General features: G+C 39.0%; 14 protein-coding genes and 1 long non-coding RNA gene across 21 annotated transcripts; 7 read left to right on the plus strand and 8 right to left on the minus strand.

The window, feature by feature from the left end:
• Window positions 1-6,315: 6,315 nt before the first annotated feature.
• On the plus strand, window positions 6,316-8,117 carry tspan10 (tetraspanin 10). Of its 2 annotated transcripts, none has more exons than XM_023957525.1 (3): window positions 6,316-7,042; window positions 7,114-7,700; window positions 7,797-8,117. In XM_023957525.1, exons 1-3 carry the CDS (start codon window positions 6,959-6,961, stop codon window positions 8,089-8,091), a joined length of 966 nt encoding a protein of 321 aa, XP_023813293.1. In that variant the 5' UTR covers window positions 6,316-6,958; the 3' UTR covers window positions 8,092-8,117. The 2 variants fall into 2 exon arrangements, with proteins under 2 accessions (XP_023813293.1, XP_023813292.1); XM_023957524.1 differs by having other exon boundaries at window positions 6,334-7,042; window positions 7,774-8,117.
• Window positions 8,118-8,692: 575 nt separating this feature from the next.
• On the minus strand, window positions 8,693-10,553 carry LOC101168622 (retinal rod rhodopsin-sensitive cGMP 3',5'-cyclic phosphodiesterase subunit gamma-like). 3 transcript variants are annotated; one of them, XM_020705281.2, is made up of 4 exons: window positions 10,235-10,553; window positions 9,125-9,284; window positions 8,968-9,008; window positions 8,693-8,876 (listed from the first exon to the last, which is right to left on the minus strand). In XM_020705281.2, exons 2-4 carry the CDS (start codon window positions 9,277-9,279, stop codon window positions 8,800-8,802), a joined length of 273 nt encoding a protein of 90 aa, XP_020560940.1. In that variant the 5' UTR covers window positions 9,280-9,284; window positions 10,235-10,553; the 3' UTR covers window positions 8,693-8,799. The 3 variants fall into 3 exon arrangements, with proteins under 3 accessions (XP_020560940.1, XP_004071449.1, XP_020560941.1); XM_004071401.4 differs by having other exon boundaries at window positions 9,125-9,292; window positions 10,235-10,529; XM_020705282.2 differs by lacking the exon at window positions 10,235-10,553 and adding an exon at window positions 10,164-10,220.
• A 1,042-nt stretch (window positions 10,554-11,595) lies between these two features.
• On the plus strand, window positions 11,596-14,449 carry ccdc137 (coiled-coil domain containing 137). Its single transcript, XM_004071402.4, has 6 exons — window positions 11,596-11,768; window positions 11,941-12,086; window positions 12,553-12,778; window positions 13,263-13,345; window positions 13,522-13,601; window positions 13,682-14,449. Exons 1-6 carry the CDS (start codon window positions 11,698-11,700, stop codon window positions 13,871-13,873), a joined length of 798 nt encoding a protein of 265 aa, XP_004071450.1. The 5' UTR covers window positions 11,596-11,697; the 3' UTR covers window positions 13,874-14,449.
• A 901-nt stretch (window positions 14,450-15,350) lies between these two features.
• Window positions 15,351-18,309, minus strand: LOC101170345 (G-protein coupled receptor family C group 5 member C). Of its 3 annotated transcripts, XM_004071643.4 has the most exons (5): window positions 18,204-18,309; window positions 18,037-18,108; window positions 16,146-17,153; window positions 15,898-16,001; window positions 15,351-15,813 (listed from the first exon to the last, which is right to left on the minus strand). In XM_004071643.4, the coding sequence occupies exons 3-5, from the start codon at window positions 17,122-17,124 to the stop codon at window positions 15,700-15,702; spliced, it is 1,197 nt and encodes a 398-aa protein (XP_004071691.1). In that variant the 5' UTR covers window positions 17,125-17,153; window positions 18,037-18,108; window positions 18,204-18,309; the 3' UTR covers window positions 15,351-15,699. The 3 variants fall into 3 exon arrangements, with proteins under 3 accessions (XP_004071691.1, XP_011476441.1, XP_011476442.1); XM_011478139.2 differs by lacking the exons at window positions 18,037-18,108; window positions 18,204-18,309 and adding an exon at window positions 17,683-18,025; XM_011478140.3 differs by lacking the exons at window positions 18,037-18,108; window positions 18,204-18,309 and adding an exon at window positions 17,296-17,551.
• Window positions 18,310-20,334: 2,025 nt separating this feature from the next.
• On the plus strand, window positions 20,335-24,192 carry LOC101170589 (BTB/POZ domain-containing protein 17). Its single transcript, XM_004071644.4, has 3 exons — window positions 20,335-20,686; window positions 21,842-22,124; window positions 22,376-24,192. Exons 1-3 carry the CDS (start codon window positions 20,593-20,595, stop codon window positions 23,448-23,450), a joined length of 1,452 nt encoding a protein of 483 aa, XP_004071692.1. The 5' UTR covers window positions 20,335-20,592; the 3' UTR covers window positions 23,451-24,192.
• A 355-nt stretch (window positions 24,193-24,547) lies between these two features.
• On the plus strand, window positions 24,548-37,313 carry LOC101170843 (dual specificity mitogen-activated protein kinase kinase 6). The gene is made up of 12 exons (XM_023957526.1): window positions 24,548-24,882; window positions 30,930-30,999; window positions 31,950-31,998; window positions 32,081-32,194; window positions 32,312-32,431; window positions 32,516-32,632; window positions 33,010-33,061; window positions 33,150-33,277; window positions 33,518-33,595; window positions 35,108-35,247; window positions 35,446-35,491; window positions 35,562-37,313. The coding sequence occupies exons 1-12, from the start codon at window positions 24,864-24,866 to the stop codon at window positions 35,637-35,639; spliced, it is 1,011 nt and encodes a 336-aa protein (XP_023813294.1). The 5' UTR covers window positions 24,548-24,863; the 3' UTR covers window positions 35,640-37,313.
• A 15,823-nt stretch (window positions 37,314-53,136) lies between these two features.
• On the minus strand, window positions 53,137-58,132 carry LOC101171082 (inward rectifier potassium channel 2). Its single transcript, XM_004071646.4, has 2 exons — window positions 57,965-58,132; window positions 53,137-56,416 (listed from the first exon to the last, which is right to left on the minus strand). The coding sequence occupies exon 2, from the start codon at window positions 56,172-56,174 to the stop codon at window positions 54,858-54,860; it is 1,317 nt and encodes a 438-aa protein (XP_004071694.1). The 5' UTR covers window positions 56,175-56,416; window positions 57,965-58,132; the 3' UTR covers window positions 53,137-54,857.
• Window positions 58,133-58,242: 110 nt separating this feature from the next.
• On the minus strand, window positions 58,243-62,804 carry LOC101171333 (inward rectifier potassium channel 16). Its single transcript, XM_004071647.4, has 2 exons — window positions 62,595-62,804; window positions 58,243-60,246 (listed from the first exon to the last, which is right to left on the minus strand). The coding sequence occupies exon 2, from the start codon at window positions 60,218-60,220 to the stop codon at window positions 59,087-59,089; it is 1,134 nt and encodes a 377-aa protein (XP_004071695.1). The 5' UTR covers window positions 60,221-60,246; window positions 62,595-62,804; the 3' UTR covers window positions 58,243-59,086.
• A 5,164-nt stretch (window positions 62,805-67,968) lies between these two features.
• LOC101171581 lies at window positions 67,969-69,755 on the plus strand. The gene is made up of 2 exons (XR_002873604.1): window positions 67,969-68,409; window positions 68,492-69,755. It is a non-coding gene; the product is annotated as an uncharacterized LOC101171581 (long non-coding RNA).
• A 730-nt stretch (window positions 69,756-70,485) lies between these two features.
• Window positions 70,486-73,014, minus strand: LOC101169291 (Golgi apparatus membrane protein TVP23 homolog B). The gene is made up of 7 exons (XM_004071403.4): window positions 72,921-73,014; window positions 72,674-72,741; window positions 72,446-72,590; window positions 71,828-71,917; window positions 71,302-71,427; window positions 71,073-71,201; window positions 70,486-70,995 (listed from the first exon to the last, which is right to left on the minus strand). The coding sequence occupies exons 1-7, from the start codon at window positions 72,930-72,932 to the stop codon at window positions 70,969-70,971; spliced, it is 597 nt and encodes a 198-aa protein (XP_004071451.1). The 5' UTR covers window positions 72,933-73,014; the 3' UTR covers window positions 70,486-70,968.
• Window positions 73,015-73,554: 540 nt separating this feature from the next.
• otop2 (otopetrin 2) lies at window positions 73,555-77,140 on the minus strand. The gene is made up of 6 exons (XM_023957527.1): window positions 75,962-77,140; window positions 75,738-75,874; window positions 75,560-75,618; window positions 75,104-75,246; window positions 74,095-75,020; window positions 73,555-74,012 (listed from the first exon to the last, which is right to left on the minus strand). The coding sequence occupies exons 1-6, from the start codon at window positions 76,386-76,388 to the stop codon at window positions 73,842-73,844; spliced, it is 1,863 nt and encodes a 620-aa protein (XP_023813295.1). The 5' UTR covers window positions 76,389-77,140; the 3' UTR covers window positions 73,555-73,841.
• A 1,327-nt stretch (window positions 77,141-78,467) lies between these two features.
• Window positions 78,468-84,982, plus strand: LOC101169538 (Usher syndrome type-1G protein homolog). 2 transcript variants are annotated; one of them, XM_011478142.3, is made up of 4 exons: window positions 78,469-78,871; window positions 81,088-81,541; window positions 81,670-82,466; window positions 83,746-84,982. In XM_011478142.3, exons 1-4 carry the CDS (start codon window positions 78,708-78,710, stop codon window positions 83,747-83,749), a joined length of 1,419 nt encoding a protein of 472 aa, XP_011476444.1. In that variant the 5' UTR covers window positions 78,469-78,707; the 3' UTR covers window positions 83,750-84,982. The 2 variants fall into 2 exon arrangements, with proteins under 2 accessions (XP_004071452.1, XP_011476444.1); XM_004071404.4 differs by lacking the exon at window positions 83,746-84,982 and having other exon boundaries at window positions 78,468-78,871; window positions 81,670-83,026.
• Window positions 84,983-90,350: 5,368 nt separating this feature from the next.
• amn (amnion associated transmembrane protein) lies at window positions 90,351-91,975 on the minus strand. Its single transcript, XM_004071650.3, has one exon. The coding sequence runs from the start codon at window positions 91,912-91,914 to the stop codon at window positions 90,493-90,495; it is 1,422 nt and encodes a 473-aa protein (XP_004071698.1). The 5' UTR covers window positions 91,915-91,975; the 3' UTR covers window positions 90,351-90,492.
• A 3,625-nt stretch (window positions 91,976-95,600) lies between these two features.
• LOC101169784 (protein HID1) lies at window positions 95,601-104,318 on the minus strand. Its single transcript, XM_011478144.3, has 19 exons — window positions 104,155-104,318; window positions 103,488-103,637; window positions 102,220-102,390; window positions 101,257-101,373; window positions 100,134-100,240; window positions 99,903-100,019; window positions 99,354-99,561; window positions 99,228-99,284; window positions 98,995-99,135; window positions 98,819-98,909; window positions 98,576-98,727; window positions 98,412-98,490; window positions 98,149-98,313; window positions 97,852-98,079; window positions 96,895-97,046; window positions 96,734-96,820; window positions 96,570-96,661; window positions 96,315-96,473; window positions 95,601-96,234 (listed from the first exon to the last, which is right to left on the minus strand). Exons 1-19 carry the CDS (start codon window positions 104,218-104,220, stop codon window positions 96,171-96,173), a joined length of 2,403 nt encoding a protein of 800 aa, XP_011476446.1. The 5' UTR covers window positions 104,221-104,318; the 3' UTR covers window positions 95,601-96,170.
• Window positions 104,319-104,981: 663 nt separating this feature from the next.
• On the plus strand, window positions 104,982-109,798 carry fam104b (family with sequence similarity 104 member B). The gene is made up of 3 exons (XM_004071406.4): window positions 104,982-105,544; window positions 106,453-106,570; window positions 107,338-109,798. Exons 1-3 carry the CDS (start codon window positions 105,528-105,530, stop codon window positions 107,551-107,553), a joined length of 351 nt encoding a protein of 116 aa, XP_004071454.1. The 5' UTR covers window positions 104,982-105,527; the 3' UTR covers window positions 107,554-109,798.
• Window positions 109,799-128,007: the final 18,209 nt, after the last annotated feature.

The raw sequence follows: 128,007 nt of genomic DNA on the forward strand, positions 1-128,007 counted from the left end.
GACAGATTTAAGATTTTAGAATTTAGAGAATGAGAAGCGGAAGTACTGGAGTACAAATATTGATTTTTCAGCACCAAAGTTGATCAAAAGAAGAAGGTTTTTTTTATCTGAATCGCCAAAATATTCGTATTCAGGTAGGACTGCAGACTTTACTCTTGCAGTGTTTGCTCTTTTGTGTCTCAATCATTGTGAACAATGTCATCACAACAACTAAAAAGAGCCAATCTTTTGTTTACCTTTAATTAATCAAATATGTCTTTAAAATATTTTTTTCTTTACACCTTTTCTGCATTAAAACATTTAATTTTTTACCCTTTTCTTCAGGAATTTCATTTTTTTCTCAGCAGTTTTATTTTTTATGTTTGGTGTGTCCAAAAATTTGGACACACCTTTTCATTTGAATGAGAGGCTGACCTTCTCATTCAAATGAATGGGAAGGTGTGTCCAAACCTTTGGTCTGTACTGTACTTATAAAGGAAAGACAGGAGGGGAATTGTTTTCTTTTTTTTTTTACTCTTTGATCATCATCATCATTAAACTAAAACAAAGAAAATCTTTAGGAATGTAAATTTTCAACTCTATTATTTGCAGAGGATCACGTAGTTTTTTCTGCAAAAAAAAAAGGAAAACATATATTGAAAATTGAAATACACAGATTATGGTATATAATTTAAGTGCACCAACATCCCAGTGTTGTACAGTTCTTGTTACCTCACAAGTCAAATTTGAGATAAATATTTTTCATGCTGTGACTCTTTATGCAGGAATTCCTCCATTTCAGGCTATTTAAGAAAAATTATTTGTACTGAATAAGATGATAATAAAAAACATTTATTTATGAAATATGTCATGACACTTTGATATCAACTTCATCTTAGGCTGAAAAAAATGACGTTTTTGCAGCTTATTTCCTTTCAAACACATCAACTTTCACATTATTTTCACATTTTACATTTTTTTATTACCGATTTTTTTCTTTTTCTTTTTAAATGTTCACTTTTTTATATTGTGGGTAATGCTGCCGTCTGGTGAAAGCAAAAAAAGTCAAAAAGAACAAAGCTTTGCTATCTTTTTTGCATCATGTATGTTAAGAGAGAAAAATATCAAATAATTGTCATCTTCTGAAAATATAATTTTATGACAGCTTGTTTAATACATGCACAAAGTGAATGACCAACAGGTCTAGGGTTTCGGTATCCCCTTCCTCTTGGCCCGTGCCAGGACTGGCTGCTAGCTGATCCTCCTGTTTGGACTCTTTAGGGGAGGTCTCACTGGAGGCCTCTGACCGAAGCTGTGAGGAATCCTCTGAGGTTGAACTGGAGTGGTGAGTCTTCCTTCTTTAAAATCGTCCACAAAAGCCTCCACCTTGTCAAACTTGGTGGTGAGCCTCCCCAGTTCATCTTTCAGAGAGTTAAACTGCCGGTAGAGGTCCCCCAGAGCGTCTGACAGAGGCTGGATCCTGGACGCCAGCAGAAACATGTGGAAAAGTGGAACTGAGTGAAGGATTTCAGTTTAAGGATAAATATTCAAGGAGCTTTGTGCTGTGTTCCCAAAACGACAGGAAGGAAGAAACATTGGAAAACATGAAGGTTGCGACACACTTAATCCAATTCTGAACACCAAAAGAAGCAGGTTTTTATGTTTATTATTGTCAAAATCTTAATTTGTTTATAAAATTTTGTATTTTCAGATAAAGACTTATCCTACAGTACTGATCCACAAAAAAGTTAACTAACTTTCAGTATTGCGAGCAGAAAAACAAAGTTTTGGACAGAGCAAGGGGCTGAAACGGTTCTCATTTTCCGTTGGCTTAGTCTGAACAGTGAGCTCATTTGCAAAACAAAAGAATTTTACATAATACTGGATTTCATAAGGGCTCAGAAATAGATTCACTGACATCACTGATTACTGGTTTTCTTGCAAGTTTATTCCTCCACCTAAAATCCCTGCTGAATACAGTCCACCCAGAAGCCAGCGTGACTCACCTGGTATACTCAGGTAGAACGGAGGCGTGGTCATTGATCAGCATATCTTTCACCTGAGTTAGGATGGCAAATTTCCAGTTATCCAGAACCTGAGTCAGGTTGGAGCAACTTTTACCGCTGGCGGGCTCTGCTGGGCACAGTAACAGCAGAATTGAGCGTACCAAAATGTGTTTTTTTTATTTATGTTTGACTGCAAATGCATCATTCCAGACCTTTTGGACCCCAGGGGGATGTTTCAAGTTTCCATTTCTGAGTTCCACAGACTGAGATCATGCAGAGAAGCGCCAGAAGCTCCATCATTTTCATTTTCTAATGTACAAACACAACAAAAAAAGCAACATACAAAGTATTTCTGAAGAAAAAACAAAGATAAATGAAATAAAAAGGAAAAATAAAAATAGCTAACTGCTTGTTTTAGCTGTTAGAAAATCATTAAATCAATATTTTTCATCAAAATTTGTCAGGCTTACAAAATGTTGTGCCCAAAATATGCATATTTCATGTGTTCTAAGTTACATTTTTCTCATTGTAGCTACATCTTAAGACATCTTAACCTGAAAAATCTTTAGATTTTACCTTTGGGCTGCAGCAATGGACCTCCTTCTGGTCGTTTCTCCAGAACGTACAGTGCAATCCTTCAAAAGTGACACAATGAGAAATCGTGGAAGGGGCAGCACCCTTATATCTACAAGAGCCATTCCCCCACCTGCTTCCATTCACGTCAGTGATGCAGGGCGTTGACACAGTCTGACATTTTGTGCATGCTTTAGCGTTAGAATGCACATAACTAAACGAAAAAAAAGCTTCTATCAAGTTTTAGCGGCTGTGCTTCACACCTCATGTGTCTGCTGCAGAGATCAGTGTTCCCAAAGCTCACACTCTTTCTCATCCATGTGGGTTTTAAGTCTGGGCCACCAGGGCTCCAATTCAAAGGAGGTGTTTGATACAGTGGCGTGGATCCAGAATAGCATTCTTACTGCTTACTGTAATACAATCTGCAAAACATCTGGGCTTTGCAGATGCACCAGTCTCTCTGGCTCTTGTGAATAATCCATATGAGAGAAGCATACTGGAAGACACTAAAAGAGGCAAATTGGAAAGTAATGGGCACCTACAAGTACTGTTACCTTTTAGTAAACAAAGCAATCTGAAATTGTATTTATCTCTTCATCAGCCAATAAAGCGGAAAATGTACCACCCCTGGGAGATTCCCTCTCCAAATCCAACTCCAGTTCTAATTCAAACAAGCTGCCTGTAATTTATTCCATTCCGTTCACAATCCTCAGAAATGCATATATTTTAGCAGTGAGGATATTATTTTAGCATTGGTGAAAGCTGAAGAAACTCTGTGTGTGTTCCCCTTACCAAGACAGATTTCCTTTACTGAGTAATTCTGAAACATATGAATGAAGAAGCAGGAAAATTTGTATCGCAATCTTTCATTTGCAGACAAAAAATTCGATTTTCTACCGTCGCTGACATGAAATGCTAGAAAATGAAATCTATCTTTTTCATTTCATCCGACACTGTGCAGCTATCTGCTGATCCAAGCAGACAGCTGAGGGGATTTATTGACTAAAGGTAAAACAATCTCCAGATTAAAAAAGACCAACTGGGCAGCACTTTCTACCATCTGCACCACACGTTGTTGCAAAAAAAATAGTGCTAACCAAGATACCTGTCTGTTTGTTAATGCTCACAATTCATTTTTAAGCATGCAACATGTGGGTTTAAAGTTTGATCCCAGGCGTGAAGCGATTTATTGAACCATTTCTGTGATCGGATTCCCCAGGAGAAAAGAAAATATTAGCGTCTTCGTTGACCCTGAATTGAAAAGCCAGAACATCTGGATGTCAACTCTTGGATTTCATTAGGTGTGATCTCTACCAGGAAGTGCTTCCTTTTCTGTGTGACTAATCTGTTAAAGAATATATGGTGAATTGGGGAGGGGGGGTCAGATATTATGGCGGGGGGGGGTTGTAGTGCGTAGGGTTTTAGGGGGGTGGCTGTGGCTGTGGGTGCGTGGCGATCCCTGGGTTGCTAGGGTCGCGTGCCTGGGCTGGCTTGCGGGGACGGGGCGCCGGTCGGGTGGTGGCCGTCTCATGGGTTCCGGGGGCCCTGGCTTCGTCCCTGGCCTTTGTCTCGGTGTCCGGCGCCCGGTGGCCCCCATGGCTGCCGCCTGGTACGGCTAAGCGCTCCTGTCTTGTGGCCTAGGGGCCGGACACTGGGTTCGCTTGTGCCTCTGGGCATTGGGGGGGCCCCTGTAGGGGGGCCCTCTCTGTGCCTGGCTGGTGGGGTGGGCGGTCCCCTCCTCCTGGGTAGGATCTGGCTCCCTTTATGAACACACGGTTCACGTCGGCAGCATGCATGTATCTCCACCCCCACGTGCACGTGCACACTGCCACACTGCTCCCTGTCTGCTTCATCCCTCCTCCTTACCTACAGTGTATTGATGGACAGTTTTTTTTTCCGCTCATCTTAGTGTCAGATTTTCACCTTTGATGTAACATTCGTCTTTCCAGCAGATCTGGTATAATTGTTACAGCTTAAATTAATAACTTAGTCAAATCAGTGCTTGTATCCCCCACCTTTTCACCTTTCTTCCTTTTACTCTCTTCCACCCTCCCCTCACATTCTTCCCCTCTCCCTCCCCACACACACTAAATGTAACAGATAAATAAAAAATAATACGACAAAAAGGGGTTTATACAAATCTACACTCTAGTTTCTTGAAGCTATATAACCTCTTTTTGTGATAGTAAAACCTGTCCAACACAAAAAGCCTTCAGCTCTAATCTGTTTGCTCAGCTGTTGGACAGAACAAGTTAAAAAAAAAAAAAAAAAAAAAAAAAAAGAATATATGGTGAAAAAAAGAAGAAAAAAAATCTGCTCTGAATTTTAGATTTCAATCACTCGTTGCTTACATTTTCAACGGTTTGTGCAGCCAAAACAACAAAAAAGAGTTTTTACTCCAAAGGAATGCTTTTTAAACCCTGTCCACCCAGAAGATTTATTAAACAGGATTTGCCCAACATCCAACTCTGTCAACAGGGAATTGCAGGAAGTCTTCTGTAATCTTAAAAAAATAATAATTTGTTTTTTCATTTTGTTTTCCAATACTTTAACAACAACAAGATTGAATCTCCTCTTTCATCTTTGATTCATTTTATTTGTAACTGTCTGTTACTGTTTTATTCTGTGATTAATTATTTAGAGTAAGAAAGACATATTGACTTTTTCATCCTCTCCAGATTTATGCTGCAACATTCTGAGAGCCTTGTCTTTCCCAAACATCCAGAACAGCCTGTTGAAATACTTTATGATGTGAAAACAATTCCAAACAAATGTATGGGGGACAGTGGCATGCACATCTATCGCTCTCAGAACTGTTTCCAGCTCCCTGAAGCTCAGTCCAGATGGAGCAGAGGAAAGAATGACTGCAGTGGGCATGGAGAGAGTGAGACACGCAGGCCTCTCTGTCTTTATAGGAGCTCTGCTTTCCCACATCCCATTTGTTACTGACTCCCAGTAGCACATAACTTTGTGGTGACTTTATCACTAAAATAAAACTGGAATATATCAGGACACACATAAAGTTCTCAAGTTACAAAGTTTATTTACTACCATAAAACTTTAACTTAAAATAATGTGTATGACAGGGTAAATACTTTTGGTTATTTTGAACATAAATGATTAACCAGAGGTATTTGGGAATATACCACCTCCTTTCAGGACATCCATATTTGAGATCAAGCCTAACAAAACTTTGTAATACACAAGGCTAATAAAATGTATTTAGTTAGTATCAATTATTTAAATAATTCTTTAAGGCGCACACTCTCATTTAAGCACGAATTCAAATGATTTTCAAAACATAAGTTCAGAGAATTTTGTAAAACATCAGTGGATTTTCAATTATTTTTATACAAAACAGAAGTAAACTATCTGTTTGGTTAACTGAGATTTTTATTTCCATTTTTTTTCCTTTGCAGGACGTTTTATTTCATTCTCATAAATTTTGATTTGAGTGTTAAGGATCATCGCGACTCTTTACTGACCTCCAGTGACCATAAAATGACAAAAACAGCAGTACATGTAACAAAAAAAAATACTAAAATAAAGCACCCCAAAATATGGTTTAGCCAACCGAAGCAGCAGAATTCATAATATTGAATTACATATATAGCAATGAACTCAAAACCTGGATGCTTCACTTCAGTTATTGTGTTTGTGAAAGCAATTTGATCGTCAATAAATTATTTTTCTTTCTCTTTTTTTAACCTATTTTAATATGTGTCACTGTTTAATTTTTGTGTGTGTGTGTTAGCTGTATAAGTGAATAACATGGCACACAATACTACTTTTTATCTGTTGCTAACATGTAGGCTACAGGAACTCACAACAATACTGACTGTTTTGCTATTTTATTTTCAATAAAACTACATAGTCGTGGTACTTTAGTGGTTACATGTAACTTAAAATGTAAACATGATGGGTTTTTAACAGGGTCTGCCGATCGACCTTTGGACTGCAAACAGGAAGACAAAGTTGGGTACAAACAGACTATCCTTTTTTCTTCTTTAGTATTTTTTTATGGCACAAAAACACCTGAACGCTGGAGCTCAAGAAAAGACAGATTTCTTCATGATCAGTATTTGTTTCTTTTTATTTTGCTTTTATGAGTTGAAGGGTTGTAGTCTCTTTGCTGCTCCTCCCTTTTCCCCCAAAAGTCCAATTTTATGTGAGAAAACACATCTAGAGTCTCTTGCTGAGCCTGTGATGACCGTTTAATCCCCCTGTGACTCTCACATGATGAAGAAATCTCAGGCCTCACAGTACTCGGTGCAAAACAAAGCATGGTTATTCTACACTTGCCTGACTTGCAGCAGATTGTTCTCTCATGTTTAACATCAGTTCTTGTCCTCCAGAACAGCTAAAAGCACCAAGAGTTTCAGCTCCTGCTAGTTTACAAGATGAGGCGTTATTTTTGGTCCAAAGGTTTTCCTTGGTTCAGAAGAGACCCGTCGAAGAATGAGTTTAGTCCACTCCTACCAAAGGTAAGCAGTTTCTTTAAAAATGTGTTCAACTTAGGGTAGCTTTGCTTTAAAAGGAATATATTTGTGTTCAGTCAGGAGCTGCAGGAGGAGACGATAAGGAGGTTGACCTTGAAACTGGAACGCATCAAACTGAGACCAATAATGGACAGGACCTCAAGAGCCCCACATGGATCCAAACCCACTACAGTTATTCTTGGATGGATTATTTCCTTAAGTACTTTCTCTTCCTCTGCAACCTGGCGTTTACCGTTTTTGGCTTAATGGTTCTTGGTTTGGGAATGTGGGGCCTCATCAGCAAAGAATCGTTTGCTCAGGAAAGGATTGGCAGCATCGGCACCGACCCGATGCTGGTGCTTGTGAGCTTGGGCTTTCTGCTTGCTGTGCTCTGCCTGACAGGGTGCGTAGGCGCCATCCGAGAGAACTCCTGCTTACTGAGGCTCTTTTCAGGCATCTTGTTGATCCTCATCACAGTTCAGGTGTTGATCGCCATCATGGCCTACAGTATGCAAGATCAGATTGAAGTCTACATGAGGTCCGGCATGTTAGCTGCTATGGCAGGGTATCAAGATGATCTGGATCTGAGGTTCATCACAGATGAGATTCAAACAAACCTGCAGTGCTGTGGGGCCGATACCTACCGTGACTGGGAGACCAACATGTGAGTGACTCTCCACTGTCATCTTAATAAACAGGAGAGTCCTGAATCACTCAAGATATATATTTTTTCTCAGATATTACAACTGCTCATCTCCAGGAGTTCTGGCGTGTGGCGTCCCTGCAACCTGCTGCGTGGACCCGCTGGACAACGGCACCGTGTGGAACTCCCAGTGTGGGCTTGGAGCCCAGCGGTTAGACGAGTTCACCGCTCAGAGCACAATTTTTCTGGGAGGCTGCATCGGGGGGATCTCCCGCTGGATCGAGCTGAACCAGGGCCTGGTTGGAGCTGTTGCAGTTGTGGTGCTGGGGGTCCAGATTCTGGCCGTGTTTATTACCACACGACTGCTGGAAAGCATCAACTGGCACAAAATGCACGCATGACGTGGATGTGAAATTAAAAGAGGGTTGGTTGCTTTACTGTTTGTACTTTTGGCTCTCAGTTCTGGAATTATCTCACTTTGAGGCCCTTCAGTTTAACCCTGGAGAACCCACAGGTTTCAATTAAATTATTTTTTTTTATATATGTATTATTATTTTCCTTTTTTTGCTGTTGTTAATTGCTGCTAGCCAAAATTTAAAAAATAAATAAAAGGTCTAATTAACTATGAAAGCCCAGAAATAAATTGTTCCTGGGTTCTCCAGGGTTAAGCAAACTGAAGTGAACAATTCTCCCCCAAAAGAACAGGAGATATACGGGAAAGTGAAATAATATTAATATTAATTCCTATAAGGCTTTTTCAAGTCTTCATTTGGGTTCTAAACATCAATTGGAGACAAAAAAGTTTATAAAAGTGGTTTATAAAGAATGAAACAAAAATAATAGCTTGAAATTCCTTTAAAAAGTTTTATTCTGGCATTGACTACATATAAAAACACAGCGCTGACAGTTGTGCAGAATCTCCTGCAGGCCAGCTAACAGGCTTGAAGACCAAGCTCCCACTTGGTCTCAGGCAAAGATACACGTGCAGCGTCAGTGTTGTTGGGCATGAAAATGGCATCTTGACACTCTTATGAAAACAGAATAAACTGTAGAAAACAATTTATCTAATCCCACCAATTCCCTTTGTACATACAAAAAAACAGTTTCACAGGGATTACTATCATATGATGCCGTACTGAGCTAGTTCGTGCAGCTCTAGATGGCTGTATGCCTCCCATGGACAGATCACAGTAATATCTGAAAAAGAAAAAACACACAGAAGTTGTTATGAAAACTGAAACAAATGCATGTTTTACAGATTTTAGAGATTTTTTTGGACCATGCTCACCTGTGCCGAGTCCTTCCATTCCTGGGATCTCTTCTCCAAAACTGTTGAAGAAGAAAAAATGACAAGCTTCAATGAGTGAAAAGTGTGGTTTGATCACTCCTGCTTAAGACGTGGGACTCCTCCCTGGTTCTAGTGAAGTGTCTCAGGTGAAGCTTACCCGATGACCCCCCTCTTTGGAGGCTTGCTCTTAAACGTCCGGGTGTTCCTCTGCTTGAATTTGGGAGGGCCCTTGTGAGGAGACCCAGGACCGGTGGCTCTGAGTGGAGCTTTGCTGCCACTTTTTGCTTCAGGTTTGGCCACTTCCAGATTCATTTTGTCTGTTGGTCTGAAAAGTTTGTGGAAAATAACAGATCATGTTACATATCTGTATATTATATTCTTTTAAAACTGTAATCGTTCCAAGCAAGAGTTTGTCAAAATCCATGTCAATTTTGGATAGCTGCAATTTAAAGTTACTATTACAATGACCCAATGACTCCAAGAAGGCACTGCAATAATGCTATAAATGTATCTTTATTCTCAGTCACGTTGCTGATCAACACTCCAGTCAGTCTAATCTCAAAACATTCTAATAATAAGATCGATTTAAGCCCATGCTGAATTATAAATCTAACTTTGATCAGAGTCAATCAAGACTTACATTTGTTATAAGTTCAAGAAAACTCAAACAAAATGATCAGATTTGAATGAACAGTTCAAGAATAATGAACATGTGTGTTGCATGAGCTCTTTAAATAATACATGAGTTAATTCCATGTTATTTACTTGCAATGTAAGAGCACTATTGTCACTCACATATACTTTCCCACAAACTCATCTCGGCAAACATTTTTGGCCAAGATGGGTTGAACATTTTTGAAACCTCATTATTATAAGAAAAAAATAATCCTGTGAGCATCATAAAAGCAAAAAAAAAAACTTTTTGGGGGGGAATGTTTAATGCTGTTAAAAAATAATTGTTGAAAACATTTTAAAGTTTATTCTAAATCTTTTACAATCTATTTTTTTCTTGTTAACCTCAAAAGCAATTTTAGGGAAACAAGTCAATTGGTGGAAGAAAAAAACTAGGTGCGTTTCATTACCATGAAGTTATAACAATAATTATATGTTAAAATCATACAAGTAAACATCTAAATATTTAAAAACACTCATTTAAAAAATTCATATTTGTTGTAATGTTTTTATAGGAAATATACCTTTTAAGACTGATGTCCAAAAAGAACAGAAGCAAACTCTCAACAAAGGAAATCCTCTTGTTAGAACTTACCTATGGAGCTTTGTATATTCCCTTTTGTACTCCAGAGATCTCGAGTGATATCAAGTAATTACTTATGGAGTCCAGTGAAGCGTATTTATACGATGTAGACTGAGAAGATTATGACTCAACAACGCTATAATCTGCTGTCACCAATAGCAGAAACACGTCATTACCTGTTCAAGAACAGGACATGGAAGTGGCTGATATGGATCTGAAGTGACAGCAGCCCTGTCTCGAGCAGAACACATGACAGCAAAAATATATACTTTTTATAGAGCAATTACATTTTTGAAGGTAAGAGGTCAATTAGATTCATGTCATCAATTTTATGATTTCTTTTCTACTAAAACACAGCGAGGTTGTCCGTATATCATGCAATACTCAGGCATAAAACGTGAATGTGATCTGCAGGCATTCTCCTTTGGTCAGCAGTCTCTCGGCTTGAGTTGGTTTATATCTTATAATCCATTCCATCCTCTCTCACATTCACGTTTACACACACTTGGTCCATTCATGTGACTGCCACCTTTAGCAACTCATTTTAGTCTCTGCTGTGCTGTTCATACACATGCAGAACTCTTTGACACATCTGTATGAAGTTATATTTTTGCAAAACTCTTTTTCCAATTGGTCAGTTTGTCATAAAACAAATTCAATGAACTAAGGAGGATTCCTCAATGATTTTTTTTTTTTAATCTTTAATCACGGAGGTTCAGACATCTCTAAAAATAAAGACTAAGTCTTGTGATTAAACGTCTAATTTTTCTGATTAAAAAAGTATTAATTCATTAATAACACTCTGTTCCACTAGTAAATTTTAGTGAACTGCAATAATGTCAAATAATTAAAAAATATTTCAATATAAATATCAATATTGCAATATTGTTGAAATATGTTTTTAAAATAAGCACAATTTCCTTTTAGGGCGTCTTATTGGGGTTATTTTTTTTCTCCTTAAATTTATACCTTCACATGTATACGTATGCAATAATAAAGAAACGTGTATTAAGAGAAATAAAAATGTGCACACAGTCTGCCAACATGAAAAGCACTGGGATCGCCACTGATTTGCTGTCGCCCTCTAGCGCTAGGAGGTGAGCTCAGCATTGTTTTCCTTTTTGCCCAATCAAGACGTCCATGTCAGCAGAGCTCGTTTGTGTTCAGAAGTGCCACTTCGAGACCAATTTATTAAAACAAATAAATAATAAGAATGATTCTTCCAAGTGTTTATGAAGTCAGTTAGTATTACATAAATTCAAATAGTATTTATTTAATGCACAAGTTTCCCCCAATGGACATGTGAAGAAAAAGAAAGCAAGATTTTTTTCCACGATTCAGATAAAGATACAGAGTGAGATGTCCGTTTACGTCTTCGTAGCTTTTAGTTGACGTCTGTAGTTTCTATGCCACAAGCTGACCCACGTGTGGTGTGGTTGTGTTTTTTTTAAGGAATGCGTTAATGTAAAGCTGTTATGGGTAAAAGTAAAAATAATAAAATTCAGATGTCGAAGGAACAAGGGGAGAAAGGAAGAAAATCTGCCAGGTAACGTCAAGACTCAAATGAAGAACCAAATTAGCTAGCTAAACTAGCTAGCAGCGTCGTGTTGTGTTAGCACTGGAGTAAACTGAAAACAGTTTTTTCTTCTTAAGATTAACGACTTAAAATGGATATTTAACTTTTTGACTTTTCTTCCCCCTGTACTGTAATGTCACAGCAAAACGAAACTTAAAAGAGATGATAAGATAAAGAAACCCGGAGAAGAGGATCATCTGAAACACATTCCCTTCAGGCTTCGGGAGATAATGAAGAGCAAAGAGAGAATGAAAGCTGGAAGTCGGACGTCTAAAAAAATAAAAAAGGGTCAGTAAAGACTTGTGTTATTTGGCACAATGTATTTTTCTCGCCGTCAAAATAAGATGTTGTTGTATGACGGAGAATCGGGGCCATCATTAAAGGGACAAATAATAAATAAACAAATATGAATGCCTATTTTTGTTTAAGTAATTATTGCACAGTTTCTTAAAATCCAAATAAACTTCATTTCACTTTTCAAATATCACAGTGTTCATCTGCTATATATTTCACTGGAATTGATGATCCAAACAACCAATGATTTATGAAGAAAAATCTGGAGAATTATCAAGGGTGCCCAAGCTGTATTAACGATTTTAGTCTAATAATATTGATTTTTTTTCTAAAAATTGAACGACTTTATGTTCGTAAAATGTTGAACTTGTCTTTTTCTTCATAATTTTAGGACTTTTTCTATGGTGGCCCTGATAATCCATTGTAGTATTCTGCTATTTTGATGTTGCTGTTTCCATAGCAACTGCCTCCAACAGTGAGCCGAAGAAATTCCAGGATGGAGATATACCCGTCCCGCATTTCAAGAGAAGAAAACGAGAAAGTGTGAAGGCGTATCTTGGGCGCATGGAGAACGAGACCAAACACGTTCTGTTCCTCACCAATAACCAGGTGGACAGAAGACCTGAGCTGGACATCGACCAGCAAGAGAAGCCAGCAGACAAGGGCAAGTCTGACAAAAAGAAGGAGTGAGTATGCATAGACATATTACGGAAAAAGTAACCTTTATTACCTTACTCTGTCATGGGGTCAGAGGTGTTTACTATTGTTATGAGCTCTTTACACTTAAAAAAAGAAGAACTCGATATGAGTCGATTTATTGCAGGAGATTCCAAATGCACATGTACAATCATCTCACTCAAGGTGATGCAATGTTAAGACATAAATAAATCTAACTGATATTTCTTTTCATAATTTGAATGCTACTTAAATATACTCAGTGTCAAATAAGTGTGGCAGCATCCAGATGTGTTCAAAATGTGTGTTTAGCATCAAGTTCTGTTTTCACATTTTTAAGATTTGTGTTTCTATACAATTTAGGGCAAGCTGTTAACAGAGAATAAATGTTCTTACTGTAGGTGTTATTTAAAAAATAAAACATATACATTGTATTTTATGTAGCATCTTGAAAGCTGATGAATTTTACCTGTTTTCTGTTTTTGCTGTCGTCAGGTATGCTAGAATGAGACGCAACAAACTGCAGCAAAAAAAGTTTGAAAAACTAGAAAGCAAAGTGGAAAAAGAAATGTTTGTAGGTAAGGAGTGCATGCTTATTTTTATTTTTTTTACTTTTTCTTGTTTGGAACTGAAGGTAGGATGTGTTTGTTATACTTAAGGATAAACTAGTCATTGATGTAGATTGTTCAATTATTTATATAATGAACTTCAATCTATGTTTGGCTCTACCAGCTGATGTTTTGCTGTTTTGCAGAAAATGTTCCTTTTGGTGAAGTTGCAGTAGCCCCTCCGATGCTAAACATCAAACCCAGGAAAGCTCAGAACAAGTCTCAGGTAACCCTCTTTAACACAGCAATCCTTGTGTCTGACTCGAAAAAGTTGGTTAAAACTTTTTTTTCTTTTTCATTTGAAAGGCACCAAAGGAGCTGCTTCTCAACTCTTTGCTTGGCCACACAGTCGCCTCCACAGCAAAGCCCTCGATGGCGAGACAGAGACTCATGGAGGAGGAGAGGCTGCGAGCGGTGGAGGCCTACCGGCAGCTGAAGAAGCAGAAACAGCAGCAGCTGGAGGCCAGAGCTGGCAGTGCGGGAAAGCTGGTGTCATGATCTGTCGTGTCACGTCAGAAGGACATCTGTTTGCTCCTCTGGAATCAGGATCCGTTACTGCAACAGGCAGATGTGCAGAAACCCGGCTCCCCAGCAAGCGGATTTGAGGAGCCGGTATGTCGACTGCAGGAGTTCCATGAAGCAATCCAAATATTTAAATTTAGGATTGACAATGGATTGATTCCAGATTGATCTGAGTTTAAATTAGACTAAAGTCTCGACTGGAAAACAGCCATGCTGACCTTCAGAAACACCTTGGCCTTTTCAAGGTTTACTCTAAAGCCATCATTTGCATTTATAGCAGATTCATATTTGCATGTTTCTCCCAACATATTGGCATTTCCCTTGACGAAATACATTTACCGCTCATTTAAATTGATGAATGAATGGTCACTAGATACCCGCCCTATGCTTTTTCCATGAAACAAGAAAATAATTCAAATAAATAATTTTGTTTGTAAACTTTTTGCTCTTTTTTTTTTCCACATAAAAATGTGCTGTTAGGTTACGAGTTATTCTGGATTATGTCAAATCTTTTTGGCAGTTTGGTTCACTGGATTAAATCTTTAAATGTTGTCCCTAAAGATAATTTATTTGTGAAACATTTCTCATTTAAGGCTTAATTTCAATTCTTGACTTTAAGAATTTTTTAGGAAACCAACTTGATTTCCAATAATCCATGAAACTTTGTGAACAAGTTTATTTCATTTTAACAGTGTGCTCAGACTTTGTTTCCTGAGAAGTTAAGTCTCAAATTAATCACTTTAGCCCTTCAGAAGAGCCTTGCTGAGCTATTTATATTTTTAATCCATTTCATTGCCGTCAAAGGCTCTTTGTTTTAGCAGGAACCGGGTAGAAAACGCGTTTTTGTTTTTTGACTTCTATTCAACTCATTCAGAATGTTAGCCAGAGTATTTTTGAGGATTTTTGGCAGCAAACTACAATATTTATTACTAGGTGGCATTGAACAACATTATGCTTTTCTCTTAATGAGTTTCGATAACAGTAAGGCCGTTGTCACGGCGATAAGGAAACACGCATACAGCTTTCTGTAACTGTCTACTTGAGGTTATTGCTCTCCCGCCTCGTCTGGGATTATAAAATATCCTTGTTTAATAGGTTTGTAGGAGCCAACAGTAAACCACCTATAGGTACAAAGCAGCTACAGCTCCTTCAAAAGCTATTGATGTCCACACACTGACCCCCTTCAGTGATGCCCCTTTCAACTCTGCTACAATGGACAATTTGTTTTCCTATTAAAACAATCACAGAGGAAATAATCCGTCATTTACATAGCATAGCATGCTAAATGATAAGCCTAAATGAGGCTAACCAAGGAAACATGTAAATTCCTTTTCTTCCTCTTTCGGTGACACACCTCAGCCGCTTCGTGACTTGCTGATTTGTTCTTTTGACAAAGCTGTTACCCAGGATTTACTTTTTTTATATGTGATAAAAAATGACAAGATTGCAGATGTACAACATGAAAAGATCCAGCCATGCTTTCTTTTATTACGTCTGCTTTACACAGAAAACGCACAGTCTCAACACTCAGCTTGTAATTTGAGGTTCTAGCAGATGAAAAATAAAAATTACTATAAAGGCAACCATTGCTGTAGCTATTTTTTTGTATTGATCTTCAGTGTTTGGATTTTTGATTGAACTTCAAGATGAATAGAAAGACTAGATGCCACAAAGAGCTGAACTGTTTGAATTGAAACTAAGTTTAATGCATATTAAGGGCACTCTGATGCATATCTATGATGAAAATGATTACAGTAGCTTCAAAAATCACAGACATGCAAAATAAATTGGAGTTTGCTAATCTACGACCATTCTTGAGATGCTAAAGATTCAACAGATCGGGACAGAGAGCTTCTCCCACTTCCTGGGTTTAAAGGTGGGGCTGTGGCGCGGGGGATCCTGGCACCTTGGTCCATCTGTTAAAAAAGACGCAGAGAAGTGATCGCCGCAGATGGAGAAAAGAGATTTTGCGCCATGCTAGAGGCATCATACATACTCACCTCTTTGAGATGTTTGGCAATTAAGGCTATTTCTGTGGGCTGGTACACACTGCTCTGTCGCTGACCGTTATAGACTGCATATGGAGACACCGGCGTTGTAGGTTCTGGAAAACCAAAGATAAGAGGAAGTGATTGAATAGGAAATAACATTTTAACGGTTTTCTTTTAGCTACTATGATTTGAATTATGCTTTAAATATTTCCAAGTTGTGTTTAAAAAAAAACCTGTGATGTAAATGCCTGCTTTACCTATAGCAGCCTCATCCATAGAGAACGCCTTATTCTCCACATAAACATTTTGCTGAGTTGGCTCTGGCTCTTTCAGGTCGGGGCCATACACCAGAGTCCGTGCAGGATAGACATGCTCCCCATCGAGGGGCTGCTCCTGCTCCGAGTCCTCTTGTGTCAGTAAACAAATCTCCGGAATTGCATAGAAACCCAGGAATACCCAAGCGTTTGACACCACAGCTATTCCTAAGGTGGGATCATCCCAGCTGGCGTGTCCAGCCGCTCCATTTCCGTAGGTGTACATCACAATCCAAGTTACCCAGATAGCACTGGTGAAGAACCCCGTGACAAGGATAAAGGCGCCGTCCCTCCTCCACTGCTTGTGCTTATGTTTCAGCGAGGGCAAAGCGATCAGAACAACAGCCAAGAGAAGCAACATGACATAAATAAGAGCCATTACAAAGTCCTGGTTAGCAATGATACAGGGGTGGTGTAGGGCAATAGGATCTGAGAGTGGATTCCTGACTTCAGTGATGATGAGCCATTCAGTATTGATGATAACCTCCACTAGCCAGAGAGCCAGAGCTCCAAGCCACAAGGTCCAACTCCTGGGTCCACTGCCTCTCCTCTCCAGCAGCACAAGCCACAACCCATGCATCACCAGACAGGACAAGCAGCCTGAAAACAGCACTCCGAACAGGAACCTCCGCGCGACACAGCTTGTAGAGTACCGGTCCACGATGAAGGCAAAAGTGAGTCCAAACAGTCCCAGGGTAAAGACTAGAATACTGGCCTGCAGAGCCACCATACCTTTTCTTTTCTTGTCTGTCACAAAAGGTAAGGAGGCCAAGACAATCACAAAGAGCATAAAGGAAGTCACCATGCCTGCAGCCGCACAGGCCTCCAGCACAATACCCCACACTGCTGTCAGGTCGCACAGCTGGTAAAAGATGGCGCTGATGCTGGGGTCGCATCCTCTCGGAACACCCGTAGGGTTCATGGCCTTGCCGCTGGTTCTGGTCGTAAAAGCTGTAACACAAATTTCCTGTCACTTCAAAATGTTTGTTTCAGTTCCATGCAAATTTTGTTAATTAGACTTTCAAATACACATTTCTGATTTTTGCATGAATCTCAAAAAGCAAAATAAAGCATCTGTTCATCCATTCATCACCTCCACCCATTTCATCCATACTGGGGTTACGGGAATTGCTGCTGCCTATCCCAACTATTACAAGGTGAAGGTGGGGCAACCCTTGACAGATCACTGGCTTATGGAGGGGCCCGGACAAAATTATGTTTTTCCTCTTTTAAAATTTGAAAAAGACAAACTGTAAATTAATCATGCGATTTACTTATGCAATTTAAACAAAGACATTTGCGACTATAGGCTGCACTAAATTGCAACGTTTGGACAAACTGACATGGACGAACAAGAGGCCTGTAAGGGGATTAATTAATTAAAATAATCTTTCAAAATAAAAGCAGAGACATGTCAAGAACCAAACAGCTTTTTAGAGTTAAAAAAGAACCAAAATTAGGGTTAAACCTTTAAGCTTACCAGAGAGCAGCTGTTGCTTTTTTTTTCTCCTTAACTCCGGTGTTTTCAAACTAGTAAAGATAACTTTCCTCTCGCAAAATGATAGTGAAAGTTTTTTTTTCCTTTTAACAAAAACACCAAAGGAAGTCTTTGTCATTAATTAAGGGTCTTCAAGTTAGCCTGTACCAATCCGTGCTAATCCATCCATATTTGAAAAGAACTCAGGACTGCGCGATGCGCCTTCCTCCGTGGACTTTTCACAGTCCGGGTATTTTGCTCAGCTTTGGTGTTTGCAGCTTTGCATATTCACGAGATTAGGGACAGACCTGCGTGTTTGTTTGAGGCAGCTTACACTCAAACAATGGCTCCACTCACCTCTTCTGAAGTCAGGGTTTGTTTTTTTAGTAGATGCTTGCAGCCTGCAGTGCCTGCGTGTTTGGGCTGTGACTTTTGAATAAATGCAAACACAGCCATAATTAATAATGTTATAATTAGGAAACTCCCTTTCCCCATTAGTTTTAAATGTCGTTTCTCAATTTTACCTCTTCGTTTCGTACATTTGAGTAAAAGGGGAAATACTCGTCACTAATACATTTTTAATGAATAGTTTTATTTTCTATGCATTACAATCTCTAGTTTTTATTTGATTTGATGTTTTTTCAACAAAAGCAAAACTAGTGGAAACGATTCATGAAGGCTGTTAGAGCAGTGCCCCCTAGGGGAAACGATCAGAATTGCATGTGATTTATCTTTTTTTTTTTTTTCCTGCGACTGTTAAAACCAGCTTGCACGACAATGTGAAATGATGTTTTTCCTTTTTTTATGGCAATTAATATCTGCAGGGAAAAGATAATCAGACTTTATTTGATCAAAACTCAGCCTTTTCTAATTAAAGTTTTTAAATTATATGCTCAAATTTGTTTTATAAACTTGAAAAGCCTATATAGAGAAAATGCTTTGATCAATTTTAAATCATTTTGATGTGATAAAATAGATTAATGCTATCTCACTTTTGCCAAATAAATGACACAAAGAGGTGGGGACTCATAGTAATTCACAGTCAGTCAAAGTGCTAAGTAAAAGGCTTTTTTTTCTTTTTTTTGCAGGGTTGGTCAATGGGTGCATTCCCTCGGGGTTCAGGGCAGGACTGAATTCTTCCTCTGCTAGAGCTGCAGCTCTGGCATTCAGCCTGTACTTAACTTGTTGTTTATACTGTGTGATGGGGGCCCCCTGTGACGAATCGATATCTCGATGGATCTCGTCCTGAGGGATGCTCTCAAAAATCACGCAACTTGTCAATCAGTTCCTTTGTGGCCCTTAACACTCAAAATTGGAATTTAAGTTAAAACAGAACACAAAGTGACCTTAATGGAGGACACGTCCTGTTCCGATTCCTAAAGAGGCCTTTGGGTGAGCCTCCATTTTTGCATCTCCATAGAGTGCTATTTATAAACATCTGCATCCATGGTCTGAAAGCAGAATACTTTTCCATATAGGCTACTTGTCTGTGTTGTCTAGTCCAGCCTGCTGAAGCTGGATTCATTAGGGCACTTCAGCAGCACTCTCTCCTTTGAGAACATGTCAGGTTATTCATAGCAGTGGCTTAGGTTTGGGACTTGGAGGACAATTTTTTCTGCATTTTTACTGCAGCCCAGCACGCCTCAGGGCCTCACAACAACCCAAATCTATCTAAAATGATCACCTGTTATAAATATATTCATCATAGAGCATGGAATTTCTATTTTTCTAGAAGAAATTTGATCTTTTAAAAAACGTTTCCTTATTAAAAATCAAAATTCTTACTGACTGACGGTATTAGTTTATAAATACTCTCATATAACTCTTTTTGTCCATGTGAGTACAACCTATTATGCATTTAAGTTGATTCACCAAAGTAGAAATCTGTTGTAGCCCAGTTATTGCATGGTGCTTTAGGATATTTGCTTCTCGTGCAATGTTAAGTTATAGAGCTCACTTTTAGCCATCATGGAGTTTTATTGATTATCATAGCTTGGAGGGTAGTGTGTTCCCTATAAGCAGTGGACCGTTAACTCTGTATCCCGTAATTTGGATTACAGTCATTAATTCAGTCCCTGCAAACTCTGAAAGGTTTGTGAGGTAAAAAGGTAACACTAAAAATAGATTTATGTTTCCACTAAGATGCACCACAGGATGTCTCATGAACACTTGCTTTTTATATGGATGTTCAAATAAAAACAAAGGCATTTTAGTGTCAGTCCATTAAATTTTGATTGGCAAAAAAGTTTGGCTGTCTGAAGTTGTTTCAAATTGATGATCTTAGCTAGCACCAATGAAATTATCTTCACATTAGTGGGATTAACATGCCATCTGAGGAAAAATTGCACCCATCTAAAAGACTGCCCTGTAAAAGGTTTATAAGATTTGATTGACTGGAGTTAGTCACACATATTAGAACCCCAATTACATTTGGCAGAAAGTCTCAATGGCAACAGTTGCAATTAGCTCTCTAATTATGGCACTGATTGTATTTAACGTATGAATCATGCGCTCCTCAGCTCAGAGATCTGCTGCATTCTGACTGCTGTACAAATGTGGCAAACTGTGCTGTTATTGATTCCTAAAAGCAAGCAAACCCCTACAGACATTTAAACAAAAAAAAAAATCCCCCCAAAAAACATTAAGCTGAGTCTTTGGCTGGCCTGGTGCCACTGATCAATGCCATGTAACATCTGAAAAAAGAGAAATTTAAAATCAAAGCCGTCGCTATGGCAACGCCCCTGCCACGTTCCACCAATCAATGGAGTCCGTGGGGTTGTGAGATGCGCCAGGGAAAGGCCAGCGTCCTACATAAAGAGTCCAGGACAGGGAAGCTTGCAGCACACAGGGCAGCACACCTTTCTGCAACCAGAGAAGTGTGACAGAAGCCACAGGACAAAAAAAAAGGAAGACATGGTACATTCATGCGGACAGGAGATTCCTGCCTGGGTCTATGTGGGCAGCCTACTCTTCTTCATCTCCTTAAACTCTTTTACAGTCAGCGGAGGTAAGACATTGGTTGTTGAAATTTTTGTTGAAGATTTAATTAGTTTCAATATCCTGCACTGTACGAGAAGCTGCATTACTCTATTTTAGTCCAGCTTCCCCCATACTGTAAGTGGGCAGCAAGCTACGCGTGAGTGTGTGTGCTTTGCTTCAGGGCAAAAAATGATTAGTTAGTTGGTTATTCAATGCATTTTTTCTTTACGCAAAATCCACACTAAATAAGTCCTGGAAAAATCTTTTATAATATTATATTTTTCTAAGTAATCAGACTGACTGGGACAGTTTCATTCAATGCTAGTAATTTGAGAATGCGCATATTGTCTGTTGTGTGAGTAAAGGAAGCAACAAAATGTTCTTTATTGTTTGTGGAAAAATTAAGTTGTAAATTGAAAAAGATAAATTAAACAAGCGTCCAAAATTACCATACAAAAAAAACAAAAAACTTTTTTTTAATAATACGTTTATTATTGTTTCCTATCAGGCACATTGTGTTAGAAACATTTTGAAGTACACCCCGCTGTACTCCACTATGCACAAATAGTTTAGGTTGCTAGCCAGCTAATTGGGGAGAGATTACTTTGAAGTGGGGGCACTAGATTGTGGTGAAGAAATGACAACTGTGAGATGTCCCAGGGAGACAAGTGTGCTTCCCCCTGTGTCTCATTAAACCCCAACAGGAGGCCAACAAGCCTGCTGCTGGCTGTGGCAGAGCAGAATAGAAACAGCAATTTTTCATGCTGAGTCTTTCGTGTTGGGTCCTTCAGTATGTTGCTGCTTGCGCTCAAGAGACCGCACTTTAAGGCAGCCTTCTGCAGTGGGACTGCAAACTTAGGAATCTTCTTTGTGCATCTGGAATGTGAGGTTCCTGAGTCAGCCACCTGGCTCCTGTCTTTCACTAGTTTCCTCTAATTGAAAGCAGAAAGGAAAAGTGATTTTTGCAAGTTTCTCCTAAGTTGCAGTTTCATCAGTTGTGCTTTGACTGATCTTGAGTTACTTTGTGCTAGACATCATTTTAGATAAACAGATAATGCAGGCAGATTGTGCCCTAACATTTGTGACAGATAATTGAAATTAAATGAGTGCTATTTCAAATCAATTAGCTTTTGTGCAAACGTAAAGGCGTCCTCTGTGTTTTTCTCCCCCTTGTTTTTTGAAGCACCTTTGAAGCAGGAGCTTCTTGACAATGGAGCCACAGTGCTGAATCACTCCATGAGCCTTGTGCATCGGATGGAGACACTACTGGCCATGGGGAACGGGAGTGACGTCACTCTGCGGGTGCAGACCATTGACACAGATGAGGTGAAGGTGATCCAAGCCCACAGTTTGGTCCTGACACTGCAGAGTGATGTGTTTGAGGAGCTGCTGGTCAATCGCAACAACAGCGCTGTGATTTTGACAGAGACCGCCCTCTGCGCAGCTGTTTTTGACAAGTTTATCAGGTGACTAAGCACTTTATTGACTAAATAATGCAGAACTGGTTGCAGATATATGAATGTTTTTCATTCTTTTCACATTTGGACATTTGGATTGTTCCACCTTTAAGTATTCTAAAACTAGACTCACTGTTTTAGCTTCAGTTAACATAAAAGTGTGGGCTTTTTGAGTGACTCATGTGGGCTACTTTTGCAATATTTTTGTATAGCTAGGCTCAGAGAAATAATGTTTGTTTTAAAAATACTTTCTTTTGCAGGTATCTGTACTGCGGTGACATTTCCGTACGGCTAGATCAAGCTATATTCCTGCACACGCTGGCCACCAAATATCACGTGTGGGGCTTACAGCAAGGTCTGACCCACTACATGACTCAACATCTTTCCAGTGATTCGCCAACAGGTCACGTGGTTAGTTGGTATAACTATGCACTAAAAATTGGGGACACGACCCTACGGGACAGCTGTCTCCTATACTTGTCCTGGAACCTGTCTTCTGTGCTGCAGAGCAAAGAATGGGGCTCCATTAGTGAAGACCTGCTCTTGTCCTTGCTGCAACGCTCTGACCTTATTCTGCAAAGTGAACTGGAGCTCTTTGAGGCTCTGGAGGTTTGGGTCAATCTGAACCAACCTGTCAGTGCAACAGTGGAAACTGCCCTAAGGGCTGTTCGTTATGGCATGATCCCCCCTTATCATCTTTTTCGCCTCCAGAAGCAGTCCCTCCTTCTGATAAAGTATTACGAGTCCATCCGTGATCTCCTATATCTAGCTTTCCAATTTCACTCGGCTTCGCCAATTCAACTGGCAAAGTACTTTGATGTCAACTGCAGTATTTTCACCCCCCGCAACTACCTGTCATCCTCCTGGGGTTCTCCATGGGTCATCAACAGTCCTACTCGTGACGATCGCAGCTTTAGCTTTCAGACACAGCTTGGGCCAAGTGGCCACGATTCTAGTAAGAGAGTGACATGGAATGCTCTTTTCTCTCCTCGATGGCTGCCACTCAGCGCCAGATCGTCATATTCCGAACTTGGTGCCATGCAGCCCACCCGCACAGAGGCAGGCCATCCTCGCATCATTGTAACTCCGGCCACCTCCAGCCCAGACTTTGCTGGTGTCAGCTTCCAGAAAACCGTCATTGTTATGGCAAAGCAGCAAGGAAAAGTGGTGGTCCGCCACGTCTACAACTTCCACCAAAGTACAGAGGAGGCTGGGGATTTTTTGATGGATGCAGATTTGCAGCGCCGTTCATCAGACTATCTAATTGACAGTTCTCTTTATCTGCACATTGTGATCAAACCTCTCTACCATACACTGCTTGTTGCTAGGAAGTAAAACCACAAATTCCCAGGAACCTCACTATCCCTCTACCACCCACACAATCACATGCACATGTTCCAAAGTACACTCATATCACAGCAGATGTGTGTCTTTCATATCTGTGTTATTGTAATGATTTGGTGCATTTTATTGTCTTCCAGCTGTTCAGATTGGGCAAGTTTAGAAAGAAAATCAAGTATTTTAAACTGTACAACCCATATTTATAATAATTGCATTCTTTGGATCTTAATTTTTAATGTGAGAAAAATCATCATTGTACTGTATTTCTTAATGTATCTCAAAATGTGGTTGCATATTTTCCTTAAATTTATTATTCAAAGCAATGTTCATTTTTCACCCAGTTACACATGGTTCTATAGAGGCTTTTTTCCCAAGATAAACTACAATTACTTTTACTTATATAGATTTTTATCATTTATGTGCTCTAATGGAATATTGTATACAGTTTGAAACTCATAAAATAAAAATGGAAAAAAAGAACCCCATTATCACTTAATTTACAGGCGAACTGTCTTGTCAGGCTATGGAAAAAAGCTGTATATTATTTATATTATTTTTACCTTTGCTTCCTTTGCACCCTCTGTGCCCCCCCCCCCCCCAAAAAAAAAGAAAAGAAAATGTATTTATTTATTTTCCCAGGAGCTCTGTATTGTACTTAGCTAGAATTCTATGACTTCTAAAAATCCATGTCATTGTAATAAATTTAAAAAAAATAATAATAAAGGAGAAAATAAAGGTCAAGAATTACTGGTTTGCAAGAAGTGATATTTTTTTAACAAAAAAAAACATTCTGTTGCCACTAGCCATTGCTCGCTATTGACTAAGGGTTAAATAAATTTGAATTTTTCTTTTTTTTGTTAGTTAAAAAAAGTATTTCTAGAATTATCCATATTGTGACTTGCAAAAATTCTACAACTTCAAGAAATCTATTTTATGGTAACACATTTAGAAATAATAAAGAAGAAAATAAAGAGCAAGAATTAATGAGAAACAAAAAAAACAGAAATTCCACGTCTCTTTAGTCAAAGTCAAATACTCCAGTTGACTACACGTCCCATCACACTTAGCTTGAAACCGGAAATACGTCACTTCGTCGTTGAAACCTTCAGCTGTCAGACTTTGGCCACCCCGGTGCAGGTTGCGTTAGCAAACTCTCGCGTACTGTTGAGATTTATAAAAAGTTGTGCATCCATCTGCTTATCGTCATTTTATCGCGGAAACTTTTCGTTTCCGCATCAAGCTTGCAGGAGCTCTAACCGCCTCATTTTAACTGCCGCTGGATGTGCAGCGATCCTGAGCGGGTGTAAGGGTAAATCTAAGGGAGGGAGGGAGTAGGGAAGAAGAAGGAGGAAAAAAAAAAGCCAAGTCTTTTGTACTTCCCTTCCCCCCCATCAAAGCAAAGGGGAAATGTCTCTCTCCAAAGGAGGTAAGACTTATTTTCCCACCCTTTTTACTCCTGCACCTTTTACAAAAGTAACTAAACTACCGAGGTGATATGAGCGCGGAAGTAGTTCAGCTAACTTTGTGTAAAAAACATAACCTTGTCAGGTGGGAACCTGCCTGTATGAGAAGAGGAAAACGAAGCTACATGCATGTCTGTCCCACTTCCCAAAGTCTGTAAACTTAAATATTTATATAGAACGCATCATCAAAAGTACTGCCTTATATTTACTGAACTTAGCAGTAGCGAACCATCGCACTCATTTATTTCAGTTCTCGTGTGGCTAGCTTACCTCATTTTCACGTCAGCAAGAATAGCCTGACGAGCTGTTGTTAACTAATGTTCCGCTAATGGAAGTCCGTAAACCGAGTTAAATTTATTTCATTTGAGTCCAAAACCTTCGGGGCCACAGGTGTTTTTACTTTACAATGTGTTAGCTTCACCCAAACCTAAATACTGTCAGTGTGTTCTAGATGCTTTTGTTTCCAAAAGCGTCACAAGAAGAGCACGATAATGACGTCAATTTACATTTTGAGTTAGCCGCGTGCGCTGTTACACAATCATACTAGCGTTACCATGGTCTGAGTGCACGCTACTTAGCCGCGAGCCGCTCAGGCAATCAGAGCCTTTGGCCTACATGACATGTTTTGACTTGCAGCACCTACGCCGAATATGCAATTTCCCTATTGTTGACAGTTCATTTGTTGCAACGCAACCAAGCAGGTACCCGCGCTCCTCCAGAGCCTCTGTCTCTATGATCCACTTTCAGAGATTCTGCCGAACAGCACAGATAAAAGTGGTGTGGAAGTTTATCCGTGCATGACTCATCGTTCTCTGGATGGATCTTTTCTAGTAAGGGCTGGTGCTTCCTGATGATGACTCGCCAAGCAGCTAAATGGTCCTTGATCCCATGCACAATCCAGAAATTCTTGTTCACATTACTTAGTTTTTCTGGACTACTAGGTATTTTCCACTGAGAGATTTTTTTTTTCCTCTTTCAAATTTTTCATGACATGACATTGAAGCCACTCCTGCCCGTCTGCCTTCCTGTTTCCTTTTATTGCTCTGATCTCTTGAAGATTTTTATTTTCCCTGCTGCTGCTGCTGCCTGGATGAACTTTGACTGCAGTTGTGGCTGATGTCATGGAACTATTGCGTCCTGTAGGCTCAGTTTGAGGATCTTGCAGGAGAAGGCTGCCGTCGTCAGGCTGGCCCTGACTATCCTGAACAGTGACAGCAATTGGACCAAATATAGTGACAACATATTTCCCAAGGGTCCTAACAGTTCAAGCGGATATTTCCAATCTGACTGGTTGTGTTATTTCCCAGCCCACGATCACTGTAACAAGGGTTTCTTGCATGCAGCTTTCCATAAACCAAGACAGTTACCTGAGAAGAGACAGTATTTTCCGACTATTATTACTCCACATTATTCAAAAAGAAACTCCACTCTTAGTGAAACTGCATAGAAACTGCTTTTTTTGTGTGTTTTTGCACCTGCATGACATAATTGTTGGAGTCGATCAGCAGAGCATTATCTCTAACAGCTTAAAATAGCTTTGACAAGCAGGTTGTTTGACTGCAGCTCCACCATGTTTGCATGTAAAACCCTCTTTTCTCGTGTGACCAAACGCCTGAATTCTTCGTCAGGTGATACAAATTCTTTAAGCGCTCTTGGTTTACCTCATGCACAGGAAATGCTAAGTCTATTTTTGACTCGGCATGTGTGGGTAAATCGCATTCAATCTCACCCTGCAGCATGAAACAAGCTCACTGTCTGGACTCTTATTTTAGGCTTGCAGCACACAGCGGACGTGTCTCTGTCACTGATGGATGCAATATCTGAAATCTTTGACCACGTTTACTTCCCTTTCCAGCTGAAATCGATGAACAGTGGTTTGCCCACGTCTTCCTCCTTCACTAGAGTACTTGCCTGACCAACTTAAGTGACTCATGCTGTGTCACTGTAAGAATGATTGTAAAATCACAATATTTACCTCCGTTTTGCAAACAGTCATTTCAGTGCTGGGATTTTTCTTGCCTTCTTCTTGTTGCTCTCAAACATATTTATTCAGCAACGTCCTACATGGTTCTTCATAAACGATGAAGCCCTGCAGAAGCACATACAGCACATTTCTGGTGAAGTGCTCTGTTTTTCCGCTTGGCCTTCCAGCAAGAACAAACATGCAAAAGCACCAGTGTCAAGGAAAGGATGAGCTTTTTTTTTTTTTTTTTTGCTTTTGCTTTTTTGGAGTTCCTGCTCAAAGGCGCTGCGGCGTTATCAGGCAGACAGGCCCTCATAGCAGCTTCTGGGAAATCCCGGAGTCTGTTGGTAAACAGTGTTTAGAAAAAGGGCTGATGTCAATGATTTAGCACAGAAAAGGCCACAAAATATTACAAACAAGATTAAAACAAAGCCTGCTTTAAAAAAGGTCAAAAACCTTCATCACTTCTAATGTCATCATGCCAAAGGTAATGAGTCATTTAGTCCACCTTTTTTATTTTATTTTTCGGTTTAGACACACTTTATCTGTACCTGGGTAACAGATCTACTTTGTGTCAGCCAAAAACCATCTATTGACAGTTTATCCTCTTTCACTCATGCCCTTCCTGCCATAATGCCTCAGAAGCCCCAGTAGTTCAGACCTGGCCAGTCCTGAGCGGGTGAAAACTGTCAGGTGACTCACTAAAAGGTGGATTCCAACATGCTGGTGATGCGTCAGTGTAGGATGGCATGGAGCTGGTGGCTGAATGCATAAGCTGCCCACGTTGTTTCAGCATTTTCCCTGTTTTTTTTAAGCGTCTTGTCTCTCTCTCATAAAGCCATGAGTAAAAACAATATATAGGTAAACAATAGAATTTGTAATGAGAGTTACATGTTCTGACGCACACTGATGCTGCATTTAAGTATGTTTATTTAAAAAAAATGCTGCACTCATTCATGACATATTTAGGTGTGTCCGACAGTCAGTCATGGAAAAATAAGTTATGTCTTTTTCATATTTTCTGAAAAATCTAAATGAAGTGAAATTGTTTTCAAAATTCACAAATATGTAGAATTCAGTATCTTGACACTAAGTTTGTCAATGATTTTTGAATTTTAAATGACTTATTTTAAAAAATGTCAAAACTAGTTTGCAACTGTCGGGTAAAGCAGATTCAACTATATATTTTAAAACTATTTCTATCTCTGTTTTTTACGGAGCCCGTGTCCTGACATGAATAAGATAAAAAATAACTTGTTCCCACAAATTAATATGTTGTTCCCACAAATTAAAATCTCGTTCCCACGCAATAATTAATTTGTGCGAATGAAATAATTATTCATGTCATAAGTCATTCATAAACACGGATATGCTCTCCGTCCTGCCGCAAAAGCCGCTTCTCTGTGACCCAGATTTGTTCAAGAAAGGGAAAATAAAAACAAGAATGATCAATTTATTATTGTCTCAATGAAAATACGAAAAATATCATAAAATTTAGGATGCTAAAGCTTGCTGCTTCGCCATACCGCAGCGATTCTCCGGACATAGCTCCTAGCTCTGCCACAGAACTCTTTTGCTTGTCACGCCGGCATTCGGGCAGCTGGCTGGCCGTCTACCGGCCACCCAGCTGCGGTATGGCATATTGTAGTTTAGGGATGAATAGGAATAATAATATTCAGGACTTGTCTTTTATTAACACATCTTTAGCAGTCACTTAACATCTGAAGGCTAGCAGGTTACATGCTACGTAGGCTATAATTTGTCCTGTTGTATTTGAATGCTTCACAGTTACAGGGTCACGGTGATTGGTCGAGATGCATTATGGGATATGTGTGATGCATGATGGGTTGTGTAGCATGTAGCCTTTGGATGTTAAGCGACTGCTAACGAGAATGTTAATAAAAGACAAGTCCTGAATATTATTATTCCTATTCGACCCTTAACTACAATGTCCGCTGGCTGGCTGTCTCGTAGCAGCACAAAGCTCAAGCGAACTATGTCCGGACAGGGGTTGACATAGCCCAGAAATTTGCACTGGCCCACAGGGCCAGTAGTTTTTGAAAGTTACTGGCCCGACACCGCGCACAGCGAGACCCGCCGCTCCGCAAGTGCTTGCAACTTTAGGGGGGTCCGGGGGCATGCCCCCCCGGAAAATTTTAATATGGTGCAATTTGGTGCATTCTGGTGACATCTAACACTAATTTATACACTTTTCAATGACTGAAAATAGAGCATATCAAACTTAAATCTGCTCTAGTCTGTTTCAGATGTTTTGAAGAGAGCGCTGCAGTGTAGTAGGAAACACTAGTTAAGAAGTTTTCATGCTGCTTCTAATCACTGCTATTTCACATTTGTTCCTAATCAATAGTTAAGAAGTTTTATTGACTTTTTTGCCCTGACTGCCTTAAGGTTCTGCTTTTTGTTACTTTTGCAAAGTTACATTTACTTTTTAGTTACTTTAGTTACCTAATTAAATTAAATAATTGAAAAATTAAATACAATTAAATTACTGAGATCATTCAGCTAACTAGAAATACTTACTGCTTACAGTGTTGTAAAGAAAAACAAAATTAAGTAGTTTGACCTTATACTCCATTTGAGTCTGAGATTCAGGTATTTTGAGTTGCCTTTGATTCTTTGACATTCAGCTTAAAGCTTAGTGCATACAGTTTCATCTTCAATGCCTTCATTAAATATCTTGCTGTCCATAGCACTAATTCCACCCGTCACTCCATCTAACATATTCCTATCTATTCCTGCCACGTCTTCCACATCTCTGACATGCTTCAGTCTCTCTTCAGTGACGGTGTTGGATTTATGATCATCGCGGTGAAAAACCACCAGGGCGTGCGCTGATGTGTGTGTCAGTTTAAATATATCTGCCTTAAATGTAATAATGACCCACTGGCTTGTTCCTTCGTTGTTGCTGTTTAACATTGTTTAGTATTGAATTGTTACATTCAATAAAGTTTGAAAAAAAAAATTGAGTGAGCGCGTGCCGCGTGGTGCTCGGCAGTGACAGCCGCGCGCGCAGGCGGGAGAGGAGGAGAAGAGTGATAAAAGGTTTCCCATAGAAACCCTTGAAGTCTGAACACAGGACTAGCAGAAAAAGTGAATTATAAAGACGAGGTAAATCTACACGTTTTCGCAAAATATACTTTATTGTAAAAGGTGAAAAATGTATTAATTGTTAGATATTTTAGTGGCCCGAGCGGACAAGTAAAAAATAAAGTCTTGTGGTCCGTACTGCTCGAAAAACAGGACCGGGCCAGCGGACAAATGGCTATGTCGAGCCCTGCCGGAGAATCGTTGCGGTATGGGGAAGCAGCAAGCTTGGACATCCTAAATATTATATTTTTCTTATTGTCATCGAGACAATAATAAATCGATCATTCTTGTTTTTATTTTTCCCCTCCTGAATGAATGTCCTCAGTGTCTTCCATGCAATGTAATGAGACACAGACAGAAATGTGAAGGTATCTGCTCTAAATCCAAGTATCGCTGACATCCGTGTTTATGAATGACTAATCACGTGAATAATTATTCCGTTCGCGCAAATTAATTATTTCGAGGGAACAAAATATTATTTTGTGGGAACGAAATATTATTTTTGGAGAACACGATATTGATTTGTGAGAACAAGATATTAATTTGTGGGAACGAGATCTTTTTTATTTTATCCATGTCAGGACACGGGCTCAGTAGTTTTTAGCCAAAATCAAAAAACACTGTTTTTAAAAAAAACAACCTTTTTTGCAACGCAGCAGAAGTTCATTTGAAATTTGCCTCTGAGTTGTGGGCGGGTCTGCTGACGCAAAAGTAACCCTCCATTGTTATTCCATCTTTCATTTGTTTACGCTTTCTCCCGCTAGCTTACAGCTCCTCACAACCCCAAGCTAACATTAGCAGTGCAACAGAAACCGCGAGCAATAATGGAGCTTTACAGTTTAAAAACCTCTTAAAATTTGAGTCACAAATAAAACTTTATTGGTGGTTTTACATTTGTTAATTGAATTGAATTTTATCTGGACTTTTTTGTCTCTTAAGGCAGGAAAAAGGTGCCTGGGCCGAAGCTGCCCAAAGAAGTTTTCATGTCTCCTCAACCAACAGCTGCAGCGTGAGTCTTCCTTTAGTTATTCCCTTGAATTCATCAAGACTGGTTATAAAATGATTAAAATCTGGATATTATTGTTTTTCTGTTTTATTAAACTCTTATATCTTTGCTAAAAAGCAGAATATGTGGCAGCACTTTAAAGAAACATGTTTTATATTCTGTTTCATTAGATGTACTTTGTGGTGTTTTTTTTTAAGGGGTTTGTTGCACATTTTCACCAAAGGCAAGTAACAAATAAAAAAAAATGCAGGGAAATCAGAGCTAAAGTTCTGCTCTGCATCTAAAACAAAAATTATCCATACAGTAAACATTTTTTTATCTAGATATCAAGGTAACATTATTTAGTTGCCACTTTTAGCTGAAGTAACTTGCTAAACATTTGCTTTTTCAAGCTAAAATGGTTATGGATGTACTAAATTAGCCATAAAGGACGGGAATTGAACCATCATCTACCCTCTGGGCTGCAGCTATATCATGAAATTATTAATGGTCATTTTTGAAAACCTGATCATGGGGACAGCTGTAGTGCTCAATCTGCTCTGTGGGATGATTGTGGGAGGTGGTGGTGTCATCATCCCCTCCACTTTTAGAAGGGATGTGCCCTTGAGTAAGTCAAGAGTCAACAGGAAGCTGAGCTAGAAAGAGGAAGGAAAATAGAGATGTAAAAAGTAAATATTCATGGGATGACAGTGGAGCAAAATGAAGAGGTTGGTTGGAAGGAGAACCTGAAAAGATCTGCCGCCATCTTGCTTGTTATCCTGCTGGCCCTGCCCTACTTGCCGCTGCTGGTTGGTTACCCTGGATCAGGTGTGTTCAGTCAGTGCAATCCTGGAATCACCTGATCCAGCTAATCAGCTGCAAGTAGGACAGAGGTGGCTGGAAAAATGAGCAGTGTGGGCAGATCATGAGATCTTTTCTTTTTTTCCCTCTATCTAAATGTTGTGTACCTGCAGGCCCCCTCGAGACCTCGATTCAAAGGCTTGTGTCACAATCGGCGATCAGGTAAATTTCCATGTCTCTGACGCTTGTTCTGTTTTCTGTTGAGCTGGAAGTGTCCATCATTGCTACTTCTGCTTTTGTGCAGAACTTTGTGGTGAAGGCGGATGACTTGGAGCAGATTGAAGAGCTGGGGAGAGGAGCATACGGAGTTGTGGACAAGATGAAACACGTACCCACCAACGTTATCATGGCCGTCAAGGTCAATTTACAACGTTGTTGCTACCAACTCTCTATTTCTCCCCCTTTCGGCCACAGATCTGTCCAGTTTGAAGCGTTTCGATCAAGCGATGAATGACAGTGATGTTTATGTGTTTAGAGGATTCGTGCCACCGTGAATACTTTGGAGCAGAAGAGGCTGCTCATGGACCTGGACATTTCCATGAGGACGGTGGACTGCCACTACACTGTGACCTTTTATGGCGCCCTATTTAGAGAGGCATGGCCACTTTATATACTCAGGATGTCATTGCAGCTATGGTTCCCCCCCGCCCCATATTTTTAAATGTGTCTGTTTTTTTAGGGTGATGTCTGGATCTGTATGGAGCTGATGGACACCTCCTTGGATAAATTTTATAAGAATGTTATTGAAAAAGGCAAAACCATTCCTGAGGACATCTTGGGCAAGATTGCAGTAGCAGTACGTCCTGCCTTTTTTTTTTTTTTTTGCTTTTCTGTTATTGTGGTGTGTAATTATTCACTGGTAAATACTACTTTATACCACCATGGTGACAAAGCAAGGCAGCTGAACTTGTGGGAAGTGGCTGTCAGATAGCCAGACACTGTGATTGTTAAATTGCTGCTTGTGTGAAGGATCAGAGGAGAAATCTTGCATCCCACACATGTTTGCTTTGTGCAACCAAAAAAATGTGTGCACTAGAATTTGAGGGGATTCGGCTCAGCTGATGAATACAAAGTTCTATTTATGTTGCGCCAAACTGAATACAAACTGTTACAGAGGCTACTCTACTTCCAGATTTGAAACATTTCCTCTTCTTCCTTCTTTGTTTTGTACAGATTGTTAAAGCATTGGAGCATCTGCACAGAAACCTGTCGGTGATACATCGAGGTATTCTGAAGATCAGTCAGGCAAATGCAGTGTGCAACATTTTGTTGCTGTATTGTTCTTCTCAATTCTTCCCCTCTTTCTCCTCCAGATGTGAAGCCTTCCAATGTTCTAATCAATACTCTGGGCCAAGTGAAAATGTGCGACTTTGGCATCAGCGGCCACTTGGTGGACTCTGTGGCCAAAACCATGGATGCTGGCTGCAAGCCTTACATGGCGGTGAGTGGAGACTTGGTGGCCTTGAACTACCCATAGGCGTTGTGTGCCAGCACCACTGATGAACTATTGATCTGCTGGAAACGTGCAAAACGAAATTAAATTTATGTTGGCGGGAAAACAAATACTTTAGCAGACAAATCCAAAGGACTTTTATTTATTTAGTTGTTGCTTCAAATTGTTTTTCTCACTTAAAAAACAAAATATCTAATTTTCTTTTTGAAAAAAAAAATGTCTTTCCAGCCTGAACGGATCAACCCGGATCTTAACCAGAAAGGCTACAGTGTCAAGTCAGACATTTGGAGTCTGGGCATCACTATGGTGAGTTTAAAAAAACAAAAAACGTACAAAATGATTTTCTTACAAAATAAGTTTTTTATTTCGACTTTAAATTTTCATTTAAATTCTGTAAAAAATAATAGTACATATGAATATTACAATTTTTGACTTTTGAAAAAAGGCTAAAGATTGACTGTTAGCAACACGCGGGAGATTTCAAAGTAATGAACATGTTTTAAAAGGTTGTAGCAGAAATACAAACTTAAACTAATCCTTTAACATTTTTTGAAGGTTGCAGAAAATATTCTGAAAAATCAAACAAACTCTGAAGTAACCCAAATAAACACAAACTCTGAAGTTTGTGTTTTTTTTTTGCTGTCTATAATTTTGAAAGTCATATCTATTTTTGGACAATATGCCATATTAAGCAAAACCTAACAGTCAGATAGGTGTAATTTTGAGTTGAAGGAACAGTACTCATCACTCCACCAGACTACATGACTACAATACCCATAATGCTCCAACATCACGGTGTGGCTTTGTAGTTTACCGAAGTCAAACATTTTGACAGGTCTTTGAGCGACATGTACTCCAAAAATCCATTTGAGGTCAGTGGAGAGAATTCATACGTAAGGCGCAGTGGATTTTAAGGCGGAATGTCTATTATTGAACAACAATTGAGGATTTTAAGTGCGTCATATGACCCAAATATACGGGAAGGGTCACCTAATTTTTCTGAATTTCTGACTGAGATGCACCAACGATAACGATAGAAATCTCACTAACTACCACTACGTTTGCTGCTTTGAGATGATCCTACGTGGTAAAGGGTGTCTTTTATTTTGAAAAGAAATCATGTGAACCTTTTGTTCACAAACATGTTTTAAGAATGTTTTATGTTTTGTTTATACAAAAAAAGCAATAGTTTATTAATATGTATCATAAATGTTGAAGGTTGTAGAGCCCTCCTGTAGATCATTTGACCCCATTTGTTTTCATAAAAGCTCATGAGTAATATTTATCAATCTGACATTTCGATTTTTTTATTTAAAATCTCACTTAAAAAGATGAACATTTGAACTCTGACAGTCATGTTATGAATATTCTGAGATTATATGAAGTCCTACAAGCCCCTGACTAATGCTGAGTCATGATGACCATCCGCAGTTTTCCTGGCTGCGGCCCATGAATGCCGGTTAGTTAATAAAAATATCTAACCCAGCCTGCAGATGGAATTCTGTTTTTTCCTCCTTTTTTTTCTTTTTTTTTTTGGTTCTTCACTTGTTTCACAAAAGCTGACTTTGATATTCGCTATGAAACCCAAATTAATTCAGTTTTAAACTTTGATATGAAGCTAATTTATTTTCTGTTATAGAATATTTTTGCAAGAAAGCATCTATTTTTGAGAAAAGGAATAACATTTTTTTTGTATATTTAAAACATTAAAACACAGTTGATAACATTTTTTTTAATCTCACCAGATAACCAACATTTTTATTCCCACTGTACACATGGAGTGTTTTTCTATTATCAATCTTTCTTCCTGTTTTGTAGATCGAGCTGGCCATTTTAAAATTCCCCTATGACTCATGGGGCACCCCGTTCCAGCAGCTCAAGCAGGTGGTGGATGAGCCATCTCCCCAGCTGCCTGCAGACCGCTTCTCTCCAGAGTTTGTAGACTTTATCTCACAGTGGTGAGTCGCAGTCCTTTCATCCTTACTCATCATTTGAGGCTTGCGTTTCATGTCGCTTAAGTCCACTGGGGGGCAGCATTTGTTTCTTCAAAGAGGTGGTCGAACTGTGGCTCATTTGTTTCATCAATGTCTTGTGGTTTTTAGCTTATAAAGATATGGATTTTGTTATGACTTACTATATATATATTAATTTTACAGTTTAAGAAAGGCGCCAAGGGAAAGGCCAGCTTACACAGAGTTGATGGTGAGTTCTTTGAAATGTTGTGATGTATTTTCTGAAGAGGCCTGAACTGATCCCTCTTCTCCTCCCTCAGAATCATTCATTTTTCACCCTTCATGACTCCAAAGAGACAGATGTGGCCAGTTTCGTCAAGGTCATCCTGGATGCCTGATGGGCTCCCTCCAGGCTCCACCTTACGCTAGTGTGGGCGGGACCATTTAGCACACGAACCAATGGCCCTGCTTCTTTGTTTTTGTTTTTTTAAACTCACTGGAATGACAGACTTTTACGGCAGGGGGAGGACACAAAGACTGCCAGCAGTATCTGGAGTGGGAGAGCGTTGCAAACAAACTGATACGATGGAGATTTCTGTCACTCCTCTAGGCTCTCTGTGCAAACAGGTGTAACCCTCCCCCCGCCCCCATACGTCGAACATTTTTACTTTTGACTTCGACCCCTTCATGCGTCTTTTGAAGGTGGACAGAGCCAACAGCCATTTGTTTGCAGCGTAAAATGTTTGCATACTTTTGAGTTTTACCTTCCGACACAAACCATACATTTTGTGTACTGAAAGCTATATATGCCAATCTGTTTTTCCTCATTACTCAAAGGTTTGATACTGTATTTTGTCAAGTGTGAATTTTACCAAACTGTGGCCTTGTTGGAGCGCCCCAGATGGGATGGGTCAGAGCCTTGGGGGCTGCCTTTGAAGGGATCGGAAACAAACACGTTAGAAATGTCAAAGGTCACTTTCTGGGCAGCGTGCCGGTGGCAAGGCGGGAATGCAAAGCCTGCTATAACATCAGCAAGCCGAGGCATTGACGTCGCATCGACTTATTTTGTATTCTTCTTTCATCAGCGCGAGCTCCAGTGTTGTGATTGGAACTACCTGGAAGTATTCAGGGGTTGCCCAGTCAAGCTTTCAGCTTTATCTGTTCCTATGTGCCATTTATTTTGCAAATGTAAACATTAATTGATGCATTAATTGTTTATTTTGTTCTCTTTTGGGCTTATCCTGTTTTTTTTTTGAGTACAGAAGAATTTAAACTCTTCAATCTTTACCCCAATGCCTCAGTTCTGGTGTCGGTGTAACCTTTTTTTTTTTTTTAACGAGGCACTTCTTTGTGTGTTTGTTCCTGCGTTTCTCATGGCTTACAAAGACAACATGTTAGGGAAATAATTTATGAGTTAAAGATGTAAATATTGTCTTTTTATGGAAAATGGCACTGTCCCAGATGATCTGAATGGTTGGTGTTAGTTTTTAAGATCGTGTGACTTGCAGGCATTCACCTGCACCTGTTTCGGATCGATGTGCTGTCAGGCTCCACCTCTCAGGTTTCCAGTAGTTTGCGGAGGCGGCCCAGTTCCTTGTTTATCGCCCCCCCACCACCGCAGGTTGTGCACACCTCCAGCACTGGACCAAGATCCTCATTTTAGCCCGTGCAGGGCAACAGTTCTCTGTTTGGTCAGACCGTACTATGCAGAAATACCCAACATGGACACGGCAAAAGCCCTCGGCTGTTGTGCTTGGAGACTAAGGATAAAGATGGCACCGGTGGGTCCTCGGGTTCCCACTGGTTTTCTCAGCATTTTCAGTGAGTCGGGAGTATTTATGATTGTGAATAATAAGGGAAACTTAGTGCCACCACAAGGAAGCTGCTGTTATTTCTTCTTCTTTCTGTTGGCCATCTTTTGATGTAAATGTGTTTGAAACACCAATAAGAATGGAACACTTGCTCTACCTCTTCATCCTTCACTCTGTGCACCACCTCCTCACTGGGTGGAACTGACAAACTTGAACTACATAAAAGACAAAAAATAAAAGCTTTATTCAGTATATTTAAAATGTGTCTATTATAGACTTCATGTTGGGGGATTATGGAGTTTAACGTTTATTAGAAAAATCCATAGCTGGTTTCTTTCTGGCCATACTTTTTTTCCTTTTTTTTTTTTATCTGTAGCACTGGAATTTAGAGGAGATATTGAATCAGACTGGTCCAGATGCCATCCCAGCACAGGTTCCAGCTCTGTGTCTCGAACTGGTTGCCAAGGGTTTGTTTTCCATCCTCTTAAAAGTGATACTGTAAAGAAGGTGCAATGTAATGAAAGTCTGATTGATGTGAAGACGGGAAACTGGACACCACTCCACATACATGTGCTTTTCCGCTGTAACTGAAAGCCTCGAAGTGCCTTTTTAGACCTGACCTTTTGCAGCCCATCAAGTTGCAAGACACTACAGTTTGTTGAATTTTATTTGTGGGCTATGACGAGAATTTTCTTTTAACATTTCTTTGAATTTTTATTATTTTTTTTGTCAAGATTTAAAGCCAAATTTTAAATACTCCAGAAACTTATACTTTATTTTGTTAGCCTGAAAATTTACAATAGTATATTATTCTTGAATGTATAAAAATCAGCTGACTAAAAGATATGTAAAAATGCGCGTTTGTCCTAATTTAAAAAAAAATATGATTGTATATGTGCAAGCTTGACACGACATTTGAAAGTGACTATATTTTTTCACGTCAAATTAGATTTTTCCAATTTCTTAATACAAACCCATCAAAAAAGATGTATAATTCCTGCTCAGATAAGAGTTTTCTTAGCTTATATAATGTCTTAATTATATGTTCTATCAGTTAAAAGCTGGCACTCTAAACAAGTGAAACTCTTTTTTTCTTTTAAATACACACTCCAATTTTTTTTTAAAGCACTCCTAGTTTTAATTATGATTTAATTATGAATTATGCCACTTTTAGCCAAAACAAAATGTGGTTTTCTCTGACATAGTTTCTGCAGAGCGGCAGTAGTTCATAAGAAATTTGCCTCTTGCCCCTTCCCCTCTTCGTACTTGAGAGCTCTCTGCTTACGTGTTCTCCCGCTAGCTTACAGCCCTGATCAGCCCCAAACTAACATTAGCGGTGCAACCAAAATAATGAGCAACAGTGCAGCTATTAAGACAGTCTTGAGCCAGATTCCAGCTCAGATGACAAAAATGAAAACATTAACACATCTAGTTGCCTATAAGTGGATGCATGAGAACGGAGCGAAGCAGGAAGCTTGTGGGTCGCAAAAGCTTCTTTGCTACATCACAAATATGCTCATTTTTAAATAACATTTTTTCATCTCCTCCTGGTTCACAATAATTTAAATGAAGAAATACTCAGAAAAGCTACTTTGAGCTTGTTTTTGTTAATGTGTCATCCATCCATCATCAGAAAAATGTGTTCAAAACATCCAAAACACAATTTTCATCAGTGTGGGTCATTAAGAGATAATAAAGTGTGTGGAATCAATTTTGTTTGAATTGATCTGCAATAAATAAAATTAATGTGCAGCATATTTATTCCATGTCATTTGAAAACACGTCAAATGATGATAGAATTCAAGATTTTTATACGATTAGAACTGAATACAAATCTTTTAACAAACCAAACTACGAATGAAATGAAGATCTTGGACTTAAACAGACTTCAGTTTTGCACCTGCAACCTCACTGACGCAGCATGTTGGAGGAGATGTGGAAAAGCACGTTTTCCCCAGTGGTGCACTTAACACGTCGTCCTCTCTTGGGTTTCACATCCCGCACTGCTTGAGCTGTTCTCACCCATCCCTGTGCTGTTTTAAGAACTCATTGAGGTCAATGGCTGTTCGTCTAGAGATGCTCACAATCTGCCTGGACTCTGATCATTTGATGCTCATGGCTATTATTGCAGTTTCTTCCTGTAAACAGCTTATGCAAGAACACACACACACACCCAAAAAATAGGTAAGAATGGCGGAGGGCTGCAGAGAAAAAAAGGGTCTCACTCTGGTGGAATCATTCTGGTTTTGTCTGTGAATGTTGACATGAAAAGTTAACAAAAACCCACTTTGAGCACCCTGCCCTGCCGCTCCTGGGTGTCTGTTAGTCAAAAGAGCAATGAGAGCATGCCAGAATGAGAAAACTGAATGGCAGGAGACTCTGCTACACCAAAGGGCTTTTTTTTCTTGGAAGTAAGGCCTTTGATTGGCGTTGGCTTATATAATGCTTTAAAAGAGCGCCATGTGAAGGGTGAGTCAGCATACAGATGTGCTGCTGTACCAGCTGAGTGTTCCCTGTGATGCTTTATTGAGTCACATTTGTTCAACAGCCATAAGTGGGCATTTTTAGATATGACCTATTTTTGTGATTACAAACAAAAATTTCCACCTCTGATTATGATTTGAGTTTTTTTTTAATAGTTACACCGACGTATTTTCAACACACTCATTCAATAAATCTATAAAATAAATAGATAAATGGCACCACATTTTCTAAAAATCGAATCGAAATAGATCCATCCTTTTTTGTTTGTTTGAGTCCCCTTTTTTGTCTTTCATTTCAAGTTTAAATGATGCATTTATAGCAAGCAGAGAATTAGACAATCTGTTTTTGTAATGCTAGGTTCAATCCTCAACCTAATATTAATTATAAACCAACACTTGTAACTCATTTTTTGTGTGTGTGAGAGTTGCAAAATCCACAAAACATGGAATATTCTGTTGTTTTCTATTACTTTTCATTTAAAAGTACTTGCAAGCGTCAATATTTTAGAATTGATTTGTTTTTTTTTACAATATTTTCTTGCTCTTCTACTAGATCTCTCTGCTTTCTTATATAAAAACAAAGTTTGTTTTTCATCCTAGAACCAAAAGTTTATAGAATTTGAGTTATGGGCCAATTCAGGCCACCATCCGCCCGTCTAAATGCATATGAGCCCGTCTGCGTTCTCCTTTGAGGAAGTATGTGCATTTCTGGCCCCTCAGGTGGTGGACGTGAAAGTGGGAGAGGACATTGTTCAGTGCTGCCTTTCACATACATGACACGGGGCCCGCCTGTGGTGGAAAGTTATAAAGAGCTCATTATTCTGAGAAGGGAGTAGAAGAAGTTTTATGGATAAAATATGTCTTTGCTCTGGGCTGACACAACGCACTGTTATGCAACACTCTGTACATGGAGAGTCGGCTGGTGACCAAACGTCTCAGGAACGGTGTTTGCAGGTTGACTGTCTTGATGTCTCCTGTTTGAGTTTCATGATCAAGAAAGAAACAGATTTAGTAAAAAAAAAACAGTTAAAAAGCGATTAACAAGCAATGATTCAGTGTTTTAGTCAAACTCAAAGAAAGTTCGGTACAATTCCAGTGAAAACCCTCCCAATGTACATCTGTTAGAATAAACTCAAGATGTGAGGCAGTTTTAAGAGCTGGGAAATTACATCATTATACACCTAGTCAGAATTCACAAAGATGGAATAAAATGCTAATATGAAGACATTTTTTAAATATATTTTTATCACTGGACTCATTTAAAGGAATGTAACTGATAAAAAAAGAAACTAAATGTTGTAGCAACAATGTGAAATGTAGGTCAAAGCTAAAATTTGTTACATATATACAAGTGGTGCGGTCACCACAGCTGATTTGCCTACTCGATTACCTGGTTTCCATGTAATGAGCATGTCTGAAACACGTTTTCTTTTCTTTTCTTTTTTTTTTTACCTTATATAATGCGTGATGTAAAGCCTCAGGGAGTCCTTCTCTGTAGAGAATTCAAAGGTTTGGGTGACAAAGCCATTTGTGAATATGTCTCTTACAAGAAAGGAAACGGCCAAAAAAGGACCACAACATCAGACTTACATAATTACTTTTTTGAAAAAAAGAAGAAAAAAAAAACTATTGAAACAGAAGCAGAAAAAAACATTCATTTCTGACTTTAACTTTAGAGGTATCCATTTACTTTTAATATTGCACCTTTATTTCAAGCAAAACGATTACAGAAAGGCAAAATAAAGAGAAAAAGAGGTGATGTTGATAGATTTTTTAAAGTTGGAGAAATTTTTGCATAAAATTAAAATCAACTCAAATGACACACACTTTTGCTAGATGCACAGAAACAACTCCTTTTGTGCGCCTTGTTCCTTTTGTCTTATTTTGAAGGTGACACATTGTTATTTGCTAGTGGAGTCTGGATAAAGTAGTGTTCAAATGAAACCCCAGGAAGGTATCCATTACAAATTGCACGTCAAATCAAAGCCAATAAAGAGATTGGTGAGCTTCCGTGCAGGCTGGAAAAGAACCTTCCCAACCTGCAGATTTTTGTTCAGGATCTGTAAAACACCATATAAGGATCCTCAAGGGGAAAAGCTAGCTGAAAATACGACTTTTACCTGTTCCAGAAAGTGTTGAAATGCTCAGCTACCAAAAGCTAGGAAATAGATTTCACCGATGTTGCTGAGATTCTGGGGTTTTGGTGGGTTATGCTTTTAATCATATTCCTTTTTTTTATACCCCAAATCCAGTCAGGACCATTAATATTTGGACAGAGGCACATTCTTTCTAATTTTATTTTTCTGTACATTACCACAGTGAACTATATATAAAACAACTCAGATGCCATTGAAGTGCAGACTTTCAGCTTTTATTCCATGGGTTGAACAAAAACATTGCATAAAAATATGAAAAACTAAAGCATTTTTTAAACACAATCCCTTCATTTCATGGACTCTGAAGTAATTGGACAATTGACTTCCATGCTATTGCATGGGCAGGTGTGGGCAATTCCCTTGTTATGTCATTATGAGTGAAGCAGATAACAGGCCTGGAGTTCATTTGAGGACTCGTGCTTGCATTTTGAAGACTTTGCTGTGACCAGTCAACATGTGGTCAAAGGAGCTCTCCATGCAGGTGAAAGTAGCCATCATTAAGATGAGAAAACAGCAAAAACCATGTGAAAAATTGCTACAGTATTAGGAGTGGCAAAATCAACAGTGTGGTACATCCTGAGAGAAAGAAAGCACTGGTGAACTCAGAAACGCAAAAAGACCTGGACGGAAGACAAAAGTGGTGGATGATCGCAGAATCATTTCCATGGTGAAGAGGAACCCGTTCACAACAGCCAACCAAGTGAACAACACTCTCCAGGAGGTTGTCAATATCCAAGTCTACCATAAAAAGAAGACTGCATGAAAGTATATACAGATGGTACACTGCAAGATGCAATCCACTCATAAGCCACAAGAATAGCAAGGCTAGATTGGACTTTGCTAAAAAACATCTAAAAAGCCAGCACAGTTCTGGAAAAACATTCTTTGGACAGATGAAACAAAATTCAACCTCTACTCGAATGATGGCAAGCGAAAAGTATGGAGAAGACGTGGAGAAACTCATGATCCAAAGCACACTACATCATCAGTAAAACACTGTGGAGGCAGTGTGATGGCCTGGGCATGCATGGCTGCTAGTGGCACTGGGACACTAGTGTTTATTGATGACGTGACACAGGACAGAAGCAGCCCAATGAATTCTGAGGTGTTCAGAGACATACTGTCTGCGCTGATCCAGGTGAATGCAGCCAAACTGATTGGGCGGTGTTTCATAATACAGATGGACAACGACCCAAAACATACAGCCAAAGCAACTCAGGAGTTTATGAAAGCAAAGAAGTGGAATATTCTTGAATGGCATAATCAGTCACCTGATCTTAACCCAATTGAGCATGCATTTCACTTGTTGAAGACTAAACTTCAGACAGAAAGGCCCACAAACAAACAGCAACTGAAATCCGCTGCGGTAAAGGCCTGGCAGAGCATTCAGAAGGAGAAAACCCAGCATCTGGTGATGTCCATGAGTTCAAGACTTCAGGCTGTCATTGACAACAAAGAGTTTTCAACCAAATAATAGTACTGACCATTTTGTTTTCAGTTATTACATTTGTCCATTTACTTACGAGCCCATGACATGAAGGGATTGTGTTTAAAAAAAATGTTCTAGTTTTTCACATTTTTATACAATATTCAAGCCATGGAATAAAAGCTGAAAGTCTGCACTTCAATGGCATCTGAGTTGTTTTATTCAAAATCCACTGTGGTAATGTACAGAAACTAAATTAGAAAAAATGTGTCTCTGTCCAAATATTTATGGTCCTGACTGTATATGATAATTCCTGAGATCTTTATTTTTATTTAGTTTTTTCAATTGACCTCAATGTAGGTGTTGTGGTTGCTGCAACACTCAGAGTAAAAACAAGAAAAATGCAATAAAGCCAACAAATCAATCTGACCTCACTCGAAGGTTTGGAAAAAGTTTTCTTTTTATTAAGAGAACATTCCAATTTTTCTATTACCGCCACAGATGTAGTTGACAACTGCAACATTTTTAATATTAAATGTATCCTGAGGTCTTTTTCTGCTTGGAAGGACCAGGGGGAGACACGACACATAATAAAAGGGTCAAATTTGAATCATATTCAAGGTCATTTTGTCCCACAAACATTTGGCTGTCATTAAACTTACTACTATGAAGGATTGAACTGCCAATCAAACAAGTAGGACGTGTGTTGTTTACTGCATGATTCAAATCATTTGGACTATTTTAAAACCTGGGACAGCCCAAGAAGGTGAAAGTTAATATCCTCACATTCACAATCAGACATGGGAGCTGCTTTAGTGTCAACAAGTAGAACAGCTGCAGTGACATGAGCCACACCAAGGCCGACCTCTGGCCATTCACATTTCTCCCGATGCCGTTAGTTTGAGCTAAATATCGCACGCCAAATATCACAACCAGGCCCTCAGAGCAGGACTTGGCTTTCGCTTCTGACCTCTCATTTCCCGTTTGCCTGATTACATAAATGTGTTTCCATGTTTCAATTGATGACCTCCATCATGCCAAGCAGCTATTGATCCAACAAATGTGATGCAGGCCGCTGGGAGGCTGCTCACACACCCCTGAACTGCTCAAACTGCTGGAATATTCTCCAGCAACACGGATGCATGAATGTTTTTAGGCTTGGAGCCAATCCAAGAATGTTTTGACGAATGAACCACTAACGGCAGGACATGCCAGTTAAGTTGACAGACGGTTCCTTGTTTACCAGAGGTTTCTTCATTTTGTTTTTGTTATTGTTGTCTTCTGAAAAGTCCCAATTCAGTTAAAGCTTTCTCATGTGGATGCAGTTGAGGTTTAGCATTTGAGGCGTAGCAATACCTGAACAACAAAGACTAAAATGTATTTATTACAAATGTATTTATGAATGCTGAAATAAAACTGCATTTTTACATTTACGTCACCAACAGAAAATGGCTCACTTATGGCTCCAACAATATGAAATCAGTTCAGTTGCCTTTTTGTTTTTGCAATATGGACGTCTCCATGATGGAGCTAGACGACGTCAATTAGCAGCGATTAGTCTGAATTGGTCTGAGTCATTATTTATATGGCTACCACTTCCCGCCAATCAGGAGTGAGCTTACCACTTGAACCCCTACCACTTGAAAGTGGGCTTGGGAGAATCTGTCAATCAAATTTTGGATGTGGGTGCCAGCAAGCCCCACATATTTTTATTGAAGCATCTGGTTGGTCAGTTTATAACTTAAATAACTTGCACTAAAAAAAAAATGAACCAAGAACATGAAAAAAACAGGTAGCAGCGCAAGAATGGTTCTTCAAACAAATAGAATGACTGAGTAGTAGCTTTTCATTTCCCAACATAAGTCTATGGGATTTTGGCTTTTTGAAACTAGAAGGTACTTCCTGTTTAAAATACGAAGGGGGAAGAGTCACTCAGTCCAGATCTCACATAGATTCAATGTCCATATCTAGACTGACCAGGAGACACAGGTGATCCCATGGCCCAGCCTGTAGATTCTAGAATGTAGCATGAAACTGGTAATAAATGGTGTCTACCCTAACAGCTCACAAATGTGTTCTGGTGTCAGCTTGGTTTTTTCAGACAGGATTGGATCTAGTTCCTGTTTAGTCCTCATCATTTGTGTAGTTTCCATGGTGAGAATGCAGTTGAAAGGAAACCAAACTGTGTCATCTGCCAGTATGTGTTGCTCTTTACTGATAAAACTCTGGGTGTTGTGAATGTGCTGCACTGTTTCCTACCAACAACAAAAAAAAAAGGATGTTACAAAGTGTTTGGCCACATTGTATGTGTCTGACTTTCTGCTGCTCAAAATGAGTCTCAGGGGTGTGTCCTTCCCTGTGTATTTTTATGAGTCCATATCCACATGGGATTGCATCTCCTGGATGCAAGTTGAAATAGACCATAAATCAAAATCCCATACTTGTTTTCCTTGTTGCCACCATGTGATGTTTCTTATGTTAGGATGCAAAGCAGGCATCAGAGGCGTGCAGTAAAAGAGCTTTGTCATCTCAGCCCAGGGTGTTTTCCTTAAAGAGAAGCCCAGCTGGCCCAGTGGAAACATGCACGTCCCTTGTGAGGGTAGGTGCAGAGAGATGCTGCTCATCAGGGGGGGCCTCGTTGCATCTGTTAATGTGAAGCACTCATGATGAGAGAAGTGCATTGCCCAGACATCTCTTTATATTTAAAGCAGTCCACATCCTTTGAAAATAATGAGGCCAAGTGTAATCCAGAGCATCATGATCATGATGACGTGCTCCTCTGAGGACTTTGTCCTTATGCCTCGGTTACAGGAGCTTTGAGCTACTGTAGAAAGGTCCTGCTGTCAGGTCATGCTAGGATGAAATGAAATGTAATGGGGGAATCACAAGTTTTAAAAGTAGGAAAAATCACAGAAAATATATGCAGTCATTTGATTCTCTTGCTGGAGCAAAGCCACCCTGCATTTCCTGCTCCATAAAGGCCTGTTCTTTCACATGACATGCATACATTCTTTTTCCTACTTAAATTAGCGATGGAAAGCAATCATCCCTTGAATGGGATCATGCATTGTGTCTGAAATAGGCCTGGCATTGCAGCTGACTTTTGTCCAGATTATTTCTAAGTCTGCCAATCTTTAAATGACACAAATAATCCGGGTTTCCGGGAAAAAAGGACGATGTGTCTCCTTTTTAAAGTAATCTCTCAAGCTGGCGAAACAGTGCAATGCTGCTCCACAGCATGACCAGAACATTTTATTTTAGCCATTTTTTTATATATATTTTTTCTATTCATTTGTTTACAACAGGAAGATCGTGCTACTCAAACGTGTTGCAGCTGACAAGAAAAGTTAAGAGATCGCAGAACAACACTAATTACCTGAGCCCTCAGGTGTAACAGTGAACCTCTGTTTAGCATAAGGATGTCCTTAAGTGGTGTGATGCTCCTCTCTCCTGTTACCTGTTGACACAGAACACCTGCCCTATTTTCAATGCCCCACTAGAGCAGAGATGGCTTTTGTTACACTTTCAGGATGCCACATTGAGTGCACAAAGGTTTCAATTTTTCACGTTGTTGTATTTAAGAGGAATCAAAAGCTTTGACAACAAGAAATCTATGAGCTGGAAAATGTCTCATCACCTCTACCCCAGCCATGTAATTTGCTCTTCAGAAGTAACGTTCTCCCTGACGAAGCTTGTGTCTTATTGGGTTTTCTTATGGCAGACTTGGTTAAACCTATCATAAACCACCTCTGTAATCTCAGGACGGGCAGAACTAGAGAGAAAATTGTGTTGTGACGTAAGGACTAATCTTCTTGTCGGGTGAAATTGTGTCTAGAGGAGAATAAAGAAATCTTTGTTATTTACACAAGTCAGAGGCTGTTTGCTCATTAGCAGCTAAAAGTTTTTATTTCTAAATTTAACATTAAAATCACCCATGATGACATCATCTTCCAGAGTTTGAGCTTTTCCAAAAAAAAAAAAAAAAAGGTGTGACCTCCCCAAATTTTGGGTTTCAAGTTGAGCCCGTGAAAAACTCTGGAATCTACACCCGGATGGCGGTAAAGGCCCCCTCCACCCCAGTGGATATTGACTCCCGAGGTCTGAAGATAAGGAGATAATCTCACCTGGAAAAGAAAGAAGATGATATCGACCATCTGCTTCGTCTAGAGAGGATTTGATTGGCTCACAGCAGCAGAGCGGAGCCATGGGGATGATTAGGCCTTCCCGGTGTCCCATTCCACGGGGTGCCAGGCTCAATGTCACCACTGATTGGATCCTGTAATCTTGTTCTGCGTGAATTAAATCCAAAGTGAGGAGGAGGAGGAGGAGGAGGAGGAGGAGGAGTAGGATTGCGTTCAGTTTGCCTCGTGCCCCGTTTCTCTGCACTCATGCAAGGAATTTTTTTTTTTCAAGATCTGAGTCAGCAAAAGGTCGTCATTTTTTTGGTCATCTCCATTCAAGTGAGTTGATTAATTCAACCTTTTCAGTGTGCAGTAACATTAATCACAGGAAGGATTGTAATATATATATATACAATTCTTTCTATTATGAGCACACAGTGTATGTTTAGATGAAAATCAGCCAGTAACAATATGCAGTTAAAGAATTTAACTGATTCAAGTGGTTCTTGAGTGCTAAATATTAGCATTCATTTTCAAACAAATCAAATTTTTCTCAGAAAAATTTAGCAGGCTTACCCTAAACCCCAGTTATTATTTTTCCTTGCAACACGATAGCCTAATAGATATATTATTTGAGGGATCCTTGGATGGTGTTGACTGATAATGTCAGAAAAATAAAACTATAGGTCGTCACTTGGCACCCAACTAGAAAGAGACAAGCGCTTTATTGCGTGCAGAGAGAAATTCCTTTGGAGGTAAACTGAATATGCTGTGGCTAACAGGAAAAAGCTTGCTGCTGATGATAATATGACTTCATCTGTTGCTTTTATAATAATATAGTAATATTTCTCTGACACTGACAGCCTTAAAAACCCTCTCCAATGAAAATTGTGTTTTAAATATGTTCTTATGGCGTAAATGAAGAAAATGAATCTTAAAATTGACAGTGACGTAAAATCTACTACGGCAAGCCACACGCTCCCTTCTCCACTCCATTCTGATGCATTTACTTGTAGACAAATAGTTTCATGTACGTCTTTGTTTTCCTCGTCCGAGCTGGCATCTGGCTCAAAACTGTAAGGCTGGGTAGCTCCAAAATTGCTCACATTTTTTAAAGCAGTTGTAATGTTAGGTTAGGGGTGTGAGGAGAGACCATGTCAACAGATGGATATCGGGAAGTAGGGGTAGGCTTACTCTACACCCACAACTCAGAGGCAAATTTTTTTTAAACGCTCTGCAGAAACCATGTCCTAGAAAACGATACAGGTTTTTTGATTTGGGCTAAAAATGGCATAATCATATATAAAAGTCTACTGGGAACGCTTTTAAAACAGATCAAAACATTATTAGAGTAGAACTTTAAAAAAGCTAAGTAATATCTGGCCTTGCTGCAGAAATTCAGTTGAAACCTTTCGGGGCCAGACAATGTTCAGAGGCATCCACCTCTCCCCAGCTTTTTCTGTGAACAAGCCCCACATCCTTCATATTCCTCAACCTTTGGATGCTCTCAGTGTTTCCTGTTTGCTTTCATGATTATGGTCAAGAAATGATCATATTCCCCTTCAGCCTTAGCAACTTGTCTGCTAGAGCATCTTTGAAATAAAACAGGCTGAACAAATGGAGGTCAGAGAGGCTCCGTGTCCATTATTGTCAACAAAATCCAACATCACAGAGAGTCACGTCCTTCGAGTACAAGGTGGTAAAGGGCCAACAATGAGCATAAGTAGGTATCACTTTCTGGCTCAGGGTGTATTTGTCCACATCAGAGGAAACAGAGCCAATAGCATAAAGGTCAGTGGCATGAATAGATGGGCAGTCACTGACATAGAAATAGCATCATGATTGCAGGTCTGTTAGTGTACTTTGCTCAAATGACTTTGTGTGCAAACAGTCCCAGGCTAATGGAGATGTATCTGGACGAAAAAGGGTGAACAAAATGTGAACAATAAAGCAAAAACAATAAAGTGCCTTGGATGGACACGCATGACTGCATGTGTGCCGCTGTGTTGACCCTTTTCTGTTGGGTGGCCACACACCCAAAGTGTGGATGAATATTCATACAGCGCTGGAGTGGCAGAGAGGGGAACGGAAAAAGCCTGAATGCCGTCCAACATATTGTACGTGTCTCAGCTGTTAAAGATGTTCTCAAAACAAGTCAGTTAGTGTGTTTGTTTTGTGCGTTTGGGGTTATCACGGATCAAAAACTCAAAAACAGTAGTTGAAACGCAAGATGGAAAAACCATTAAATAATGTGGAAGTTGAGTTTTTTTATGTTTAGATAACAAAGTGCCTTTTCATGTTTAGATTTTTTTTCTTCATATCTTTAGAAGTCTGCCGCCCCCCAAACGTGATGACCTGCAATAAACTGCTATCGGCGATGGTGAGGCAGTTGGAGTTTCCTCATCTGGCATTTTCATGAAACAGTTGCATTGGTTTCCTTGATCTTTGTAAAAATAAACTGTTTATTGAGTAATTTACGAGCAAAAATGTATTGCACATATACATTTTCAGATTTTTACCATTTTTTATTCTTCAAAAAATACATAATTTTAAAATATGTATTTTTAAGATTCTGTGCATTAAAAAAATAAGATAAAATAGATAATCCTACATGTTTTAAATGCATACACACGTAAACCAAATTAGAATTCAGTGTGAAGCTGGGCACAATCGGTCATGCGTAAATAAATATCTGATTTCAATTTGCATAAAAACCTGGCTTTGTGTGGCTTTAGGTTCCTTTATTCCCTAAATACAACTCGAACAGAAGCAAATCAAAGAAAATAATGCTGATCTTTTCCTTCTATTTAATAAAGTAAAATAATAGTTATTATCTCTTGTTTTCTTTTCAATTCAATTTTGTTTATATAGCCAAATATTACAGCTTAGTTGTCTCAACGGGCTTCATACAGGCAACCTGAAACAGAATGGGTGATTGCTAACTAAACTAAAGAAGACTAGGCTAAACTGGGCATCGCTGCCGTCAGACCTTCTTTCACTGAAAGGAAAACTCCTTAAAAAAAAGGATTCCGGGAAAAAAAAGAAGAAACCTAAGGGATGCTTTTGATAATAAGGCAAAACTAAGAATATATGTAACTTTTATTTGACCTTACAACAATAAAATATATCTATCATTAATTGTGCAAGGTAGATCAAATTTGCAAAAAGCATTGGGGAAGCTGAAGTAAGTTGAAAAAAATCCTGAAATAACAGCGATATTTGTGGTGTTTGGCATGAATTAAGAAGGATGGCGTAGTGACTCCAGTCCTTATCCCACTGCCACCATTAGTCAACTTGTGGGACAGCATGTCTGCACTCCATACAAAGGACTTATGCAATAGGCCTGCCATTAGAATTATATAAGTTTATAACTCAGTCTCATGTAGAATAGGATTTCTTTGAAGTTACTTTTTTTTCTTTTACTAATTATGGGAACATACTTCAGTTGGTTTTCCTTAGACAAAAAAATGGAATGAAAAAATATAGGAATTTTTCTTTTTTTATTTGCTTAAACATTTTCATGTCACAGACGAATTTGCATGACTTCTATGATTCTGAGTCCACTAAAATAGACTCAGACAAAGTCCCAGTTACGACTTTTAGTTTTTACACATTTGAAACACGCACCTCTGACCATTGTTGGAAAAGTTCATGTTAGTCTTCACTGCGTAGTGAAGTTGCTGTAACATTTCTCACAGAGTTGGGAACACTTTTTGAAAACATTGATCTGTTTGCCATCACTGCTGAGATCCAGAGGAGACTGGATTTATTCATCCTGGTTATTCCTGGAGAGCACATCCGTGACGAGTTAGCAATTCACTATGAGCAGCAGTGGTACAGAGGTGGTCGGCCTCTGATAAGAAGATTACAGGTTCGATTCCTGCCCTCCCTGCCTATGTGTTGGTGTGTATCTGATCAAAACACGGAACCACCCGTTGCTCCTGGTGGTTTTAGGTTGGCACCAGTGTTGGGCAGCAGTGTGTGTGTGCATGGGTGAATGGGACTGTGACTGTAAAGGGCACTGGGCCTTCTTAGAAAGTAAGAAAGCGCTAAATAAGCACATACCATTTACTATGAATTTGTGATACTCATTAATTTCACCAGTTACTCAACATTCAGCTCTGCTATGCAAGAACACTATCAAGAGATTTGAGCTAGAATCCTCTGTCACCAGTCCTATTTTCTGAGTCTCCTTTTTTCCTAATATTTGCTGAGATAATTAACAGATTAGACTTTCCAAGACTGTCTCTATTTTCCTTTTCCTCAGATGTCCATATTTGAGCTTTATTATCCCTCACTTTTTCTGTATTTGTTCTCAAAATTTGTCTGAGAAATTATCTGCAGGACAAACAAACTCAACAATAAAATGAGCAATTCCCAGTTTATTATGCAACAAGCCTGAAGAACACCTTAAAAAGGGCTATTCTCAAACAAAAATCTCTGTAAATAAACCCAGGATCGACTTTATCCAGATGACTTTTGCTTCCTCCACGGTGATAAATATGCCTGTGATTTTAACACAGTCTGAAAATTATGCGTATAAACGATCTCTGAATGACAGTCACTGAGATTAAACAGTGTGGTTTCTTCTTCTAAAAGCTTTGTCAGGCAGGAGGGGAAATTATACACTTCCACTTGGCGTGTGTTCATGTTTTATAGGTTTATGTTGAAGAATGAGAGATGGAATGTGTCTGCGGTTTATTTTACTTTTTTCTTTTCAGTGTGGTTTGCTGACACAAGAAAAAAAAAAATCAGCAGAGAGGTGTCAGACTGTGCTGATGAGCTGCTCGTGTTTATGTTCACCTAATTAATGTGAAGGTCAAGCTGATGAGCCTGCAGTTAATAAGCCAGTTCAGAGGAATGAGCTGGAAAGACGTCATCAGCACCATCGACAGGAGCTTGCTGGCCAGCGCTGGCAGTCAATGATTTTCAGACAGAGCACCAATCTCAGACCGAGCAGCCACTGTGTTGTTTGGCTGCATTTCTTTAAAAATTTGGCAGAATTTTTGACAAATCCTTCATAAAATAAAAATGTATCCTAAAAGAGGCTGGAAAAAAAACACCTTTAATGTAACGGCCGGTAAATTTAAACCCCAATTTTATTTAGATTTTCTTTCTCCTAAAAAGAAAAGCGATGCTTACTCAAAAGCAACTGAACATTTTTTTTGGTGAAATGAGAAAAAAAAGACAACCTCAATTCATATTTTTCCCCAAAAAATGTATTGGCTAATGTGGAAAATGCCCAGAGGCAGCAACCACTTCCTATGTAGAAACAAATCAAATCTGCCTCACTGCCAATGTGTCTGATCAATCCCTTGCATTCTGACATGAGGTCTGTGTAGGCACAATGCAGACAGCGGGATGGAAAGTAGCTAAATTTGGAGACAGATGTGTCACACTTCCAACATAAACTAGTCTGTGATACAACTTTATTGATCCAATGCATTTACTAAAAGCATTTTATGCATAGTAATGCTAAATTACAGGAGAGGGGCAGATGCGTGCACAAATCTGGCAACTTGTCCTAACTGGAAAGTTGATTTGTTATGCAATGCATCGTGCAGACTCACTTTCATTTAGCATTTAGCAGAACCGCTTAATTTTTTTAAAGAAAAACCTTTAGCTGATGAGGATTTAAAATGATCTTGTTTAGCTTCCACTAAACTTTGTTTCAAAAATATAAATCCTTTTATTTGTAGAAATGAGAAACCTTTTTTAAATGCTATAAAAGTCTTTTCTTTTTCTTAATTTCTTTCTTTCATTGACCAGTTCAATCCAGTGAGTTATAGTAGAGGCTTCATGCTGAGGAATGAATGTTTTGCTTCCAAATGATCTGTTTCTTACCAGGTAAAATGATTTATTTCCATAACGAAGAACACACAGTCAATAATGCATCAATATCCTAATGATTTTGTCTGTGTTTTATTAAAAAGAGGACAAACAGTTTTCAATAACTGCAGCATTTCTATACAGTTCTTGCAAAATAAAAAAAACATCTGTACACTCCGGGTCTGTTCAGGAGGTTGGGAGGACAGCAGTAGAAAAATGAAAACCTACAACAGAACAGAGATCTGGTATCCACTGCTTTAAGGTAAAGCTGAATAAGACTGAAGCGAAGTGTGTTCCATCCTTTTGTGGACTCAGATTGTAGATGAAATGGTAAAGAGCATTTATGATCTTTTTATTTAGAAAGCTGTTCTGTAATAATCCCTCCAGATGAGGATTAGTGAGATGAGTTAGTTTACTAAAATGCATCCATTTGCACTCTAGGAACACTGATACCTACAGAAAAAGCCATTTGAAATCTGCCTAATAATAGGCCAGTCGGCTCCCCTTACCTGCACTGAGTCTGACTATGAATTTGCAAAGAGTTGTGTGATTTATTGTACCTGGTTTTATCTGCAAATAGGGCAAATTGCCCATAAACTCAGTTTAGATAATTCTGTTTCAACATCCAACCTGTGTTAGTTTAGGAAAAACAAAATCAGGTTTTCTTTAAGCTAAAAGATTATAATAATATAGACTTATATATCTGGCTTGATTAATGAAACAGCTTCTGGTCATCATGTGGAGAAGGAAGAAAGTGCTCTGAAGCGTCGGAAAACACACTTTACAGAATCATGCTCCTACATAGCTAGAAATAATACTACAGAATGCATGTGCACTCTCAAAAATGAGGAAAAGAAGAGACAAATAATACATTTTGGCTCGGTCTAACCGCACAATATGTAACTTAGCAGCACTTTTCATCAACATTCATAGCCATAGCTCACAGTTGAGCCTTCTCTGTCCTTTCTCCGCCGAACAGTATTGCACATAAAAACACAAAAACCCGCAAGAGGCGGCAGCAACCTGCACAGTGAGTCACAACGTATTGCTTCTGCTTTCTGTGAGATCTAGTGCAGGGTGTGCTCAAAAGCCCGACCACCAGAGCGCCAGCACAGGAGCTGAGACTTTTGATAAAGGCACACATTGCAAAAGATTCTGCACACATGGATGATAGGTTGAGGAGCTTAGTGTATTTGTGCAACTCAAAATTGTTCTTTGTCACGCCAACACAGGTAAAAAGACTGAAGAGACTTTGCTAAGAGGCCAGCTCGTTAACAAATGATACCTTGTTTTTGTGCCTGTGATCTGACTTAAAATCATTTCATGCAAAATATGATTAAAAAGTCATGAATTTAGATTGCCATTTACAACGACTTTCGTTCTTTTAGCTATCACAACTTCATGTGACATTTATTCATCTTAAAAAAATCTAGGATGCATAATCCATTAAGTGCAAACAAGGAGCTTAAAACACATAACTTCTTTTTTCAATCCTGAATCCAACAGACTTAAATATTAAAATATAATCCTTTTAGGCCATATTCTCAGGATCAGACTGAGCTTTATGTGCATGATGACATGTAATTTATTCAACCCATCAGGCTCAAGACAGGTTTTTGGTTAAACTTCCCCTTAAAAAGACTAAAGTTTATATTTCACTGGTGTCTTGTGAGCTTCGTTAAGCTGAATTTCACACTCAAATCACAGTCTACAGATTGTCATGCATGATTTAGAAACATTAAGCAGGACCAAAGTTAAAGCAAACTTCATTGTAACCTTCACACCTGAAATTATATTTGTGATTCTGCTGTCAAAGGCCTTGATTCTAAAGGCAAAGAATCCAGGTTGCACTCAGCATCTGATGCCAGATCTGTGCCTGTGTCCCCAAGTGCACAACCCTCAGTGTCCCTCATCAATCTGTTCTCCTCTTCCTCAAACTCCTCCTCCATTTCAACTTTTTCCAGAGCCACCTCGTTCTCGTAACAAAAGGAGTTCCTCATGCTCGAAGCAGCAGACTTCTTCTCTGCCAGCTCCCTGGCGCTGCAGCTGGGTGTGCTGGGCACCTCGTAGGTGTTGTCAAAGCGAGAGTAGTCCACTTTGTAGTAGTTCTTTTCTTCAAAAAGCACTGGCTCAAAGCGGTGGCCCCAGAGAATCTCCCCGGCCACATAGGAACTCCGGCACTGAGTTGTCATCGCGGTGGCCTCCACCATTCCCTCAAGAATCACCACAATCTCAAAGTCTGATGTTTCCAAATCCTGTTTGTTCATCTCGTAGAAAGGGCTGTCCTCATCTATTTCGTGCACGATGGTAATTGGAGACACCAGGAAGATTCTGTCGATGCCACTGTCAAAGCCTACATCAATGTCCATCTGATCCAAAGGGATGAACTCTCCCTCTGCCGTTGTGCGGGATTTAAGGAGCTGCGCCCTAACATGGGCTTCCACCAGGTGACTCTTCCTCAGGTTCCCAACTCGCCACATCAGGCAAAGTTTCCCATCTCTCATGGCCACTGTGGCAAAGTGGCTAAACACCAGCGTCTCGTTCCTCTTTTTGGGCTTTGCCATCTTGGCCATAACAGCACCAATGATAAAAGCATCAATGATGCAGCCAACGATGCTTTGGAATACCACCATGAAAACAGCGATGGGGCATTTTTCCGTCACGTAGCGATAGCCGTAACCGATCGTGGTTTGGGTCTCAACCGAAAACAGGAATGCAGCGGTGAAACTGTCCACATTGGAAACGCACATTTGGGTTTCATTCTCTAAGTCCCCATAAAAAAGCGCCACCAGCCAGAAGACTAATCCAAAAAACAACCAGGACAGCAGGAAGGACAGGCAGAATACGAGCACCATCCAGCGCCAGCGGATGTCCACGCAGGTGGTGAAGATATCTGCCAGGTAACGCTGGCTCTTCTCACTCATATTGATAAACTGCACGTTGCAGTGGCCATCCTTACTGACAAAGCGGCTTTGCTGTTGGTGCCCTGTGTGCCCTTTGTTGACGTCGCCATTGCCGTAGCCATTTGGAACAGCAATGGCCGCCAGCTTCATGCCGTCTTCCTCAGAGGACACAATGCTGTATCGGTGGCTTCGCACACTCCCCATCACTTCCAGCGGGGAGGGCTGGGCCGCTTCTGCTTTGGAAAACAGTCTAAGTTTTTGATAGAAGCGTTGGAGAAACAGTTTTGAATGCTACTGGGGACAAGCTGAAGCAGAAAATGTGGCGAACAGGACTCGGTCCTGCTGGGAACAGGGACGCGGGGCCTGTGCTTCTCTGGGTGTGCTGCGTTGGTGAGGGCAGCTCAGGCCTCGTCGATGTTCGATTTGGACCTCATCCGTGACAAAAACTGCCGGGATACAAGCAGGAAAGAAGAAATTAAAACATTTCTTCTGAAAAAGAGTTGCTGCATGTGTGCACTTGTGGATTTTGTATGATTTGTACACAAGTTGACATTTTTGCTTTTTTAGTGAGTGCAAAAAACACAAGTTTTAGGTATTTTTTTTATTAGTGTATAAATGTATTTATGAATCCAACAACAACTTTCATTAAATTCAGCAAACTTTCTCTACATCAAGCAGCAGCTTTGCCTCTAAATCCTGCACTTCTTCTAATATCTAACAACACATTTACCGTAATAGTATTTACTCAGTTCTATGCTTTTTGTTATTCTTTTTGCAATTCACGTTCAGCAGAATAAGTCATTCAGTATCCTTGCATCATAGGTTACAGAACAACAAGGATGGCTGAGTTAGAAAATGTATTGACTGGGTGTTCGTAGCAAAAGGTCCATTAAAATTCAACACCACAGGCTAAAAGAGGTTATAGACGGGTTTTCTCTGTTCATCCCAAAATGACCCCACTTTCACTTTTAACCTCGCTTCGTCTGAGTTAAGGTAATTCTCCCAAGTGGAAACATTTGTATAATACATTTTAAAACTCTATTACTGAGGATTAGGATAAATATCAATTCTAGCATGTTGATAAAAAACTGATAAAAAAGGAAATTTTTAAGTTTTTCATTTAACTTTTGTTTTTGTAATTTTCTGATTTGTATTAATGCTTTCCTTAAATTTAGAGATTTAAGTGGGATGCAGGGATTTCCCTTTATCAAATTTGGATTTCTCAATAAATGATGGATCAGATGCAAACTCCTCCATGTTGGCGATTATGGAAAAATCCAAATAGCCGGATCCCTTTGAACAGGTTGCGGCTACTCAAAACAAAACAAGTTCAATGGGGCCAAGTTTCTTTAAAAATCACATCTCCAACTTGCAACATCTCCTGTATCCACGGTTTCTGGCCTCACTGTTTGCTACTTTACAGCAGCATGACAGATCTTTGACTGTCAGGTTGTTATATCAGGGCACATGAAGCATTGCAATCTCTGCACATGTTTGTTTTGTTCTCAGTTAGAGCGAACAGCTGTGGCAGATGGAAAGTGGTTACATAAAGCTGCTCTGTTTTTTATTTCCCAAATCAATAACTATGAACAATCATTCAGCTGCATCTTTGATTATAAGCTTGTGAAAATGAAATTTAAAAAAATATCTAATTGTGAAAAACATTTTATATGATGTAATATACATTTTCAGTCCGACTCAATCACCATTATAATAGATATTTTTAATTATAACTTATGTCTGTGTTTGTTTTTGTTCCATTTTTCACCATTATTAACAAACTCATGCTTAAATTACAAAAAAAATAATTAATACTGCTAAATCCACAAAAAAACTGAAAAATGTTTAATATTTAGAGAGACTTGAATTTATAAAATTGTACGTTGTAAAAGCAAACTCAATTTACTTAAACAGATTTCTTTTTTTTTTTTCTTTTTTAAGATGCAATGTTACAGCCTTGATAAAGCTTCAAAAAGAGACAACGTCACACCTACCTGTTGGCGCTTACTGCGCAAAATCTGCTTTTCCCTTGTTATGATAAATCCAGTTTGCGCCAAATCTGCAGCTCCTTCTCTTCACTCTTTTGCTCCTCTTGTTGGCTTTTCCTGCTGTCAGCTCTGGAGCAGTAGATTGTGCCATAACCCTCTCCGTCCGCACTAAAGAAGATAGTTGTGGTTGAAGAGACAGACTTTAAAAAACACGTGGGCCCGGCCCCGCCCCTCACGGGCGGATAGCCAATAGGAAACTGCTGCTGTTTGAGCTTCTGTCATTGATGATTTCATTTTGGACCCTTTTTCTACAAACTTTAAATACATTTCAAATGTTTTTTTTCTCGTTTGGAATGTGATGATATTGACATGAAAACTGTGAAACTGCGAGAATAACAATATAAAATTACGAAACTTATACATTACAAGTAATTCTGAGCATTTTTGTGGTAGATTTTCATAATCAGGTGGAGACTTTCTCCAAATGAAAGCTATAATCACTGGTATTGCCCTAAGCAAACACCAGGTGGCGCTATTACCTACAAAGAGTTCAATTCCAAGCTGTTTGTGTCAAATACTTTCAATCTGATCTAGTTTACCTGATAGTTCCATCACTGTGACGAAGAAGAAAAAAAAGAAAACTGACTTATTGAAACTGATTTATTGAACTTTTGTCACACAGACAACACAGAATACATTGTGCAAACATTAAATATAGATAAGCTTTCACAAATACAAATATTTACAACTCTTTAACATCACTGGGCTGATTTATTTCTGCTTTAATAAAAAGTTTGATGGTCACAGAGAACACACATTTCATATAAAAGCCACTTTTTTTGTTCAGTTTTTATCTTTTTCAGGAGATACAAGTTTTGGCGAATGAAGTCAGTCTTTTCATCTATTCTCACCACCTGCTAGTTCACACAGGATTTCATTTTCGTGCGAGCTGCATCTAAGCAACGACACCTTGATGTGAAATCTTATGAAAATAATATTGACTTGCAAAGTGAAAGTTATGGGAAAATAGGTGCTCCTTCCATCGGGCAATATATACAAAAACAGGACTTCTTAAACTTATTTAAAATGCTGTTTTAGGTCATTTCAACGTGTTGTGCACCTTGTGGGTTACAAAAAAGTCTGCAGCACTGGTTCTTCATTGATTTCTAGAGTCACATGCCCAGTGCCGCCTTTTCTTTTGACTGATGGCAAATGCCCATCGTCAGGATGTCTCTTCCTGTTAAGTGCCTCTGCGCTCAGCATGGGCACTGGCACCCATGTGGTTTTGTTGAAGAAGGCGTAGTCTACCTTGTAGTGCTTTTTGCCCACCTTTAAAATGTCCTTGAAGCGCTGACCCCAGCGGATGTCTGCTGGTGTGTAGGTTGTGCGTGTCTGGTGCAGCATTCCAGTAGAGTCTCCTGTATAAGTGAAAGAGACGACCAGGTCAAAGTTCTCCTCCAGCAGCTCGTCTGGATCCAGGCTGTAAAGCGGACTTCCTGGTTCCAGCTTGTGGATGATAGTAACCGGGGTCGTGAGGGCGATTTCTGGCTCCTCAATCTGGAGATCTTGGTATGACCACGCGATGAAACCCTGCGGCCGCTTCATGCATCGGACTAGCTGAGCTGTGACGACCCCCTCCAGAATGTGATTGCCTCGGAAGTCCCCGAGGCGCCATGACAGACAAAGAACTCCATCTCGAAGATTGACCACGGCAAACTTGCTGAAACCCACCGATTGAGCCCTTTTTCGAGCGGAGGCCATCTTGGCCAGAACGATGCCGATAATTATGGTATCAAGGAAGCAACTGAATAAATCTTGAACTGTCACAACTACAATGGCAACAATACAGTACTCGTTCATATACCTGAAGCCATAACCTATGGTTGCTTGGGTTTCCACTGAGAACAGAAAAGCCCCGGTAAATCCTCTGACGTTTTCCACACAGGGTTTGTTCTCCAGACTTTCCGTGTCTCCATTGACATATGCAATGAGCCAGTAACCAAGGCCAAAGAGGAGCCAAGAGATAATGTTGGACAGGAAAAAGATGAGGAACATGACCCTCCAGCGGATTTCTATAAGAGTGGTGAAGATATCCACAAAGTATGTGCTCCAGTCTCCCGGAGCCTTCAGGAACATCACAGGGAACTTGCCATCCTTCTTCATGTACTGGACCCTCTTTTGCTTTTTGTCCTTTTGGTTGTCTAACGTGTGGATGGTGGTGTAGCAGGTGTTGATGACCTGTTCCTCCCTTTCAGTGCTCATTTTGATGGAGGGGGCCTTTCTCACTGCTGTGAAGAGACAAAAAAGATAGAAAAACAGCGCATATGAAGAATTTCTCTGTTATCATAGTATTATTTTTTTGTGACCATGCAAATGAAGTAGAATAGCATGTGACATCAATCCGTGAGTCTCTTGGACCTGTTTGCTCAACAGGAGCCTTCATGTTTGAGCAGACAGCCAAGGTCACAGTAAGCCTCTGGCTCTGGGTGGAAAATATCTCAAGTATCAGCCACCTCTAGGTGTTAAAATAACATGAATGATTATTTACTAGAAATCTATTCACCATCTAAGTGCCACACAGTTTACACAAAAGCTAGATCTTAATGCAAGACAAAAATAATCATTCAAATAAACAATTTTTAATACATTTAATTTTTTTTTTCACTTAAGAAAAACTGTTTGCACATCCTGCATCTGATTTTTTATGTTAAATATTATTTGTTGGAAGCTAAATATCAAATTGCTTTTGTCTGATTTAATAATATCATGTCCTTTTCTTTGTTTTGTTTTTTTAAATCTAGTTTTTTGAAAAGGCATCCATTATAAATCTATCAAATATCAGAGATTTTACTCTGACCTCCTGACAAGATTAAATTTGACTTTATTCGTTGTTTAAAAAACTCCATAATGGAAAATCTCTTTTTAAATCATTTTGGCTTAAATCTTTAGTTTTTAGATTAAATTTCCATCCATCGGAATCTCGTAACCAAAAAACAGATCAGACAACAATTTTAATCTTTTTTTGTCATTAAATTGAATTGTTCAGAGAAACTGTGAAAATTACAAAAGGGTTCATTAAGCCACGTCTTGACCTTAATATTAATTATTAAGCAGGTTGTGTTTTTTTTTATCTTTTCTGCCCTCATGAGAGTAAATTATTATCCATCAATCACCTCTGAAAGCATTCACCTCAAATGTCAGCACACATGTTAAACTTTAACCACACCTTTCTCTTTTCTGAACACATACCACTGGATTAAGAACATTTAAAGCACTTTCCTCTGCCTTACTTCATTGAGTCGGGGGTCAATTTTTCTTTCTTTCACTATTCAATAACAAGACATGTCTTTCCTGTCAGCCACAAACTGTTTTACTGCTTAATTGAGACAAATGAGAACATGTAAAATGTTTATCTTATCCAGAGAGTTAATTTTATAGCTTCTGTGGTTTAATTATATGACCAGCTTCTTCTTTTGTCTTACAACAGCATGTGCCAAGTGCAACTTTACAGCAGATTTCCTGTCAGCCGTACTTTATAAAAAAAAAATCTCTGAGTTGGTCACTGAGTTAGACCCCCTCCAAGAGTTAAATTTTACAAAAATACAAGAAATGTGGAAAAAGTGCACCATCCTGCATGCCATGTTTTAAGTACTTAATATATCTGTAATTTTTTAAATAGCTATTTACTGTAGAGTTGTTGATAAAGTAAATGTGTCATTTGCAACTTACAGCTTTTCACAACACACTGATCAAGCACATTGATTAAAAAGAGATGGTATAAAGATTTGTACCACAAATAACAAAATTGGACATCATTTTAACCCACATCAAAAACTTTATGAACACGGCTGTGCAGCACTAATGCATTCAAATTTTGTATTTAGTGCACCGTTAAAGTTTAACAACTATTGTCACTGGAACTTAAAGGAAAATTACAATGTCAAGATTTCGATTTTAATATTTCTCACAGAGATTCTAAGCTTTTGTTATATTGTCTTCATGCTTTACCTGTTTGTTTCCACCTGTGTCAGGTGAACTTTGCAATAAAATGACAGGGAAGGTGCAAAATGTGCTGTTCACATATGTTAAAGGGCTGCTGCAATAACATGTTATCTGTGACTCAGTAAACAGGTACATCCAGGCGGGAAACAGACATAAACTACAAACACCTCATGAGCGATAAAAGTGTGAATCAATTCAAGACAAATACCGATCATGACTTTGATCTTTTAAGATGACACACTGCACTTTCTTGTTAATTTTTTATTATTTAGCTTGTTTTACTTTGAAGCTTTGATCTGGTTTTTTGCTAAATCTTCCATGGATCCCCATACAATTTCAACCATCCACTATAATTAATATCTAAACGAACGAGATTGTACTTAAAAAGGTCATTATGCAAACATGTTCAACTTCGTATGCTGTCCGTTTTAATTTGATGTAACAATTAGTCTTATTCTTCAATTTATTTACCATGCATTGAACAACATAAGATGAAATAAAAGCCTTTTTCAAAAAGGCACAAGGGGTTTTATTTTCTTAATCCTAAAAGTTTAAGCTAAATCGTCATAAATATTCTCAATTAAGGAATATTGAAAGCCCTTAAACAAAAAAATTATGTGGAAAAACCAGTTACCTTTGAATGGAAATCACACTGGCTCAGGTGTCTCAAATGTTCCTCCACTTTGGCGAGCATCAGACAATGTGCTGAACAAGCTGGAGTGACCTTAGGTTGGTTGAAGACCACGACGTTGTTGGGGGCTGGCCTGGTCCTGAGGCAAATCCCGTTCAGTTCTGATATGGCAGCGCTCACCTCCCCTCATTGGAGAGTCCAAAAGGATTTACAACTAATGGAATATTTTAGAACTTCTTCAGGAAACAAACAAGCAGACGTCCTCTAACAGTTTGTCCCACAATGATGGAACAGAAGTTATGAAATCAAAACTCTTTGCAAATGATAACAAAGGCTGAGAAGCATTTATGATTCAAGGTTATGGAGGGGAGGGGGGGGGGGGGTATTTTCATTTGATCAAGTCTCTTCTAACCTCCATTATTTATTAGACATGAAGTTAAACTTTGATCCGTGGAGGATTTTCAATTGAAAGGGTTTCTTAATTGTCCACAATTTAATTCTGATAAGGCAAGATTGCTGTTCAACATGGTAACACAAACTAAATTTTTTAAACCACATTTAGTGTGGCTATAAAGTTTACCAACACTAAACAACCCTGTTGGAGTTTAAATATAGCACATGTAAGGTTTTCCGCACTGTGGAAGTCGCCAAGTTTACTGTCGTTTGTGTCAGATAACATGTGAAGACACAGATAAGAGAAATTCCTTCTGAGGAGAGTGTCACCCACAGTCCAAAATTCCTAAAGGGACACTTTCTGAACTTCCAAATGATCCGAATGCTAAGGTGAAAACAAAACAGATTTAGATAAATAGTTATTTCAAGGTATCATAACTGAATTGCAATAAAGTAAGTTAGTAAGTGGTACAAAACAGTAAACCAACGTTATTTAAAAAAATCCCAGATTTTTACAAACAAAAGTCCAAAGACCCACTCTTCAGAAACTGTTTTTGGTATTTTTAACATGTTCTTGTGGCTTTTTTGTCATGATGGAGGACATATATAAAGAAAATTAAGCTTAACGTTGCCTTTCCGAGTAGATCTTTATTCAAATTAATAGAGAATCAGAAGCAATACTGTTGAAAAAAGCTTGTAGGTATGAAGTAGAAGCTGCTACAGAAAACCACAAATCAGTGCAAGAAGGAGCTACCGCAGGTCATTCCTCCCCACAGCCATCAGACTGTACAACACCGTGTTACAGTGACACTCCACGGACCCACGGGTGTTTTTCAGTCACTCATTTATTTATTTTTACAAACTGTTGTAGTCGTTTTTTCAGTTGTTTTTTAGTCTTTAACGGTTGCTTTTGCTGTGTATTTTCACTTATTTATTTTTGTTAAAATTACATTTACTTTTGTCATAGAGTATCTATAATGTTTTTTTATAATGTAATTTATCTATAATGTTGTTCTGAAGGTCACTTTATCCTCTGTGTATGCCACTTCTTTTGCTGTTTGTATTTCTGAATGTCTTTTTTTGCTGCTGAAGATAAGAGAATTTCCCCATTGTGGGATGAATAAAGTTTATCTAATCTAATCTAATCTAATAATGAAAAGATCATTGAGAAAGCTTTTACAATAGATCAAGAGATGATCGGAGTGAGTCTTAAATATGTGATCTAAGCAGACACTTAATAGGAGGAACAAAGCACAAGATCCACTGTAAATTTCTTCCTCATTCCATCCTTCTTGTTAAGGATGACTCCAGCAGCCTCAATTCTTTATTCTGTGGCCGGAAAAACTGAAATAAATCCAGTGAATTCTGGCCTACTTGTATTCCCTAAAAAACATAATTGAACATTAATCTGCAACCAAAAAAATAAAAATGAAATGTTATCCTGATCCCTCTTAAACACAGGTGTCCAGCTCCAGGCCTCAAGGGCCGGTCTCCTACATATTTTCTGACCAACCTGCCATTAAAGCTCTTTATTGGCTAAACACACCTGATCCAGGTGATCAGCAGCAGATGAGGCAGGATTTCTGAAAAACTAGCAGGAGGTCCGCCCTCCAGGCCTGGAGTTTGACACCCCTGCTCTAAAACATTCAAGAACATTTATCCCAAGAAGTGATGAACAAAGATGATCTACCCTGCCCTCTGATCATCGGGATCATAAAGGTCCATCCAAGTCATAGTGTCAGGTTAAGAAGGCTGTCAGAGTATTCTGCCCAGTACTTCATTCATTTCGTAAACAAAGGTGGTAAATCAAGGGCTGCACGGTGGTGCAGTGGTTAGCGCTCTTGCCTCACAGCAAGAAGGCCCCTGGTTCAAGTCCCGGCTAGGGGACATGAAAAAAAACAACATCAATGGGGGACCTTTCTGTGTGGAGTTTGCATGTTCTCCCCGTGCATGCGTGGGTTTTCTCCAGGATCTCCGGCTTCCTCCCACCGTCCAAAAACATGCTTCATTGGCAACTCTAAATTGTCCGTGAGTGTGAGAGTGAATGGCCATGTGATTGAGGATATTCTACCCTGCGACAGACTGGCGACCAGTCCAGGGTATCCCTTGCCTACGCCCAAGTGGCCGGGATAGGCTCCGGCAACCCCATGACCCCGAAAGGGAAAAACGGTCAAGAAGATGAATGAATGAATGAATGAAAAGGTGGTAAATCACCACATTTTCCTTTGAGGCAGTTGATATATTTATAGGAGTCCCCATGGTGTCTTGTTTGATCATTTCTGCATCAGAGTTATTATTTCAACAGACCACAGAATAATATTCTGCTGAACTGCCTTACCAGTTTTATCTCCAGCAGCACTACAGTATAGTTGCCAATATTAATACAATTTTGAACGTTTTACTTGGATCCTTTGTGGTTTCTGCTGCCGGGTCCTGAGGTAACGTAGATGGAGGTAAAAAATTTTCTACTCAGTGACAATGTTGCACTTTTACAAGGACAAAATGGAACAATGGCGGTCAGATACATTCTTATTGGTTGTGAAGCAGTTTGGATGATCTAATACGAGCAATATTTTTGTGTTTTATATGTATATTAGACTCAGCCATTATGCAAAGGCAGACACACACATGCATACAAAAACTAGCTTTATCATCCAGCTGTCAAAACAGCTCTTAGTTGCAGGAAATGTGTGGCTTTGTCAAGCCTTTGTTCTGATGTGACGTGTAAAGCAGCAGTTCTTCCTGCCTTAATAACCACCAGGTACAGCTTACTTTCACATATGACAGCTCAGTCTCCATTGTACTAATGAGAACAGTAGTATAATGGGAAAGCCTGCTATGATAACAAATGACAGATGGAACAACCTGTGTCTGCATGCAATAGGCATAATTACACAAGGTTTGCTTGTTTATGGAGACTTAATGAGGAAAAGGCTTCAGAGTCTGCTGTAATTAATTTTGAAAAGGAACTCCAAAGCTATTGTAAGTCATTATTTAATTATGAGGGGGGCCTGTAATGTGTAGACAAACATTACAAGCCTATTTAAGAGTCATGTCAGATGGTTCATGACTGCCTCTTAAATCTTCCGTCATTTGCATTTGAAGTCCCACAGTTAGTAATAGCAGAGAGAAATTGAAAAATAAAAAGCTGCAAAAATAAAATGAAGAGGACACCCTTGTTAGTGGCTTTTCTGATCCTAGGTGAGTACGCACGTTTTGTTAAAAATATATAAGTCTTAAAACTACAATCTCTGTCTTGGTAAGAATACTTATCCTCAGTTTTAGGAAGCGGGACCGTTGATTCGACGTGCACAACTCGCAGATGTTTGGCACAAATGCTGATCGACATGGAGATGCTATCCATGCCTCAGGATGAAAACTGTACCCTACCGATCTACGTACCATTTATCGAGTACCAAACTCTGTCTGTTGTAAGTACCTTGGTGTCTTTTTTGTTTGAACTCTAAGAACCCATGATGACATCAGTGTAACAGAAAAATATCAGAAATAGGTTCTGTGGTCCTCTTGGTTTGTGGTAAAATACACAAAATTTTATTTTTAAGAAGAAATGCATCTGATTTGTATAAAGTAAAGCATTTTTTGGACTTTGGAACCACACAGACTATTGTATAGTTCCACATTTAGAACCTAACTGGCTCATTACTTTCTTTCATTTGCTCTTTTTTGTGAATCTGGTTCTAATCTGGTTCCATGTTTGCAGAACACAAAGAGTCTGCGCCTAAACAGCCGTCTGAGAGCCATAGTTGTAAGTCGGAAAAAGAACTAAAAACAAACCTGAAAGAAGCTAAAAACCCATTTTAGTGACTGACACACATTTTCACTTTTTGTCTCATAGAAATGGACTGATCCTCAGCTGGCGTGGGACACTTCTGTTTACCCGTATGATGCAGTGATGCTGCCAGTTGATAAAATCTGGACACCAGTGCTTCAAGTCAAGAACGGGTGAGTTACCAGCATGTACTCTTAGTGGTATTTTTACATTTTGTGGACCTCTTGAATTTATGCTATTTCTTAATATGTAGAATATCGACCAACATGAAGCACGACGCCAATGATCTGCTGGTGTACAGCAATGGCACAGTGAATCATGAAGTGCAAATTAATGCAGAGATCAACTGTGAAGTCAATCTGTTCAACTACCCCTTTGCTGGTGATGAATGTCCTGTTGCGATTGAAACATTTTCAAGTGGAGGTAATCTTTGGTCTTGGTTGATACAAATAAACCACATTTAAAAAAAATAGCCTAATCTAAAAAATCTGCCATATTGGATTATTTGCAAAATATATCACTGATTCAGATAATCATACATTTGAATTTGATGGTTTAGCTGTTTTTGTGTTTGTTTTATTTGATCCTAAAAACTATTTTGTTATCTTAATTTTATTACCTCACCACCCAGCGTTTCTACAAAAATGTCTTCAAATTTAGCATTAAGAGCCAATCCTAACTTTTTAAATGTATAATGTACTCATTAATGTATACAGCAAAAACTTTTTGTTTTCATGAAAATTTTATTTTATTCAGAGTGTGTCACAACCTTGATTCTGGATCAAGTCAGATCACTTGATGGATCAACAGGAGACTGGCAGACAACTTATGCACGTCTGAAGAAACAACGTGAAGACCGCAATTTTATTGCTGTAAGTTTATCAACATGCATGAAAGCCACATGTTTGTTTGCTAAAAATAAAATGAAATAAAAAAACATTTCATCCAGCTCCAACAACTTACAGTGCAAATAGATGTAGAGTTTACGAATAACTACTTTATTTTCATGTTGACTTTGTAATTTTCTATTTATAATCACATTTGCTGAATATCTTGAAAGTTTAATCAAAAGTGGACATAAAAATGTATGAATGAGGTTGTAGCTCACCTTAAAAGAAAGCCATAAACTGAATGGAAAGTAGAAGAATGATCAATGTCTTTCCACTATCTTTGTCTTTTCTTCACCAGGTGGGTTTGAAAATCAACTATTCAAGCCCATTAATGACATTATTGTTGCCCACTGTTCTCATCGTCCTGGCTGATTTTGTCAGCTTTGCCCTGCCGCTGCATGGAGGTGGACGCAACGGGTTTAAGGTCACTCTGGTGCTCAGCTTCGTCATGTTCCTCAACCTGCTCAACAGTCAGCTCCCTGGAAATGGGGACTGTAGCCCCATAATACGTGAGTCCCCTGTGAAGAATCAGACCCTTTTCTTTTCCTCATCCCTCCCCATCCAATCATCCTTGTGCGTGCCACAGGAATCCACTTTTGCATTTGCTTGGTCTTGTTGGTGCTGAGCATGCTGGTGTCCATGGTGCTGACTCGTTTGGCCCATGATGGGAGCCTCGCGTTCTTCTCCCCGTCAAAACGCCAGGCACCACAAAACACAAAAGACAATGAGAAGAAGGATGAGGAAGGTGAGCGCACCAAAAGAGTCTAAAATGTAATGAGAAGATAATCTTGGGAGTTCTGAGCTCTCTGTCGCTTCGTTCTCTGCAGAGCTGAAAGCAGACATCCATGTCGTTCTGCCCGATGGCCCAGAAGACGTTCAGATGCTCAGAAAAGTGGTGACGTTCCTTCAACGTCTTGATGACCAGAAGAACCAGAATGAACGTAAACACGCATTTGCTGACAAACTGGACAAAATCTTCTTTTTGTTTTATGTCATTTTGGGGCTAATCTATATGTGTGTTATGCTTGGTATAATGGTAGCTTATAAATGCGAGATTGATCATTTTAATTTCTGGTACTGATACAGCCAAGTTCTTGCTAACCTCTAATTTAGTATACACTGACGCTGACAAAGAAGATGGAACAGATAAGAAACTTAGACTCAAAGATTGTACCTCTAGAATTTCACTAGTTACATTTTCGTTGTCATTAAAAAAGAAAAATAGAAAATAAAGATGGGATTTTCGGCTAGAAGCAGTTCATATTAATGAAATCACTAAGTCAATCTTTCTCTTTAACACACACAATATTTTATGTGTCCTTTTGATGTAGTTGCATCCTTTTATATGGTTCCATTTGCTGCCAGAGCCTAATTTTGCACCAGGAGTTTTCAATCTCGTTAATTAATAGCAAAATAGCAGATGCATGGTATATCAGCTTATAAAAAGGAAAAATGTAAAAATCAAATTTGTACTTGAGGTTTTATGTACAGTTAGATCCCATTTAAGCGACACAATAAATTAAACCCTTTTTGTTTCAACCTGAAATGTTATAAAATATAGAATACCCAAAGGCCAGAATAAGAGATAAACACATTTCTTTGTTAATTATGTCAATGCATATTTTTAAACATTGACATTTATTACTTTATACAGCATTTACACTTATTAAAACCCTTTTGTTTTATCATGCATCTGTTTTATTATAACATATTTTATATACTTTGAAACTTAAAAACCACTGACAAAAACAACAGTTGTGACATTTTTTTGTCGTTCTCTTACAATTTGGCTTTAATCCTTTTTTTTGTTTTGCCACAATGACTTTACAGGTGTTTGTGCATGGATGTGTAAAGAGCTGTCGTGTTTCTTTCGTATTCTATTAATTTCAATGTGATATTTAATTGCACGTGTGTGAGATTTTTAAAATTCTCATTGATTTTATGCATTATGGTTTTATGGTCTTGATCTTTTGTTTGCTGACTCATCGTACTTATTGTAATGTCATGCACCTGCAACTTGGGAAGGGTGCAGGTCACCGATCTGTTTTTTAAATTAGTTTTTTTTTATTCCAAAGTAGCATAGGCAAAAAATAAAAAAAACAAAAATAAATTAATGATCCTGTTTTGTTGCCACAGCAATATGAGAAGAGTAATGACTGAAAACAAAGAACTTATAGATTCTTTATTTACTTATGAATAAAATATAGGCGCCTTCAGTGATCTGTGTGAGAGAAGGAAGGACCCCAAACCTTGATGTTTGCTTGATGCCATCTAGTGGCTAAATCTCTCCGTGCACAAAGACAAGAACACAGAGGTGAACACAGCTGATAAGTAAATATCTGCTCAACATTATTAGTTCATTTGTGTCAGCTCTGTGAATAAAGTTGGCTAGTTTTTCAATTGTTTGGATGTAACAGCTGATTGATAGAAGAATTTTCGGCCAATCACAGATTTCTTTTCCTGTCAATATAACAAATTAAGTTCTACACTTGGCTTGGAATTATTATAACCGTCATTTAGCTTTCTGAATTGATATTTCTATTCATTTTTAATTAAGATACTGTGTTTCACTACACATAAAAACTGAAAATAGACAAGCAAACAGGACTCTCAGGCAGGTTTTTAGGAATTATATCATATCTTTGCTTGGAGTATTGATCAGAACTGATTTGACTGTTATAGTAGTGTGACAATTAACGTGTGCAGAAAAAACAGCAAAGCACCTCAGTATTCATTGAAATTATTAGCAAACTTAATGCATTTTTTAAGAGTCCAGTGAGTGTAGCCACAGAGAGAGAAGGGGAAATAATGTTGAAACATCTGCTTATTTACAACTTTTATTAATTCATTTTTTCTTTAGCAACAAGGTAACTTCAGAGAAGAATCGTAAATACAGTTCTTTTATCTCTTCTTTTGTAAAATCGTGTCAAATCAAGAAATAGTCTGTTGATCTGATTAATGCACCCAAGTGACCCATTTTTTTTAGTTAAAAAAACAAAATATTCAGTAATGGCATCCATACACTTAAAGAAAACAGTGTTTTTCTCCATAATTCACAAAAAAATACTAAACTTTTCTACCCAAAAGCCTTTTAAGACTTAGCCATAAACAGATAAATAAATCCCCACTGACACAAAAGTCCACCTGTGAAGAAGGTAAAGCTTTTTTATTACATATTATAAAATCCCCTAGAATTCTCTGGAAATGAACCGACACCCTCTGGATATTAATGAAGTCAATATATTTGGCACATCCAGCGACGAGCTCCTCACTTTCATTTGGTGTCCCCACACTTGTTTAGCTTTCAGGACCCGCTGCTTTCTTTCATAGCCTTGAATTGAACAAACATGAATTAAACAAAACATTTCTCTACATTTTTCACAAATGTTAGACTGAAATTTGACATACCCGATTAAAGATTTGGGTGCCGATGTAGCTTGTTGCAATGCTTCTTAGATTAGACTTTCCACCGAGTTTGCATTTGACATAACCGTACAGGTTGGCCCATTGTAAAACTAAACCCATGATCACCACGGCCTAGAGTGCGAGAAGAAGTTCAAATGTCAATCACTAGCTTGTTGTAATTCAGAATAAGTTCCTTCTAGCTGATACTTGTGTGCAAAAGCTCAGAACTGACCAGCCACTTGAGGTTCAGGGAAAAGAGGGTGCTGAAGAGAAAAACGACCCAGAAAAGGGGACACACAATGAGTCCCAGCCAGAAGAGCTGCGATTCAGCACCAAACCCACTGTTCCCACCATCTGCCTGTTCAGAGAAGTACACAAGAAAACCTTTCATGTATTCATGTGTCACATTCTATGACAGGGATGTCAAAGCCACAGTTTTCTGTTACATTGCTGTCAGCTGGCCAGAAGGGACTCTGCAGCTATGGTTGCAGGTGTTTCATTTTCCTGAATCTACCCACCAGGATAAAGCTGCATTCACTATTCAGATACTTTCTGGGGTGCATATCATTTTACAAAGAGCTGAAGCTATTTCCTGCCAAAGACACGTTGGATTGTTAGAAGGAAATCTGAAGATCCTGTTTTTCCACAAGTGGAGAACATTTGAGGATTTTTTTTCATCTATAAATAAGCTATTCAAATATAATTTCTCCAGTTCTTTCACAATTCATAACTTTTGATGCCCAAGAACTGAGGCTCACCTTGCGTGACTCAAACATCCAGCGGCTCTTTCCATCTTCATCCACTTGATTCCACCATCGAAGGCCCACAAGCAATCTGCCAGAGACATTCTAAAATCCAAAAAGAACAGCAGTTTGTATACTATGCATTACAGAAAAGTAATTTTGTTGCTTTGTTATGCTTTATTGTTGCAATTGTTGTAAACCTTTAGCTGACAAATACACATGCAGGTAAAAGATTTTCATTGAATTTCCCACTATTACTTCTTTGTGTATTTTATGTCAAGGTTATATATTCCATCAAGTCTGCTACTTTTGAAGTTTATTTTGTTAAGTATAATTAATTATAAGTACAGCAAGTCTGTTATAGATCATGTACTAGTAGTGTAGGAGGTATACCAACTGAATACTTCTTGCATTACATTTTAAGTTTACAAAAATAGTATATAAAAAGTACTTCCAAGTATACTGCCTCCCTTTTAATGGGCCTAATAAACATGTAGTACACTTCAATAGACTACTTTTTACTTAGGATGCATATACAAATTTGTCAGCTATATATCTAAGCAACATGTGAATAAAATTTGTAAATGTTCTACATGCAATTTTGATTCAAACATTATGATTTGATCAGTAAACCTTGACAGTCCAGAAGTCACATGACAGCAGAAGGATGATGGTGACCATACAGGCAATGAAACGGCCGCTGAAGATGTCGCACAGTAGATACGCCACTATGGCACTCGTTCGGAAGAAAAGGTGAAAGAACGACGCTACAGGACGCCTGAAATACAATTAAGTGGCTCATTAATAATTACATTTAGAATGACAGTAGTTAGGGCTGTACATAAATCAGGCAGCCGTTACCTAACAGTAGGCTGACTCTGTTTAAAATTGTCCTCCTCTTCCCCGAAAAGAGGAGAGTACTGCGAGTCCTGAAACCAGAAGCAGAAAAAAAGTCACAACAATGACCAAAAACAACCGACTAATCTCGTAAATTCAGTCATGTATTGGAATTCTACGAGATATAAATTCAAATTAGGACTTGCTGACTTAAATTCAATCAAGTAATAACCTCTTCATTTTTACAAAAACGCAATAAATGGTTGTTCACCTGTTTCTGCATTTTGATGAGGACGGATGCGTTTCCTGGTGACGTGGTTGTAAACAAAAGAATGTGCTAAGGACCCATCACTGGTCTGTTCTTAAACATGCCTGTACTAAAAACAAGTTTACCATTTACAATTTAAATACTGATTTCAAAATTATTTTAAAAATATGCTTTTGAAAATTCAAATTGTAAACATGTATTTTCTTATTTTTTATATAGTTGATTTGCAAAAGTACCTTTATCTTGCAAATGTTTGACGTTTGTCGACATGCCCGACGCAGACGCAGTAAATAATGAACCCCAAATTTATATGCGTATATGGTTTAATAAATTTGTAATTCGAGTTTGATCAAATGATTAATATGTCCGTTTATATATTTGATATTCTACAATTCGTTCTGTAAACATAATTTTTGTTATTACAATGTATCCGTGGTTCTCTTTCGAAAGCATTCTTTCACGATACCGTTTGCGTCCTTTGTCTGCCATTCTACAAAGTTACCACAAGGTGGCACTACTTACCACACTTATTTATTTTTACCAGTTAGTAAGTTAAAGTTGAGTTTGAATCAGTATGTGTGGAACCATTGGATTTACAAACAATAATATAGAACATACGCTTTCTAAATCATAGATATTGCAAGAAAATAATTCAAACTTTTATTTGCATTTTATTTTGAATAGACATAATTAAATTGCACAATATGAGCTATAGGTTATACAGAGTTATTGTGATTAATTCTAAAAAATAAAATTTTGAATGCTTTCATGCAATAACATACTCACACTAAAAAAATAACAAGACTATCAAAAACATAGTAACATTACCGGCTATTTCACATAAAAGATATGCTTATAAATCACTTTATACAAAACAATTGAATGTCCCTAATAGCTGCCCTGAACACATTCAAAGCTACTGTTTTATGAATTCAGAAACACTTCAAATAGACTGGCAACTGAGTGCATTCTGTAAAATATCCCAAAAGGAAGTCCCACGTTCACAATAGCAGCCCACATGTTAAATTTGTAGAATTCCACTTCTGTGTCATGATCGAACTGAGGGCGAGCACCAAAAGCAGGCATGATCCACAGCTGGGAAAGACAGTAAAAAAAATGTTAGTATTTCTGTTTGTTTTAAAACTAAGTTGGTCACAGCAGGAGAAATTTGACTCACAATGATGTTTCCCAGCAGCAAAAACACGCAGACCTCTCTCAACACTCGCCGTTTCCAGAGTAGTTTGTGTTTGTGCTCAGTTGCACTGCTGTAGTTTAGAGTTGCTGGGACAAGATTTGGTTTTGCAGCGCCTTCCCCCCTTTCAAAGGTGCTCGCATTTGTTTTTTCCAACCTGCTATCTTCTGCTCCTTCAAAGCAACTCTCCTCCGATTTTTCATTACTGTTATTGTCCTCTTTTCGCAGTTCCAGTACATATGGATTCTCAACTACAGTGATAGGCTCCTCCACTTCATGGAAGGGCTCTCGATGCAGACCTTCAATGATAAAGAAGTTTTGCAAGCCCAGCTGGAACACCATCAGTACACCCCAGGCCAGGTTGAGCCTGTTCAGGTGTCCTTTGGCTCCGGTGGCAATCGTCGCAATGATGGAGAAGTAGCTGATGATGAACTGCCCCATGGAGGCCCCCACTAGCAGTCCCACATCCAGGCTGCGGGTGGGGTTTTTCTCTGACACGTGCTCCCTGTGATCCACCTTAAAGATGGCACAGCCGATCACAGTGGAAACAGACATCATGGTCACGATGACGATATTCATGATGAAGTGCATCATCACAGCGTGGTCATTAATATCATCATCATCAGACCTGTACGTTTTCATTTCAATCTCATACACAATGAATGTGGCCAAGCCTGCTATCACTAGAAGGATCCCCACGACAGGGCCGATGACGATGTCTTTAAGGGTGAATTTGAAGTTGTGCTTGCTGTGTTCAGACGCTACCCGCCCCACGTTCTTCCACATGACGAAGGACATGGCAGAGGCAAAGAGGCTATACTCGATATTGAAGGGGTAGAGATAGTAATAGGCCTCCTTGAAGACTCCACATGAGGTGTGGCTGCATTTACAGGAGTCGTCTCCATAACCAGCTGCAGGATGACAAGAAAACAGCTTTGTCAGTTGTTGATTCCTCACAGACTGCAACGTTAGGGGCTTCTTCTGCTTCAATCACCTTTGCTGATGTACAAGCTTCTGGCGGATAATTTTGTGACATTGACCTCATAGTCAGGAAGAACTGTTTGGTGAAGGGACTCCTCTGTCACTGCAGCCATCCATAAAGCTAAATTTGTGGAAAGGGTGAGCATCAGCCCACAGCTAAATACCAAAAAGAAAAAATAATCATGTTAAAACTTCTCTGTTTTGAAAAACGACATTTAAAAGCATCTTCAAGCCATTTTTTCCCAATGCTTGGAAATTGCCTGTCATTCAAGTGGCATATGCAAAAAGCCATTTGTTTTTTTTTTTCTTCTTGTAAATTGCATGTGGATTCTAAGAAAATGTTAATTCTAATCAGCAGTGGCTCGATTGGCGGAAGGATGTTGCTGCACCATTATAAGTTTACCATCAATTATCTGGGTAGCGCTCAATTACTCAAGAGATAAATGAAAAAAAAAGGAGGAACACCTACCATGAAATGTTCTTTTGGAGCTGAACGCAGTCTTTCGAGTGGATCCACAAGAAGTATGTCTGCAAGTTGAATCGACAATGATGTTATTGTTCTGCAGCCGGATTAAATGAATCACTCTGGAATTTCTTTTTTTTCTTTTTTTTTTTTTTTTTCTTTCTTAGGGGGGTCTCATTATTACCTGCACGATAACAAAGACAAGTTGTACCACCGGGAAGGCTACTTTAACAGCTGAATCACAGTGAAGGTATCCCACATAACTAGCAATCTTGAAAATGTCCATGATGATACTGAGGATCCCAAACAGCACAAGTCCTCCTAAAAAAAAAAAAAGTTTAATTTTGATAGGAAAAAAAATGAAACTATAATTTTTTTTTTTTTTTTTTAGATTAAAAATTTGTTTACCTCTGAGCCATATGGGTCCAGCGTGCTCATCCTTGTAGATGACAGCATTTTCTGTCCTGCGCATGTAGATGGTGTAGTAGATCATCCAGATGGAGGTGAGGAGGAGGAGGATGATGAGAAAAACTTGCAGATCTGAGGTGCTGATTTTAACATTATTGGAAGCACTGCCACTGACTAAAGCACATCCCAGAATGAGAATGTTCAGACAGATGAATGCAGACAGCATCCATCCCCAGCTCCGACCCCGGTCCCGACCAACTTCAGAGGAGACGTTCAGCTCGGGTTCGCTCGCAGCTCGACCTGCAGCATTTATGTTGTTGGAGAGGTGCGCCTCCTCCATATCTCTGTCTTTGGCTGTCATCTTGCAGGGCTCGCACAGATTGCCGCTAGCCAAACATTCACATGCGTATCCGGGGTTGAAACACATGCCTCCTCTCTCTGGGATCCTTCACAAATGAGTCAGTGCCCTGCACCTGGAACCAGATATGAGATATTTCAGGTTTATCAGCTACACCCGCTCACTGGGTCCTTGTAAAGGCAAATCCCTCTGCTTCATCACCAAAAAAAAAAAAAAAAAAAGAATTCCACAAGACTTGAGTGATTTTTTTGCATCACAAATCTCCTCCCTCTCTCACAAAAACAATTAGTGACATAAAGATGTGTAAAGCATTCAAAACAGAAACGCTTTTCAATAAAAAATCCAAAAAGCTTGCTAAGTGAAAATTAGAGAAGCAACCCTTTTTTTTAAATGAAAATGAACCAAAAGTTTTGGGACTTCTGTAAGCCTACCTGATGTAGAGAGATCCTGACAGCAGAGGAAGCTGCCAAGGCTTTTATATACTCCCAAAACACAAGTGTTTACGTGCAAAGAGTCATAAATGTCCATCTGTTTTGCAAAACAACATATTATCACCAAACACAGTGTTGAACTCATAATATTGCGTAAAATTCAAAATGCAGTTTCAGGAATATTTTGGTCATGAGTTCCCCAAAAAAACAAGACTTTTTTCTTTTGTTCAAAAACTATTTTTTTTACTATATAGTACATTTTAATTGTGGCTGCCTACTTCAAAAAAAAACACACAATGATGGATTTTCTTTACTTAACAACCCTATAACCACTTTTTTTTAAATCGCCGCCCTTGTCCTAAACAATGTGTGATCTAAATCCTCCATGTTAATGTAATCCACCTGAAACTCCATCTTTTAAATCAATTTGAGGATTGGTGCATGAAAAACCTGATTATTCCCTGTACCTATTGTCATAAAGGTTTGTCTTTGGCACGTTTTCTAAGAACTAGATTTAATGCTATGCCCCATAGGTAGGGCAAATGTTATGCAAGTCATGATTCAGTATTGTGCTTTTGTAATAATGATGACTCGTCTTGAATGTATATTTTACTTTACTGTGAGTTTTTTTTAATTCCACAACAGCAGATGTATCTAAATTATGTGAATTTTATAGACTGAAATGTTAGATCTGATCTGTCAGTCTTATAAACAATATAATTCTCAATAAAGTTATATTAACAGCATTTAAGTGTAGATAATCTTACATATGGAGACTTCACTGCAAACAATTGGATACTCAAAGAGATTTCAAACCTTCTTTTTTTTAGATGTTCAAGATTTTATAGTTTTGAAGCTGTTTTGACTTTCTTTGCACTAAACACCTTTCCAAGCTTTTCTCAAAATCATCACAGTGTAGAAGATTTTTCCTCATTAGGAGTTAGGATCTAGAAATAAGGAATTATCCTTTTGCTCCAAACTCTCGACAACAGAAAAACTTGATTTAAAACTCAAAAAAACTAAAATTTCACTGTAGTGTTTGTTGAAGTTTTAGGGAGGTTCTAACTTCAATAAAGTTAAACTGGTATTCGTTAACAATATTTTGGAAACAAAAAATTTAGATTTGTGTTCCAGGAATAAGTGCTAGTTTTAGATTTTATGAGGATTTATTTTAATAGCCCAACTTGTACTAAAGTCATATTTTAACTTTGTTCGCATTTTGATCTAAAATGAGTCATTTCTACTTATTACACTCGTTTTTTGTGACTTTAATCAAAATAAACTACAATTAAGTTAATAAAAACTCAAACGATATAAACCATTTGCTTAGAACTAGCAAAAAATTACTTATTCTTGCGCTGTAACATTTAATTTTAGGTAATTCTATCTGACAATTAGCTTTCTGAGCTCATTTTTTTTACTTTTTGAGTGCTTTTGTGAAACTCCTTGTTTCTACAGTATAAAATCTTGTTAAGTAACTTTTCTTTGCTGCATGGACAGATAATTTTACTACTTACTAGTGATTTTCTTTTCTTAAAATTCTTTTTTCTTACATTCAGGCTTCCTCTTATTGCAGTGTTAGTGCATTCATTCATGCATGGAATCAGACAACAAAGCTTTGAGTGAATGAAAGCCATAACTCAGTTTATGGAGGTCCTCCATGACCTTCTGTAATGTTTTTTTTTTCTGGATTGTTGTGGCCTCTCTACTGCGTATACCCTGCCTCGGCCATGGGGAGCACTGTTTTCCCTGCGCCTTGGGGCGCCGCTGCGTCCCTGGAAACCACCGACGCGCTCCACTTGGCGGAGCTCCACCAGGCAGACATGGCTCCCTCTTTGTGAAGCAGCGGGGACGAATCCTCAGCTGCCGGCGTGCTGTCATGCCTGTATGACGGCTACCATGGTGGTGGTGCTGAGGAGACGACATGGAGTCGCGCAGAGGGGATTGATTCTGCACCATGAATGACAAATACCACAGGGCGGCCCGGGATGGCTACCTGGACCTGTTGAAGGAGGCGACCAGGAAGGATCTCAACGCACCGGACGAGGATGGAATGACGCCGACGTTATGGGCCGCTTACCACGGCAATCTGGAGGCTTTGCGGCTCATTGTGGCCAGGGGGTGGGTATGGATGGAGAAGAAGACGCAGAGTCAGAGATTCCTCCAAAATACTCCCACGATTTTGTTCTTCACAAACTACAAAGGGTTAATTTTTATGAAGTTGCATTTTTTAAATATATCTTTGGCAGCCAAGTTGCAATTATAAAATCTCAAATGCCTCAATATAAATGTGTTCTTTACTCCAATTTTAGTGATATGCATTATAATGGATCCAACAATAGATCAAATTTGAATTGCTTAATCCACCCAAAGGCCCTTTTTAGCCGGAGAGACTTTTAAAGTTGCAGCTTTTATTTTCCAAAGCACTTGAAGGAGGAGCTCTGATTCTAAACCCAACTCATAAAAAACAACTTTTTTAAAAGACAGTCCGAGTAACCCTAACCCTAACCCTATCACAATTTGGAGCGTGCATGCTTTGATTGCTGAAACGGAATTTTTTTTCTTTCCCCCTGCTGCACCATTGAGCACAACGGCACTGTTGAAGGTCAAATGTCACGTTTTGTCTGGCATGAAAAGCACATGTGTCTCCCTTCTCAGAAAAGAGACTCCACAGACAGGCGTCTCTCACACGTCAAACATGAGCGATCAGAGGGCTTTTGTCAGCTCAGTTAATCAGTTTTGGGCACTAATTTATTATCTTTGTAAATGAAATATTAACCAAAGATATTAGACAGTTATGTGGAGACATTCTCATATCCGTTTGGCTCAGTTCGGAAAAATAAAAATAGCTTTCTAAAAAGCTGGATCTCAAAAAATGAAGATGTTTCCCAGGAAATTAAGGTACACACAGCTGCAGTGTCATAAAGGAGCCATAGTATTCCTGTATCATCAGACACAAAGATTGCATGTACTCCTAAAATTAAACATGAAGAGCTAACATGTCATGAGATTTGATATGATAAAGACTTAGCATTACAAGTTCATGGGAAAGTTACCTTGCTTTTCTATATTTGGCATGTTAATCCCATCAGGCTACCTACAGTAACCTAAAACTGTCAAGGGGATGGGAAAATAACGAGCTCATAATGTGAAAACGAGCAGAGAAGTAATAGGGAATTGCTGCGCTCAGCTTTTTATTGCAGACATAAATATAAATGAACAATGACAGACAATGCCATCAACATACGATGACCTTTTACCACCCTGTGTAATCTTAGCTCAGAGGGTAGTAAATGTGACTCTTTAAATCTTCAAAACTCTGTCCTCTGCTCCTTCACATGTCTGCTCTGTGCTTATGATGGAATTTTCTCGTTTGATTTTTGTTGTACTGTTGCTGTTTGGTCTCTAAATTCACTTTGCTGAAATCAGAGTGGAGCTTAGGTAATCGCGGATCTAGCGCATGTTCCTTAAGAAAACCTTGTTGTGCCGCCATCAATAATACATGTGGCTGCGTGGACATAGTTTCGCGTCCTTTGCTCTAAATATTTTAGGCCTAGATGTGGCTGCAAGGGAGGATGGGAGCTTTTGGTCAGCTTTTGAGACAAATAATAAATTCCAATAAAAAACTTTAAATTGGAAAAAAAAGCAAATTGATTTTTGAAACTTCTTATTAAATTTATGTCACTAAAGTTTAGTTTGGTTGCCACAAAGTAAAGTGCAGTTCATAAGTAAATCATTTTAAAAAAATATATTTTTTAAATATAAAAATGTTTGTATTTTATTAATAAAAAAAAACATGTCAATTAATTTTAATTTTATAATTATTTTGGAAAAAGGAAATAGATAGAACCCCAAAAAGGATTTCACTGACACATCTTTCAACAAGGTGTGCAACTCTTTGTTCTGACTCGAGGAATTCTGTGTAACAATTGTGCTTTCTGAGCCAGCCATGTCGTTCGTGGCCTCCCTTGAAACAGGATACATGCAGCAAAGCACTGGTGCAGCCAATCCTGTGGTCATATTACAGACCCGAAACAGTGCGACACTCATAGGGGTAACCCACAGGTCGTAGGCTGGTCTGTAGGGGAGAGTGTTTGGTGTAACACTAATAATGGCAACGCATGATTTTGAGCTAGGTGTCTGTTTAACCCTATTGTCAAAATGTCCAAAATGTTATTGTCCAAAGTCTCTGATATAGATATAGACTTTGAACTATTACATAATATCTAAATATTACCTTGTATATGCTTAGTCATGAGTGACTCATCTCTTTGGAGAGGTTAAAGATGCAAATATTTCTGCGCTGAAATCTTTTCTAATACATTTTATTCTTACAGAGGAAACCCAGACAAGTGTGACATATGGGGCAACACACCACTTCACCTCGCTGCAGCCAATGGTCACCTCAACTGCCTTTTCTTCCTGGTGTCTTTTGGGGCCAACATATGGTGCCTGGACAATGACTATCACACACCTCTGGACATGGCAGCCATGAAGAATCACATGGATTGCGTACGCTACCTGGATTCCATTGCTGCTAAGCAGACAGGTCTTAATCCCAAATTGGTTGGCAAGCTTAAGGACCGCGCTTTCCGTGAAGCTGAAAGGCGAATCAAAGAGTGCGTGAAGATGCAAAAGAAGCACCGAAAGCACATGGAAAGGAAGTTCCAAAAAGAGTCGTCTGAAGCCTCTGCATCAGACGCCATGAGTTTCTCCAGTTACACTAGCAGCACTTTTAGCCAGAAGCTACGCAACTTCCACACAACCACTGTCAGTGTGCCATATTCTCAGGTTAGGACTTTATGGTTTGACTAACAAGCTAAATGTTGAAATAATTATTGGTTAGTCAGATTGTGTCATAGATAAACCTATGTTAGAGAGCACTTCACCAATGCAAGTCTTTCTTTTTGTCATCTTAGGCGACTCTTCATGCCACAAACCGAGGGAAAACAAAGATCCAGAAGAAGCTAGAGAGGAGGAAACAGGGCGACAGCACTTTCAAAATCTACGAAGATGGGAGAAAGAGTGTGCGCTCCCTTTCAGGACTTCAGCTGGGTAACGATGTCATGTTTGTCAAACAAGGGACTTATGTCAACCCAAAGGATCGTGGTCGTCGCAATGTTTTCGACATGTTCCCAAGAGACAACGATGATGCCATTTCTCGTGCCATTAGTGAGCCGGATCTCCACGGGCCAGATGTGGACTATTCCGAGATCAGCACTGACTCTGGACATGATTCCCTCTTCAACAGACCTGGTCTGGGCACTATGGTTTTCAGGAGGAACTATGTGAGCGGGGGAATGTTTGACCTCGGTGGTGGAGATGGAGCCAGTGTGGCCCGGACAGGCAATAATGTTCGTTTACGCAGTCGACTGCAGCCATACCCTAGTTTGGATGAAGACAGCATTGGCAGCGCGCACAGCCTGCAGGAGAGGAACATGGAGGAACTACCCTGGGAGGATGTCGATTTAGGACTGGATGATGATGATGAACTCAAGACAAATCCTTTGGAGGTTTTTCTTGCCACACAAAGCATGAGCGAGTTTTATTCCATATTCAAGAGGGAAAAGATTGACCTACCAGCTCTGCTGCTGTGCTCTGACCATGACCTCAAGAGTATCCATATACCTTTAGGACCAAGGAAAAAGATCCTAGATGCCTGTAGAATACGAATGGAGACCATAGAAGACCCTGACTGCATTGAGGATACAGAATTGTAAGTGATGGGGATTTGTAGGAATTCTTCAAAGTGGATTGTGAAATAAACGTGTGTATGTTCCGGTTATACCAGGATTTTAACAATGTTATAAAGAAGAAAGTGCTAATAAATAGGAACCTTGATTTACAATACTTTAGCAAGAACTATTTGTTGGCAAGGCTTTCTTTGTGATTTTGAAATAGTTAGATGTCTCAAATTTAAAAAAAAAGTGGAATTGCTGTTATGGTCAGAATATAATAAGATAAATTAAACTGTTATTTCATTTCATTTATATTCCATCAACAATGACTTAAACATGGTCTTGTGTCCAAATCCCTTCACTACTCACTACATAGTGCACTATATAGCACATTCGCCATTTTGTAGTGCTGTCCAAATAAATCAAGAAATTTCCCTGAAGTCTCTGCAACTCATCAGTGTGCTTTGCGACTGTAGACCACAATGCATTGCAGAACACAGTGGGTTCAGAAGTTGTCTTCGTAAAATGTTCGTATTTATTAGGTTTTTTTACTTCTTAAAATCAGTGACATCATATTTGGCGTTAAAAAAAAAGTAGTGAGCGTCCGAATAGCTTTTAAAATCTAGGGCACTAGATAGTCCTGTACTCCTTCCTTCCTCTTTCAGCTTCTCCCATCAGGGGTTGCCACAGCGAACAAGTCGCATGGTAAACTTGGCAATGTTTTACGCCGGATGCCCTTCCTGATGCAACCTTCTCAAACCGGGCTTGGGACTGGCACAGAGGTAGAGAAGGGAACAGGGAGCAGCCCGGAGTCGAACTCTGGTTACACGGACGGAAGGCGCCGCAAACCAGCACGAGCTAAACCGGCTCCCAGATAGTCCCGTACTGTTTACACTTAATATTTGGGGAGTAGGGAGGAAATTTGGACATAGCCTAAATCTTAAAGCTGACTTTATCATTTAACTGCAAACTCACTGCATTGATTCAGATGCTTCTTAATTAAAATATAATGTATTTATTTACAGGGTGTTTTGGTTTTTTAGTAAATATGTTTTTAGGTGCTAACTAAAGTACCATCTATGATCAATACTAGCCAAAATTGGAAAAATGTTTGTCTTGTCCTTAAGTGATTTTAAAAGATCCGTTTTAGCCTTTAATTTTCCTCTTAAAATGTGAATTCCTTTCACATCTATAAAAGCGATTTTTGTAGGTTTTCCCAAATGCATGTGTTAAACATGTTCGTACTGGTCTACACATTTTGTTTGTGACACGACAGGCTGGATGACAAGCGTGCATGTTTTTGTGTTTGCTCTGCAGATGACAAAAGTTGCAGTTGGGTAGCCTGCTGCGATCTCATCCACATCTCAATGGTCAGTGGAGCGTTTGGACATGCAAGCAGGAAGGACTTTTACATTTTGTACTTCTATGACAAAAAAAAAAGAACAACTAAAAAGCCCCTGTCACAACCAATATGTCAAATAAGAAAAAAATAATGGTGGCATAAATGGTTAACATGATTCTTTTTCAGTGCTTTTTTGGTTCAGGAAACTCACCGGAAATTAACTCTCCCAACTGGTTGAACGGTTGGATCCGCTGCATTGAGCAATTTCACAAACTGAAAGATAATTATCGGATGGCAGCGCTGTGCTGTGTTCTTGAATGCCTCACAGTGTAACCAACAGAGAGCTTATTGTGGGCTTCGTCTCCTGGAATATGTTTTCCCCTAAGGGGTAAATCTAGAACTTTCACGTGCCTGCATCGCCTGTGCATTGCTTAAAACAACACTATTAAAAACGTATTAAACTCAAAAAGAATAAAACTTAAATATAACTTTTAAAACTAGTTTTAATGTCTTTTATTAAAATGAATGATTAATCTTTAAAGTATGTTTACATTTAGGGGGCTGTGTTAATATGGCTCACTAATCTTAAAAGGCCAATAATATCTTGAAAATTTATGATGTGTAAAATATATTTAAGCCACTTTCTATAGCATCAAGGTTGCACGAATGTTAGTTTAGGCCTCCTATTAGCACAATAACCAACAATATTTACCTAAAGTGGTCTTTTTATGACGTACAACTTCTTGTTAACCATTATTATTATTTGTTTTCACAACTTTTCTTTTTCTAAAGTTTTCCTACAGTTCCCAGTATATTTTGTTTTCTGTAAATAAACAACAAATGGATCCAAAGGTGTTTATTGCTTGTGTTGTAATGTTTTAACACAACAGCAGTTACAGCTAAAGGGTCTCCCCACACAAACGGATATTTCAATATTTATGATTTTCTTTATTTATATAGGCTACATTCTTCTTGTTTTCAGTAAGTTTCTTTCTTTTTTTCAGTCAAATGTACTATTGGAGAAACCCCGAGATTCAACTTTTTTTGCACAGTCTGTCTTAAATAGATGATTTTATGATTTATATACACAGTGACAAAATTAAGATGGTTGCCAGTGTGCTGATTGAGCTGAAATCTAATTTGCTGTTTAGAGTCTTGTTTGAATGTCCAGACCTCTAATAAAAGACATGGAACTGCAAATGAAAATACCTACCCATGTGTTTTTCAATAATTTCCTACATGCATAGCCTGCAGACATGTTAGCATGTGGCAACAGATGTTACCAGATGTTAATTGAGCTAAACTGATAAAATACAGTTTCCTTTCTGTTCAATTTCTCACTGCATAGTTTTGCCTGCTGTTCTAAAGTCAGTGAGGGTGGATGGATGGTGTAGAGCAACCATAGAGGGTCAAACATGTGTTTGTTTTTTGGGTCATTGTGGCTTTAAAAAAGGAAAAATGTAGAAGAATCCTTATTGTGATAGTTATTTATCCTTTTAGATGAATTAGGGTGTAGGAGGTAAGTTAAATGAGCAGAATTTAAACACAACAGTCTGACAATACAGCCACAGAGCTGGGGGATCATGAAGCATCATGTTTTGCATGGAGCAGCAGCAAAGCACTGAAATCTTCCTGACCTGTCAGGCGTCATAAATGCCACATCAGATTCTCAAAAGCTGAATTCCAGAGTCATCGCATGGTGGATCCATGCATGATGTTGAATGCTAAAGCTGTAAAATTCATCAGTGTCCTCTAAAAGACTACTGGCTTTCGCTGCTGTGTGTACCTAAACTCACAAAGGACTCAAAAAAAACCTTTTTGGAGAGAGTGAAACACAATACCAAATGTTTTCCTCAGCTTTTATTGTTAGGGGGCAAAAAAAGTTTTTTTTAATCTTTTACATGGGAATAAATATTGTTACTATTTATCAAATATATGACACCTTTGACTTATTTGGGACAATTCATTCTGTACTAACCTATTTAGTTTAAACTTTAACTCCATTAAATCTAAATTGCACAACAGTTGGTTCGTAAATGTCTTTCTAAATTGTCACTGCATATATTTTTGATGAACTCTTTCAGAATGTGTCATCATAATGATTTGCAGGATGAGCTGCAGATGAACCAGAGATCAGTCCTAAGGTTTTATATACAGAGAAAACATAATGGCATCACAGTTATCGTGTCATTTTACCCCAACATAAAAAGCTTCTTTTTTTTTTAGAACATTTGAAAAGCACCAACCTCCCTAATAGAAGTTAAAGTCACCCGTGTCTTCAAACCTGGTTTTTGAAGGAACCTGCTTGTTTCCAAATGTTCAATTTTCCAAATGTGCTGCAAATGATCAAGGTCCCTATTAGTAAGACAAATCCCTGAATCCCTGAATCACCTGATCACCAGTGAGTTAGGCAGGAACAGCTGGAAAACAGGCCTTTTTGAGGACTGCTTATGTAATGATTTATTTAGTCTTAAAGTTGTAGGCAGTAGGTTCTGTTGCAAGATGGTAAAACGAGAAAAAACTATTCAGGGTTTGTAACAAAAATAACATTCAAATATAAAGAACATACTACTGAGAGTTTGTGTGAGTTTGTCCATATTGTGTGTAGTTGTGTGAGCTAATTACTCTGAATGATTTAGACAAAGACAGAAGAATCTAAAGAGAGGAAAAATTAAATCTATTGATGTAGACTAAAAATAACAATATATCCAAACAAATTTCCCCACGTTTTCTATTGTTAATAAAAGTTAAAGATGTTACATTTGATCTTTCTGAATCATAGTTTCCAAAAAGATCATCAGAACTTCACAATATTGTTGTGATAGAGACGACAAGGAGAGTTGAGCCTAAATGAAGCAATTTGAATACATCGGCTAACTCTAAAGAATTCTTTGGAGGAAATGTTTCGGGGAAAAATCCATTGTTTGCTGCAAAATTTGGAAAAATACTCACTATTTACTCACTAAATAAAAAAAAATTCTCACTATTAAATCCAAGAACTAAATGCATGACCGGTTCCCAGAGAATTTGTAGAAACGCAACAGAATAGAACTTGATGATTTTGTTGTATCTACCAGGTCCTATTAGTCTCCGTTTTTGTTTATGATAAACCAAAAACACCCAAGGTTCTCTGAAAGGCTTTGCTGCTCATCCCTAAAATCCTTACAGGTTGTAGTGTTTGTGTTTAACATAGTTATAAATGGGATTTTAATAAGTCAATGTACCGTAGCTCCCCTGTTGATACAAGTAGACCAAAATGAAAGGTTTCCCTCATTTGAAATGTTCTGTGACAAGCAGAAACCAGCTTGCCTTACTTTTCTTTATGCTTCTGAGAAAAAGTATGACTCATCTGAATCTAGTTTTAACTGGTGTCTTCATAAATTGTGGCACCGTTCCTGCTTTTCCTGTGAAGTGGATGTGATGTTACCAGAGTGTTTTCTCTTGATTTCTTTTATTTACATTAAACGTCAAATAGTAAGCATGTATCACCCGCTGGGGAAGACGAAGGCTAAGCATAGTTTAAAAACAAAAACAAATAAAGGATGACTGACAATAGGACTTCAGGTTCATAGCATCACAGCTGAGGGACAACACAGTCACAGCTAAATTGGGTGCAACAGGTTCCCTGAGGCTTGAGCAACATGAGGGCAGCCAAAGAAGGCGGTCGATGCAGAAGAATCCGGTTGGGAAAAAGACGACTGTGCACCCAGTTTGGGTCAGCTGACGCACAATGAAACTCCACCTGAATTTAATTCCTTTTTGGACGAGTCGCAAATCAGGATCTTTCTGAGCCAAGCGTCTGTGTTTAAGGACTGCAGTCCAAAAGAGTGGGTTCATGGATCCAATGTCATTGGACTTCTCAATGGACTCCTGAAATTCAGCACTATCACATTTTAATGAGCATTGCTCTCTTTTGAACTTGGTTGGAGACAATGCACAAAAAATAGCTTTTAGATGATCCATTTTTCTCTCCTGCCACCACAGTCAGCTGTGACTCCAACTAGGGGTGAGGTTCTGGTTGAAGAGAGTTGTGAATCTCAATCTTTCGTATGTTGCAAGCTCTAAAGTAAAAAGTCTGTGATCATATTTTTAGGTGCTCATGTCTCCACTGTAACCCTGGTTGGTTAGTTTTGTAAAGAACATTGCAATGTCACCGTTGATCCATGGAAACACTGAATGTATTATGAATGAGAACGAGAGTCAACCAGAAACTGGTTTAAGCTTAGGACTATTGCGTAATCTTGTCTTAAGGCGACTGCCCTTACGGATGGATACGGCCCGTCTGCGGGTGAAAAATGGGAAATCCTCTTACTCCGCCCAACCCTGTGCACTGGGGAGCCCGTTAATGCTGTTCAAGGAAAAGGTGTGTGCTCTTGCCGCACCGATGCGCATAACCTGGCTATTAGAAAGGAGAAATGTAGACAATCAGAGTTTGCTTGGACATCCTACTATTATCTCATGGGCCCTTTCATATCCCAAGCATAAAGAATTTATGTGTGGTCATCAAGGAGCCAGTGTGGGCACTTCCCTATATGACTAGAGTGCAGCATGAGGACAGCTGTACCTCATAAGTGCGTGTAACTTACACAATCCTTGCAAATACTTCCTGATACACTTACCACGCGCACAAATCTCATACGTTCCGTTTACATGAAGTACCATCAGGTGGCCGCATGGCTGCATGGCCTGGAAATCCAAGAATTTTGCTGCACCTGTGTAGGTCAACCCCCTGTAGGGGCACGTGTCACTAAGGCCTAACTTTATGTTTGAAGGACCAAATTTATATGACAAAGAAACAATGTCTCTGATTCACTTGTATAAGATTGAAGAGGGGTTTTCAGTGGGTAACACTTGTGCTATCCTAGGCACTTTAACGGGTCATCTAGACCCACTAGACAGTGCGCTGAACCTTTTTTCTTCAATGATTTGTGACCTTCACTGGTGTCCATGGATTACATGAAATCCTCTTCACCTTTATCCACCTTTGTCATGGTAGGGAGAACACGTCAATGTAAGGGTGGGGTCATCTAAGACAGCACAAGGGTTTAAATGATTGCAAGTAAGTTTCATCACAAGATCCAGTTGCAGGGACGAATCCTTCTTTTTCTTCTACTTCATGAGAAGAATGGAGCAGATGAGGACCAAGGACTGTTGGAGTCCTCTTCTCTGCAGACTAAGCTTTGGCTGGATTGGTACATTTCTTGGCAGATGGAAGATGCCACAGCTAGCTTGTTCTTTTCTAGATGGTTGTGTTGGGAATTCTTTGTCTCAGGTTTGAAACTGTAAGCCAAAAATGTTTTTCCTGGCATTATTCTATTTATTCATGGTTTATTTACAAGGGCTGTTAGTTCGGCTAAATGGATATCAGTCTGGCTCTACTATTTTTTTAAAACTGATGCACAACATGAAGGAGATTATTTAAACTCTTTAAATGATTTGATTAACTGATCTAAATTATGAGCTGGAATGCAAATCATTCTTATTTTTAGGTATTTTTAGGTTTCCAATTTACTGTTGTTATTTTCCTTCACATCATCACTTTTAAAAAAAAAAATAGTTTTACTGAGCCAGACATTTTACAACCACTGACCTGTGTACCCAAATGTAGTTGTAAAATATTAACTGGTTAACATTTTGGATTAGTTGCAAAAGGCAGCTTGTTTATGTCATTGTTCAAGATAGGAAAAAAAGGAAAAATAAGGTTTTTGCCAATATCATTTCACACTAAAAAATGTTGGCTATATACGTCCTACCATTACTCATGTGTGTGCACATATACACATATGTCTCCTGAATGAAAACAAGAGATTTAACCATTTACAGTCATCAGTCCAAGTGATCACAACCATAATTGTCCCTCCTTTGGGGACAATTAACCACAATTTCTAAAAGTGGTAAATAACAATATTTCACCTCAGCCTCCACAGGATATGCATTTGTCCTTACATTTTCTGATTTGAACTGGTTTTAGTCACATTAACTTGGTTTGTTTTGAACAGAAACCAAGGCTATCATCCTGTTTAGTCACTTCATATGAAACGTTTGGTCATAAATAAACCGAACATTCTTTAAAGAGGGTTTTCTACATGGTTCTATAGGGGTGAGAACCTTTACCTCAAAGTCTAATGTTTATACCATAAGATGATAAGATTTAAGATTACATTTTGGACCTTTCTAAATGAAACATTCCAGTTTTCTCTTCCTGCTGGTGTAGAAATAACATCCCCATAAAGATCTCAAACTTCCTGTGAGAATTCAGAGACTCAGTATATGTTTAAAAACCTTAATGAAGTGCATTTTACCCTTTATATGTGACAGTCTGTCAAAAAAGATATTATAAAGTGATGCTTTTTTTAACATTTCCCAGCTGCCTTTACCGTAAGCTTGTAAAACTCAAGCGACATAAATGTATTGTACATAAAGGAGATTTGTCACATACGTGTGGTGGTAAATTATTATCGTTTGAAACCTGCAAAACAGCCCAGTAAAGCATAGGGTGGGTCAAGATTACTGCAGCTTTACTGCCGTCAAATGTGTTACGAATGATGACAACAGCAAATCACAAATTCATTCTGCCATGTGTTCTGGTATTTGTCTCGCAACTTTATTTGATCATTAACAGCTTAACATGTCAGCCCTTAAAAACTGAGTTGTTGTGAATCACGAAGTGAAGAGAAAAACAATCAAATTAAGACGTGTTAGAGTGAAAGTAGAAAAGGTCTTTACACTTTTAGATCTATTTCATTTTCATCATACACTGGATTTACAAAGTGCACACCTGTCTGAGTCATAGAGATTGACTGGCGGTCAGTCCCATATAGACCGGGAATGTTAGACATCGTGTTCGGCTGGTCAAACATAGGGTTATCAAAGCCGTGGTCAATAGTTCCACCAAGATCTCCAACATCCGTGTTTCTTCTAAAGCTGCTCAGAGATGGCATTGTGATTGTAGGCATGGATGGAAGCCGAACGACCCCCTTTTGGATCAGCACAGCCCCGACGGCAATGAGTGCAATCATTAATAAAACTGCAATGACAACTCCAGCCACCATCCCTGCATTGCTTCCAGACAGATCACTGGTATTCCCAGAAGAAGCTTGAAATTCACTTCCTGTGATTCCTATTTCTGAGCCATGAGAACCAATATCTGTCATTAAGTCCTGAGCCAGATCCTCTGAGACCTTCCCGTCCTCTCCATCCACAATAACTACCTGGATCTCAGGTATTGTGCTGAAAGGAATCACGCCCAGCAACCTCTGTGACTTGAAGACTTTAGAAATGCCCAGCTGAATGGACTTGTATTTTGGCAGAATAAGGAAAAGATGATGTATCCGTTCCCTGTAAGTCTGCACAGTGAAACCTGCGGTGTAATCGATTGTTACAATGGCACCGCACACCTCACAGCAGTGTCCCACCGGAGAGAGTGGCTTCTTACAGCTCACAGTAGCACATTTTACAGTGCTACAGATGAGCTGATGGTTTACAGAGTTGCCACAGTCACAGCCAGAAGAATCTCCACATCCTGGGTTTCCAGCAGTGACTGCTGAAGATCCGTGAAACTGCATTTGACCAGAGCGGGAACTGAGATATTGAGAAAACTCTGCTCTGCTGTCAAATGTTTTCCCCAGCACAGAGACAGATTTCACAGGGATGGTAGGCTGGCTGGAGCTGGTGTCCACTCTGAAGGAGGAGAGGGCTTTGAAAACCACGTCATCTTGCTGACAGGGGACACTCTCCTCGTGGACTGCAAACAGGAAATTTCCAAGCTGAAGGTCATTCTGAGACGCTGCTGCTTGCCACAGAGCCGGGTTGAACCACTGCAGAGATTCCGAGTCTTGGAACTCGGTCGTGGTACCTGAACCACAAGCCGGGTCTTTTCCACCGAGAACGTAAAAGCCAGCCCCCGAATTCAGTATGAGCTCTCCGTCGACCGGCAGCCTCATCTCCTGGACAGCATGCGTGGTCTCCACAAACACAGAGACCTTTCTTTGAGCCGAAAACAGAGCTATGTCATTGCCACACGGAACCTTTCCCTTGTCCCAGTTGGTCTTATTCTCATAGTTGGTATCAGGAATCCATTGTTTGTAGAGAGCATTTGTTGCCCCAAGACAGAACAGCAGGAGCACGCCTGGTGCTTGCAGCATCTTCAGTGTTTGTGACAGACGGAAGGACGGTTGTGTGACCTTTGGCTCCAGCCTTGTGACTAGTCATGAGGCCGGATGCACACTGTGTCCAAGGACTTTAAATGACAAGCAGGTGATCTGTAAAAAATTGACTTTCTCTGAAGAGCAATCTGAGTGAAATGAAAACAAGGTTTAAATTAGTTTCTCTGCATTTTTAATGGGATTTAGGAATGTATTCATACATGACCTTTTTCTATTTTCTCTGGTCTAAGTGTGTCACTGAGAATTTTCAATTTATCAAATGAAATAAAAAGTTTTTTACTTTTGAAATCTTTACAAAAACAAACTTTCCAAAATTCTTGTTTTTTGTTCATTTAGGAGTCCATCTGCATATTTTCCATCATAAAAAGTCTCGCCCGAATTCTTGGGATTTTCAGATGTCAAGTAACCTGAACGGCAGGTTTCCTTTGTGGGACCAGACTGCTTCTTGGAAATGCACGTTCAAAAACACAACTTTCTACAGGGGAAACAAACATGGCAATAAAAACGCTCATCAGCAAAAAGTAAGTGAACCTGTTTACTTTTATTAGTTTCACTTCATGCAGTTGGTCAAGTTAAACAGAAACGAGAACAGAATTCCTTTCCTAATTCCCTATTTTACGACTTTTCTTTAAGAGTGCACAAACTTTATCATTAAGCAACTACAACAAACTCTTTTTTGTGAAAGAAAAATAGTCAGCGATCTGCAGGTTCTGCCTAATTAACATTGAAACTGTTCATGCTCAAATTCCAAAGGATATTGCAGAGGCTCAACCTTCAAATGCTAAAGCAGCAGCTATAAAGGGAAACCTCCAGACTTCTCCTAGTATAGAGGTTCTGTCTACCAGAAAATAATAATAATTAGCTGCAAAAGGCCTAATAATAAGAAAATAATCTGTTAAGCAAAGTTCACACCGACCTTGACAATGCACGTTCAAAAAACTACTTCCTATGAAAGTCTTTGTAAACGTGTAAATGCTTGTTTTGGGCTTCCGTGTTCAAAACTCTCGCATTCATGCAAAGTTTCACAAAGATTTCAGGTTCAATGTACAAAATGCACTGCCATGGGAACATGATTTGTAAGTTAAACCGAGTCAAACGTTGACCAATCAGGGAAGTGACAACTGTTTGAGAAATAATCATGGAGGAGAAATTAACAATTGTGGTTTGTGCTCGGCTGGAATTATATGACACCATAGATCGGAGTAGAGCAGTAAGGAAAAAAAGCCTCTAACAAAAATTGCAAGATTTTTACATTTCACACCAAGCATCCTTCAAATGTAGGTGCTCTAGTAAAAAGAAACAGACTCTGCTTGTCTAATGTGAACACCATGCTAAACACATGTTCAAGAAAGACCTTTTAGCACTTTCTTGAACACATCACATGCCCAGTGTTAAAGTAGCATTGAGCTCAAAAGTGGGAACTTTCAGATGACAAAGATGTCATTTCCTCTATTAAATCATACAAACTTGAATGTGCAACAGTTAGGCTTGTTTGCCAAGGGCATCTGCCAGACAGCTGGTTACCTTTGTTGTATTTTAATTTCTTAAGTAGCATTTCCTGTTGCGCAAGTGGTTTCTCGATGAATCCATGTTGTTGTGTTTCTAAGAAAAGTACTTTGATACAAACCAAAAAGTTGTTATTGCCAACACTTGCAGTGTTGGCAAAACTGAACAGCTCTCTGCATTCAGACTTCCTTGCACTGGGTTCATGCCAGAGAGTGTGTACATCAAAACAAAATTCCTGCAAGGAAAATGATTTTCTTTTAATTCCTAATGTGGTTCCTTCACTTCCCCAATTTTTTTGAACACAATTCAAAACACAATAATGGTGTATATTCAAATGCATGATTTTCAATTGACTGTATAGTAGTTATTCATGACTTGGCATCTTCCACAAGCTGTGAAGAGATGTGGCAGTGTTATTTTACAATCCAGCACAGATTGTTTTTATTGTTACCTCAAAATAAACTTTGTTTTAATACACATTTCATATTTTTTAAGAAACATTTCATGTTGAGTTAAGAGAAGCTGTATTGTGAGAAGTCTTAAAACTTCAAGTATACATTAGATTTCTGTCAAACAAACTGAATTGGTAAAAAAATTGACTCATCTATTATTGACGTAAATAAACAACTTTATAAGTATTTTAAACGTTGTTTAAAAAAACTGTAATTAACCTATGTTTTAGTCTGGATGTTTGTCATCTTTTTTTGTGGATAAAAATAGAAGGAATGGGTCAATTTTCAACTTCTTTAAGGGGATTAACAAAGTATGGCTGAACTGAATTCCCATGACCCTGAACTTATAGCATGTCAGGAAAATGGTTGGATGGATGGGATTTAATGAGTTGAATATCAAAATACCTTTCTTAGAAATCAGACAACAAGGATTATATAAGAAGCTTAAACACGCTTTAAAAAACATGCTGTTATGATGAAGCATCCTAAAAACAGGAATGGTAAAATCAAACACTGATTACAGATTTCTACTTGAGCCAAATGTCACAATAAATCTTTTTTCCCCTTTTGCAGCTCTAACATATCCAGATGTGTTGCTCTTTGAGAATGATTTCTTACAGTCTGAGTTTACAGCAAACATGCTACATGTCAGACAAACAAGCACTCCAACATCAATGTCGCCCTGAATACACCTGCTATTCTAAGTGCAGACACACCTGCTGTGGAGCATGTAGATGGAACTTCAGTGACGTCAAAACTCCTCTGGGTGCAGCTCGAAGTGTTACCAGGTCACATCGTGGTAAAAGGCGAATACTAGTGTAACGCTTTTCTACCTTCCTCAAAAGCCCTCAGAGCATTACAGTCACAGTCCCATTCAACCATTCACACATCTACTGCCGAACACCTTCCACCAGAATCAAAGTGGGGTTCAGTGTCTTGTCCAAAGAGTTTTCTACATATGGGTGGGCAAGGTAGGAACTGAACCTGTAAAATCCCAATCTGAGGTCTACCGCTGCACCATGGCCGCCTATCACCACTCATGAACATTTAATAAATAGTAACAGTTGCAAATGCTATTTTCCTTTTAATGGATGGTTGCATTCTGTAAACACTTGGCACTTTTCATAGCAAGGATCAGGTTGCAGAGATTTTTTTCCCATGCAGAAGTTATAAAAAAGCCAGCTAAACTTGGAAAATGTATTTTAATTATTCTTTTTCAACCAAGAATCTCATCAGCTCAAATTAGGTTCTCTTAAAAAGAGATTAGATCTGTCATTTTAACTTGTTAGAGAGAAAATTGTTAGAAGAGTTCAGGAGATGAGTGCCATCTAGTGGCTGCAGTTTGAGGGTGTCATGTTTAAACTTAATTAGAAATTAAGACACAGTTATACAGTAAAAGGATCTGGGCACGCTGGACATGCTTGATATTGGAAGCTAAGCAACGTTGGGGTTGATTGGTTTTCATTGGGACTACCAGATGCTTTAAATTACTGTAACCACATGGGGGCTCTTTTGAGTGTTTCCGTGGTCCCAAAGTCCCAGTAAAACTGCATCTAAATCACATGTAAGGACTATGTGGCGATTCGCTGTAGCAACCTATGAGGAGGGTAGCCAAAAGGGAAAAAAAATAAAAACAATAAAACAGTTGCTAGACATTCAATTTCAAATGTTTCAACAAAGAAAGTTGATCAAAAACAGTCCACACACTTCACGGATTGATATCAATATATAATTTAAGGAAAATACACTTAATAGCATGAACCACAGTAAGCATTGCCATCCAGAACAAAAATGAACCCTGCTCATAATCACACTTAAAAACATGTCATTTGTCTGCAAACACAAACTATACAGCCACAGCAGACAACTCAAGTTCACATTGAAGCACAAAAAAGTACAATAATCAATGTGAACATCCAGTTACATCCAGGACGCAGCACACGGCTTAGCTGAAAAGCGCCACATCATCTATAACAAATCTGACAAGTTAAATATTTTCTATTCTGCAATGTCAAGAAAGGAGCCTCAGCCTTTAGCAAACACTGCAGTCATTTCGGTATTTCGACATTCAGTGGTCCTGAAGATTGAAGAAATGTATAAACACAGTTGTATGGACTTTAGTGCTTCTGGGGTAAAGAGACAAAAATCTTTCTGCTTTCCAATAGGTTCCTCTAAAGGGGCAAACATCATCACACAGAGAAAGTTTAACACAGTGTGGTTTGTCAGGAAAGAAGCAGATAGTGATGGGAGTCCATTTCAGTCATAAAGCTTTCCGTTTTACATCCTCTGGATCTCAAAAAGGCGGACGTCAGTGTCATACCAGATGGGAGGATCCACATTGCTAGACAAACAGAGAAAGCTGGTTTTAGTTTTAAAGGGGTTGGATTCTTGTCTGAGCTGCCATTATTACGCCCAACTTACCGCAAGTAAACAACACCCCACATGTAGGTACGAAACCACATGGCGGTCCCAGCGTTGGCCTGATACTTTCTGATGAGGATGGGGTGAGGAACTGGCAGCAGGCCCACTAATGTGCCGTGCTGAAGGAACTTCAGGATCTCAGATTCATCTGTTAGGCCTCTGCAGGAAAACACAGCTCGCTTAAAGTAATCTGGAGATGTGTTATGAGAGTTTGGAAAAAGTGCATCAATCTAAAGAATCAAATTAAACACCAACTTGTCGATGCAGATCTTTTCCACTTGTGGGACTAGCACTTGCAGAAGACGCATGATAGTCTGCAAGGGTAGCTTGCACTTCCAAGAGAGGACCTGGAAAAAAAAATACATAGAAATTAGCTTCATGACACTAATTGAAAAAATACTGAAGCAGAGAAAACTGACCCATTCTGGCGTGGGAGCCCATAATGACGCCGAGGACGCACTCGACAAACGCCTTCTTTGCATTTCTGCTTCAGTGTAGAAAACATCCTGAGAACGAGGGAAAATAAAATCAACATACATACTTATGAGTCAGCACGTTAATTCAACAAAGACACACATACTTCCATGTCTCTGCCAGAGTTGGACTCTGTGTCGCTTGTTCCAGCAGCTGCACTTAGGTCTGACTGGACCGGCTGTGGGGAATCGGTCTTTGGAACTGAAACCATGGTGCCATCCTCTGACACCTGGGACTTCTCCGTCAGCTTATCAATAGCTGAAAAACATCAGGAAAGATGGTACTCTATTATTTATTTATTTTTCATAACCAACACGGAGAATTTGTACTCATCAAATTGTAATCTTGGAAAATGTATGTTAGATTCACAAAAGCTGCTGTTGATTTTTTATGTTGCAGCTAAACACATCTGTTCTTCCTCTGACCTGAGGAGCATCACCTTCTTCAGTTGCACTGAGCAAAAAGTCTCTACAGAGACGGGACAATGTTTTTCCTTCAACCTGCTGTTGCCTTATTTCCAGCTATGCACAGAAAAAATGTCCAATATGTTAGCCAATTTTAGAGCCAAAGTGGCTTTAATATTCATTTCCATCAGTAGGTGTCAATGGATTAACTTCAGTCATATTACAAAACAACCTATCATATTATAAGTACAGAACAACATTTTTTTCTGTATAGAAATGGAAAAATGTGAAATGGAGATTTATTCTCTTGTGAGTTAATTTAATGGTAAATGTTCGGGTACAACTGCTTGCTGCATCCCAAAGCTGTCCAATGTAAACATTACAAAACGTTACATGAAATATCACAAAAAAACACTTTAGTGATGTGTCAAGACAGAAACGCTTTTAGGAAAAATTGATTCTAAAATTTCAGCTTTTTTAAATTGTTAAAGCAAGCCGGTAGTAAATACAGCAGGGTTTTTTTCTCCTGTCATTTAAAAACATGACAAACGCACACATAATGTGTTTTTTTTTCAAATATATAGTAAATACAATACAAAAAAAAAAAAAACTAACAAAAGAAGAAAGAAATCCATACACCAAACAGCACATAATCATACCTGGTATAGCAACCAGACTGGCCTTCAGGGTGCCGGGCTCTGCTGGCACCGCAGGGCGTGAACCCTCCATGGAGACAGTCTCTTGGGAGTTTGTGCGAGAAATTAAATCTGGCGACTTCTTCTTTTTTTGCAAAGCCTTTTGGATCGAGGCAGGGTCAGAGGCCAGGTTGGCCAGCTGGTGAAATACATTCCTCTTGCGGATGATGGCGTACACCAAATTACAGTTTCCTGATAGTGACAGACATTTTATGAGTGGAAAAATAACAAATCTGGCATATTTCTAATATTTTTTTATACCATCAAACTGGTACTGAATAATGTTGTTGAACGTCTCAAGAAGGAAGAAGACGAGATGATGGTTCTGGGCTGTGGAAAACAGGTACCAGGAGGTGGAAAAAGCCTCCAGCAGGTGGAGCAATTTGTTGGCCGCAACCATAGACAAGCTCTTCAAATAAGGAGAAACTAAAAAGAAATGTGTTAAATAAGGGTCTTGTATTGAAAAATAAGCAACAAATTGATCTAACAGGATGAAAAATGTGCTCCAGAAATAAAGTATTTACCATTTACAATAATGGTGAGAAGGCAGTCATAGAGAGGCTGGAGTCGCTGGTGGCCCGTAGTGATTATCTTGTGAAACACCTAGAAAGCAAACAGTGACAGCTGTGAGAGTGACTTGTGCTTTAACAAGGCTGTATCCAACTAAACGGGCAGCGGTGTGTCTCACCACGATGAGCAGGTCAGCATGGGTGCCTGTGAACACTGGGATGTCCATGGGGACATGCAGGGAGTACGGCTTATTCAAGCGCACCCCAAAGTTTCTCTCGCCACTCAGCAAGAGCAAAATGAAAACACCGATGTGCATGAGTCCCACACGGGCTGCAGAAGGAGCCATCAAAGGAAAGGTTAATTCATTTTTTTGTCTGGTCAAAATTATATTTGATGAAATGATGTGCGAGAGGAGGCCCACATTGATCGGCCCTGGCATCGTTAAGATAGTAAAGGATAGGGACCAGAATGTCGAGGACGTCGCTGCTCTTCAGGACGAAAAACAAGAACTTCTGTGAAAAGTACGCAAACAGCACTGGGTTACTTATAGAAATCAAAATCTTTGATGATTCTCATTTTATTTGAGTTCTGTTTAACCTTATTAAAGTCACAAAGCTTCCAGAAGAGCACCAGCAGCTCCTGGTGGAACTGGATCTTCTTGGTGGAGTTTGGCAGATAAGTCTGAGTGAGCGGATTGGTCAGCAGACGAGCAAGTCCCTTCAGTACAAAGTCAAAGTCCTAAAAGTGGAACACAAAAATACTTTGAACAAGTGACATTCATCCCCTGTCTATATTTTTTCCTCTTCATATAAAAATAATATTAAACCTACTTCCTCTCTGTGAATTCTTGACAAATAATTCACAAACAGGTTTTCCGGCCCTGTAGGCTGCACATACAGATGGTTACTGTAAAGCACTGAAAAGTCGATAAGATGGCGACTTCTGCTGTGCTATACCTCCTGCTCCTCAATGCTGGACGTAGAGGCAGGCGGTTGGGGAGCCCCTGCGTCATGCTCCAGCGTCACAATGAGAATCTGAACGGCCTGCTCCACCAGCTGCTCCCTGTAGTCCGAGAAGAGCAGGTGGTTGTACGGGATGCCGTAGCCCACGGGATCGTAAGCGCACACCACATTGAGCAATGACGTAAACAGAGGCAATGCATGTCTGTGGAGAAAAAAGGTACAAAGTGGGAATCCGTCACTTTTCATGTTTTTTGTATCAACTCCTTAAGGTTAGGGCTGACTTTCACCTAAAAGCACACAGTTGTTCTAGAGTGTTTCATATGTAACATCAGGGGTCACCAGCCCTGTTCCTCGTAGGCTACCGCCCAGCCTGTTTTGCAGATAACCCTGCTTCAGTAGATGCTGATTAGCTGGATTGAATCAGCCCAGTTTCTGATTGACCCAACACACCTGATCCAGGTGAGCAGCAATAACTGAAGCCCACGAGGAACAGGGTTGGTGACCCTTGATCTAGAGGAACAAGGCAATTGTCCATTTCATTACCGATTTTCAGCAGAGCAGAAGAACGTCACCCAGGGGTTGAGGACGGTGTTGTCCGATGCAGGGGGCAGATACATGGTCTCCGAGAAGCAGGTCAGTAACAATCTCAACAGTTCTGTCCTGCATGCAGGTTAGAAAAGCATGAAGTCAGAGAGAAGGAAAAAACAAAACAAAACAAAGACGAGGGAATTTGATGATGCAGATTTTGCAGCTGCAGAAAACCGTCTGACTCACCGATTCAAGTCGTGGATATAGTTGAGAGGCGGAGACTGTGCAAAACCCACCCCCGCTTCCCAGATGTATTCACAGCTGTCTATAGACTGCATGCTCTCTACTGAATCCTGTCCAATCAGAAAAAAAGTGTTTTTTTTAATCATCTGACGATAATTGTGTTGTTGTTTTTTTTACATGTTCTTGTGGCATTTTTCTGATGGAGGACATATATATAGAAAAGTGTGCTTAAAAGTTCATGTCTGTTTATTTTTTTACTCATATTGTTGTGAATCAGTGGCAGATAAAAAAAATAGTTTTAAAAAAAGAGCCTTTTTGGGATGTCGAAAATATGCTTGGTGAACCACAAGCTCCCTGCTCTGCTCCATTGTGATGCATCCACTAGTGGACAAATAGGACCTTGTACATCTTCATTTTCCTCGTCTGAGCTGGTATCAAACTCAGAACTGTACGGCTGGATAGCTCCAGTATTGCTCACCATTTTTGTTGCAATGTCAACAAAAATGGCAAAGCCTGTAAAAAGAGAGATTTCTGAGCAACAGGGAGGGGAAGGCGCATTCCCGCCAAAAAATCAGAAGCAGATTTCTAGTGAACTACTGCCACTCTGAAGAAACTATGTCCTAACAACAGAAAAACCTTTTGAGTTGGCCTAAAAATGGCATAATCATAATCATAATTAAAAGACCACTCGGAACACTTTTGAAATAGATCAAAAGATTATCAGAGTGGGCTTTGAGTTTATTATTTTGGTAAATGTCTACATTCCAGTAAATAATAAAATTCAAAAACCCTATATATTCACTAGGAAGTCAAAAATGTACATGTACTGCATTCCTGTCATACCTAGAAAGGAAGATTTCTTCCTGGTGTGACTGACCGTAAATCCTTTTCTATTTTGTTCCTTCAGTCAAACTTGAGAGTCAGGTTAGTCAGGCAAGCACATAACAGGAAGGAAACAGATCCCAGGCAAACATGGACCAAACCTTAAATCAACAAGTTACTGTAAGCTTGAGAAAGAAGTCGACATCTCGCTGCAGCCTGTCACTGACAGTTCCTTTGCTGGAAGGTGGTGAGATGACACATGAATGGCAGTGGACAGCAGAGTGTCAGGACACTGAATACTCACTGGGCCTCTCTTGTGGCTGTGCACAGTGAAGTCAGGGCAAAAGAGGAGGTCAGCAACAGCCAGGAGAAGCAATTCAGCCAGCGGTCGAGCTCCATCATCTTCTTCCAACTCATTCATCTGAAAATAAAGGACAAGAGGGATGAGTTGAATGTGAAAAACAAAAACAGCAGCAGGATGGTTCGCTAAAATGCTTAAATGACCCTGTTACATCCCCACAAATGCATTTTTTAAGGCCAATGATCCACTGAAAACAAATATTTAAATTTGAGGAAAGACCAGCCTTAAAGGGACGATGGGCCTAAATTCAGTATCTCTAAATACAGAAACTGATACCACAATGAAATTCCAAAAAGCTAAAAGAACACGAGGTTTGCAAAGTTGAGCTCAAAAATATAAAAATTCGTCCTAAATTTCAGGTAAATCCTCAAAAAACAGTCATTCGAAATAAACCCAATTTGTTAAACAGTCATCACAAATAACTAAAATTATTTCCAGCTATGCAAAGAAAAATTTCCAATATGTTAGCCAATTTTAGAGCCATAGTGGCTTTAATGTTCATTTGCATTAGTAGATGTCATTGGATTAACTTCAGTCATATTACAAAACAACCTATCCTCTTATAAGTATAGAACAACATTTATTTCTGTATAGAAATGGAAAAATGTCAAAATGGAGATTTATTCTCTTGTGAGTTAATTTATTGGTAAATATTTAGGTACAACTGCCTGCTACAAGAGCCAGAGTGCATCCCAAAGCTGTCCAATGTAAACATTACAAAATGTTACATGAAATATCACAAAAAACACTTTAATGCTGTGTCAATACAGAAACATAAACAAAACTCTTTTTTGGCTTTTTTTTTTTTTAATTGTAATAGCATTCAAGAAATTCTGCATAAAAAACTTTCTAATTGTCTTGGTTTCTACACTTAACATAATGTGACCCCCCCCCCCCCACACTCACCCCAGCCCGCCCAGCACCGGGCACGGTCGACCAGAAGAATCCTCTCCAGTCCTGGTCTTCAAAGATGTAGGGAAGAATCCTAGTTAGGATCCGAGTGCAGTTCAGGACTACTTGCCTCTCCCTCTCAGAGGGGCAGCCAGACTCTGCTGCCTGCACCAGCTTCTCAACAGCCTGGGCAAACAGAACACAATGGTTGAAAAAAAAAGAACAGGGTAAGGGATCATATCTGCCGAAGTTGGGTCAAGTGGTATTAATTGATTGTAGGATTTGAATTTTGTGTTGCAGGATGCAATGTCCATCCAGAAAATTGATTTGTTTTTCCTTTCCATTAAAGTCCCACTCCAATTATTTTTTTGATCCATCGTAAAAGCGTTCCAGTGGTCTTTTAATTCTGATTATGCTGTTTTTAGTCAAAATGTAAAAAAATCTTAACTGTTTTCTAGTACATAGTTTTTGCAGAGCAGCAGGAGTTTACTAGAAATTCGCCTCTTGAGTCGTGGGCGGGACTGTTGGCACAGGGTGAGCCCACCCCCATTCCCCATCATCCATCTGTTTACATGCTTTCCCTCACAACCCTAACCTAACTTTACCGGTGAAACAAAAATAGAGGAGCTATCCAGCCATAGTGCTTTGAGCCAGATCCCAGCTCTGAAGAGGAAAAGGAAAGCTCACATGGATTTATTTTGTCTGCTAGTGGATGCATCAGAATGGAGCACAGCAGGGAGCTTGTGGCCTGCCCATTGTAGCACCGGCATCACTGCTACAGCCTTTCTTGGTCTGCTCATGATTTACAGTGATATGAATATTTATACATCTTCCATCATGAGACTGAAACTGGCACAAGAACATGCTAAAATCAGCTATTTTTTTTCACATCAGAATGGGCCTTCGGGTTCAGTACTTGAATCACAAAAATAATTGTTTTTGTTGTTTTTTAAGTCAGAATTAAATATTTAAATTTCTTTAATAATTTCATGTGTGAAAATGGTAATGAAGTCTTGTAAGTAAATATAGCTTCAAGGGCTTTATCAAATTATCCACTTCACCCCTGCCGTCTGTTTTGTCTCTAATGGGCAGCTCCAAGCTTGGAGCAAGAAACAGGAAGCAAAGAGAAAGGAAGGGACTCTATTGTTTTCTCTGGAAATCTGTACAAGGCTAAAACAAACAAAAAACAACAAGGAAAAAAAACTGTCCAACTTGTGAATATATTAACACAACTTTTGTGGGTGTATTTAACCACAGAAAAGGGGTAGTCACTCCGTGTGTACCTTGTAACAGAGGGTTGCTAAGTTAGACGGGGACTCCTCTCTCACAGCTCGGATCTCAGCTGCTGGCACCAGTGCAAAAACATCCTGGACTGTGGTGGTGGCGTCTGTCCAGAACTGATCCCAGAATGCATCGTCTGTGGCTTCCACTGGCTGTGGAAAAAGATCAAACATGTTGTTGTTTTTTTCTCCACTGAATTGTTTCGTTAGGGTTTTCGTTTTACACGGATCTTTCAGAATGAATCAGTGCACGCAGGTGCGCTAATGGAAATGTAAACATGCACGCTTGTTCTGGTGGCTGTGCGCGTATAAGCAAACGTCTTTATTCCAGGACTTACGTCATCAGCAATGATTTTGCGAAAAGCCACCATGTATTAATGTCGAAACTAAATCCGTTTGAATAAATGGTTAGGGTGCATCCCAGAACCGACGACCCTTTAATCCGATTAATACCTAAGAAACGCGCATTTTAAAATGTGAATATAGCAGAATATCATCCTGGAATATGCAGTACTGCACATCCATTTAAAGAAGGTACGCCACATAAAGCTGTTGGTTTTTTTGTTGTTGCCACCACAACCGCATCTTCTTGGTGATGCTCCCTGGATGCGCTCACCAGCTCTGCGTATTGATCATGTCGCTCCGCTCAGAAACACGGGGGCGCCTTTACCTGTGTTTTGGTCGTCAGCTGGATCACTGCCTTCCTGAAATTCAGCTTAGAATCACTGCTGCCCATTGCTGCTGCTTTCTCTCAGGCGTTAAGGTCCGCAGCTACTGAGAAGAAGAAGCCTGATAATCTCACCTCCGTCGTGCGCAGCCGTCGTTGGCGGAGGCGTTAGTTTAAACTATTGGCTGGCTGGACACACCGGCTGGGTGTAACTTCCGGGTGACGATTCGCCTTATAAGATGAACTGTTTATAGTAATATTAACATGCACACACACAAAATAATTCAAACTTTGGGCAAATATTTATTTGTGCTGGCAATCCAGTCTAAGAAATATTAGTCAGAGAGGTTTGATAAAGAAATATGACATGTATTCAACATTGTACAGATGTAATAAAATACAATTTTACTTAAGTTAAACGGAACAAGATGTATACTGTATATACCACTGTCATTTATTATATTTATTAATATGTCTAATTATTCTTAGTTTGATAGGTCATTGTATGAATGTATAACCGATGGTTGTAATGTTTTTTAATTCTTATTTGATTGTTTGAAATAAACCATTTCAATACAAAAATTAAAAAAAAAGTCATGCTGCCTTTACGTACTACTCACAAGGTTCCCGATTCAACCAATTTAATTGTTTTAATTGCATACATCTATCGAAATAAAGTACATTTCTAAATGAAGATACTACCTATGTAATATTGCTTATTTTATTTAATCTACTAATAATGTGTTTTTAAAAGCTGTTGCCTTGACGTAATAGGTTCCAGAAAACCCGAAGGCCTTAAAAGCACCATGGTCTGCGCAGCCGCAGTAACATGTAAACACAACCGTTGCAGACGAGTGTTGCTATCAGATGATAGTACCATTAGCTAGAGCGCTTTTGTTATTGTGTAATAGACTTTTTATCTTTATTTATACATTTTATATATAGAAAAGTTAAGTACACAGTAACGCAGTTTAAGAATTAATGGATAATGTATCAGTGAGCGAGTGATGTCAAATCAAAAGGCAGTGTTGTTGTTGGCTCGTGATAGTTAGCATTAGCTTAACCAATGACAAAGCGGAGCTCTGGTTTGGTATCTAGCTAGCACGAAAACGTTGTTAGTTATCAGTTTAGGTGCTATTTAACGCCATTTCCCGAGTATTTTTCTTTCTTGTGGTTATTAAATCATTTGTGACACCCGACAAAGAAAAATGAATCACGGTATCCCGTCATTATTTACGTAATTGGGTAGTAGTAGTTTGGCTAAAGAGATAGGCCATGAATTGACACCTCGTTGTTGTCTTACAAAAAGAAAACTGCCGAGCATATATAAGCAGATCTGAACAAAAGAAAATAAGAAGATCCTAAAAGGTATTTTCATGTTGACTGAAAGCAGGTAAGAGAAGTTTACACTATTTATATATAGATGTGTTTTATACAGTGCACTCAGTTTAAAATTCGGTTATTTATTCACACCTAGGCGTGGCTTTGTTTTGTAAAAAATAAATAAAGAGTATGACGGATTATGTCAAATCCATATATATATGTCCGTTTTATAATTGGAAAGTTTTAATCTTTTTGGCTAGCTAATGGCACAACAGCTGACTAGCTTGTTTCCGATCCGTCAATGGCGACTATGCTTCTGTTTTTGTGGAGCGCTGCTTACAGGCTTCTGTTGCGTTATCTAAAAGCTTTGGCACAAGCAGATAAGAGTGAATTATGGCCGTTTGGGTATGAAACAGTGTTTTAAATCTACACATCTCTTTAAATTTTACTGTGTCTTTAGATTACACAGTAAAATAAAGTTTTTTTATTATTAGTTTATATTTAGAGTGATCTGTCTTGAATGTCAGCAGCACATGAGAGATATAAGAAAATAAAGAGTGAACATTTAAAAAATGATGACTAACACTATAAAGGTGCATAATGGAAGAAAATCCCAAACATGGATTAATATGAATGCAGTGATCCAGATTGGATGTCTGTGGTGTAAACGTTTAGATTGAGTTTAAAATATTACATCTTGAGAGCAATTTTGACATAATTGAGTGGCTGCAAAGTTGAAGCGTCTGTTCGCGTCAGATTGAACATGGGGCACTAATAGCTGGTAAATGTGGTATAAAAACTTGTGGCTTTGTTTAGATTATATAAGAAGCAGATCAGTCATTCAGTGAATATATCCGTGACCACTAATCCATGCAGTACAGCATAAAGTTAGCGTTTTCTCTTGCATTTGTTGATTTTAAATAGAATGTTGTTGTGGTGTTGGCTAGTTAATATGTCTACATGTTTTTACCAATACAGGAAACGACAGCACAGTGGTGGCAATGAGCACAGTGACCACCTGGTGCCTCAAGCCAAAAGGCAAAGCAGAGCTCATCCTCTTTCCCCGGAGCCAGGGCGAGATGCGTGGGACTCTGAGGTAACTGGTGTAACCCAATAACTAAAACCAGAAAAAAGGAAATCGTCTACCCCATTGAGTCCACTTTTAGCTCTGCAGTCCTAACATTATATTATTGATGCATTTCATGTTACATTTTATATATTTTTTAAAAACCTTCATACACAAATGTTTGGCCCCAGAACAAGAGCTGTATTTGTGACCAGGTTAAGAGTTGGTGAGCAACTTTTATCAGTTTTTTTATTGAGAACATGTAGCTGTGGAATATTATTTAAATTCAAGTATTTTGGGATGACTAAATTACAAAATAAGTCTATACCTGCACAAAGGTATGACAAAAAAAATCAATAGTACCTAAGACTTTTCTGAAAATCAACATCTAGTCAAACATGGATTTTAAATTATTTAGTTCAACAATGCCTGATTGTCATTGCATCATTGAAATTTTGTTGTTGTTTTTTTTCATTAACAAAGGGGTATAAACAGTTTGATCAATGTCTCTAATCTTATCTACCGCAGGTATTTTTACTTTAAATGAATTAATGTTTCTTTTTTCTCTATGTGACAGCTAAAATGTATGATAGTTGCTCTATATTTACAAAAAAGATTGGAGTTAGAAAGTAGAACACACTAGCTTTTAATCTTTGTTTTATTATGCAAATAAAAATGAAATATCAATGAGATTAGTTTTTTCTTTTATTTTAACTTGCGTGAGTTTTTTGGGACTTGTTAGATTTTACAATTTGAATGAAAATGATTAATTGAGTCCTGACTTTTGATGTCAACAGTCATCCAACAGTGAGAGCAACAGCAGCAGCATCAACAGTCCAGAACATGCAGCAGGCAGTCGGTGTGCCGTGGGCCCCTGCAGTCCCCTCGGCTTTGGTACCGCTTCAGAGGCGCTCGGTCTGACCAGCCAGGCGTCATACCTGCAGATCAACCGCATCCTCAGGGAGGCCCACTTCTACAGCCTTCAAAGCCGAGGTCAGCTCAGAGACACGTGATAGGATAAAGAAAAAATGTCCCTCAGTCAGCCGCCAAAGGACTGATGCTCTGAAGCATGTCACAGCATCACATGCTGAATCCCGTCACTCGGCTCCTGTTACAGCAAAGATGTGTATGCAGAGGCCAACATCTGGTCGGGTGTCAGCAGACAGAGATTTTCAGTTTAGCAATAAAACTGACACCTGTGATCATCTTGAAACAATCTCTGCTCCCCTTGTTTTTTTGACCAGCCATGTTTACTTGCTGCATCGGGAGCCTCATTGGGACTGATGGACGAGCAGACATAGTGTTTTGTCTTAAATGTTTTATTATGAGCTGCTTAAGTAGCACAAACCCAGCTTTTTAGGTCGTTTAGTGGGACTTTAGTCATAATAGTTGGTACCTGGGTTTCATAATGCAAAATGTAAAGCAGATTCCTGCATGTGTGTGGACCAGTCTCAGGGAGAGCATTCTCATGTCTTGGATTGCTCATTTCCTGTCATACTCTAACAGGGACTCCCCTAAAAGAAGCTGGAAGCCCCCAAATGGTAGCTTGGGTAGGGGGGTGGGGAGTCTTTTTCTTAGTTAGGTGTCATTAGAACAATAGATTTGAGATACAAGTGAGCATAGGATTTGGTCTTAGACAGGGTTTTAAGCCACTAGCTTAGCAAGGCAGACCATTTTTTATCACGTTTTCTCCACCATCAGCAAAACTTAAGAGTTTCTTGCATCTAAATGTCAAAAATACAAACCTTTAAGGCAAACCTGATGACTAAAATATGATTTTTAATTCTTTCTTTTTTTTTTTAAATCCTAGCCATGGTTTAAAATCAATATCATGAACTAGTAAGAACCTCTTGTTGCCTTATAACCTAATGGGGGGGCTATGTGACAGAACTCTTCTCTCAGGGTCATCACCACACTGTAGACTGTCCGATGGAAAAAGGCAGCACCACATTACTGCTTGTAGATCCTGAAAGAAGTCAACCAAAATAAGAGCGACAAAGATGAAACATTTTGATCCTAAAGATAATACAAGTTGGTTTTTGCCTCTTTTTTTTAATTATTATTTTGATCAGCAATCATGGAAAAAGCACAATATATTCAATGCAAGAAAATGTGTTTCAATCTTGAGAAAAAGAAAATTATTTTGTCATTTAAAGCAGCATTTTTTTTTTACCCTGTAGCTCTTTCTTTCCTCTCACAAAGCTGACACAATGTGCTTTTGACAATGATTATATGTGCTTTAACTTCTTTTTTTTTACTTTTAAGGTCTGTTCTTTTATTTTGACTTCATTATAGTGTGAAAAAAAGTTTAAACCACGTGGGAACAACAACAATTTCAAAGATAAGAACAAAACTGCTTCAACCTTTAGAAATCACCTGAACTTATCAAAGTAATGATCTGTAGTTGGTTTAAAATGACCAAAAGTCTAAAAAGCCGAGAACTCTCTAGAATAAAAGCTTATTTTTACCGACCAGTGCCACAAAAGTCACTCCCATTATTGAAATTTGTTATTTTTCTTAACCAAATTCACACTGAAGGCGTGTTGATTCCCAAACTGCTGCTGTTACCAGATGATTCCACTAGAGGGCACACTCAAGACTTGTAGCTTTCAGAATGGCAGGATTTAAACAACACAAAACATTTTAGTTCAATTGTGGTATTGGGGTCAAAGCATAACTAATTAGATGTCTTGTCATAATTTGTATCTTAGTGTACATCCGCTTTATCTTTTTTGCGCTTACTTGGTGTTTAATGCTGAAGCTTAAAGATAATGTAGGAATTTTTCTTGGTGAATTCACTCATCTATATCAAAATTCCATCACCTGCGCGTGCTTTTAATCAACAACATTTCTGTATCAGTTGTTTTGACTATGAAACATAAAGGGACATGTGGGTATTTCTCTCCAGAAAGCTTTTAATATCCAAACTTTGTTTGCAAAATTATGAGGAGGACTGAAATCCTGCTTAAACTGCAAAAAAGACTTCTTGTTTTTGCACTAAACAAAGGCTCCTGATTGAAAACCCTGTCTGCAGGTGCATGTCCTGGCATCTCAATAAGAAGGTATTTTCTTTATGCACAATACTCTGATTTGTAGTTATTTTTAAAGGTAAGAGTGTATGCTTCTAACTGAATGTGTTATATTTGCATACATTTTATTTTTTTCCCCCCTAATTATTTATATTTTTAAATCTGAAATGTACCTTATTGATGTGAAATAGTTTTTCTGGTGTCAAATAAAATTGAATTTGTACGCACAGCTTGTTTTCCTTTTATTGTCTGCTAACATAATTCTGCTCATTTGTCTGGTGCAGAGTTGTTTATGTAAACAATGTGTGTTGTTTGTTCACTTTGCTCACTCCCTATTACCCCCACAGCATTTTTAACATGGATGTGACCCCTGTCAAAAGGAGGAGTGGTGAAAGGTTTCTTTAATTAGCGCGCCGCACGTCCTTGTCACCGGCATAGTAACGGATTACATGCATTAATGCACTGTGCGTAACCACGGTAACCTCGCTGGCCCTCCAGGTCCTCATTACCGGCCTGCTGCAATTCCTGCACTCCACCTTTACGAAATTACAGAGGACAAATAAAGCTCTGATAACTCAGGATTAAGGGCTTCTTAACATTATCGCAACAAAACTCTTGTTTTATTTTCATTGCATTAAGTGAAACATTATGTCACGTAAATGGCTTATTTGCAAGCTGGATGTTGGCCTTTAGTATTAGCATTATTTTGGGAAGGTCTGTTAAAAAAATAAAGAAGTATAGTACCTGAGCTGCGAATGTTTAATGCATCTTAAGATTTACTTAGATAAGTAGTTCAATTTCATGTGTAAATAAATGAAACCTTTTTTCTTAAATAAAAGATTTTAATTTAAATAGCCTTTTTTTTGAAAAAAAGGATTGAGAAAAAGAAAAAAGACTGGAAAATAATGTGAAGACGTTTCCTAAACAGGCCCATAGAGGGCAGCAAACACAAACCCTTCCACTTCCTTTAAAAGTCATAAATGCTGAAGAAATCTGCTCCAGAATCGAGACGCCTTGAAGGGGATATTTATCTTTGATCTGTTTACAAAAACAAATCTACTTCCATACTGTGCCTTCTTGTGCAGCGCGTAGATATGAGGCTCTGTGGTGATGAATGGTTCATATCAGTCGACTGGAGAGGCCTCAGAGAGTTAAATTAGCTGTCCTTGTTCCTGGATCCATGTATGCACATAAATTGTTATTTTTTTAGATTTCTCTGTTTTTGTTCAACCAATGCTTGCAGGGTCGTATCATTTAATGTCCAGTTCATCTTTAGTTGTAAATATAAAATATCTGTTGTTGTTTTTTACCCAATGATGTTTGAAAAAAAGGTGATTATGAGATTCACTTTAAAGGATGCCGGTCATTTCCATCTCTCTTTGCCACACAGCTGTTGTTTGGCCTGAAATGTTGATTTTTGGTTGGCATCAATTTTTTTGTGTAGTCCTGCCAGGCAACACAAACATCTGCTTTGCCTACCCCATATCAAACAACAAAACCCGCCTGCTCTGCTTCCCTCATGGTCATCCTGAGAGTTAATGACCCACAAAGCACATTAGCTGGGTCCTAATGCTTCAGCCTCGTCTGAAATGGAAATCTTAATTGCAGTTTTTTCTTCTTTTTTTTTTTTCATTCTATATGAAGTATTTAGAAGGGATTTGATAGGTGTGCTGAAGATGAAAGTAAACGTGGACGAGACATCTATCAGGAGCCACGGAGCATTCATTGATTTGCTGCCTCTACATCCCAGGATTTTAAACCCTTTTTTTCAGCTTGATGCTGCTATGATTTCCACTAACCACGTTACATAGGTCTGTGGTGCCACAATCAGTTTTTTAAACTATTTTTTAGCTCAGAAACGGGCCTCAACGGCTGATTACAATTTCAAAAAGTCCAATGTTAATTTTTTTGAACTCTTAAAAGTTTAGAAGTTTTATGTCATAAATAAAAATGTCCATCAAAAAGATCAATTAAACAAAAAACCTAAAAAAAACTTTAATGCATGGGATAGTACTCAAATTAAATGACCTTTTAAATAAAAAAATAAAAGCTGAGACGTCTCCAAAGATTCATACAGGTCATATTCAGGATTTTGTTCTTCAGGGCATCTGGACTTTAAAGCTTGATCTAGAAGTCATCCATCGGAAAACTGAAGAAGTCTAGTTGAACAGAAACCTTTGGAAACCTGTAAAACCGACCTGCATCTCTTTCTCCCTTCCAGCTGCTGTAATCTGAAGAATGCTCCTTTCCTAGACAGTTGGGCTTTAAACACATTGATTCCATGCGTCTGAGAAACAGTCACTCTATAGACACGTCCAGCATTTTATTGCCCTTTTTACAGGAAAGCCCTTTTGTCAGTGTTTCCAGTTCTACTTTACGACTTGTCTATTCAACTTGGCACAATGGACTCACAGTAAAAGGCAAGTTTGGTGTTACAGAGAACAGCAACAGATGAGTGGGCTGCGTTTAGCAGACGTCTTTAGGGTTGACAGGGTAGAACGCGCTCAACGCCGCATGGACCCCTGTTTTCTAAATGACCCCCCCCCCCCCCCCATTAACTTTAATGGGAATGGGCTGAATTAAGGCCAGCGCTGTTAGCTCACAGAAGACGGGCTACACGGCTCATGCGGCCTGGTGTTGTCTCCACACAGCTGACCCGCCATGCAAGCATGTTTGATCACCGTAGGTCTGACGTGGCGCCGATCATACCCACCAAGGTCCAACCGGTTGTATTCGGACTATAACTGTCAAGTAGAGATATGCTCTCACTTAAAAAGTGGCCTGTAATCTGCCCCTCTCCCTGTATTATCCTAATTGAACCCATGGGCGGCCAACACCATCAGTAGCTGAGCTCATCTGCAAATTAATAAAACATGGGCCCTCACCGACTCTGCGTCTGTGATGCAGCTCCAAGCTACTTAGGCACACTAAAGGAAAGGGAGTTTGTGATTGTTATTTGCAGAAGAAATTGAGGCACAATAAAACATCCTCATTTCAGCAATGATGAGTTCTTATGGCTCCCTGTCCTGTGTGTTCTCCCAGCGAGCCCCTCTCAAGCCCTTTTTCCTTTCTTGTCATAATGGAAATGCTTATTAAAACCATCAAACACCCATTTAGCCAGTAATGCTTTTGCAGTTTGTCCTAATGGGCTGAAGGGAGATCGGCCGCTAGAATCAACAGGTGATCGTAAACGTGGGTTTTTCTGCTGGCTAATGTAAGACTGTCATGCCTGAGTCGCGCTGGCACCATCAACAAGTGCTCCGTCAGCACAAACACAGGGGGGGGACTTTTGACTTTGTGTTTATTTTGACTACCTGGAGTGATCCCAGCCTGAGACGACACGAGGTGGTCATCATAAAAAGACCTGCTTCTTAATAACAACACATCCCACCGGACACTAAAACAGCAGCTCAGGCTTATTAAAGGCATCTATCACATTTGTTGGGCGAGCAGTCGTTGAGTGACTGTTCCCCCTCCTCCCTTCGGTGCCAATGATCACTCCGGCGTTGAACTTGAAACCAAGGCTGAAGCAACCAAACTTTCCTTTCCGTGCTCGGTGTGGGTTCTAACTCCCACCAAATCTTATTTTCCACAGTTCTTAGTTTTTTATTTTCACTCACAAAACACATTCAAAGCCTGTGACCTCCCACTGCTCCCCCTAAAGGAAGGCCGAGTCCAAAGTGGAAGGGGAAGGTCGGTCTCTTCTAATATCGACACAACATGCCTGGCCCTGAGTGCACCTCAGAATTTTGGGTCTATTCACTGACTTATTTTACAGCACAGGCAGTGTACACTGATGGAAAAAAAAAAAAAAAGAACACACCTCACGGACCTAAAGAAAAGCTCTCTAAAAGTTGGAGGGCTAAGACTTGATGAGCCATCAAGATTGACTGTGAACAAACATGGAGAGAAAAGGCTGACATCACAAAGCCCAGGCATATGGAGTCATTGATATATGAACGGAATACAATAATAAACGTGGTCTCCAAAGCAAGCAGTGACTAATCCTTGGATAGAGCATTGTCGGAGCATGCCAAACTGTTGAAACACTTTGATGCCACTGTGACTGACGGTACGCACTTGTCTGTGCTGGACCACTCACAAAGAGGAAGTGTTAAAATATGAGGAATAATCGAAACAGAAGTTTGTCTGAGTTGCAGTGAACACAAATATGATTGTGGATGTGTTCCCTAAAAAAAACTCAGAGCTCGTGCTGTTATGACATAAGCTTCAAATAAAGACACTTCTGGATGTGATTGTTCATTGGAATGAAATAAAAACCTGTTGAGTTTCATTCAAAAATGTTATGTTTAATCAAAAACGTTATATTTTTTAAATATAAATATAAAGAAACTACTACCAAAAGGAAATTGTAAAAATGAAATATTAAAAAACGTAAACAACTATATTAAAACTATTAATGTTTTTTTTCTATTTTTCTTTTAATATTTGGTGACTAAAGGAATTTGGACTCAGGAGAGAGGAGGCTAATAATGACCCCGATTTGAGTTCAACTTCATGTTCTCACATTTCGGAAACCTGCCTGCTGCCATAATTCAATGCATTTACATTCTCATATTTCAACACCTTTGTCTTAAATGTCAAACTGTGTATTTTCTTATCAAGGAGTTGTGGTTCCAAAACATAACACAAGCTTTTTAAGTGCTTAAACAACAATTATTATAAAATCTGACATATTTTTCTTTTGAGAGTCCAAGTATTAAATAGTCCTGCCTCTTTTTAAGTAAACCTTTAATAGATAAAATCAGGAAAAAACAGCACCACACTAATCGATGAGAGCTGCTAATCTAATTAATGAAAAAAGCTCAGTTTTTCAACCTTGATATGTTAGTACTAAAATTTGGCTTTCATGTAATTAAATTTTTTTGCCCACATGTAAAATCATGTAAAATTACAGCTGTTTTTCTTCTTTATTACATAGCCACTATATCAAATCTAAAACAATAATATTGGTCCAAACTTCGCAAGAGTTGACAAAGTAGTTTTTAAAATCCTCCCCACAGCTGTCTCCTCTAATAGTTTATGATTTTGAGAAAGGCCATTCCTCACAAAGATCACTCTTACTCTTGATCACTTTGAAATCATTTTTACTGCTGATCCTTAAGTTTAACTTTTACTCACAAAAGGTCATGTTCACAGTAAACACTTTTCTTTGCTTTCCCAAAGTAAAACTGGGGCAGAAGAGCAAAAATCTGTCTGTTTCAACACGTGAGGTCTTCTCAACACGTTGTCAAGCATTGGCTGCCTTCGTGATTTACCGCTCCTTTCTTCAGAGGAGACATAAGTTAGTGGCTGTGTTCTCTGACAGGGTGCAATGTTGACTTTTAATCCTGGAGTTGGGTCAAACCTGGTGTTTGTTGGAATTTAACTAACATTTTCTAAAGAGAAGTCACTCACTGTCATTGTTGCTAACCATAAAAAGTGGAGCCTAAAGGATATTAAGTGGGGGATTTATGGCCCCTATATATTTGAGTGGAGGGCTGCTAAACCTTGTGAAGTCTCTTGGCGCTGTGAGGTTTTGCTTTCTTCGTCTCACTCTGTTGGGTTTTTTTCCCCGTTGCTTTGGAGTGCCTACATTTTCACTTCCTTTATTTTCATTGGCCTTTAAAGAGCACAGTGCTCTGTTAAATGTACTCATTCAATAGTGAACTTTTCAACACAGACGTACACACGCATTAGAACGCAGGCGCAGGAACCCACACACAAAGGCGGAACAGCCGTGAACGTAGACCCTGATTCTCCTGCTCAATGCCACACAACACTGGAGCCCAGCAAGTTTCATACGTGAACCAAGTCTGAAAGCATTTCTCGTCATTGTCAGAGGGGCATTAATTGATTGGCTTGGTTTCTATTCCATTTGTGAAGTGGATTCAGACATGGCTTTAGGGAGGATGGTGAAGTCTTTTCAGATCCATTCTCTCTGCCTGGTGGAGCAGAGCACAGCGGTGGTGAAATAGCTTTTTCCGTCGGTATCGGTGGAAATCTTGCTCGTACTTTTTTAATCTACCAAATCCTGCGGTCACGTCCTACTTTTACAGCTGTTTCAACAAGTTTCACATTTGTTTTAGTCTTTCATTGATTGCTCCAAACTCCCCTCAAACATTGGGATTTTATCAGACACAGAACAAAAAAAGGAAATTCATTAATGCTTCGTTCCTGTTTATTCGTTAGGTGAGAATAATTGTTTTTTGTCCAGATACCCAACCGGAGCAAAAACATGTGTCGGGCTATGTTTACAACGCCTTCGGCAACACACGCTCAAGCAACCACCTCCAATGGAAAGTCTATGTAAACATGCGTACATACATGTTTTGGGTTTCCACGTTCTTAACTTTTGCGTTCACGTGTAGCTACGCCCCCTTTTTTAGACTTTTATCGGGGCTCAAAATGTGTGTGTGCATTTGAAGGCGCGTTGCAAGTTGACCAGGTTGAACTTTAACGAATCATGGTCTCTGATTTAGCATTGATGAATTGATGTGCCAATCGTTGAAAAATTGATCATAGAGGAGAAATTCCTAATTCATAATTGTGCCCTTCCGGAATTATTTGACAGCAAGTCTTACATATATCAGAATAGTTGTAAAAGAAAAAGCTTGGAACACGATTCAGGAGATTTGCACTGCGCCAAACAGACTTCTGTGCTAACGGGGTCCATAAAATTATTCTGCTTGTTTAGAACTGCAGACCTGTTGAGACTTTTTTTTTGTTTTGTTTGTTTAAGGGTTGTATTTGTGCCACAACACACTTCCACTCACAAGTTGTGAATTTCACTCTGTGATAAATTCTCTTTATTCAGTTTAAAAAAAAGAGTGAACACTCAAACGTGACCTTCATCCCATAGAAACATCCAAATCTAATTTCACCTTTTGGACTGACTAATTGTGGAGGTTTTCCCAAATTTGGGTAAGTGGGTAATTTCCTTCAATTAACAAAGAGCCGTATTATTCATCACTTCCATCTTTTTAAACTCGGTCCTTTGATCTGCCAGTGTGAAAAAAACTGTTCATGATTTATTTATTTTTATGTAGAAATCTGCAAAATAATAAAATAAACACATTTCAAGCACCTCTTTGTGGGTCTTTTTTTTTAATAAAAAGAAGAATAATACTGCTGTCATTGTAAACCTTATACTAATGCAGTGTGTGTAACTGTGGGATTCTGCTGATGAATAGAGGCAGTTGTACACTCTAGCTACAGTTTATGTTCTGCTTTTTAATGGATTCAACTGTGACAAGATCCTGAAAGTTTACGTACACACTTGAAACTATGTTCCACTAATTAAACACTTAGCTGTTTTTCCTCCTATACAACTGCCAGCATGCACATCAAGTGTGTGTTTGTGTGTGTGTTTGTGGATCTTTTATAATTTTGATGTGGGGCAACTCTAAAGGGTGTGTTCCGATCAAATCTTCAAATAGTGACATAAACTCCTCAGCTTTTAGTGCATCCTTCTGTGCAAATAGAGAAACAGCTCACGCAGATGGTTTTAAAGCTACATCTGGCACAGCTGGAGTTGTGAGCACATCTGTTCCATTCTAAGTGGAAACAGAGTGGGTTGTTTCTGTTTTATTTGAACCCTCTTTTACATATTTTGACTTTTCAATCCACTTCTAGACCGTTGAAACTGAGCAGTCATTCTGGCCTTTTGACGGAGACATTATATTTACCCAAACTTTGAAAATACCCCCCCCCCCCTTTTTTTTTTACAGCTTTACCTATAATCTGCTTTTATGAGCAACTTTATGTGTCATCTCTTATTGACAATCTTTTTAGATAAGTGAGTTATCAGTAAGATAATTTTAAAAAAGCAAACATCAAAAGTTAAGATCAAGAATCTCAACTTCTGTTACAGCTAAAGATGGATGGCCTGCCTCTTAATTATGTGATTTCTCTTTTAAATTCTTCTTTTTGTGGAGATTCATGAGATCTATTCCTCCTCTCCTCCATCACGTTTCTCCACATGCCGTTTTTTTACTTGCTCCCGTTTTACAATCAGTCTGGTGTTCGTCTCGTCTTATGAACTCATTAGGGCGTCTCAAGCAATGGTGATGGATCATAATGGCTTAGATCATCTATATCAGGCTTGGGAGGTTGAGGCCTTCCAACATTTAAAGCATAGGTCAACTCAAGCCTCTCTGAGCTGTTTTTAACTCGCCAGGTTCTTTGTCTGGACCTGCCCCGCGTCCAAACCAAAACTGCTTTTGTGTGAAAACAGCTGCTTACTTAGCCTGCTAATGTTCTTTTCTTTAGGCTTTCAGCAAAGTAGGAAAATACTTTTGTGTGTTTAACCTTATCCCGCAGTTTACTGTGTAAGACGTGAAGAGAAAAGCCAAATGTTAAAAGAGGGTTTATTTTTTTAGCCAATCAAAACAAAGGAAATGTGTTACAGTTAGTCAGTTTGCTGGAAGTCTTTAATTTTTATGGCAGGGCTTTTTAACAGCCATGAGTGGTGGAGCCGCTGGCCTTTAAAGCTGTAAGAGCCTTCTGTTTGTAATGCATGTCTGAGTATATGGTGGAGCTTAATGTTTGTCATTTGTGTGTTTGCCTTTTCATGGGTGACAGCGGAAATGGGGTGGTGGAAAAAAAGACAAATGGGAGGGGGCTGCTAATAATAAATTTTGTTTTGACAGAAGTTGAATAATGCACGGTCAGAATGCAAACTCCGGTCACTCTAGTAGACTCGTATCAACCAATTTATTGGCACAGTTATCGGTCGACGAAGCTTTTGCTCCAAAACCTGTCCATAATCTAACGGCCGTTGAAAGTCTGCCACCCCCCCCCCCCCTGGCTGACAGGTTGTGCATTTGGATCTAATTGAGTCCATTTACATCCTGGACAAATGGAAAGCACATGGAGGCCTACCCACCTGGTTCTGATCAGCTACTGATTTGAGAGCCACACTCTTTCGGAGCGCGCCTCGTGCCAGCAGGAACACACTGCACAGAGCCGCCCGGGTGTGAAAGACGGGAACATGAAAGGAGGAGGGGACACCTTTGAGTTTTACCCCCAACTCTAATTACATCTGTTTATCCATTCCTGAACTATCTGTGTAAACTATAACTATTTAACCCGTAGAATTTTACCTCAAGGAGGAGCCCGGCATTACCCACCCATGCTCAAAGTTCAGCCAGATGTTATCTGATTTAAAACCTAAAGGAAGATCAATACTACCTTTGAACCAGATGTCAATCTGCAAAACCATTCTACAAAGAACAGGATAGTGAGTAATTTGCGATTTCCTGTGCTTGTACACCTTTTTTGGAAATGAAAGAATTTCTGGAAGATCTAATAATCGTATTCTACTCTCAGACTCTAAAGGCTGTTAAAAACTTCAAAACATAGCTTTGTTTTTACTGGAATTTTCCATTCAAACCATGCGACTGACACTTGTGTTTATGTTTTCAGCTTACAGATGCTAGAATGGCAGAAGAATTAGTGTGAATTTTAACAAAATACTCAAAATAACCCACCAATAGGAGCATGTATGGGTAATCATGTATCTCATGTTTAGCCTTCACCCCATGAAGTGAATGTGAACAAAACCAGCACAGACTGGGATCAACATTTCAAATGGTGTGAAGTCTGAAAGCTAATTAGAAACACTTGTCTGTCAGTGTGGTTTGACAGTCAACACATGAGTTGTGAAGGCAACACGAGGAAACTGGCATCTGACAGAGCTCAGAAAAGGCAAAACCCGTGTGGACCCAGACTGGATGTGTATCCACAGGAAGTGGTGGCGGGGTGTGTGACCAGGGCTGTGACTGCATCACCTGCAAAGTGTTTGTCAAAAGAGTTTTAATTTTCTAAAGAAAGTAATATTATTTATTTCTGTTGGAATATCAACACAGTTTTTTAAACAATAACTTTTCTTTTTTTTTTAACTCTTGTGAATTTTATTAATTTTTATCCTGTGAGGCAACTGTCTCATTTTGTTTGTACAAAGACACAGCAAAATCTACCAAAATAATAATTGACTCTCTGATATTCCCATTTGTTCCACAAGGACTAAAAAAATAATCTTAAATGGCAAAAAGTTAGCATAAAACACCTTTCACTAGTAAAACCGTCAAATTCTCTGCTACAGCAAATCCTGAAGCTAAAAATGTATTTCTAAAAAAAGTTGTTTTTTAATGAAGATGCATCACAGGCTGCATGGGCCAGTGGTTACCCCTATTGCTCCAAAGTGACAAGGCCCTGCTTTGAATCCTGGCTGGGTCCTTTCTGTGTGAGTTTGCGTGTTCTCCTCATATGTGTGTGGGTTTTCTCTTGGCATTCTGGCTTCCTCCCACATTCCCAAAACATGTTTCGTAGGCTAACTGTTGATTCCAAATGGTCCCTATGTGTGAATGTGAGGGTGGTTGTGAGGCATACCCTGCCTTCGCCCAACAGGAGCCGGGATAGGCCCCAGCAACCCATGATAAGGGGGCTCAGGAGATGGATGGATGCTTCATCACAATGAATAGAAGTTTATTGCACAGGTTAAATGCAAAATAAAAACATCCCACCAATTTTAATAGTAGACACTTTCTTACATGTCTTCCTGAATGGCAATTTCATTCAAGCTTTTATGCACTAAAAAAACAACGACAGTTTATCAGAGTGCAATAGAATAGTCTGATAAGCTGTCGTTGTTTTTTAGTGTTGTTTTTTTAGAATACTCTGATAAATGATTTTTCCAAGCATTTCTGGTAAAATATCTCAGGAAGGTTCAAAAAATGTTGAATGAATAAAAAATATGCATTAATATTGTTTGACAAACAAAAGCACCTTGACTTGAATACAGTGGCACAAGACAGTAGAGATGTCTAAGAGGACAGGCAGCAAGTTGAACACACATGCATCAGGTAAACCATAATTATGGCCTCAACATGCCGGCAGTATGCTGAGGAGGTAGAAAAAAAGAGCCTTAGAGCGCTTTAGACCAGGAGAGTCTTGTAGTGTTGGTTTGATTGGACAAGTTAGTGCAGAAAAATTTCACACCAACGTTTGGTTTGGTTTGCTTTCAGAGTGCATTCTCAGGACTAACCTGCCAGGAAACTGCTATGGGGCATTATTGCCCAAAATAAGCAACAGCAATGAAAAAAAAAACTCCAGCTAGTCCTGCTTGCCCTTTGATATTAAAAGTGCTTTCACTCAATGATTACTCTACATATACTGACATTTTACAACCTGCTTTCTGAATTGTGCAGTGGATTTTTTAAATTTTGCTTAAAATCCACATTGTTTTTGTCACTTTTTCTCTTTAGTTTGCGTTCAGTCTTTGGCTTGCTTATCTGGCAACGAATTGCGCCAAGGTTCACTTCAAAACAGGCCTTCATTTTCAGGTCTAACAGGGTTTTCTTTTTAGGTATGCACCAGAGTTAAAGTGAGTTTTTGCACTTTAGAAACAAAGGTGACAGTCTAAGGAAACTAGATAGACCTGTATGAAGTTAAAAATATTCTAAAATAATTCGGTTACCAATGGAGAGTTGATGAAATTTTTGTTTTGCCTACTGGTTTTTACATAAGCCCCGAAAATTTGGTTTCCTGAATTTTAATTAAAACCTGAGAGTACCAAATCCTGCAGTTCCTTATATATCCACTTAAAGCTGGTTTGAAAATGGGGCTGGACTTAACAAAGTTCTCGCTTGACGCTAACTTGGTCAATTTTCTATTTGGGAAGGTTGTTGCTTTGCGCTGACTGAACTCCAATAGAGCAGTGCCCCATTAGGGTTCACATGAGTGCTCATAATCACATGGGCCACAGCATATTAGTTGAGTTTTAATATGAATATGCATTAACACTAGCTTTAAAAGTCCAAACTACTTTTTAATCTTGATCACTGTGTACAGAAGAACTGTACACAGCCAGCTTTGTGGATTCTGAAAGTTTTGGGCAGATTTGAAAGAGCCTGGCAACACAAGCTTACTGAAATATGATTGGATCAAAACTCTAATGTAAAGCCCTATCAACAGTTAAACCATGAGTACCAGTATATTTTTTACACGAAGAGCACATGTAATAATAAATAAATTGTAGTTGTTGTTTTTAAATGTATTTTTTTATCACTGTATATGGAAACCATAACACATGTATTTTTAAGGTTTTATATGCTTTACTTTGTTATCCTTGGAACAGAAAATAGTAAGGAACTTTTGTTTTCTAACACGTGAATTTTTTGGTTGACATGTTGTTAATTTTTACATTTTCTGCATGCAGATTTTCATACAACATGAACACAGGCATGTTTTATCCATTACTATTGCCTTTAAAGACACAGATGCATGTGTGTTTCCCGCAAAACTCTAAGACAGAGCCAAAAAGCTGATTTTAGCCTCCAAAGTTAAACCACCCCCAGCTGCCAGCAGTAGCCTCATATTTGCCATACATCAGTATGGTGAATACTAATATTGTTTTCACTCTTTTTCTGGGATGCTGCTCTTTTAGGATTTTACATCTATTGAAAACTATTTTTTATAGCCCTGTTATGTCTTGTTTGAAGAGATTCTGCTAATATCTACGTCATGCGTGAACCATGTTGATTGTTCTGTTTATGTATCTGAATGAATGCACAATCTGCTCATTGAAAAAGGCCCACATTCATGGGAGTGTGCAAATGGATGTGGCTAATGGGGCCAGTAAGGAACATTGTGACCTTCATCAGGTCTCTCCTCAGTCCATCTTGGCCCCACCTCATGCCACATCTGGTTTGACCATCTCCACCTCAAACCCCTGCTAGTCACCCCCACCTGCACCTCATCAATCCTCTGTGTCATCATTGCCACATTTCTCACTATCGCCAAAGTAAGCCATGACACAAAGACGTGAAAATGATGAATAGACTTTTCCGGACAGGAAGCCGCGATGGTTGAAGAGACACCCCACCCTCACTCATCTTTCCCATCCATTTTTCACTTTCTCACATCTGCCATCTCTCCCTCTCATAACTACCCAAACCTTCAGATTTGCTGGTTTAGTTCAAATCATTTTCCACAAATTTCTCATGATAAGGTTTTGACTTCACAAACACTATTACACAAACTTTTTCTATACTTTTATCTAAATGTGTAATTTTGAAGAAATTTTCAAAGCATGTTTTCTGTTATGGATGAATATCTACCACTGTTTTTATTTGAATCCTTAAATCTGACCCAAAAACCAGAGCTGAACTCTTGAAATCTTCCTGCCAACTATATTTTCCCTAGAGGCTCATTCATTTTCTGTTGTTTTATCAGTTTATAATGTGGGGGGAAAAAATCATTAGTTTCCAACAATGGACAAAATTAGTCTAAAAAAACACTAATTAGTTTAAAGGCTTTTGTTCAGCCCATTAAAATTAGTTTTTCCTTTTTATAAAAGCTTAGGGCTGAAATATTCATCCAAAATTTGGTTAGACGTGGCTATTAACATTATAAATTAAAGTCATTCTTTTTCTGTCATATGAATTTAAGGTTTTTTATTCTCAGAATGTATAGTAGCGCTTGCAGCACATGTTTTTGAGGCACATGTTTAAGAGCTCTTAAAATCCCTTTATATTAAGTGCCTCCATTTCACTCCCATGAACTTCCAATATCAGACCAAAGAAACACTCCCTTGTTTCTATGCTCCCCCAGGGCAGAGTGGCAGTGGAAGATATTTAAGAGATTTAAGCCTTCTTTGTCTGAGCAACTGAACCCATCCCTTCTCTATCCCAAAAGCACAGAGCAGCAATTGAGCTCCAATAAAATATTTTAATCATCTATGTAGTTCACACAAAACTGCAGGTTATCGCTGGAGAAGCCTTCAGGTTGTTGGATTCTCCATAGAATTTTGCATTTAAATGTCTCAGAGTGAAAACTGTGGAAAAATTCCCCTCAAGTAATTTGATAAGTTGTCCAGGATTGCAGCCATCCTTCTCCCATTTACTGTTACTGAGGAAGAAAACAATTAAGCTGTGCGTGTAGGCTATCAAGGAAACGACAAACCCATGCACAACAATTGATAAAACCCACACTTTCACATAGGCACATGCACACGTTTAATCCTTTATGATGCGCCTGGAATTTATAATGATTTTAATTAGGAAAGGTGCCGTAGAAATCTATTCCATGGCAGCTCTGACACTCCGGGGTGCCTGGAGCCAATTAAAAATATGTGCTGATCAAACAGCCTGCCCTCCCGATGTGTGAATGTCTCCAGAGCCTCTGCTGCTGCAGAGGGACGGCTAAGCTCAGGGCCTCTTGCTCTCACCAAACAGGCGGTGGAAGGGGTCAACGGTGTGCGACTCCACCCGACTCTTTCAGCCTGAGATGTGGGGATTTTGCTCGTTTCCTCACAGGCCATGAGGAAAAAAAAGGCCCCACATGAAAAAAATCCTTCAGCTCCCTATCAAACATTCCTGAGAATATGTCGCACATCCGTCTTATCAGCACAGAGATCTTCATTTTTCTCCACGTGGGATTTGGCCCAGCCCAGTTTTCTCTGTCACTTTTGATGAAAATGTCACATTGAATTAGAATTATAAGACAATTTAGACTGACAATTAAGGCTGTAATTAATTACACTTCTCCTTTTTTTGTGTCTAGCAGTCCCTGCGATGTTGCCAGACCCAAGAGGGCTTTGAATGGGCCCTGTAAATTTAAATGAACGTGAAAGCTCCTTATATTTCTTAAATTTTAATAATCTTGATGATTCCTTCATCTCTGTCACATCCTTTTCCCTCCTCCCCTGGCAAAGTCCCTCCTCTCTCAATCATTAGGCATTTCTGTCCCCGGTGATTAATGATTCTAATGAGCATGTGCAGCCATTCACTCCGTCACACATTATTCTATCTGCTGGCCTGGGCCATGACTCATGTCCTCCTGTGGACGCCAAACATGGCTCCCTGGTCTCTTTTAGACAGAAAATGTTTTACTTTATCGCACACAATTTGAAACATTTATCTTAAATTTGATATGAATTTATGAATGCTAGTGCTGGAGTCTTTATGTGAAAGTAGCTCTTGTGTTTGTTGACAAATGATTTACAATTGAAGTTAAATGATTGGGTCTAATACTTTTCCTTTTGTAACACAAAATAAGCATTTTCTTTGTCTTTTGTTTTGTTCTTGTTTTCCCTGGTTCAAAGCAATTCCATCAAAAAAAAAGTCATTAATGTAGGTGGAATCAGGTGGCGCCATTCCAATATTTTCTACCTGAAGAGTTTCTGATGATTTTAGCAGCTCATGTTGATCATTAAACTCACGCCCTTTGTTTCTTCTTTTCAGATCTGCCGATATCTGTCAGAAATTGTAAATTTTGTCAGATGAATGAGGGAAATGACAGCTGAGGATCCATAAAAAATGCCACCGTCTTTGTGACACAGACCCTCAAATACAGCTCATCACTTTTTATGTTGGAACCACAATCACCCAGTGGGATGTAAATTTAATGTGACAGAAGGGCTCTCTGCTACATGGAAGTAGGAGTGGGTTATAGAAACACCCTCAAAACCCCGTTTAGGTCCTGCAGAGGACACTTTTAATTGGAGAAGCCATGTATGAAATAATATACGTCATATAAAATGATTTGTTGTAACAATGAATCCGCTAATTTTACTGTAGCCTGTAAAAGATACAGGGAGAAAAAGAAAGACAGAAGTGGTTAGAGGAAGAACGTACGGTAATTTATAGGTGTATATTAAATATATATATTTGTTATTTCCTGCTTCTTGTATGCTAACCTGATCAAAGCTACACAATCAAAGAGCTGCAGCCATGTTGTGTTGTGAGACTTGACTTACTTACCCATATTGATCTTTCCTAAATACGCAAATCGGCGGCTCCATATCTGTTCCTAATTCAGAATCAGCTTTATTGGCCAAGTAAAGCGCATGGAAAAGGAATTTGTCTTCGGTGTTTTGTGCTCTCGTGCAAACTAGCAAGGTATAAAACGTGTGAGGGGTAAGACACAAAAAAGGATAAATAATAAAAAAGAAAGTAATATAAGGTAGATAAAGGAATAAATAAACATAACTAACTAAGAAAAAAGACTCAGTCAAAATGCAGCAGTAGTTAATTAAAATAGTCTCAGAAACCATTGATTTAAAATGTCACTTTTTCATGTTGTGTTGTGTTTTCAAGTAGGTATTTGATGTAGAGGTTGTGTTTCCTTTCATTCCTTTATCAGAAATTCTAGTATCCTTAATATAATATAATGTAAACTGACTTATAAATCAGTCCTAAAAACAATGGCGTTTAATGGGTGACATAAGAAAAGGTTCCGTTGTGTAAAAAGCAGAAGCAAAGCCCAAAGAGGTGACTTTCTGTGTCAGGCTTCAGTCTATATCTCCAAACTGATTGATTGCTGCTTGAATGCAGCGCTTCCCCAACCTGCAGCTGCTGCAGGAATCCGTCACACCACACACAAACCCCCTTGTTTCAGTCAAACAAGGCCGTCTTGGTACAACATTCTATCTTGATCACAAGACAAAGAATAAATCAAGTTGAGACAATTAAGAGTATTTATTAAAGCCATTGACAAAGAACAGAAATCTGGTCAAATTCATCACTTGCAATAATTGCTCAAGGGCACTGAAAACTGTTTGTCTGGCATTAATTGCACAGAATTGCACCAGCAACTGGTGATAAAGTGTGTGCGTGCTAACATTTGTGGAAGGATCCCAGGCTTCCTGAGATCCCCACTGAGGCATAAAGAGAGTCAAAGTATGGCGCCAGGTTTGTTTAGAATAAAGGTAAAGAAGGTCAGAACCAGCAGAAGACAAACTCCACTGCGTATGCTTAAACGCAAAATTGATTCACAGAAATTCTGATTTATGACACACAAAAAACTCCAAAACTTCTTGAAATATTAGTGCTTATCTGTGGGCCCCTTTTGTCTTTTGCATGTCATTAATAGATGCAGATGTGCTGCAGATGTAGCATTTAAAGAATAATCACACATTACAGATAGTTAGTCAATAAAGCCATTTATTTCCTCGAAGTGAAGGCAGATTCATGCAGGACTCCATTTGTAAACAGTGCCAGTCTTTAGGAGGCCTCTGGTGATGCCATATGTCTCTTGTGTTGAACCTCCACTATAAAATGACATCCTGACATCTCTCAGATATAAATCATTTTAATCCATCCCAAAGAAAAAGGTTTCAATCAAGCTATTTCCGATTTGTTGCAAAAATACATTCATGTATGTATGATTCACTACATTTTAATCGATTTTATTAGGCACAGTTTGTTCCAGTGTTGAGATTTGACCACGATTGAAAGAAAGACTGAATTTTTTGTTTTTCATTTTAGTTGAATCCAACAAACAGCCCTGCTTTGTTTTGAGCACTTTATAGCTAATTTTGTGGAAATAAAAGAAACAATGGATGTGTCTATCTTTAATATCTAAAGGCGCTTCATTATCTATGTGTAGATGTGGGAGGGAGGGACAAGCTGTCAATCATTACTGATTCATAGACCAGGGACAATCCTCGTCAAAAAACTGCTCTTTTTTCTAAAGAAATCGCTCACTACGCATTAATTATCACTTTGTCTGATGTGTGTTGTTTTTTTTTTTTTTTGCATGTGCACTCGTGTACGCGCAACGCGTGCGCTCAAGTGTGCGGGCTAACCGCCCTGTGACTAGGAGACAGCAACAAGCTCACTTCAGAAGAGCTCATGATGAAACAACATTCCAGCACATATAATGCTTAAGGACAAGTTTGGCTTCTTGCAATTTAACCATCACGCACAATTATTCATATTTATGGGGAAAAAAATCATTTTTTCTTTACTTTGGGAGGGACTGTTATGCGAAAAATTCAAAACAATAGTAGTAAATAAATCAGCAGATTGTTACTTTAAAAAATCAGAACTAAAATATTCCACCTTTTTGACGTGTTAATTGTTTTTATTTTTCAAATGTAAATAAAATCATGTTTTCAAAGAAAGAAAATATTGCTCAAATGATTAAATATTTGAGAGAAATTAGATTGAATCCAGTGTTTCTGGTGAACCGCAGCTCTACGTTATCAACCCACCAAATCCATCCGTTCGCGTTTTTCTTTGTGCCAGCATTTTACGCCCCGCTTGGATTTTACGCACGCGCCATCCACATCGCATCTAGTTTATCATCCGAATGGCTAAAACATTGTACTCAGACAACATGTAAGAATTAAATGTTTGCTGCACTATCCACGACAAACCTTCATTTAAAAATGGTGAAATCCGTGGAGATTTCCTTCAGCAAAGCGAGCCGATCCACGGCACGAGAGAGGAGCGGAGCTCTTTTCTTTCTCCTTAGTCCTTCCTTCTGCCTTTCTTTCCCTCGACATGCCCCAAGACGCGCCGCTGTCGCTTTTATAACTTTACCTAATAGCTGCAGTCGCATTAGGTTCAAAATAAGCGCGATTATTTTAAATATCCGACAAATATTTCACCCCCCTCCGCTCTCTGCAGTATTTCCTTTGATTCACGCTTG

Source organism: Oryzias latipes, chromosome 8 (assembly GCF_002234675.1).
Source record: "Oryzias latipes chromosome 8, ASM223467v1".
NCBI classification, from domain to species: Eukaryota; Metazoa; Chordata; class Actinopteri; order Beloniformes; family Adrianichthyidae; genus Oryzias; species Oryzias latipes.

Excerpts from the sequence above, each read along its gene's own strand:
- tspan10 (XM_023957524.1), top strand. The coding sequence starts at position 6,959 with ATGAGGCGTTATTTTTGGTCCAAAGGTTTTCCTTGGTTCAGAAGAGAC. Across the intron at positions 7,043-7,113 it reads TTAGTCCACTCCTACCAAAG|TCAGGAGCTGCAGGAGGAGA; the intron begins GTAAGCAGTTTC and ends ATTTGTGTTCAG. Across the intron at positions 7,701-7,773 it reads CGTGACTGGGAGACCAACAT|ATATTACAACTGCTCATCTC; the intron begins GTGAGTGACTCT and ends ATTTTTTCTCAG.
- LOC101170589 (XM_004071644.4), top strand. The coding sequence starts at position 20,593 with ATGGTACATTCATGCGGACAGGAGATTCCTGCCTGGGTCTATGTGGGC. Across the intron at positions 20,687-21,841 it reads CTCTTTTACAGTCAGCGGAG|CACCTTTGAAGCAGGAGCTT; the intron begins GTAAGACATTGG and ends TGTTTTTTGAAG. Across the intron at positions 22,125-22,375 it reads GTTTTTGACAAGTTTATCAG|GTATCTGTACTGCGGTGACA; the intron begins GTGACTAAGCAC and ends TTTCTTTTGCAG.
- LOC101168622 (XM_020705281.2), bottom strand. The coding sequence starts at position 9,279 with ATGAATCTGGAAGTGGCCAAACCTGAAGCAAAAAGTGGCAGCAAAGCT. Across the intron at positions 9,009-9,124 it reads CCAAAGAGGGGGGTCATCGG|TTTTGGAGAAGAGATCCCAG; the intron begins GTAAGCTTCACC and ends CTTCTTCAACAG. Across the intron at positions 8,877-8,967 it reads AATGGAAGGACTCGGCACAG|ATATTACTGTGATCTGTCCA; the intron begins GTGAGCATGGTC and ends TTTCTTTTTCAG.
- LOC101170843 (XM_023957526.1), top strand. Across the intron at positions 33,062-33,149 it reads CCTGTCGGTGATACATCGAG|ATGTGAAGCCTTCCAATGTT; the intron begins GTATTCTGAAGA and ends TTTCTCCTCCAG. Across the intron at positions 35,248-35,445 it reads GTAGACTTTATCTCACAGTG|TTTAAGAAAGGCGCCAAGGG; the intron begins GTGAGTCGCAGT and ends TTAATTTTACAG.
- LOC101171333 (XM_004071647.4), bottom strand. The coding sequence starts at position 60,220 with ATGAGCACTGAAAGGGAGGAACAGGTCATCAACACCTGCTACACCACC.
- amn (XM_004071650.3), bottom strand. The coding sequence starts at position 91,914 with ATGCTGCAAGCACCAGGCGTGCTCCTGCTGTTCTGTCTTGGGGCAACA.
- ccdc137 (XM_004071402.4), top strand. The coding sequence starts at position 11,698 with ATGGGTAAAAGTAAAAATAATAAAATTCAGATGTCGAAGGAACAAGGG. Across the intron at positions 13,346-13,521 it reads GGAAAAAGAAATGTTTGTAG|AAAATGTTCCTTTTGGTGAA; the intron begins GTAAGGAGTGCA and ends GCTGTTTTGCAG. Across the intron at positions 13,602-13,681 it reads AAGCTCAGAACAAGTCTCAG|GCACCAAAGGAGCTGCTTCT; the intron begins GTAACCCTCTTT and ends TTCATTTGAAAG.
- LOC101169784 (XM_011478144.3), bottom strand. The coding sequence starts at position 104,220 with ATGGGCAGCAGTGATTCTAAGCTGAATTTCAGGAAGGCAGTGATCCAG. Across the intron at positions 98,728-98,818 it reads CGATGCCAGGGCCGATCAAT|CCCGTGTGGGACTCATGCAC; the intron begins GTGGGCCTCCTC and ends CTCCTTCTGCAG. Across the intron at positions 96,235-96,314 it reads TGGGGTGTTGTTTACTTGCG|CAATGTGGATCCTCCCATCT; the intron begins GTAAGTTGGGCG and ends CTGTTTGTCTAG.
- fam104b (XM_004071406.4), top strand. Across the intron at positions 106,571-107,337 it reads GAGATGCGTGGGACTCTGAG|TCATCCAACAGTGAGAGCAA; the intron begins GTAACTGGTGTA and ends TGATGTCAACAG.
- LOC101171082 (XM_004071646.4), bottom strand. The coding sequence starts at position 56,174 with ATGGGGAGTGTGCGAAGCCACCGATACAGCATTGTGTCCTCTGAGGAA.
- LOC101169538 (XM_004071404.4), top strand. The coding sequence starts at position 78,708 with ATGAATGACAAATACCACAGGGCGGCCCGGGATGGCTACCTGGACCTG. Across the intron at positions 78,872-81,087 it reads CGGCTCATTGTGGCCAGGGG|AGGAAACCCAGACAAGTGTG; the intron begins GTGGGTATGGAT and ends TTATTCTTACAG. Across the intron at positions 81,542-81,669 it reads TCAGTGTGCCATATTCTCAG|GCGACTCTTCATGCCACAAA; the intron begins GTTAGGACTTTA and ends TTGTCATCTTAG.
- LOC101170345 (XM_011478139.2), bottom strand. The coding sequence starts at position 17,818 with ATGACAAAGACTTCCTTTGGTGTTTTTGTTAAAAGGAAAAAAAAACTT. Across the intron at positions 17,154-17,682 it reads AAAGCAACAGCTGCTCTCTG|CTTTTACGACCAGAACCAGC; the intron begins GTAAGCTTAAAG and ends TTTGTGTTACAG. Across the intron at positions 15,814-15,897 it reads TTGCCAAACATCTCAAAGAG|ATGGACCAAGGTGCCAGGAT; the intron begins GTGAGTATGTAT and ends CTTTTTTAACAG.
- otop2 (XM_023957527.1), bottom strand. The coding sequence starts at position 76,388 with ATGTGTTTCAACCCCGGATACGCATGTGAATGTTTGGCTAGCGGCAAT. Across the intron at positions 75,247-75,559 it reads CTCCAAAAGAACATTTCATG|CTGTGGGCTGATGCTCACCC; the intron begins GTAGGTGTTCCT and ends TTTGGTATTTAG. Across the intron at positions 74,013-74,094 it reads TGCTGCTGGGAAACATCATT|CTGTGGATCATGCCTGCTTT; the intron begins GTGAGTCAAATT and ends TGTCTTTCCCAG.
- LOC101169291 (XM_004071403.4), bottom strand. Across the intron at positions 72,591-72,673 it reads CAGAGTCAGCCTACTGTTAG|GCGTCCTGTAGCGTCGTTCT; the intron begins GTAACGGCTGCC and ends ATTGTATTTCAG. Across the intron at positions 70,996-71,072 it reads GCACCCAAATCTTTAATCGG|GCTATGAAAGAAAGCAGCGG; the intron begins GTATGTCAAATT and ends GTTCAATTCAAG.